Here is a 113,419-nt window from a genome sequence, read left to right as displayed (position 1 = left end):
TCCAAGGAGCTGAACCTGATTGCCTTGCCTAAATGCTCATGCATGCCAGTGGCTTTCTTTGTGCTTAACATTATTGTACTACATGTAAACTACACATTGTATATTATGCAAAGAAAAATTTTGAATTTGAATTCACATGTCCCCAGGTGCTGTATGATCCATAGGTTGAATGCTCCCTACCTGAATGTTGTTATGAGTCTTATTCTCTTGGATCCCCAGTGACTGTAACCCTCTTTATTGACCCTGCCCCCACTCATCAAAGGAGGTTCATTGATGTAGGTGCAGGGCTTTGCATCCAAGGAACTGAACCTGACCTCCCCTTTCCACAGGTGCTGTATATGACCCCTATAAGCAGTGGCGGCTCATAACGCCAGTAATACCTATACTATCGTACCACATCAAATTTCTATTTTTAATAATTTTTTATCTCATTTCAACAATTAAAAATTCACTTATGAATACATTGAAAACAATATACAACAGATTTTTCCTGTAATATATTTGTCAGTTGCAAATTATTTTAACGTAAGGTTGATGAAGTCATACATCTGGCAGTGAGCATCTGGGAGGGACTACAGCTCTGCAGCTCCTATGGACAAGCCGGCACTACCTATAGGTTTAATTCACCCCTGCCCCTGTACAAAATAATGCAATAAAACCTAGATTTAACAGGTGGAGGAAAATGTTCTGATTGTCCAGCATATCCAAATGTTTAATAGCAAAAAATGGCACTACAGTACTCTAAAAGTGAAAAAAAAAATCATAATAGATATGTACATCTCTTATGTCTGATGTTGCACCCTGGGAATTGGTCACAATGTAATATTTAGATATGCTCTGAGAAAGTGATTCTCACTTAATATTATATCACTAAGATCTTCATTAATAGCTAAAATGAAAATGTTCGCCTTTATATTATCTGTCGCTACAGTTACCATGGTACTATAAACCTTATTCAAATCCCTTACTTGCAACATCAGTGCACTTAATGCAGTTACATAACCAGGATTTTAGTGGGGAAGGGGTTTTAAGTCATAACCCCTTTAAGGAGAAATCAAAGGGGCTCCTTAAATCCTCACCTCTCCCCAGAGAGAGGCCCTCCTACACTTAAGAGAGCAAAATCTGCTGTCTTAAGTTAACTGAAAAATGATGGAATACACTGGGTGTCTTGGAAAATAAGTTTATTAAAATTGACATATTGCCCACTTTAACTAATCTATGACTATGATGAAAGTTTAGCATTTGTTTTTAATATAATAACACCTTGCTTTTAATGATGCAGTGTTATGGGGTTATAGGACCCAAAATATATTTGTAACTAGCAATTACTCATATTGGAAGTACCTAATTATATTAAACTGCTGGGGGGCACAACTGCCTTAATTCTGTCATAAGAATTGATCACTCTTATGTAGATAGGCCAGTATTTCAATATAAAATAGGTTCTGTTGTAACACACACAGTTAAAATAAGTAAAATATAGACATTATTTTATTTTAAAAGTTAAATAAGGTATAGTAATAGGAGAAAAACAAAAATTATGGTAGTTAAGGAAATGTGCATGATGTTCTGTTGTTATGGGTATAAAAGCAGGAGAGCTTAACACACTCTGCTTTTGTTGCTGTGCATCCAGACTGGGAGGAGCTACTCTGCTTCTGGGCAAAATGTGAGTTGCTCAGGAGGTAAGACTTAATGTTGTAACAATAATACCAAAGTGGCTACAGTGCGTCAAGATGCTGGATAAGCCCACCTGGGAGAAAAAGGTGATAATTGTTTTCAGATGGAACCATGTAATGTACTGGTTAGGCTCAGACTTGGGTATATATCCCTTGTTATGAATGGGAAGACTGGGCCATACTGCTTAACATGTATTTGTTGTAAATACCTACCCATGGAATATATTGCTGTTTTTGTAACAGTAGTTTAAATAGCCTATTGTCTGAGAGGATGGGTGAATAAATTTTCAGAGACTGAGGAAGACTAATCATGAATGTAAGTATTCCCCTAGACTTTATAAGGCATTAATGAGCTACCCTACACTAGAGCACATACTGAGAACTGTACCACCAAAGTAAAAAGGGAACAACATAACATGCAGTAAATGCTATCCTTATTAAGGAAGCACAAGATATTCTTATACTAATAGCAACATCAAGATAAAGAAATACAGATGTATGCTTTTGTGCAGACAGTCTGAAAGCATTTTATAGTCCCAGCTTCTTTGGTAAGTGTACTTTACATGTTATATTATATACATGCATAAACACTAAACCTGTAAGAGCCATAGTGACTGTAGAATGGGAGGTAATCAAATTTGATGAGAGGGCAGCTGCAATTTCTAGGACTGAGTCCTTCACTAGTATGAAGGCTTTTCCTTCAAAGGGTGTTGGAGTGTGAAGAGGGTAACACTTTGTAAAGGGATTCTGAGAAACCAGTTTGCCGGACTCAAATCCTGGAGGTGAGAAGTACAGTGCCTGCACTCTAAAGGAGGGGTCCTTGAGATACAGTAGGACCCCCATATTTGGTGGTCTGGTATCAGCAGTTTATCTTGGCCTGAAAATACTAAGGAGGTTGCAATTTGAAGTTTCATTTTTTTCATATTTCTTCTGATTTTATTCATTTTTTATTCTTTGAATTAAAAGTGCATAAAACATGGTCATATAAAGTGTCACTAAGATCTGGCAGAAAACAGGCACATACTGGCACTGCCAGAAGTCTTCTCAGCATCAGCAGCAGCAGTAGTAGTAGTAGTGGCAGAAGTGGAAAGTGGTGGTCGTTGTGGTGGTCTGGGTAGTGGTGGTGGTGGTCCTAATGGTGGATGATGGTGGTCGTGGTAAATTTATTATATTAAAATCACCATTTGGTATGCTGCAAAGTGAGAGGAGGTTATCATGTACAAGGAAGAGCTGAGGCACATTAGTGCTTGAGACAGTTCATATACGTCTGATACAGATATGATACACATCTAGTGCCACCTCAGCCACACATCTCTGCCCACACCAACTGTTTATTCACCCCCTCCCATTCCCCATTATCATGCCCTCACTGTACACCCAGCAACAATCCCCCCTTGCCCACAACCCCAGCCCATACCACCAAGCCCATATGGCCCCACACCTCATTCATGCATTCACTCACCATTTCCCCATACCCTCTAGCCCTCACAGCCCCAGGCCCACACCTTACCCATGTTTTCATGGCCCCCACACCCTAACATGCCATCTACACTCTTACTCATGTAGACACCGGCCACGCCTGCTCAGTCACCCATCATCCACACTACCACCCACATTGGGCCATCAACACTGCCCCCGACATGGTCACCATTACGCCACTTAATTGCTGCCAGCCTCCATCCCTACACCCCTCCAAAACTAATCATAGGTATGTAAACAGAAAAAGGCCTGTATATGGTGTTCGCTACTATCCGCAGTTTTTGGTATCTGTGGTAGGGCTTAGAACACATCCCCAACGGGTAAAGGAGTCCTATTGTATTTGCTGTTTAGAGCAACATCTAAACTGCCGTATCTGCCTGCCTCTGGCAAGACAGTAATAGTGTGAATGATGGTAAAAGTGTGTATTTTTTGAGTCGCCCTGCCTCAGTTGGAGACAGCCAGCGTGTTAAAACAAAAATTTTGTTCCATTTCCAGTAAAGAATAAAAACCGATGCATGAAGCCATACAAGGTGCTCAGTGTTTTGCATAATTTTTATTATATTACTGGTATCAGCATCTCCACTGTAAGCTTTGACTTCTCAACCCAAAGGTTTATTGAACTTTTCCATTCATAAAAAGAAAAATTTAAAATATTTTTTATTTTACAAATGTACAACATGGAGTCTGAAAGATTGTGGTGCTTATAATCATGCCTTAATCTTTACAATGTTCATTCAAGAAATGCCTAATAATTTTATAGTGCACAAGTAACTATACTGGCCAATGAAGTGCTTTTATCTTAACAAATGAAACTTTTGCAATGTGAAGAGTGCATCATGCCTGCACAACTTTTAAAAGATATTATGTGAATGATCAGTAACAGTTTACTAAGACTGCTGGGTCAAAGCAAAAATAGAAGTGCAGTATGCCCTCAATTTAGCAGACCTTGATTTAATTAATGGACTTCCGAAATACAGGACAAAATCCATTGGATCACTTGATTCATGTGATAAACGATTTAGAAACAATGAAGTCTGCTGGTTATAAGGATTGTCTATTATAATTAGGGCAAAATAATCTCGTCCCTATCTACCACACTCACGATTACCAGCCACCCACTCCTCACTATTAACCTATTAAATGAATGATTCACTATATACAAAATGCCTAAAATAATGTCACAGTTTTATGAAGCTTATACAATGATATAATGCAATTACATGAAAGATAATGGTTCCCACTGCAAATGATGCTTGGGCACTAAAAGCTCAATGATTACTTTCACATGGCTACCCCTGCACTATCCCCTGCCCCGCTGCACTGCATGACCTAATAATAATCCCTCTCCCTCTTGCTATCCAATACCCCTGCACTCTTCCCTGCCCTGCTGCACTGTATGACCCTTGTAGGTTTAGTGCTTCATTTTTTATTATAATAATACTTTCACATGGGTGATGTATATAATACAGTGGACCCCTGGATTAAGACGTCATCAGATTAAGTAATAATTGGATTAAGTAACATTTTTGTGTCAAAATATTGGCTCGATTAATGACACTGAACTCGGTTAAAGTCATTCATCCCAAACATGTCCGCATGTTGTGAGTGGCCTGGACACTCCATGTACAGCCAGTGTGCCGTTGTTTATCAGCCAGTGAGGATGATTCCACCACACATACATGCAATACATTTTGTATTATTCCATTGTTTTTAGTGCTTGTAACTGCTAAATAAGCCACCATGGGCCCAAAGAAAGCTTCTTTGGGCCCTTTGGTAAAGAGGGTGAGAAACACTATAGAATTCAAGAAAAAGTTCGTAGAAAGATACAAAAGTGGTGGTGGTGGTAGAGGGTGGTAGTGATGGTGGTACACCAGCCAGGGTACTTCCCCACATACCAGCCAGGGTACTTCCCCACACACCAGCCAGGGTACTTCCCCACATACCAGCCAGGGTACTTCCCCACACACCAGCCAGGGTACTTCCCCACACACCAGCCAGGGTACTTCCCCACACACCAGCCAGGGTACTTCCCCACACATCAGCCAGGGTACTTCCCCACATACCAGCCAGGGTACTTCCCTACACACACGATTTTATTTGAGTGGGACTTGCGCCTGAGTGAATAGAATTATCAAAGCTTATTGCTTGGAAAGCATTAAAAATTGGGTTGTTAGTGGGATGGTTTGTGAAGGACCTACCTAGTGTGGGCCAACAGGCCTGCTGCAGTGTTCCTGCTTTCTTATGTGCACAGCTGTTGCAGGCCGTGCTGGCAACATCTACAATGACAATGTTGTGTCCCATTTTAGGGAAATCTTAGAGATCCCAGAAACAGAGCTCTCTGGACAGATACAGTGGACCCCCGCATAACGATTACCTCCGAATGCGACCAATTATGTAAGTGTAATTATGTAAGTGCGTTTGTACGTGTATGTTTGGGGGTCTGAAATGGACTAATCTATTTCACAATATTCCTTATGGGAACAAATTCGGTCAGTACTGGCACCTGAACATACTTCTGGAGTGAAAAAATATCGTTAACCGGGGGTCCACTGTATTTAGTGCCACAGGTGCGCAGTGACTCTCAAGCTGGTCCTAGTGGCATTAAAAAACAAAGAAGGGAAGTAACCCCAGAAAAGGACTTGGTACCTAAAGTCTTTATGAAAGGGGATTTCCCTTCCAAACAATAGTACACCTCCATCCTCTCCCTTCCTCTCGTCTCATCACTCATCAATAAGTCTTCAATAAAGGTAAGTGTCATTTTAGTAATGTTTTACTCTGCATATCTCATTGTTTTCTGTATAGGGAAATGTATACAGTGGACCCCCGCATAACGATTACCTCCGAATGCGACCAATTATGTAAGTGTATTTATGTAAGTGCGTTTGTACGTGTATGTTTGGGGGTCTGAAATGGACTAATCTACTTCACAATATTCCTTATGGGAATAAATTCGGTCAGTACTGGCACCTGAACATACTTATGGAGTGAAAAAATATCGTTAACCAGGGGTCCACTGTATATCATGTAAAAAAATTATTTTGTTAAATACTTTTGGGTATCTGGAATGGATTAATTGGATTTCCATTATTTCTTATGGGGAAAATTAATTTGGATTAAGTCAGATTCGGTATAAGACACTCTCTCTGGAACGGATTAATTATGTTATCCGGGGGTCCACTGTACAATTAAAAGCAACAAGGCACCATTATCCATGGAAAGACAAAAATACAGCTGGATGGTGTGTGTATAGTGCAAATAGTTCAAATGAGTTGATACTTTGTGTATAATGTACGTAAAAACCTTGGCACATTATATTCATAGGTAAGCACTAAACCAATAAAAGTCATACAAGGCCTGGGGAGTGGAAGATAGTTCGGTTTGATCCAAGGAAGGGGAGGGTAGCTTAAATTTCATGAATTAAGAGACCTTTATCATCATTAAGACTCCCCTCTTAAAAGTGTAAACAGATTACTGTTACAATTATAGAGATGACAAGCCTGTAGGAAGGTCATACAGCACAAATATACATTTGTTTTAACCCTTTCAGGGTTTCCGACATACTAGTATGGCTTAAGCACCAGAGTTATCGACGTACTAGTACGCATACATTCTAGCGCCTTCAAATCTAATGAGAGAAAGCTGGTAGGCCTACATATGAAAGAATGGGTCTATGTGGTCAGTGTGCACAGCATAAAAAAATCCTGCAGCACACAGTGAGTAATAAGAAAAAAAAAAAATTGACCGTGGTTTTGGTTTAAAACAGCAACTTTGCACTGTATTTTCGTGTGGTATTTATGGTTGTATTCTAGTTTTCTTGGTCTCATTTTATAGAATGGAAGACATATTACAGAAATTGAGATGATTTTGATTGGTTTCACAATGAAAAGTACCTTGAAATTGAGCTCAAAGTAGCAGAAATGTTCGATTTTTGCCAAAGTTTAAAAGTAAACAAATTATGCCATGCGTCCAATACACGTCAAATGGTGAGTTTAATATTCTTTCACAAATGTGCTGATATTATTTATACCATTTCTACATTTCTACAGTAGTCTGCGTAACAGTAAATCTTCTATTTTTTGTGAGAATAAAAATTCAAAGTGGAAAGCAAAAGAAATGTAGGAGAGGCCTGGGGACATGACTAATGAACAGAGGAAATGTTATTTTAGTGCCAGGAATGTCTGTCTTGTTTATTCTGGACCCTATTTGGAAATTGGCACCTTTTGAAATTTTGGTGAAATTGGAAAAATTGCTAATTTCTGACCACTTTATCAGATAGTTAAAATCAGTAAATGGGTAGTTTCTTGTACTCAATCAAAAGAAAAATGGAGTTCTAGTGAAATAGTTATGAAATTGGCTGAAAATAGGGCTCAAAGTGGGTGAAATCGCCAATGCGTAAACATCATCGAGACCACTAACTTCGCGAGAGCATAATTCTGTAAGTCTTTCATCAAATTCATACTTTTGGTGTCATTATGATTGGGAAAAGATTCTCTATTTTTCATAAGAAAAAAATATTTTTTTTTTTTTCTGAAAAATTTTTGACCCTTAGAACAAGTTTAGGAGAGGGCCTCTCGACCCTGAAAGGGTTAACAAAACAGACTGCCCAAAGTTTTCCAGAACCTTGAGAAGAAGAAGAATGAAAGAAATAGTGTTCATATGCTGTTAAGATGGGAGCAGCAACTAGACAAATACTGAATACCACCAAAACATAAGAAAATAATACAAGACTGATTTGAAATGTACAAACAGTGAATAAATGATATATGAGGAAAACTGCAATTAATTGTAGTAGTGTATGACCTTTATGGGTTCAGCATTTACATTGATTATAATGATAATAATTGGTTTGCCAGTAGAGTGGGTGACAATATATGGCGTAGAATGTTGATGCCGAGAGAAGATGAAAAAAAAAAAAACTATTCTTGATGATGGTGAGAAGCAGCAGATAATAAAAACAAGAGAAAGGTGGCTAGCAAAGAAAATGTTACAAGCAAAGGATCACTGGAGAGAGAGATTCTGTGGTAGTAGTCTAGTATGAAAAATTTACATTTGTAGCATAAGGGGTGTAGGATACGTACATGAAGCATAACACAAATGACAAAATATAAAGTGTCACAATAACAATAAACATAACATTTAAATACAGAATAAATAAACTGATTGCAAAACACATCTTCTCAGACTGGTGAAGAGCTGTATTGAGAGCCTGAGCGCTCTTGCAGTGCAAGAGAGGCAACACCATAGATGGTTTCTACGAGTAACTCTTCTGGTGTGAACTTTATACAAAGCTGCTTTGACTGATGTGCCTTCATAATACTGAGAATAATCTTTTCTTGTCATTTCTGCATACTAAGCATACATCCTGAGAAGTAAAAAATTAAAAACATGAGAAAATCAAACAAGAGGCATGCAAGTTTTAATGACAAATATATTTATTCACTAACCAAATATTTTGCGACTTACTAACAGTATCTGAAGAGTTTGTGACTTACTGTCAGCATCCAGAGTATTTGGGATTAGTGTCACTATCTGGTGTTCAGGAGTTACTGTCATTACCTAAAGTATTTAGAAATTACTGCCAGTGTCTGGAGTGTTTGGAATTTCCAGTCAGTAGCATCCAGTATTTGGGAGTTACTGTCAATATCTGGAGTAATCTAGGGATTGCTCTCATATTGCCTGGTGTGGTTTCTTAATTCTATCTTGGAGCCTCTGGGGTATCTCAATAAATTCTGATGTTTCACATGTTTTCAATGAGATATCTTCAATAATACTATATTTCAGGTCAACTCAGGCAAGTTTGTGTGATGTATGTGAATACAGTGGAACCTCAAATATCGAACTTTCTTTGGTCCAGAAGGCTGTTCGAGTGCCTTTACCGAATGAATTTATTCCCATGAGGAATAATGTAAACTAGGTTAGTCCATTTCAGACCCTCAAAAATACACTTATAAAAGCACTTACAAAAATACACTTATAAAAGCACTTACAAAAATACACTTATATAATTGGTTGTGTTGGGAGCAGTTCGATTTTTGAGGTTCCACTGTACATATTTTAGGTGCTGAAGATCAGCTAGTGGATGCATATAGTTTCCTGAGGGTTGTTTAATTTATAACACGGTAGACATCTAACAAAAAGAAACTTTGATGATGTTAAGGAATTTAGTGTTTCCAATATTCTTTGCATGGTGATACTTTTTGACAGTGTGGTAGTGGTGTTCTTTGAGTTTGGATGAACCTTGTTGGATGTGCATGGTGATACTTTTTGACAGTGTGGTAGTAATGTCTTTTGAACTTGGTTGAATCGTGTCAGAAGTGTGTTGTGAAAAGATTCACTTTTCTTACTGAATATAACTTCAACTGCTAATTGTGTTGGGTGTATACAATATTTTTTACATGTCTTTTAATATATCAGCCATCTACCACTGAGGTAGGTAACCACCCCTCCCCCCCACACACCAAAAGGTCACCATGATTCATTCAATTTCTGTCTTGCAAGAAGTGTGTCAACAGATGACCCTTCAGAGTTAAGGACATAAGCATGTTTGTCAAATGGACATATAAATGTGCTGGAAAACATAGAGAAAGATGACAAAGTTGATTCCATGTAACAGAAATGTTTCCTACAAGAATAGACTAAGGGCACTGACTTTGCACTCCCTGGAAAGGCATAGAATTCAGTGAAATATGATTGAGGCATTCCACCGTGATTGAGGCATATAAATGGAAGACTGGAATAAATGAAGGAAGTGTAAATGATATGCTAAAAATATCTAACCAAGATAGAACTTTCAGCAGCAGGCTCAGGTTGGAAAATTTAGATTTAGAAAAGTACGTAACAGGAAAGCATTGGTTTGGTAATAGAATTAAGATGAGTTGAAAAAACTACCTAGTAGCATCACTGAAGAAAAATCTTGGATGACTTTAACAATAGGTTAGACAAATACATGAGTGGGTGTGAGATGGACCTAACTAGCATGACCCAAAAGGTCAGCAGCTGTGCTCCTTCCTTATATTCTTAGGTGAAGGTACTATACTTCCCACTTCCAGAACACTGTCTGGCCTACTGATTTCCCCAAATTGTATATGTTACCTTGCTCACACTCCAACAGCAAGTTAGGTCCTAAAATATACTTGTGCCCATTTTGCTTTGATCTAGTGCATTCACACAAAGTTTGTTTTTGGGGGAAGGTGTTTGACCAGGCAGTCTACAAGGAAAGGCAGCCAGGCTAGTCTGTGCAGGTATTAGAATCACATTTACATATTTTTTATGCATATGAAAAGTACATTAAATCTATTAGATAAAGCACTCTTACTCAAAAATAATTTGTTTTTAGTCAAAATATTTTAAGTTCAGTGGTGCACAGGAAATATTCTGAAAATGTACTCATCACTGTGACTAAGGATATTTCTTTATATACAGTAGGTCCCCACTTATAAGGCAGGTTAGGTTCCAGGCTACGGCCATACAGCGGAAATCGCCATAAAGTGAAATGCCCTTTTTTTTTCCATTTATAAATGCATATAAATACTAGATAACAGGTTTACACTAACATATATTAAGTTAGTAATAGAACTAGACATTAAAAACAATAAAAAAAATACACATACAGTACACTCATTACTTACCTTAAAATATTTGTAGTCTTAATGTAGGGCGAGATGAGTAGTATTTATTGTAAGAAATCAAGTGTGGTATGTATGGTAGCCAACCAAGCTACCATACCTACCATACCAGGCCACCCCACCCACACATAATATTCTAAGACATTTAAAGCATCTCAGAGCGATAAAATGTATATACAGTTCACTCATTACTTACCTTAAAATATTTGTAGTCTTAATGTAGGGTCAGAGGTGAGTAAACAAGATAAAATGAATAAATGAGAGAGAGAGAGAGAGAATGAGTACATGAGAGAGGAGTGAGAGTGACAGTGAATGTGTGAGCATTAGAACACAAATTGGGCAGTGTGATTAAAATGAATTCTCTACTTACCTGTTGCAAGTCTTCTGGCATGCAATCCTGATGGTAGACATGGCGACAGGCAAAGACCACTATGTTAGGCAGCTCTCTTCGACCTATGGAAGGAATTTAAAAATCAAATGAAGGAAAGAAATCAACTGTATCATAGAACTAAGCAGTCTATGACTGGTGCTTTACATTGAAAGAATCTAGGAATGATCCTGTTAATGATGCAAATAATTATGACTTTTTGGTCAGGGTGCAAAGAACAGTCAAAACAAAATATATGTTGTGTGATCCAAGTAAGTTATTATAATACAGGTTTCCCTCCACATTCGCGAGTTCCGCTTTTGCGGGTTTTGAACATTCACGAATGCCCAGCCGCCCAATCATATTTAAAATACATGTCATTGCGTATGTTAGGAATTGTGGTGGCAGTAGAGTTTGTTTGGAGATAGAAGAAGATAGTCCTTCAATATGACACTAATATCAACCCTACGGCTTATGTATTTATCACAATTGATCTAATATGACATAAACAATATTAATAACATAGAAGCATGATATACTCTAGAATGAATAAAATATGTCATTACGTATGTCACAAGTGGTGGTGCTTTGCTGTTGCTGGGTGTATAAGGGCCACTGAGAGCATAAGCCTTACATAGTGGTGGTGAAGGTGGCAGCAGAGGCGGTAGAGGCGGCGGTGTTGTCAGTAGCCCTATATAACTCCAATAACATTGGAGGAGTTGGGTTTGTGCTGTCCTTTTTCTACTGATTAATCGCTTACCTTACTTGCTACACTGTTAATGCTACACTTTATTGCTGGCTGGTGCTATAGCCTTTATCGACTCGTGCTGCTTTAGTATCGTACATATCACAGAATCACTGAAGAAGGCACATTCTTCCCTCTCTTTTCCTCCTCCACTTTGGTACTCTGCTATGAGTTCTTTCTTGAATTCTATAGTCTTTCTCACCTTCTTTACCAAAGGGCTGGCACTAGTACAATATTTTACGATGTCTTCATGTGTTTTATGATTGTTCATGGTTCAACAGGTTAAGGAAGCAGTATTGTTAGGCTAAGTAAATGCTATTAATATATTTCCCTACAATATATTTGTGCACCAAACATTCGCGATTTTTCAACATTCACGAGGTTCTTGATCACCTAACCCTTGCGAATGTGGAGGGAGACCTGTATAACTTTAATTTTTAAAGGGGTGGACTCGTAAGCCAACGGAAGGCCTCGGTCAAATGACCAAGGCTGCAGTGGCAGGTCATCATATGACCAAGACCCACATCAAGAAACACTTCTCCTGGTTCCTGACAAATCTTACCTAACCGAACCAAGTCACTAACATGCTCTAACAAAGACAACAAACTAAAAAATATTTCCAATGACCTGAAAAATAATCAGCCTCTCAATTTCACTTTTACTGAAGCTTCCTTATTACTATTAAATTTTACCTTACACTACTATTCTTTACCTTACACTACTATTCTCTATCTTATACTGGTGTGTCAGGTAACAGCTGAACACACTACATGCTAGGCCATCCTACCTTAAAAGAGTGTTTAATGTATTTCTCACTTAATGAGCCATTCCTTTGGACCTCTTCTAGGTTATCTGGTGTCCACTCTATACAAAGGTAATACTTTTTAAATCTCGTTTATTCTGACTTAAGAAAAGGTGAAGAAACCAACACAAAATAACATCAAGTTAGATTAAAAATACTATTTTTTAATTCATAACTTATATGTCACAGACATAAATGGAAGCTGCACCATCATACTCCTACATATCTTATATATGTGAAACCATTAACCTTATTTTGAGCATTGCATATACACTTACTGGAGCTCAGGACACTCTTGTTGCAGGCTGCACATGCAGTGTCACCTGTTGAGTGAGGAAGGAAGCATTAAGATTTGCAAAGCACTTTGAAATAATAAGTAAATATTCATAACTTTATGATTAATTATTCAAGGTTACAGGCTCTGGGTGGGACAAAATGGGCAGCTGCCCCATTCTCAGGTATTTTGAAACAAAATGCCTAAAATATTGATATGTTCATGGTAAATTAAAGCCAGCCAATGATGTCATTTAACAGTGGCATTAGGCTGTTTATTTTCAGCCAATCTTGGTGGCTGCTGTCAGACACTCGTTCTTAATTTCACCCCAGGTGAGTGTGTACTTAGATCTTAGTTCCACCCCCAGGTGAGTGTGTGCCTAGATCTTAGTTCCATCCCAGGTGAGTGTGTACTTGTTCTTAGTTCCACCCCAGGTGAGTGTGTACTTGGATCTTAGTTCCACCCCAGGTGAGTGTGTACTTGGATCTTAGTTCCACCCCAGGTGAGTGTGTACTTGTTCTTAGTTCCACCCCAGGTGAGTGTGTACTTAGTTCTTAGTTCCACCCCAGGTGAGTGTATACATAGTTTCACCCCAGGTGAGTGTATACTTGTTCTTAGTCCCACCCCAGGCGAGTGTATACTTAGTTCTTAGTTCCAACCCAGGTGAGTGTGCACTTGTTCTTAGTTCCACCCCCAGCAAGTGTGATCACACCTATTGGTGGCCTCCTCCCCAGTAGGCGATTGTTCGTGTTTTCTAACCCTACTGATATGACCAGTTTCAGATTTACAGTTTCATACGAAAGTGAAGTCTTTTTCTGGGTATGTGGTGCTTGAAGGTAAGCCCACCTTTGAATAAAATCAGACTTACCTTTAACAATGTTTTTGAAGGGATAAAAGAACTCACTAAATTTCTCTTTCATGTACATAATCACTTCTCCCATTTTGTACAGGAAATCATCTCTGGGGTTACTTTTGTCAGGGAAATGCAAAATATGCAGTAACAAAAGAAAAATATATCCACTAGCAGATTTCACTGATGTTGGTGTTGTTGTAAGTCTGTACTCTAATATTTTAACACGGTCTTCTCCTGAGCATGTGGTATTAGCATTAATGTTGCAAAGAACAGGTATATCTCTGCAACAGTATTGTAGTGTTTTTCCACTTTTGAATCTGAGATTTCACTGAAATGTATATATTTGCCACTGTGTAATAGTAATGAAGTACCTGTCTGTCTGTGCCACAATAATACAGGTGCTCCTCAACTTATGATGGGGTTACGTTCCCATGAACCCATCATAAGTCAAAAATATATGCTAAATAAATAAGTAAATAAATAATTACTGTCACTGAATAAGTAAATAAACAAATAATTACTGTAACTAAATGAAAAGTAAATACAATAATACAAGTTACAGACTTGCTGCCTTTAAGCTGGGTAATTATCTTATGTTTCATCTCCAAAGTAATTGCTTTTGCACCATCACAAAGTCAAAATATGGTAAAATGAACCATCATAAGTTGAGGAATACCTAAATTCATAAGTGTATCATCAAAAAAACCTTGAAATATTCAAATTCATTAAAGTCATCTGTTACTGGACACTCACACTGAATTTCGTAGTATCATCATCAAAATGTAAAACAATGGGGACAAATGAAACATCTTCCCAACATTCCTCATAGTTACTGGTGTTTCTGTGCCACAAAATCTTTCTGATTTTACTCTGAGTCAAGCTGTGATGTCTTCGCCATTGTTTCAACATGATATTGGCCTGTATTACCCATAATGCCCTGGGTCTACCAGTGAGGCTCATAACTTTTTTCTTGGAATCAAGAGATGGCAAGGAATCTAGACAACTAAGCCTTGGCCTAAGAGATGGCAGCACATGACAAATCTGAAGGTATAAAACATTAGGCATACAGCATATGTCAAACATAATTTGGTCTTCTGCATTCAGCATATGTTTGACACAGTTCAAGAGTTAACATAGGTCAAATCATTGCACAGTACATGATACAATACATGGTACAGCATACAGATCTTCAGTTACATATGACAGTGACCCCCAATGAGCTCAGTGCTTGATTCATCTCAGAGATATGGTTTATTCATGATAAGCATGAATGCCTATGGACAATCATTTCCATCAGGCATGCCACAGCATAACTAGTGGACAAATTTGAAGCCACACAGTTCATGAGTTCAAAGAAATTCAAATGGTTAGAATTCAAGGATCGTGGTCATGTGTATTTCTTGAAGGATTATACCCAACCTTATTTTGACAATGTTGTGGATCCTCAATGTCAAGCACAGCAAAAAGAAGAAACCTCCTCTAAGTTTCCTCAGAAACTTACCTTAGTTCCCAAAGCATTCCCATGGACTAATAAAAATGATAAGATACATAGACGTAAAAAATGTTGCTTTCCTCATGTTTGTTGGAGTTATGACTCTTGATCCACCAGTCGGTATTAGAGACCTTGATGTCAGTCTCAAGACTAAACTCATTAAGGCATATTAAACCAATGACAGCCTTAAGAAGCTTTACATTAACAACTGCATGGCACTCCCAAGGTCCTCTTGGGAGTGACATATTGATACAAAGTGCTTATACTGATCCAGCACAACAGTACTGTAACCAAATGACTCGTCTATAAATAAAACACTAAATCAGATGACAAAGACAAGGGTCACCACAAAGGCAAGAGCTGTTAAATCTTTACACAATGTTAAGTGTTTCAGGCATGGCAAGTTTAGTAACTATAAGTCAAACTACACCAAAGCAACACCCAAGTATCACTGCTAATTTATGTGGTATGAGGATTTAAAAATCCCCAGGCAATTTTTATCAGTGAACACTGTAGGGCTAATGCAGTGTCCTGCTACCTGACTATGGGGTTTCTCCTCCCATGTTAGAAGAGCCAAATTCACTTTACATATAAAACCATAACCAGTTATATTAGGCAGTGGCAAGTAAAAGGGTGAAAGTGCCACTCCAGCCAAAAATGGTTTTTATACATTCTGTTTTTGCTCTATTTGTCTCATGGAGGATTGAGTGAAGCAAAATTGTCAGTGCAATATGGTATAAAATTTCTTTAAAAGCAATGTAGTACCTTTAGACTCAAGGACATCATGTCTGGTCTGAGTAGTCTCTGATGATAATGAGTACAAGTGTGTGTGAAGGAATTTTCATTTATTGGAATTAATGAAAAATAAATAAGAACTGCTGTAAAGAAACGTGCAATGACTGAAACCCTCGCTGGTGATAAATGTGGATGAAAATCCCAAATAAAATAACAGGCATAGTATAAGGGCCAATCTTGTGCATCAGTACCTAAACATGCTTTGAAGTGTCTTCCATTACATATGTAAACTTACCTGAAATTACTCGAAAGTGTCCTGATACACATACAAACGAATATGCAAAAATTTAAGTGCGCTCATTTATACTGTTATGCGCACATACACAAAACTCTCGGACAAATTACCTAACCAAATGTCCTACAAAGCACTAGTATTTGAATGTTACAAATATCTTTATCACTTTATGAGTTTTGACTTGAAAACTTTGAAAATGTTTTTCTCAGTTGTCTAAAACTGACGAATAAGCCTTTACTTTCCAGCACCTCATTTAATACAGTTAATAGCTACTATAGCTTCTAATAAGCACAGTTCGGCCACATTACCATATACAGGATGAGCAGCATTTTGTGTAGAAACGAGTTTGTTCAGCAGGTTACTACAGTCTGAGACCAAAATTCTCTGGCAGCCTGTCCTCAGCTCAATCTGTAAATTCCAAATTAGCATAAAGGTTTGCTCAAAGTAAGATTATTATTATTATATTTGAATGAAGTTCTGAGTAATAATAATACTCTATATTTCTACAAGTACATGATACAACTTATATAGACGTAGCTGACACCAATTACATACTATAGAGAAAGTCCCTGGTTATGCAGAGCATTTTGGGAAACTTAGGTTAATTTTGTCTCCCAGGATGTGACCTACACCAGTTCGCTAACACCCAAGTACCTATTTACTGCTAGGTGAACAGGGACAGCAGGTGTCAGGAAACACGCCCAATGTTTCCATTCTTACAGGGGACCGAACCATGGACACTCAATGAGTAAACTGAGTGTACTACCAACCGAGCTACAATCATGAGCTAGACAGACGGTCATGGAGTAGCTAGAAATGAATTGTTATTGACCAACAACACAAATACACACAAGTCTAAAAAGCGTGATCTAATTAAAGAAATAAAAATTTCAGGTTAAGATTGTTAAAGTTTGCATCTGTTTAATATTAAAATAGTATTGGTGTGCAAACAGAGGAAAGGTGAAGTGGTGTACACACAGGAAAGGTTAAGTAATGCACCCACAGAGGGAAGGTGGTTTCCACACAGGAGGGCAGAGGGCAAAGTGGTAGTGTACACACACACAGCAAGGGTGAAGTGTTGATGATGTACACACAAGAGGGTGAAGTGGCAGTGTACACAGTAGGAGGATGAAGTGTTGGTGTACACAGAGAAAGGGTGATGTGATGGTGTACAGGGAATTATAATTAAGTTCATTCAGGTATACACATACATAGCAGTACATCTGTAGAGAACCTAGGATAACCCAAAAAAGTCAGACAGAGTGATTTATTTCCACTGGGGTCCTTTTGTTACCTTATCAATAATATTACATTAATATAAAAATCAAGTGTGGCAGATAAGAAATTATATAAAAAAGACACAAAACAAATTATATAAAATATTGAATAATGGATGATAAAGATAAGCAGAATACAAGAATTATGACAATACAAAAAAATATGAAGAATGTTAAATTATAATAATTTCTCTCTGAAAGTCAATTATCAATCTGTTGGAATTGCAGGAACACAGGAAAAAATTATAGAATGACTAGTAAAATTATGAATAATCACTGAAAAAACATGAAAAATAGAAGACGATGAATATACATATATAACAGAAATTAATAATCATCCCTAGGGAATGCATTTATTGCCCTAATAACAGATGTTGCTATGGACTTGTTCCTCCTTGGTGGGACAGCCAGACAGGCATTGCCAAATAGCAGTAGGTTGTGCCAAGATTTGTTGTTTGCAGGTATCATTGACTTTCTTCAAGAGGTCAGCAAATTTGCTAGCAGCTTGAAGGTGAGCTGCTGTGGGGATGTGTGTCAGCATCCTGGTGGGTGTTAATTTGATTGCAGATTTTAGGTCCTCTGTAGAGGTGAAGTCACAGCAGCTGTCGGCTCTGTCTGCTGGGAGGGGCTGTTGGTTGTTCCCACTTGGAGCTCTCTGGGAGCTTAGACATCCATTGGGTGCACAGATGTTGAGATTTGAGGGATTGAGCTCACACTCCCTGTGGCACACCTGACAGTTGCCTCATGGACAAATTCCACGGCGTCAGCTCTGTCATGGAAGTTCCTGGGAACCTGGCACCTCTTGTGACATTGCTGACATTGTGGGCATGGGAGGGTGCCACCCTGGTGGCCTGATGGGCTGGGAGGGAAAGAGTGCCCTCTACAGCTGGGGTATCACTGGGAGCTGGGTGGGCGAGGCGGAGGAGTTGAATGGTGGAGGCGCAAGTAGTTTGGTGGGGAAATCACAGGGTGAGGGGTTATGGGAGGCATGGGAGGGGTCACTGTGTACTACACGTGGGGCAAGGGAGGGTGATGTGGCATACAGGGAGAATGATGTGGTGTACAGAGAGGGTGACGTGGTGGTGTACAGGGAAGGTAAAGTGATGGTGTACAGGGAGGGTAATGTGGTTGTGTGCAGGGAGTGTAAAGTAGTTTTACCAATAATAATCAGCAACATTAACATGGAATCATGTTACATTTTACAACAATCATAACCTGGATGTTCACTTATTAATACACAATTTACCTGGTAAATAACTAAATAATAAATAATACCCTAGATAATTTTGGAAAATGATAGAGGACATTGTTTAAATGTCCTTTATAAGTCACAGCATATTGTGTTGTCACTCAATATCAAACCCAATTTTTTATTAACAAACCTGCAAATGGTAATCATGAAGAATTTTAACCAGTGCATCTCTTAGTCCAGGAATCTCCATGCCCTTAGGAATCTGGTTAATAATCAGCAAGGGGTCAATGTGGGTGCCAATGTTCATGAGTAGCTCACGAACAAATTCTGAAGAAAAAAAAGAAACAATAGTCAATTTTAATGCTTTTGTGGAAATTTGCAGGTGTTCCTGTAGGACACACATGCCACTCAAACTCTGAACACTCAAACACTGAGATACAGGTGGCTTCCTACACTAACAGAGTAGAGTTACCTGAGTAGGAATAAGTGACCTACTGGATACCATAATGCCATATAGGTTTGCTTATGTCAATGCCCATCATCAGTGAAAGATAACTGCAAAAACAATGTTAAGCTATGTGTTGTTATGCACCTGTCTTAAACCAACAAAGGATAAAATTCAGTATAAAAATACATTACAGTAATATATTACAGTATTTTCATCAGTGTCTGTGTGACACAACATAATACTGAGAGCTTGATTAGTCTTATAATGTAATGGTCACAGTTAAATGAAGAACATTAAAATGCTAGTAATTCTCATGTTGGTAGGTAAGACACATGGGCAACAGTTAGGCAATTTATTCTGAATATTATAATCAGAATAAAGTTGCCTAACTGTTGCCCATGTGTCTTACCTACCATCCTATCGGTATTGTATACCATTTTTATATTAACTCTCATGTATTACAGTGTGCATACCTCATTTTTTCCTAATATACACTAAGAAGTTTCTTACCTGGTTTATCCAAGGCATAGTTAATGAGGCGGCTCCAGAGATCAACATCATCATGCTCCTTGCAGAATCTTATGGCCCACTGAAGGTCTTGTTCCTCTACTAAAATAATCTGGAGAGCTTGCATTGTGCTGCCCATTCGAGCTGAAAATGTTAAGATCAAGGCCAAACAAAAAATTATTAACTATATACATTACAATTTACATTTTTACTGTAAATACTGTATCTCTAGTACATAAGAATAGTGACTTACATCTTACACTGCCTGTGGTGATACACAGAAATATTTGCTAGTATTTCTCAAATAATTCTTCTCACAGAATAATAATACAGTGGACCCCCGACATTCGATATTAATCCGTTCCTGAGAGCTCATCGAATGTCGAAAATATCGAAAGTCGAATTAATTTTCCTCATAAGAAATAATGGAAATCATATTAATCCGTGCAAGACACCCAAAAGTATGAAAAAAAAAACTTTACCACATGAAATATTAGGTTTAATGCAAGAGGGAGGTGAAAGTGTATAAACTAAGGGAGGAGGAAGTTCGGGTGAGATATAAGCGACTATTGGCAGAAAGGTGGGCTAGTGCAAAGATGAGTAGTGGGGGGGTTGAAGAGGGTTGGAATAGTTTTAAAAATGCAGTATTAGAATGTGGGGCAGAAGTTTGTGGTTATAGGAGGGTGGGGGCAGGAGGAAAGAGGAGTGATTGGTGGAATGATGAAGTAAAGGGTGTGATAAAAGAGAAAAAGGTAGCTTATGAGAGGTTTTTACAAAGCAGAAGTGTTATAAGAAGAGCAGAGTATATGGAGAGTAAAAGAAAGGTAAAGAGAGTGGTGAGAGAGTGCAAAAGGAGAGCAGATGATAGAGTGGGAGAGGCACTGTCAAGAAATTTTAATGAAAATAAGAAAAAATTTTGGAGCGAGTTAAACAAGTTAAGAAAGCCTAGGGAAAATATGGATTTGTCAGTTAAAAACAGAGTAGGGGAGTTAGTAGATGGGGAGATGGAGGTATTGGGTAGATGGCGAGAATATTTTGAGGAACTTTTAAATGTTAAGGAAGAAACAGAGGCAGTAATTTCATGCACTGGTCAGGGAGGTATACCATCTTTTAGGAGTGAAGAAGAGCAGAATGTAAGTGTGGGGGAGGTACGTGAGGCATTACGTAAAATGAAAGGGGGTAAAGCAGCTGGAACTGATGGGATCATGACAGAAATGTTAAAAGCAGGGGGGGATATAGTGTTGGAGTGGTTGGTACTTTTGTTTAATAAATGTATGAAAGAGGGGAAGGTACCTAGGGATTGGCAGAGAGCATGTATAGTCCCTTTATATAAAGGGAAAGGGGACAAAAGAGACTGTAAAAATTACAGAGGAATAAGCTTACTGAGTATACCAGGAAAAGTGTACGGTAGGGTTATAATTGAAAGAATTAGAGGTAAGACAGAATGTAGGATTGCGGATGAGCAAGGAGGTTTTAGAGTGGGTAGGGGATGTGTAGATCAGGTGTTTACATTGAAGCATATATGTGAACAGTATTTAGATAAAGATAGGGAGGTTTTTATTGCATTTATGGATTTAGAAAAGGCATATGATAGAGTGGATAGAGGAGCAATGTGGCAGATGTTGCAAGTATATGGAATAGGTGGTAAGTTATTAAATGCTGTAAAGAGTTTTTATGAGGATAGTGAGGCTCAGGTTAGGGTGTGTAGAAGAGAGGGAGACTACTTCCCGGTAAAAGTAGGTCTTAGACAGGGATGTGTAATGTCACCATGGTTGTTTAATATATTTATAGATGGGGTTGTAAAGGAAGTAAATGCTAGGGTGTTTGGGAGAGGGGTGGGATTAAATTATGGGGAATCAAATTCAAAATGGGAATTGACACAGTTACTTTTTGCTGATGATACTGTGCTTATGGGAGATTCTAAAGAAAAATTGCAAAGGTTAGTGGATGAGTTTGGGAATGTGTGTAAAGGTAGAAAGTTGAAAGTGAACATAGAAAAGAGTAAGGTGATGAGGGTGTCAAATGATTTAGATAAAGAAAAATTGGATATCAAATTGGGGAGGAGGAGTATGGAAGAAGTGAATGTTTTCAGATACTTGGGAGTTGACGTGTCGGCGGATGGATTTATGAAGGATGAGGTTAATCATAGAATTGATGAGGGAAAAAAGGTGAGTGGTGCGTTGAGGTATATGTGGAGTCAAAAAACGTTATCTATGGAGGCAAAGAAGGGAATGTATGAAAGTATAGTAGTACCAACACTCTTATATGGGTGTGAAGCTTGGGTGGTAAATGCAGCAGCAAGGAGACGGTTGGAGGCAGCGGAGATGTCCTGTCTAAGGGCAATGTGTGGTGTAAATATTATGCAAAAAATTCGGAGTGTGGAAATTAGGAGAAGGTGTGGAGTTAATAAAAGTATTAGTCAGAGGGCAGAAGAGGGGTTGTTGAGGTGGTTTGGTCATTTAGAGAGAATGGATCACAGTAGAATGACATGGAAAGCATATAAATCTATAGGGGAAGGAAGGCGGGGTAGGGGTCGTCCTCGAAAGGGTTGGAGAGAGGGGGTAAAGGAGGTTTTGTGGGTAAGGGGCTTGGATTTCCAGCAAGCGTGCGTGAGCGTGTTAGATAGGAGTGAATGGAGACGAATGGTACTTGGGACCTGACGATCTGTTGGAGTGTGAGCAGGGTAATATTTAGTGAAGGGATTCAGGGAAACCGGTTATTTTCATATAGTCGGACTTGAGTCCTGGAAATGGGAAGTACAATGCCTGCACTTTAAAGGAGGGGTTTGGGATATTGGCAGTTTGGAGGGATATGTTGTGTATCTTTATATGTGTATGCTTCTAGACTGTTGTATTCTGAGCACCTCTGCAAAAACAGTGATAATGTGCGAGTGTGGTGAAAGTGTTGAATGATGATGAAAGTATTTTCTTTTTGGGGATTTTCTTTCTTTTTTGGGTCACCCTGCCTCGGTGGGAGACGGCCGACTTGTTGAAAAAAAAAAAAAAAAAGCAATAGGATAATTACAATAATAACAATAACAATAGATTAAAACAATAGAATAATTGACACTTACCTTTAATGAAGATCTGGTGATGATTGATGGGATGGGAGGAGGGGAGTGTGTGGATGATGTTATTGTTTAGAAGGGGAATCCCCTTCCATTAGGACTTGAACTGGCAGCCTCACCATGCATTACCACACTGTGTATGCCACTACGATTCTTAAATCTTTCAAACCAACCTTTGCTGGCCTTAAATTCACTCACATCACCACTAGTTGCAGGCAATTTCTTTACCAAATCATCATGCACTCCGACACACGCACTCCACTTTCGTACTTTGCAATTATCTCTTTCTTCATTTCAATAGTCATTAGCACCTTTTTTCTCGAAGGAGTGGCACTAGAAGCTTTCTTGGGGCCCATGGTTACTTATTTTGCAGAAACAAGCACCAAAAACAGTGATAATATGGATAATATGAAATGTACCGAATGTATCCTTAGATGCGCGCACACTGGCTGGCTTGTAAACACTGGCACACACGGGGCAGTTCAGGCCACACGTGGACACGTCTCGTATGAATCGTATCGAATGTCGGGTTTTCCATTGAATGTCGAGGCGAAATTTTTGCGTTAAAATGCATCAAATGTCAGATTTATTTAATGTCGATGCCATCGAATGTCAGGGGTCCACTGTATAATAATAATAATATCTTTCCTAGGTAGTAGGTTGGTAGACAGCAACCACCCAGGGAGGTACTACCGTCCTGCCAAGTGAGTGTAAAACGAAAGCCTGTATTTGTTTTACATGATGGTAGGATTGCTGGTGTCTTTTTTTTCTGTCTCATAAACATGCAAGATTTCAGGTACGTCTTGCTACTACTTCTTACACTTAGGTCACACTACACATACATGTACGAGCATATATCTACACACCCCTCTGGGTTTTCTTTTATTTTCTTACTGTTCTTGTTCTTGCTTATTTCCTCTCATCTCCATGGGGAAGTGGAACAGAATTCTTCCTCAGTAAGCTATGCATGTTGTAAGAGGAGACTAAAACGCCGGGAACAAGGGGCTAGTAACCCCTTCTCCTGTACAAATTACAAAATTTTAAAAGAAAAACTTTCGTTTTTCTTTTTGGGCCACCCTGCCTTGGTGGGATATGGCCAGTTTGTTGAAAAAAAAAATCTTTATTTCTACAAGTACATGTACATGGTATACAGGCTTAACTGACATCAATGATATACTATTATACAGAAAGCTGCTTGCTATGCAGAGCATTTCAGGCAAATTAGGTAAATTTTGTCCCAGTTTTGTCAAAGAGAAGACTTTGGAATCGTTCAAGATTCGCCTAGAAAAACCTCATTAGATAAAGTATGAGAAACTCTGCATCATCTACAGGCTTCCTAACCACCCTGCAGTTACTTGAGATGGTGCACAAAATTATGAGGCTAATCTTTTGCCAGACTAGTTTACTGGGTGGCCATAGATGGCAGTTTATGTAGTGCCTACTAACCTATATTATTTACACTGTAGTTTCTAGTGTTGATTGTTTGATTTTGTGTGATTCTTAGCATATTATGCTAACATTTTATCTTAACAGTTAAAATTCCTGCTATATTTCCACTTTAATTCAGAATACCTGGTCTGAGACTGGGCCATGGGAACAATGATCCCAGGAACTACTGAGATAATGACAGACCAGAATACCATTTAGTGTTCTGTTTCTAACCACCAAAAAAAAAAAAATACTAACTGTGAGTAATTTTGTGCCTTGAACTGAACTGTACGACAACTACTGCAGTGAGAACTGACCTAAAAGGTGAATGGTCTCTGCATTAAGGCAACGAGCCTGGCAAACTTCAAGAGCAGCACGAAGATCATATGAAGATGAAGTGATAAGAAGTGGGAGCAGTTTCTTTCTGTCCAAATCAGCATAGAGTGTCACCAGTTGGCTGTGGTATCTCTTGCTCAGTTCACGTCGATTTTCAAACAAGGCATCCAGGTACTGTCAAATTATGAAGGAAGGTCTCCATTATGTCATTGTTAACTATTTTCATTATATAATCACTTGAGTGTAGAAATCTCAACATTATTTTTTGTAAGGGTACTGGAGACAAACCTAAACAACCCAACAATAGTAACAAATACATGGTGTATTAGTCAAGAAATTTCAAGACATTGTGTAAAACAAACTATTTTTTTTTTTTAACATGTTGGCCGTTTCCCACCAAGGCAGGGTGACCCAGAAAGAAAGAAAAACCCAAAAAGAAAGGAAAAAACTTTCATCATTCAACATTTTCACCATCACTCATACATAATCACTGCCTTTGCAGAGGCGCTCAGATATGACAGTTTAGATGTCCCTCCAAACTGCCAAAATCCTAAACCCTTCATTTAACCCCTTGACTGTCGCAATCCCCAATCCTGAGGAGTTTCCTGGTGTCACAAAATTTCAAAAAAAAAAAAAAAAAAAAAAAAAAAAAAAAAAAAAAGTATTTTTTCTTATGAAATGATAGATAATCTTTTCCCGATTGTAATAACACCAAAAAAACGAAATTTGATGGAAAACTGATGGAATTACGCTCTTGCAAAGTTAGCGACCTCGGCGATATTTACAAATCGGGGATTTCGCCCACTGAGCCCTATTTTCGGCTAATTCAATTGTTCCAGTCGACCAAACTCATAGCTATTTCTTTAGAACTCTGCTTTTTCTATCAATTGAGTACAAGAAACTGCCCATTTACCGATTTCAACTACCCAATAACGTGGTCATAAATATGCAATTTAGCCAATTTCACGAAAATTAAAAAATATGACAATTTCAAAATAAGGTCCAGAATGAACAATGCAGACATTCCTGGCTCTAAAATAACAATTTCTTTGTTCATCAGTCTCCAGGCCCCTCTGATATTACTCTTGCTTTCTATTTTGAATTTTTATTCAAACAAAAAATAGAAGATTTACTGTTATGCAGACTACTGTAATACTGTAATAATTGTACAAATAATGTCAACCCATTCATGACTGCATATTAGAATGGCTAGTTGGACATTTATTGGACAATGACATCATTTGTTTACTTTCGAACATTTTCCCTAATTTAAGCTCCATTTTCAGGTTCTTTTTATAGTAAAACCAATCAAAATTACCTCTATTTCTATAATATGTTTTCCATTCTATCAAATGAGACCAAGAAAATGAGAATACAACCGTAAATACTATACAAAAATAGACCACAAAGTCGGCATTTTAATTAAAAAAAATGGTCGGAGTTTTTCTTTTCTCATTATGCATTGCATGCTCCAGGATTTTTTTTATATGGTGCACACTGACCACACAGACCCATTCTCTCACATGTGGGCCTACCAGCTTTCTCCTGCTTGATTTGAAGCCGCTAGAATTTATAAGTACATGTACATGTATATATACGTCAAACAGGGTGGCTTGTAAGACGTATATATACGACCGAAACAGTCAAAGGGTTAAAGTGCAGGCATTGTACTTCCCATTTCCAGGACTCAAGTCCAGCTAACCAGTTTCCCTGAATCCCTTCACAAAATATTACCCTGTTCACACTCCAACAGCTCGTCAAATCACCTAAACCATTTATCTCTATTCACTCCTATCTAACATGCTCATGCATGCCTGCTGGAAGTCCAAGCCCCTCTCCAACAAAACATCCTTTACCCCCTTCCTCCAACCTTTTCGGGGACGACCCCTACCCCGCCTTCCTTCCCCAATAGATTTATACACTCTCCAAGTTATTCTAGTTTGTTCCATTCTCTCCAAATGACTAAACCACCTCAATAGCCCCTCTTCAGCCCTCTGACTAATACTTTTAGTAACTCCACACCTCCTCCTAATTTCCACACTACGAATTCTCTGCATAATATTTACACCACACATTGCCCTTAGACATGACATCTCCACTGCCTCCAGCTGCCTCCTTGCTGCAAAATTTACAACCCATGCTTCACACCCATATCAGCGTTGGTATCACTATACTCTTGTACATTCCCTTCTTTACCTCTATGGATACTATTTTTTGTCTCCACAGACACCTTAACGGACCACTCACCTTTTTTCCTTCATCAATTCTATGGTTTACCTCATCCTTCATAAACCCATCCACTGACAAGTCAACTCCCAAATAGTTGAAAACATTCCCTCCCTCCAATGTGATATCCAATTTTTATCTAAATCACTTGATACCCTCATCATCTTACTTTTATTTATTCATTTTCAACTTTCTACCTTTACATACCCTCCTAAACTTGTCCACTAACCTTTGCAATTTTTCTTGAGAATCCCCCAAAAGCACAGTATCATCATCAAAAAGTAACTGTGCCAACTCCCATTTTGTATTTGATTTCCCATAATTTAATCCCTTCCCTCTCCCCAACACCCTAGCATGTACTATTTTACAACTCCATCTATAAATATGTTAAACAGCCATGGTGACATTGCACATAACTAAGACCTACTTTTACTGGGAAGTAATCTCCCTCTCTCCTACACACACTAACCTGAGCCTCACTATCCTCATAAAAACCCTTTACAGCATTTAGTAACTTACTACCTATTCCATACACCTGAAACATCTGCTACATTGCTCCCCTATCCACTCTATCATATGCCTTTCCTAAATCCATAAATGTAATTAAAACTTCCCTACCTTTACCTGTACTGTTCACATATATGCTTCAATGTAAATACCTGATCTACACATCCCCTACCCATTCTAAAGCCTCCTTGCTCATCTGCAATCCTGCTCTCTGTCTTACCACTAATTCTTTAAATAATAACCATACCATACACTTTACCTGGTATACTCAGTAAACTTCTTTCTTTCGACACACCAGCCATATTCCACCAAGGTGGGGTGGCCCAAAAGGAAAAACGAAAGATTCTCCTTTTACATTTAGTAATATATACAGAAGAAGGGTTTACTAGCCCCTTGTTACTCAGTAAACTTATTCCCCTATAATTTTTACAATCTCTTTTGTCCCCTTTCCTTTTACATAAAGGAATTATACACGCTCTCTGCCAATCCCCAGGTACCTTCCCATCTTTCATACATTTATTAAACAAAAATACCAACCACTCCAACAATACATCTTCCCCTGCTTTTAACATTTCTGTCATGATCCCATCAGTCTCAGCTGCTTTACCCCCTTTCATTCTATGTAATGCCTCGTGCACCTCCCCTACATTCACATCCTGCTTGTCTTCACTCCTAAAGGATGTTATACCTCCCTGAAGAGTGCAAGAAATTACTGCCTCCCATTCTCCATTGACATCTAAAAGTTCCTCAAAATAGTCCTGCCATCTACCCAGTACCTCCAGCTCCCCATCTACTAACTCCCCTACTCTGCTTTTAACCCTTTGACTGTTTCCGACGTATAAATACGTCTTACGAGCCAATGTTTCTGACGTATTTATACGCACAAATTCTAGCGGCTTCAAATCGAGCGCCAAAGGCCTGGTAGGCCTACACGGGAGAGAATGGGTCTCAGTGGTCGGTGTGCACCCTGTGAAAAAAATCTGGGACCTAGCGGTGCATTGTGGGAACGCCATGTTGTCAGTCCATTTTCACCATGCCTCTCGGTAAGAAGTTCCTCACTCCTCGGCGGATTGGAGGTCTTTTGTTCCCAAGTGATAGCTCTAACAGCGATGAAAATGTCAGTGACAATGAATTCAAGGGTTTTCAAGTGAGTGTTACCGAAAAAAGTGCCCAGGATAACGTAAATAGTGACGAAAACCCAGATGACCCACAACCTTCGACCTCTGGTGCTGTGCCGGCTTGTTCACGTTCACGTTCGCCTGTACCAGGACGAAAGAGGAAACTATTTGGTCGTGTACAACACCCTGATGATAGCAGTGATAGTGATAGTGATAGTGATAGTGATTTCAAGGTCATTGAAAGCAGTTCTAGTGACAGTGAGAGTGAATATTCCCCAGTGAAGCGCCAGTATGTACGACGTAGCATGCGGTCTGGTAGTGTTTCATATGTTGTTCCAAGGGAAAGGAGAAACTCTGGGAGCACATCCCGTGGCCCAACACCACGACCTGATAGTGAAGATGACGATATTGTAACGATGGGTATGAATGGTGACAGTGAGGGAGGAGGCAGTGGTGGTGATAGTGAGGGTGGCACGGCCCATGTGGCACCATCACCGGGCCACGCTACTAGCCACGCGGCTGACTCAGCAGAACAACCAGCCTCACCCTACCCCACACTGCCACAACCTGCACCACCACAACCTGCACAGCCACAACCATGGTACAATATCCAGACCCCACCAGCAGACCGCATCTGGGATTGGCAGGACGGTGACGAGTTTGTTCCCAGTCCCCATGACTTTGATGAAACACAAAGTGGAATAAAGCCATCTTGTCCACTTGGGAACAATGCCAGTGAACTGGACTGCTTTGAGTTATTTTTCAATGAACCCCTGATGGACATCATTGTCAGGGAAACAAATACATACTGTGATTACACCATGGCAAATACAATTCTCTCACCAAAATCACGGCTACACAAGTGGAAGGAGACAACTGTGGCAGAGATGTACCTGTTTTTTGCCACAATAATGCTTATGCCACATGTGTATAAGCACACTGTCACCACATACTGGACAACAGATCGCCTGATTTCAACTCCAGGTTTTAGTGACATTATAGGTGTCAATCGCTTCCTGATACTGTTGCGTATGTTACACTTTTCAGACAAAACCAGGCCTGACAGAAGCGACAGGTTATATAAGATAAGAAATGTGTTTATGTACCTGAAACAAAAGTGCTGCATGTATTTTTATCCCTTCAGGAAGCTTGTTATTGATGAGTCCTTGATTTTATTCAAAGGAAGACTCTCATTCAAGCAATATATACCAAGCAAGAGGAAACGCTTTGGTATAAAGCTATTTGTACTGTGTGATTGCAGAAGTGGTCTTGTTTTAGATATTATTGTGTACACTGGCAGTAATACTTTGAGAGATACCATGAAGTTATTGGGTATCTCTGGTGATGTGGTTCGAACAATGATGGAACCATATCTTGGTAAGGGGCATATGTTATTTACTGATAACTGGTACACAAGCCCCTTACTCAGTGATTTCTTGCAAGTGAACTTGACAGACGTGTGTGGCACAGTGCATGGTAATCGCAAACATATGCCAAGGTTCGACGCTGGCACTCGCAGAGGTGAGGTGCAAGCCTTTGCTGCCAATGACATCATGGCATTTCGGTGGCATGACAAACGTGATGTCACATTGTTGACATCAGTTCACACAAACGAAATGGTACCCAGTGGCAGGGACAACAGAGAGACCAATGAACCCATTCTAAAGCCTGCAGCTGTCATGGACTACAACCTCAATATGCGCTTAGTGGACAAATGTGACATGCAGATTGGGTTTGCAGACTGTGTACGCAAGAGTTATAAGTGGTATATCAAACTTTTTTTCCATCTTGTTGATATCTCTATGCTAAATGCTTATAACATATACAAGTTGAAGACCAACAAAACACCAAAATATGGTGAATTTTGCCTGTCAGTAATCAGACAAATAATTGCAAAGTACAAAGGAGCAACTCCTGCAATAGACCAGCGCCCACAGACGTCATCTCGTTTGAGGCCTGGTGATCACTACCCCATACAACTGCCTCCTACTACTGCCAAGAAAAATGCTCAGAAGAGGTGTTATGTATGTATGCATACCACAAAACGCCCACAAACACGCAGAGACACTCGTTTTATGTGTGAGGAGTGTGAAGTGCCCCTCTGCATATACCCATGTTTCAAAGTTCCACAAGCTGCAGCAGTTCTAGGAACGTGGTTAGTGACTGTACATATGTATATATATTATGGAACAATAGTAATAAACATTGTTTTGTATTGTTTGTTTGTGTAAACAAAGTGTATACACAAACTAATAGTGATAAAGTTTGTTCTGTTATTGTGTTGTAAATAATGAGTGTATATTTGAACAATGCACCTTACATTGGTCTCACAGGCCACATAAGTTACCTGGAAAAGAAAAATATTGAAAAATGCAAGAAACCTTTGAATTAGAGTAAATAAAAGAATACCGGGTGGGCAGCAGTCGCCGCTGTTGCCGTACGCACGTCAATTTCTGCAAACTTTGCGGCTCTATATCTCGGTAAGTACTGATGGCAAAAATTTTTTTTTAGGCTTAAAACACTAGTAAAAATATTCCTAACATTTTCATAAGAAAAAATAATTTTTTTTTTTCGAATATTTGGCGACATAGAATGACAGTTTCAGAGAGGGGCCTGAAACAGTCAAAGGGTTAACTGACAAATCCATTATTTCCCAAGGCTTTCTTAACTTGTTTATCTCACTCCAAATTTTTTTCTTATTCTCAGCAAAATTTCTTGACAGTGCCTCTCCCACTCTATTATTTGCTCTCCTTCTGTACTCTCTCACCACTCTCTTCACCTTTCTTTTACTCTCCATATACTCTGTCCTTCTTATATCACTTCTGCTTTGTAATAACCTCTCATAAGCTACCTTTTTCTCTTTTATCACACCCTTTACTTCATCATTCCACCAATCACTCCTCTTTCCTCCTGCATCCACCCTCCTACAGCCACAAACTTGTGCCCCACATTCTAATACTGCATTTTTAAAACTATCCCATCCCTCTTCAACCTATGCCCCCCCCCAACCCATACCTGCACTAGCCCATGTTTCTGCCAAAAGTTGCTTATATCTTACCCTAACTTAGTCCTCCCTTAGTTTATAAACTTTCACCTCTCTCTTACTTACTGTTGCCATTTTCCTTTTGTCCCATCTACTTCTTATTCTAACTGTAACTACAACTAGATAATGATCCAACACATCTGTTGTCCCCCTATAAACATGTACATCCTGAAGCCTACCCGTCAACCTTTTATCCACCAATACATAATTAATCTAACAAACTACTTTCATTACAAGCTACATCATATAGTGTATACTTATTTATCCTCTTTTTCATAAAATATGTGTTACTTATTACCAAACCTCTATCTACATATAGTTCAATTAAAGGTTCCCAATTTTCATTTACCCCTAGCACCCCAAATTTACCTACTACTCCATCTACAACATTTTTACCCACTTTAGCACTGAGATCCCCAACCACAAGTTCTCTCTCACTTGGCTCAAAACTCACCATGCACTCGCTCAACATTTCCCAAAATCACTCTCTCCTGTACACTTCTCTCTTCTCCAGGTGCATACTTAATATAACCCACTTTTCACATCCAACCCTTATTTTATTCCACATAATCCTTGAATTTATACATTTATATTCCTTCTTTTCCTGCCATACTTATCCTTCAACATTACTCTTACTCCTTCCTGTGTCTTGCAATTTCTCACTGACTTATGAAAATTTATTAACAATTGGTTCACACACTGAACTAACATGATGTGTATTTATCTTTAATATACTTGCTGGAGTAGTGACAGGTCAAACATTTATTCTGAATCTATTACTGGCATTATTTTTTTATTACAGTGAACCCTTATTTTGCACAATTTTAATGTTCATGTTAATCTGTAATTATATATGAATACTTTTGAATGACTGACCAATTTCCTAAAAGGCAGTTGAAATGACAGGAAAACTGACAAAATAAGACATCAAAGATAGACTGATAGATACTCCTCTATAAAAATTTTATGGACATTTCTACCACCAGTCTTGTATGACTTCTTTGAAACTTCTCAGACAACATCATTATTGTGTCACTGCACTTCTCAACACTCATAATTGAAATGCATAAGCCAGTACTTATCAAAGAGAAAACAAAACGAGAATTTCAAAAATCCATCTCTACAATCATCATTCTTATTCTAGCATATTCAACATAACATTAATATCACTTTTCCTTAGCATATCAGCAGCTTCTCACCTTGTAAAGAAATTCTTGATGGTTAGAGAGAGCAAAAACTACAGTGTCTGGTGGGACAATGTTGACATGCTTGCAACAGATTTCAAGCGTAGCAGAGGAGTCCAGGACCATCAGGTCCACAACATGTTTTGCAACACAACCATATAGATTGTGACGAGCAATGAGATGGAACACATCCTTGTGTTTTAATCTGTAAATATAAAAATATAAATACAGTAGGGCCCTACTCTATGGGGTTTTGCCTTATAGCATTCCACAAATATGGACATTTCAAATTATGACTAAAACTCGCTATACAGTTTCTCCGGTTTGTTTACATCCTCCACGAGTTCCATGAGCACTGTGTCTCTCCATTATATTTGGAAACTCCAAAATTTCAAGTGTTTTAAAGTTATTTCATGTTTTATATATACTCTGATTGCGGATGAGCAGGGAGGCTTCAGAGTGGGTAGGGGATGTGTAGATCAAGTGTTTACATTGAAGCATATATGTGAACAGTATTTAGATAAAGGTAGGGAAGTTTTTATTGCATTTATGGATTTAGAAAAGGCATATGATAGAGTGGATAGAGGAGCAATGTGGCAGATGTTGCAAGTATATGGAATAGGTGGTAAGTTACTAAATGCTGTTAAGAGTTTTTATGAGGATAGTGAGGCTCAGGTTAGGGTGTGTAGAAGAGAGGGAAAATACTTCCCGGTAAAAGTAGGTCTTAGACAGGGATGTGTAATGTCACCATGGTTGTTTGATATATTTATAGATGGGGTTGTAAAAGAAGTAAATGCTAGGGTGTTCAGAAGAGGGGTGGGGTTAAATTATGGGGAATCAAATTCAAAATGGGAATTGACACAGTTACTTTTTGCTGATGATACTGTGCTTATGGGAGATTCTAAAGAAAAATTGCAAAGGTTAGTGGATGAGTTTGAGAATGTGTGTAAAGGTAGAAAGTTGAAAGTGAATATAGAAAAGAGTAAGGTGATAAGGGTATCAAATGATTTAGATAAAGAAAAATTGGATATCAAATTGGGGAGGAGGAGTATGGAAGAAGTGAATGTTTTCAGATACTTGGGAGTTGACGTGTCGGCGGATGGATTTATGAAGGATGAGGTTAATCATAGAATTGATGAGGGAAAAAAGGTGAGTGGTGCGTTGAGGTATATGTGGAGTCAAAAAACGTTATCTATGGAGGCAAAGAAGGGAATGTATGAAAGTATAGTAGTACCAACACTCTTATATGGATGTGAAGCTTGGGTGGTAAATGCAGCAGCGAGAAGATGGTTGGAGGCAGTGGAGATGTCCTGTCTAAGAGCAATGTGTGGTGTAAATATTATGCAGAAAATTCGGAGTGTGGAAATTAGGAGAAGGTGTGGAGTTAATAAAAGCATTAGTCAGAGGGCAGAAGAGGGGTTGTTGAGGTGGTTTGGTCATTTAGAGAGAATGAATCAAAGTAGAATGACATGGAAAGCATATAAATCTATAGGGGAAGGAAGGAGGGGTAGGGGTCGTCCTCGAAAGGGTTGGAAAGAGGGGGTAAAGGAGGTTTTGTGGGCGAGGGGCTTGGACTTCCAGCAAGCGTGCATGAGCGTGTTAGATAGGAGTGAATGGAGACGAATGATACTTGGGACCTGACGATCTGTTGGAGTGTGAGCAGGGTAATATTTAGTGAAGGGATTCAGGGAAACCGGTTATTTTCATATAGTCGGACTTGAGTCCTGGAAATGGGAAGTACAATGCCTGCACTTTAAAGGAGGGGTTTGGGATATTGGCAGTTTGGAGGGATATGTTGTGTATCTTTATACGTATATGCTTCTAAGCTGTTGTATTCTGAGCACCTCTGCAAAAGCAGTGATAATGTGTGAGTGTGGTGAAAGTGTTGAATGATGATGAAAGTATTTTCTTTTTGGGGATTTTCTTTCTTTTTTGGGTCACCCTGCCTCGGTGGGAGACGGCCAACTTGTTGAAAAAAAAAAAAAAAAAAAAATTAACTTCCATTTTTGTATCTGATTCCCCATAATTTAATCCCACCCCTCTCCCCAACGAACTAACATTTACTTCTATTACAACCCCATGTATGACATTACACATCCCTAAGATCCACATTTACTGGGAAGTAATCTCCCTGTCTCCTACACACCTTAACCTGAGCCTCACTATCTTCATAAAAGCTCTTTATAGCATTTAGTAACTTACTACCTATTCCACACACTTCCAACATCTGCCACATTGCTCTCCTATCAACTCTATCATATACCTTTTCTAATTCCATATTTTTTTTTTTTTCCAAGTCGGCAGTCTCCCACCGAGGCAGGGTGACCCAAAAAAGAAAGAAAATCCCCAAAAAGAAAATACTTTCATCATCATTCAACACTTTCACCACACTCGCACATTATCACTGTTTTTGCAGAGGTGCTCAGAATACAACAGTTTAGAAGCATACACATATAAAGATACACAACATATCCCTCCAAACTGCCAATATCCCGAACCCCTCCTTTAAAGTGCAGGCATTGTACTTCCCATTTCCAGGACTCAAGTCCGACTATATGAAAATTCCATATATGCAATTAAAACTTCCCTACCTTTATCTAAATACTGTTCACAAATGTGTTTCAATGTAAGGACTTGATCTACACATCCCCTACCAATTCTAAAGCCTCCTTGCTCATCTGCAATCCTGCTCTTTGTCTTACCTCTAATTCTTTGAATAATAACCCTACCATACACTTTACCTGGTATACTCAGAAAACTTATTTCCCTATAATTTTTACAGTCTCTTTTGTCCCCCCTTCCCTTTATATAAAAGAACTAAACATGCTTTCTACCAATCCCTAGGTAACTCCCTCTCTTTCATACATTTTTTAAACAAAAATGCCAACCACTCCAACACTATATCCCCCCCCCCCTGCTTTTAACACTTCTGTCATGCTCAGTTCCAGCTGCTTCACCTCCTTTCATCTACGTAATGCTTCATGCACCTCCCCACACTCACATCCTGCTCTTCACTCCTTAACGATGTTATATCCCCCTGGCCAGTGCATGAAATTATTGCTTCCTTTTCTTCACTGACATTTAATAGTTCCTCAAAATATTTCCGACATCTACCCAATACCTCCAGCTCCCTATCTACGAACTCCTCTACTCTGTTTTTAACTGACAAATTCATTCATTTCCTAGGCTTTCTTGACTTGTATATCTCACTCTAAAATTTTTTCTTATTCTCAGCAAAATTTCTTGACAGTGCCTCTCCCACTCTATCACTGCTCTCCTTTTGCACTTTCTCACCACTCTTTTTCACCTTTCTTTTACTCTCCATATACTCTGCCCTTCTTATATCACTTCTGCTTCGTAAAAACCTCTCATAAGCTACCTTATTCTATTTTATAGCACCCTTTACCTCATCATTCCACCAATCACTCCTTTTTCCTTCTACACCCACCCTCCTATAGCCACAAACTTCTGCCCCACATTCTAACACTGCATTTTTAAAGCTATCCCATACCTCTACAATCCCCCACTATCCATGCTTGCCCTAGCCCACCTTTATGTCGTGTCATATAAATAGAACAGGTGAATTTGGTCTATTTGGCAAAGGCATTCTGTGCCAAATTAACAGGATGAAAATTTCTTTTTTCCATAAATCAATGGAAATCAATCTGAACATAATGAAAAGTAACATTAAATAAGTTTAAACTGACCTACAATATATATAGCAGAACTTAACTAAAAAAAAATTGCGTTAGTTTAAGAGAGGTTAAATGAGGTTTCTAAGTTTTGGTCTAAAAAATAAAAATCTTTATATCACTTCCAATGAAAAAAATTAGCTTACTTTCCATAAAAGTATTTTTTGTAAACGTTTAATTTTTAAAGGAGTTTGGACTATTTGGCAAGTTCAGCTTATTAGGCATAACATACATACATACATACATACATACATACATACATACATACATACATACATATATATATATATATATATTTATATATATATATTTATATATATATATATATATATATAATATATACATACAGTGGACCCCCGGTTAACGAACTTTTTTCATTCCAGTAGTATGTTCAGGTGCCAGTACTGACCGAATTTTTTCCCATAAGGAATATTGTGAAGTAGATTAGTCCATTTCAGACCCCCAAACATACACGTACAAATGCACTTACATAAATACACTTACATAATTGGTCGCATTTGGAGGTGATCGTTAAGCGGGGGTCCACTGTATATATATATATACCTTGAAACTTCAATTAAATGACTAATGGGGAAGGGAATGGAGTGTCTGTTAAAGCGTAATGTCCATTAAATCATATAGATTTAACAGACTTTGTCTGTTATTTTATTATCCCTCTTACAGTCCTTAATGATTTTCATGTATTGCCATTCTAATAACTCTGTTTCTAAGACCATGTATTAGAAAATAAGATAATTAAATTTCTACTGTAATCCCAATACCTTGTTTGGATATCCAAGGTGATAGCAAATTCCCCAGAAATAATTCAGTTATTTATTTATTTATTTATTTATTTATTTTCAATTTGAGCACACATACAGAGGTACAAAAAAATACAGATAAGAGCAGCTTGCCAAAGCCACTTATACTATGCATAGCATTACGGGCTGGCTTAAAATTAACTCAAGATTAACTAAGCAATGATGAAATCAGTGATAAAACATTAATGTAAACAGATTACTATAAAGCACAAGTGAGTATTACAAAGACAGGTCATATGGTTGCATTCAGTCATATGAAGGATTCTGTTAGGTAGTGTATTTAAAAAATAATAAAGTTAGATTCGGTTTTAGGTTTAACATTTATGTGATATAATTGTGAGAAACATTTAAGATATACAATTTATAAGGTTCAGTTATTCAGTATTTATTTGGTTTTGGGTGAGTAAGTGATCTTTGAGTAGAGACTTGAATTTATAAACAGGTAGTGTTTCTTTTATATTTACAGGTATTGAATTCCAGATTTTAGGGCCTTTTATGTGCATTGAGTTTTTGCATAGTGTGAGATGGACACGAGGAACATCAAAGAGTGATCTGTGCCTTGTGTTATGGTCATGTGTTCTGTTGAGGTTGGCAAGGAGATGTTTGAGGGGAGGGTTAATATCAGAGTTAAGTGTTCTATGTATGTAATAGGTGCAGTAATAAGTATGGATGTTTTGTATGGTGAGTAGGTTTAGTGTATTGAATATTGGTGGAGTGTGCTGCCTGTAGTGAGAATTTGTTATCATTCTAACTGCAGCCTTTTGTTGGGTAATTAGTGGTCTGAGATGGTTAATTGTTGTTGAGCCCCATGCACAAATTCCATAGGTGAGATAGGGGTAAATAAGAGAGTGATATAGGGCCAGGAGGGCTGACTGTGGAACATAGTACCGTATCTTCGATAGTATGCCTACAGTCTTGGAAATTTTCTTAGAAATTTGTTGTATATGTGTATGAAATTTGAGTCTATTATCAAGGTGGATTCCTAAGAATTTTCCCTCTGTTAGCTTTGTGATAGGTGATCCGTTTATCATTATGTTAAGAGGAACATCTGTAGCTCTGTTACCAAACTGAATGAAGTAGGTTTTGTCAATGTTTAGTGTAAGTTTGTTAGTCCTCATCCAGGTAGATATTTTCTGTAATTCGGTATTTACAGTATTGGCTAGTGTGACTGGGCTCGGGTGAGAGAAGACGTATGTAGTGTCATCTGCAAATAGTGTGGGTTTGAGTAATTGCGAAGCATTTGGAAGGTCATTTATGTATAGGAGAAAGAGAAGAGGGCCAAGGACACTTCCCTGTGGGACACCAACTGTAATTGGTTGCGCAGAAGAGTTTGCCCCATTTGCATACACATATTGGCTTCTGTTGCTGAGGTATGACTTGAGGTAGTTGAGGGAGTGCCCTCTTATACCATAGTGTGACAATTTTACGTGGAGCAAGTCATGGTCAACTGTATCAAAAGCTTTACGTAAGTCAATGAAGATCCCCAGTGGGACTTCTTTTTTCTCTATTGCAGTGTATATATGTTCTAGCATGTGTATAATAGCATCATTAGTATTTTTATTAGGCCTGAATCCAAATTGGCAGGGGTTGAGTATGTTTTGGGAGATAAGGTAGGAGTAGATTCGTTTATGAATTAATTTTTCGAAGATTTTTGAGAGAGGGTGTAAGTTGGATATTGGCCCATAGTTATTCAACTCTGTTTGGTCTCCTCCTTTGTGGATCGGGGTGACCCTTGCTATTTTGAGTACTGTAGGGAAGGTGGAGGATTCAATGGATTTGTTAAAGAGTGTTGCAATGATTGGAGATAGCACTTGTGACACTTTTTTGTATATAAAGGGTGGTAAGGTACTTAAATCTCCTGCCTTGTTTTTTAGTGCATTGATAATAAGGGAGACTTCGTATGGGTTAGTCGGAGCTAGGAACAGTGTGTTCGGGTAGTTACCGGTGAGGTAGTCATTTGGTGGGGTATCTGAGCTTGGGATTTTATTGGCAAGGTTTTGTCCTATAGTGGAGAAGAAATCATTGAGTCTGTTTGCTGTTTCTGTTGGTGGGAGTTGGGGTTCATCTGATTTTGCTAATTTTATTTCGCTATTTCGTGATATCTTTTTTGTTCCCAGAATTTCTGATAGGGTTTTCCAGGTCTTTTTTATATCACCTCGTAAGTTGGATAATCTGTTCTCATAATACAATTTTTTTGCCCTTCTTATCAGGCTGGTTAGGATTGACGAGTAACGTTTTGTTTGGTCTCTGGTTATGTGACCCATTCTGTACTGTTTTTCATATTGGTGTTTTGTATTTATGGATTTGAGAATGCTGGGTGTTAGCCAGGGACTGTTCAGTCTCTTTGCTGTCATCTGTTTAGTTTTTTTAGGGCAGTGCTTGTTATAGAGGTATTGGGTCTTTTTTAGAAAATTATTAATACATTCGTCAATATCTGTATAGATTTCTAGCTCAGTGTGCCAATCAATGTTTGCTAATGCTGTTGTGAAGTTATTAATGGCTGCCTCATTGTGAAGTCTGAAGGTGACTTTAGTAGTGTCTTGGGGTAGTTTACCAAGAGTTGTTATGAGGAAAGTAGGGTAGTGGTCTGTGGTATTATCTGTAATTATGCCTGATTTTAAAGGGGATATGGTGTTGGTCCAGATGTGGTCAAGTAGGGAAACACTAGTCTCTGTAACTCTTGTAGGTTTTGTTACTGTTGGTAGTAACATACAGTTACTCATTGTGTTTGTGAATTCAGTAACGTGTGGGTCCTGGTCTTGCAGGAGATTTATATTGAAGTCACCTGAGAGTAGTAAGTGATCTTTGTTCATGCGTGCATCAGTTATCATACTTCCTAGATTTTGACTAAATTGGCTAATGTTTGACTGTGGAACTCTGTAGATGTTTATCAATGTGAGAGGTTTTTGTAGGTATTTGGATTTGAATTTAGCTATTATATATTCCCCATGTTCATCCCTTGTGCAAGTATTAGTGATACATTCTAGTTGGTCTGAGTAGTATATGGTTGTGCCACCCCCTTGTTGGTCTGGCCTACAGTTGTATATGGCTGTGTAACCAGGAATGGCATAGACATCTGTATTATCAGGCTTTAGCCAGGTTTCAGTTAGTGTAATGATGGACATATTGGCATGTAAGGAATTTAGTAATGCTATGAGGTCATCGTAATGCTTGCTTAAAGATCTGATATTGTAGTTAAAGATAGTTGTTGTTGTTGTTGGCACTGAGAAGTGCCTTTGATTGTTCTGCAGTGTAGTAATTACAGTAACTGTTTGATTCATTTAAGTCATTAAATAAGAGGTTGGTATCAGGATCAATGCTTGTAATCATAAGATTTGTAGTGAATCTATAGTTAGAATTAAGTATAAAACAAAGTAAATAGTCTTAAGCTAAAAAAGAGCACCTGAATTATTTAACAAATGTAAAATAATGAGCTAAGGGACTAATACAAATAAAGTGATGATCATATAATAGAGCTTGGGAATATGATAGTAGGTAGTACTATAAAGGTAATTTTTTAAAGTTAGACAGTAAAACACCTTAAAGATATTAAGGAAGAGAACCGTGGTGGTTACCAAGGTACATGTGTACTGTACTTACTTGAGATAAATAGCAAGTGCTTTATCATGCTTGTCAATGTTTGAGTAGAGGTGAGCCAGGGCTTGAAGCAGTGTCATATTGTTGGTGTTGCGAGCCAGGGTCTCAAGCACAGCATTGATAACAAAAGACACATTGTAAAGATGACCTGGCCAATCTTGAACCACTTGTAAAAATCCCTGAAGAATGTTTTTATTACTGTAAAGATATATAAATGGCACTAAAGGATAAAATGAAAGTGGTGACAACGATGAGAATATGGTCACCCAACAGCTTTGATAAAGATATTAAAAAATCCATTGTAAACACTCACTCCAATTGTAACAGACTTTATCACTAACATAAAACTAATTACCATCTGCATAACTAAAGGCATTCAAATGACAAAATGGATGTTTTAAATACAAAAATGAAGAAATGATTTGATGAAATTTTATATACATGAAAAGACTACTGAACAACTGAAATAACTAAAGGTATATTGATTTAGAATTTCTAACAGGGCTTCAGATAATGTGTGAGAAGAAGATTCCTTCAAGAAATGTACTATGCATGAATAATGACATTATAAGGGTACACATGATAAATAAACACGAAGAGTTTATGTATACAATAACATACATGTGCTCCTCGACTTAAAATGGGGTTATGTTCTGACAAAACCATCATAAGTCAAAAATTAATATTTTTTTTTTTTTAACAAGTCAGCTATCTCCCACCGAGGCAGGGTGAATGAATATATGCTAAATAAATAAGCAAATAAATAACTATTATCGCTGAATCAGTGAATAAACAAATAATTACTGAAACAAATTAAATACCAGTACTGAAAAGTAAAAAAAAGCCAACAAATTATAGACTTGCCACCTTCACTCTGGATAATTATCTCAGGTTTCATCTCTAAAGTAATTGCTTTTGCACCATCATAAAGTTGAAATATTGTAAATCGATCCATCATAAGTTGAGTAGTATCTGTATTGGAATTTCAGTATGAAAGAAAATGGAATAACACTAATAGTTAAGTACATGTTACCTGATGATCTGTCTGCAGGAGGTCCAGCAAGACCATTTGATATACAGCTGGGTCCAGATTGACTCCATGACCGAGTGGCAGATGTGGACTTAGCACGCGAAGTTGACGCACACGATTGAACCTCACCACGGCTTCCTCCCACAGCCCCTTGTCAGAACCTATCCTCAGGAAACAAAGTGAGAAGCATTTTACAAATTTTTGTATACACAGTGCTTTACAATCTGATTAACCCATTCAGGGCCGGAAATTTAAAAAAAAAATCATTTTTTTCTTATGAAATGATAGAGAATCTTTTCCCAATCATAATGACACCAAAAGTATGAAATTTGATGAAAAACTTATGGAATTATGTTCTCGCAAAGTTAGCGGTCTCAACGATGTTTACGCATCAGCGATTTCGCCCACTTTGAGCCCTATTTTCAGCCAATTCCAATGTACCAGTCGACAAAAATCATAACTATTTCGCTAGAACTCCATTTTTTCTATCAAAAGAGTACAAGAAACCACCCATTTACCAATTTCAACTATCCAATAAAGTGGTCTGAAATTGGCAATTTTGCCAATTTCACATAAATTTCAAAAGATGCCAATTTCCAAATAGGGTCCAGAATAAACAAGACAGACATTCCTGGCACTACAATAACATTTCCTCTGTTCATTAGTCATGTCCCCATGCCCCTGTTACATTTCTTTTGCTTTTCACTTTGAATTTTTATTCTCACAAACAATAAAAGATTTACTGTTATGCAGACTACTGCATTAGTGTAGAAATGGTATAAATAATATCAGCACACTTGTGAAAGAATATTAGACTCACCAGTTGATATGTATTGGATGCATGGCTTAATTTATTTACTTTTGAACTTTGGCAAAAATCAAACATTTCTGCTACTTTGAGCTCAATTTCAAGGTACTTTTCTTTGTGAAACCAATAAAAGTCATCTCAATTTCCGTAATATGTCTTTAATTCTATAAAATGAGACCAGGAAAACTAGAATACAACCATAAATAGCATACAAAAACAAACTGCAAAGTCGCTGTTTTAAACCAAAACCACGGTCATTATGCACTGTGTGCTGCAGGATTTTTTTTTATACTGCACACACTGGCCACACAGACCCATTCTTTCATACGTAGGCCCACCAGCTTTCTCTCGCTACATTTGAAGGTGCTAGAATTTATGCGTACTAGTAAGGCACCAACCCTGGTGTGCAAGCCGTCCTAGTATGCACCAACCCTGAAAGGGTTAACTAATGAATAAGATACATGGGCAATATGTACAGTGGAACCTTGATTTATGAGTGCCCCAACATAGGAGTTTTTCGAGTTATGAGGCATCACTTAGTCGATTTTTTGCTCTGAGTTACGAGCCAAAATCCAAGTTATGAGCAAGCTTCAGAATGCCGCCACTAGCTGGTGCAGCAAATGCCACCACAACATCCGCTCAGCAGTGCATGTGTTTACCTCACCATGGAAGCATTTCCCTTGTGCTGTGCTTGCGTTTTGTGAAAGTAAGTGCAAAGGACAGTGCTGAGAAGAAAAAGAGGATGATGTCCATTGAATTAAAGAATGAAATCATAGATAAACATGAGCGAGGTGTGCTGGTTGTGGACTTGGGCAAGCGGTACCAGCGTAGTACTTCTACCACATGTACGATACTAAAGCAGGAGTAGTCGATACAGGCTATAGTGCCAGCCAAGGGCATTACAATAATTTCTAAGCTGTGGACCTCTATCCATGAAAAGATGGAGAAGCTGCTGTTAATGACATTTGCCTAACTCATTTTCAAAACATTCTGAAATGGAGGATAAAATAAACTTCTTTGGACAGGCTTTTATTGAAACTCCCTGCAGATGAAAGTGAGGAAGGCATGGAGAAAAAGGCAAAAATCAGGGAAAAGTGCAGTGAAAAAATATAAAAAATAACAAATTGTAGCAATTAAGTTCAGTGATAAAATGTAGCATTAAGAGTGTAGCAATTAAGTTCAACGATAGTGTAGCATGAAAAGTGTAGCAATTAAGTTCAGCGATAAAGTGTAGCATTAAGAGTGTAGAAAGTAGCTTATCTTTTCCACCCTCTACCTCCACCTCTGCCAGCATCTGTTCTCCAAGGTAAATATGTACAATTCATAAAACCAGTTTATTTCTTTACTTTCTCTATTAAGTTTTATGTTTTTATACAATATTTCTTATTTATAAATACATTGTTTCAGTGTTTTCCTTATGAAACTAGTGATCTAGTGCACTTAGCCTCACAAACACACCATTTTCAGAAGGGGAAGAATGGGAAGATAGGGTCAGAGTAGGAGTGGCTGCCACCACTCATTACATAATGACATATTTTATTCATTCTAGAGTATATGTCATGTTTTCTATGTTATTTATATTGTTTATTATGTTATATTAGATCAATTGTGATAGATAAATAAGCCGGAGAGTTGATATTAGCGCTATATTGAAGTATGTATTTTCTCCTGCCTCCTGAGAGCAGGAATTCTGCTGGAACGGATTAATGGCATTTCAATTAATTTCGATGAGAAAAAGTGATTTGATATACGAGCAAATTGAGTTACAAGTTGGGTCACAGAACAGATTAAACTCCTAAATCAAGGTAGCACTGTACTTGGGTATATCTTTACTAATGAAATTTTGCTTGCACAGTAGGTTTCTTCAGCTGAATACAAGTAAATGTAACACTGTAGGCAGAAAAAATAATTTTGATGTGATAAGTCCCTCAGTCTGAGAGACAGACCATCACCACCTGAGGTGTCCCGTAGCTCGTGTGCTAATGCTCTCACACTGAAGTCTGGGGGTTCGATCCCCGATATGGGTGCAAACATTAGGATACGTTTCCCTAAGACACCTGCTGTCCATGTTCACCTATCAGTAAAATAGGTACCTGGATATTAGCCGACTGGTGTAGGTCACTTCCTGGGGACAAAATTGACCTAATTTGCCTGAAATGCTCTGCATAATAAGGGACTTTCTATATAGTAGTTGTATGCCACTGATGTCAGCCAGGCCTGTATACTTTGTACATGTACTTGTGGAAATAAAGATTATTATTATTCTTTCAACAAACTGGCTGTATCCACTGAGGCAGGGTGGCCCAAAAAGAAAAATGATGGTTTCTTTTTAAATTTAGTAATGTATACAGGAGAAGGGGTTACTAGCCCCTTGTTCCCAGCATTTTAGTTGCCTCTTATGACACGCGTGGCTTATGGAGGAAGAATTCTGTTTCACTTTCCCATGGAGATATGAGGAAATAAACAAGAACAAGAACTAGTAAGGAAATAGAAGAAAACACAGGGGGGCATGTGTGTATATATATGCTTGTCTAAGCATGTGCAGTTTGACCTAAGTGTAAGTAAAAATAGCAAGATGTGCATAAAATCTTGCATGTTTATGAGACAGAAAAAAGACACCAGCAATCCTACCATCATGTAAAACAAATACTAGTTTCCGTTTTACACTCACTTAGCAGGACAGTAGTACCTCCCTGGGTGGCTGCTGTCTGCCAACCTACTACCTAGGTATTATTATTATTATTACCTATCAAGGCTGAGGGACTGACCACCTCATAATTACTTCTTCTATCATGTCTCCAGTATTGTATTAGACTGAAGAAGCCAGGTGCACAAACAAAATGTTTCAGCAATCAAGATACCCTCCAATGCTACATGCATCTCATTCATCAGCTTACAGCATTGTATGTCATCAATAATAAGATAATCTGCATTAAATCTGATATTAAAAAATTATAAAAAGACCAAAACACTTAAAGATGATTCAATATTTACCATGGTCACAATAATTTTTTTTTTTTTGTTGATGACATAGTACAGTGGACCCCCGCATAACGATGGCATCACATAGCGATTTTTCCGCATACCGATTACTTTTATCGCAAAATTTTTGCCGCGCATACCGATTAAAAACCCGCTTACCGATTTTCGTCCGAGACGCGTCCAATGTGCCCTCACATGTGCCGGCCGTCCCATTGTTTACCAGCCAGCCTCCGCGGTAACATCCAAGCATACACTCGGAATATTTCGTATTATTACAGTGTTTTCGGTGCTGTTTCTGGAAAATAAGTGACCATGGGCCCCAAGAAAGCTTCTAGTGCCAACCCTGTGGTAAAAAGGGTGAGAATTAGTATGGAAATTAAGAAAGATTTTGAAGGGTTTGGGGCTAACCCTGAGAAGCCTATGCCAGTTGTGGAATCCATTGTGCCTACTTCAAAGATTAAGGAAATGTGTGCACAGTGGGTTGAACTGCAAACCTTTATAGATGAAAATCACCCTGACACAGCTGTTGCAAGCCGTGCTGGTGACTATTTCAATGACAATGTTATGGCCCATTTTAGGAAAGTCTTGAAGGAACGGGAGGTACAGAGCTCTATGGACAGATTTGTTGTGCGACAGAGGTCCAGTGACTCTCAAGCTGGTCCTAGTGGCATTAAAAGAAGAAGGGAAGTAACCCCAGAAAAGGACTTGCTACCTCAAGTCCTAATGGAAGGGGATTCCCCTTCTAAACAGTAAGAAGATAATGCTCTCCCCTCCTCCCATCCCATCAATCATCACCAGATCTTCAATAAAAGTAAGTGTCATTTAATTGTGCATGCCTTTTTCAGTTTGTGTGTATTAAAATTAACATTTCATGTGGTAAAAAAAAATTTTTTTCATACTTTTGGGCGTCTTGCACGGATTAATTTTATTTCCATTATTTCTTATGGGGAAAATTCATTCGCATAACGATTATTTCGCATAACGATGAGCCCTCTTGCACGGATTAAAATCGTTAACCGGGGGTCCACTGTACTTCTGTGAATGGTATATTGTTTTGGCATCATAACATTTTAATAAATTGTGTTCAGGGTCCAAGAACCACTCACTGGAATAGCAACCAGTCAGAATAACTGGAACAATGGTAATAGACTCCGAGAATACTTTTTGCCTGGTAAATCATCTGTTTACTTTTTCTTGTACACCTGTGCTCTCTACTGTCTGAATCACTTTGCTGTGCAGGTCTCATTCCCCATTCAACTTCCTGGTTTAATTCAGCTAAGACCTGTAAACAATATGGAGGACACCACTTGTTTACTTGGCTGTCTGACTTGTTCCTCAATGCTGAAAGACAGTAATAAACATAATTTCTGTAATGCACTTGACATTAAGCAAAAAAAACGTGTCCAGTGTGCTTGGCTGAAACGAAAGTGAATTTAAGTGGGGAAATGCATGTTTATGGTGATGCAAGTCTTGTTGATAATGTGTGGTTTTGATGATACTCTACTATCCTGTTCCCAGACTTTGTGACATACTTGCTTTGTAAAGGCTAAATATAGCCATAATGTTTCTACTAGTTGTCCAGCACAAAACCTTCCACATCTCATTAGTTAGTGGATGAAGTGATTGTATCAATGCCTTATGGTTGATCTTCCTCACTTATAACTACTCAATAATATGGGTAGTACAAAGACAAAATGCAGAGTGAGTCTTTGTCAAGATACCAGACTGCTGACAAGGAAAATCTCTCCCTGGCTTCTTTTGAGCAACAATGTGACGAAAATCTTACGTAAATCAACACAGAATTTGATAAACTAATGAAAAGGTGTAATTCTGTGAGGTACAGGAGGGCCCTACTTTACAGCGCTTTGCTTTATGGCATTTTGCTAATGCAGCGAAATGCTGCATACAATAAATATATTCACTACTCACTATAACCTAAGGATGAAAATATTTTAAGGTAAGTAATGTGTGTGCTATATATGCATTTTTTTAAAGCCTAGCTCTAATGCTCAGTTAATATATGATAGTGTAAACATGTTATCAGGCTTTTATATGCATTTGAAAGTGAAAAAAGGTTATATTCACTTTACAGCAATTTTCACTTTGCAGCAGTTGCCCAGAACCTAACCTGCTGTATAAGCAGGGCCTTCCTGTACTGTACTACTGATCATTCAACTGGTTTACCCATCAATAATTTTCATGTAGGAAATGTTTTGTTTATAAATGGGGTTCCTTTCAAAACTTACTCAAGATGCCATGGGGTAATTTCCAAGATTCTTGCTAAAGATACCAGGGGTTTCTTTTCAAGATTCTTCCTAAATATACCATGAGTTCCTTTTCAAAATTTTTTACTGAAGATACTAGGGTTTCCTCAAGACTCACACTGAAGATTAATACCTCCTCACATTCTGTGAGTCTCCCTGACACCTGGTCTCTTCACAGGTGTGGCAGCCAGTTAGCACATTTCTCACCAGGATGACTCCTCTACTCTCCTTCAACATTGGGTTTCCTACATATGTATGGTGATACAGAAGCGAGCCTTTCATTTCAAAAGAAAAGGAGCAGTCAATTTTGTAATGCCCTGGATCATTCTTTAAGGTCAATATTTCTGCTGATACATTATATAAATAATGAGACATTCTAATGCATTCTATTACTAAAGATGCCCCTGTTGCTGAAGAGCAACAATAGTGCTAGCAATCACAGCATCAACAATGGTAGCACCAGCAACAATATCATCAGCAGGAGAAGAATTACTATATCTTCTGGCATATAAGCCATACAAGACGATGTTTCCAAGCAGTTGCAACATAACAGTAAACAACTGCTAAAGTGTAACTCAAAGCCTACCCTTGACCCTGAGCTTGAGAATATATGGTAGAGGATGATTTTCAAAGACTATTTTATGGGGAAAAAAAATTGTACCTTATATGCTGGAAAATACAGCAGCAGTTGCAGTGGTATTATCAGCAGCATTAGCAGCAATGATGTACAGGTGGCATCAACAACAATGATGACATCCATGAGCAACAAGGGTACTAAATGAAATAAGTATAATATATCATCAATTTGTTTGACAAAGACACACAAGCAGTGAGAACAATTTATTTAAATAATGTTTCACTTGGAGACTGAGATTTTTCATGTCTAAATGATATTGGTAGTGGTTTAAGAACTGTTGGCAGTGGAGTAAGGCAAAGTTCACTGTCACAGTCTTAACCAAGTCACAGGCTATAAGCTGCAGAAAATTTTGACGAAAGGGGATATGCCTACTATTTAGGCCAATATGAGAGGGAGGGTTAGAACATTTAGAGATGATGGGGAAAAACAGGATGGCTAAGAGAGTATAAATCTGGGGTTGAGGAAAGGTTAGGGGTCATCCTAGGAAAGGATGGAGGGAGAGGGGTAAAGAAGGTTCTTTATGCTTGTGTATGTTAGATAGGAGCAAGAGAAGATAAGTGGTTTTTATGACTTGACATGCTATTGAAGTATCAGTAAGGTAACATTTATGAAGTGACTGAGGGAAATTAGTTAGCTGGACTTCAGTCCTGGAGGTGGGAAGAGTAGTGCCTGCACTCTGAAGGAGGGGTGGGGATGTTGCAGTCTGGAGGGGCATCTGAACTGTGATGTCAGTGCCCTTCTAGCAAGACTGATTGAATGAAAGACAGTGAAAGTGTTTTCGTATTTGCTAGGTCACCTGACCTTGGTGGGAGATGGCCACAGTATTAAAATATGAGAAACCCACTAATGTATCTCACTTAGTCTAGTACAGCAACTCCAAACTATAAATGGGTTAATGTGTAGACAGTATTCTAGTCCTTCTACTATAACTCTCTCCTTGACTAGGACCTAATATGCATCAAAAACTATGAATACATGACAACTGAAAGTAATTGTGGGATAAATATTATTGAATTTTTTTTTAATGCACTGGCTGTCTCCCACTGAGGCAGTGTGATCTAAAAAGAAAAAATAAAGTTTTACTTTTTTATATTTAGTAATTTATACAGGAGAAGGGGTTACTAGCCCCTTGCACCCAGCACTTTAATCGCCTCTTACGGCACACATGACTTACAAAGGAAGAAATCTTTTCTACTTCCCCATGGAGTTTTTGAATTATTATATTTAAAAGTAAGAGCCAAACCTGTGGGTAATAAATCAACTGGTAAATGAATAAAAAACATTAATATAAAACATTCAGTTTTCCACAATTGTATAAGCAAATATGTAAATTACAGGATGCAAATAAGCCAAGTTATTTAGCCCAACACAATGTATTTTCCTCACCAAGTATCTGTGTGCAGAGTTTGGCTGCATCCTGGAAACTGCCATGAGTCATTAAATGGTCTAAATACACTCGACCAACAGCTAGCAGTGTGTAGCGCTGTACATCTCTAGATGTCTTCACCACCTGAGGTAATAAAAGGTAAAGCATAAGAGTTCAGGTACAAGAAATTGATTTCTCCTCAAGACATAGCACATCTTCAGATACAGTGGGCCCAAAATTAACTGATTAACAAGCATTATAACATTCACACAGCAGCTGTGTGTAGCATCTTAGACAGGACTGAGTGGAGGTAAATGGTTTTTGGGACTTGATGAGCTATTGGAGTATGAGCAAGGTAATGTTTTGTGAAGGGATTCAGGAAAAACCAGTTAGCCAGACTTGAGTCCTGGAGGTGGGAAGTACAGTGCCTGCACTTTGGAGGGGTGGCAATATTTGGAGGTATCATCTGAACTGTAGTATCAGCACACCTCTGGCAATATAGTGATTGGAGTGAATGATGGTGAAAGCGTTTCTTTTTCGGGTCACCCTACCTTGGTGGGACATGGCCAGTGTGTTAAAAAAAAAAAAAAAAAAAAAAAAAATTGACCATTTAGTAATTGAATACAGAAGGGGTTAAAGAACCACTTGCATTTTACAGCTAGCATTGCTTATGGGGGAAGAATTCTGGTGCCATATCTCTCATGGTGAATGTGGTTTTTTTTCTTTGGGTCACCCACTTTTGACAGGAGACAGCCATAGTTCATTAAAAATATAGCTACATCACTCGCTCATTTAAAAATAATGCACACATTTACACAAGTAGCAACGTACAACCAAACCTTTTGCAAAAGTTTATAAAAACCATCTAAGTGTGAAAGACAAAAAATTTTTAACACACCGACCATTTCCCACTAAGGCAGGGTGACCCAAAAGAGAAGTAACACTTATCATCACTCACTCCATCACTGTCTTGCCAGAAGCATGATACTATAGTTCAAAAACTGCAAACATATCCCCACCCCTTCTTCAGAGCGCAGGCACTGTACTTTCCACCTCCAGGACTCAAGTCCAGCTAACCGGTTTCCCTGAATCCCTTCATAATGTTACTTTGCTCACACTCCAACAGCACGTCAAGCCATAAAAACCATTCGTCTCCACTTGCTCCTATCTAACATGCTCACACATGCTTGTTGGAGGTCTAAGCCCTTTGCACACAAAACCTCTTTTACCCCTCCCTCCAGCCTTTCTTTGGATGACCCCTACCCTGCCTTCCTTCCACTACAGATTTATATGCCCTCCAAATCATCCTATTTTGTTTCATCCTCTCTGAATGTCCGAACCACCTCAAATACCCCTCTTCATGCCTCTGGATAATACTTTTAGTAACCCCCACACCACCTTCTAATCTCCAAGCTACAAATTCTCTGCATAATGTTCATGCCACACATTGCCCTAAGACATGACATCTCCACTGCCTCCAGCCTTCTTGTTACAACATTCACCACCCTTGCTTCACACCTATATAACAGCGTTGGTACCACTATACTTTTGTACATTCTTCTCTTTGCTTCCATGGATAACATTCTTTGTCTCCACAGAGTCCTCAGTGCACCACTCACCTTTTTCCCCTTGTCTATTCTATGGATCACCTCAACTTTCAAAGACGCATCTGCTGAGAAGTCCACTCCCAAATATCTGAACACATTCACTTCCTCCATACTCCCTCCCTCTAATCTGAAATGTACTCACCTAATTGTACTCACCTAGTTGTGGTTGCAGAGGTCGAGACTCAGCTCCTGGCCCCGCCTCTTCACTGACCGCTACTGGGTCCTCCCTCTCCCTGCTCCATGAGCTTTATCATACCTCGTCTTAAAAATATGTATTGTTCCTGCCTCCACTACATCGCTTGCCAGACTATTCCACTTCCTAACAGCTCTGTGGCTGAAGAAATATTTCCTAATGAAACTCCAGAGTGTTTGTACAGGAGGATCACTTGTGTGTTGCAAATATAAAATGAAAAATCTGTTGAATTATTTACCACACATGGACATGCATTTCCTCAATCTGCATTTGTCACTGATCTGGGCAACTTATTCCATGCAGTACTGATATGGAGTATTGCATTTGCATTGCTGACTTTACACATGAGCCCCAGCACTCCAAGCTCTGAGTCACTGTCTATTGCTAAGGTTAATTTCTACAACACCCAGTAAGTGTAGATACATTTCAGTGTTATAATTATACATCAGTCTAGTAGTTGTATCAGTGACGTCGCATTTGGTGGTTAAAATATACCTTTACATTAAGATTCGAATCCTGCAAAAGTACAGAAATTATCAGGAGTCGGGAAAATCTTGGATGCAAGGTTCTTGCCACACAGGTAAAACATGACTTCAGAAATAAAATGATGCTTGAATCAGTCAATAAACCAGGCTTCAGTCATCCATGTTGAATGGATTGACCACCAGTTAACAAGCAAAGTGGTTTTGTCTTTGTTTCAAAGCACAGGGATTCTTGGAGCAATAAACAGCCATGGGTTACCTGTTGCATTAGCACACAACAGCAAGCTGCAATGGCTCTTCACTGCCTTGAATCCTGGTAATTTGCTTGTTGATGCACGTTCTAGAAAGCATCTCTAACAGTACAATCCTGTTATGTCAACATTAAACACTTGCTCAAGTGCATAATCACCCTCCAAAATAATTTCCCCCAACTCAGCAGGAAAATTCCCTGCAGTCAGGTGGTTAGCAGAGGCACTCTCACCAATCAACTTTACGTTATAAAGCTTACTGCACTCTCTAAAATTAGACTATCCATGACTAAAGGTACACTTGTTTCCACTTTCCTTCCACTCACATGTTGACTGATAGTAAGATAGAGCTTCCTCATAGATGTTAGGGAAAAGGACACATGTGCATTTAATGTGACATTTCTATTGTAGCAATGTTTAGCTCACCAGGAGCTTTGTCAAGCTGTCATGGCTTGACAATAAAAATATCTCATTAGTTGCACATGTGTTCTTTACACCTAAAATATTGTTGGTAATTCTACCAACGTTATTACAATTCCTCGTGGATCACAAGGCAATTATGTGGCACATTTTTCTCTGTTTTCTGCTGAATCATTCAGTTATTGAAACGTGTTGACAAAATAGGAAAGCAGACATTAAAGCTTAAAAAATGCTGAATGAGTGACATAGCACATTTCCACATGCTATGGCTTTTTTTAAATGAACTTTTCATTAGCTTAAGATAATCTTGAGGAATCTAATCATGCCCTCATATAGTTTACTATATTAAAAGACTAGTTAACAGTTTACTAAATTCCATCTTGCATTCTTTAAAAGCCCCTGAAAACAGTTTCTTGGGCTGAAGGACATTTTTTTTTTTTTGCTGTCATTGGCCTCCACTTTAACCTCATCTGTATTCATTGTAAAATGTAACTTATTTTCCTCAGGTGCACTATATAAATTAGTAACCTGGATTTCGTTTGTGTATATATGTGCAATGTTTGACAGGAAATAATCATCAACAAACTGAGTAAATTTCTTTTTAATCATCAGTAAGATATCCAGAGTGAGTGTTAAGTAGACCCAACTCTTCTTTTATCTTAGTTCTATATTCATGGGTTTGTGAATGGTGTACATTCAACAGGTGACCAGTGTTTCTAGTAAAGAGCTTGTAAATCACACCAAAACATCTTGGGTTCAATTTCAAGGCTAGGAAAAACTTAGAGTAAACAGGTACAGTATAGTATGTCGACATTAGCAATCGTCTGCGATTGTATCATGGAAGATGGTAGCATACCTTAGATAGGGCCAGGTTTTGAAATGAGTTGAAGTAGGATAACAACTCTCAGCCTTTAACTGCAAATATGTAAAAAATGTATGGAATGTGTAGTAAGTTATGAAATGCTGTAAAGAGTTTTTATGAGGATAGTGAGGCGCAGGTTAGGGTGTGCAGGAGAGAGGGAGATACTTCCCAGTAAAAGTAGGTCTTAGACAGGGATGTGTAATGTCACCATGGTTGTTTAATATATTTACAGATGGGGTTGTAAAAGAAGTAAATGCTAGGGTGTTGGGGAGAGGGGTGGGATTAAATTAGGGGGAATCAAATACAAAATGGGAGATGACACAGTTACTTTTTGCTGATGATACTGTGCTTTTGAGGGATTCTAAAGAAAAGTTGCAAAGGTTAGTGGACAAGTTTGGGAGGGTGTGTAAAGGTAGAAAGTTGAAAGTAAGGTGATGAGGGTATCAAACGATTTAGATAAAGAAAAACTGGATATCACATTGGAGAGAGGGAGTATGGAAGAAGTGAATGTTTCCAGATACGTATTTGGGAGTTGTCATCAGATGGGTTTATGAAGGATGAGGTTAACCATAGAACTGATGAAACAAAAAAGGTGAGTGTGGTGCACTGAGGTATCTGTGGAGACACAAAATACATTATCCATGGAAGCAAAGAAAGGAATGTATGAGAGTATAGTGATACCAACACTCTTACATGGGTGTGAAGCATGGGTTGTAAATGCTGCAGCGAGGAGGTGGCTGGAGGCAGTGGAGATGTCCTGTCTAAGGGCAATGTGTGATGTAAATATTATGGAGAGAATTCGTAGAGTGGAAATTAGGAGGAGGAGTGGAGTTACTAAAAGCATTAGTCAGAGGGCTGAAGAGGGGCTGCTGAGGTGGTTTGGTCATTTAGAGAGAATGGAACAAAGTAGAATGATTTGGAGAGAGTATAAATATGTATTCAATTCAATTCAATTCAATTCAAATTCAATTCAATGTAGGGAAAGGAAGGTGGAATTGGGGTCGTCCCCGAAAAGGTTGGAGGGAGAGGGGTAAAGGAGGTTTTGTGGGTGAGGAGCTTGGACTTCCAGCAAGCGTGTATGAGCATGTTCGATAAGAGTGAATGAAGATGAATGTTTTTGCGACCTGACGAGCTGTTGAAGTGTGAGCAGGGTAATATTTTGTGAAGGAATTCAGGGAAACCAGTTAGCCAGATTTGAGTCCTGGAAATGGGAAGTACAATGCTTGCAATTTTAGGAGGGGTTGGAGATATTGGCAGTTTGGAGGAATGTCTAAGCTGTCGTATCTGAGTACCTCTGGAAAGACAGTGATTATGCATGAGTGATGGTGAAAGTGTTGAATGATGAGAACAATTTTTTCTTTCGTTTTGAGTTTTTCTTTCTTTTTGGGTCGTCCTGTCTCGGTGGGAAATGGCCAGCATGTTAAAAAAAATGTAAGTCAGGGTGCTCTCACGTTGACATGTTTTAAAACCTGAGGAAAAATCATAACTTTAAATAATGTAGAACATCCAAAATTATTGCATGTTTTAGAATTATGACGTGCTATTGTAGCAAATATTTATTAAATTACAAGGTCTTTGGGTAATGCATTTCATAATACACACTTTACCTCTAGAGCTTCAGCATATTTGTCATGCTCCAGTAACCACTCAATACGATCATCAGCACTACGAGGCTTGGCTACAACGACATCCTGAGGGCACACAATATAAAATTGCCGATCCTCCACCAAACATTCTGTGAAAGGAAAAACAGTCAATTACCCAGTATCCACCTCTGAAGGGAAAAGGTGGTGTGGCAAATTTCCAAAAATTGTCCCGCTACTCAAAGGAATTCCCTTTATGTCAGAGAAGCACTCTTGATCACAAGAGGCAAGGCATGGTTTGGGAGGTGAAGCAGGATCTGGCAAGTGCGGTAGGGATATGGCAGGTGGGGCAGTGTCCAGGAGGTGGGGCAGGAATAGTACCTGGAGTCTACCTGGAGGTTATTCCGGGAATCAACACCCCCGCAGCCCGGTCCATGACCAGGCCTCCCGGTGGATCAGGGCCTGATCAACCAGGCTGTTACTGCTGGTCGCACTCAGTCCAACATACAAACCACAGCCCGGCTGATCTGGCACTGACTTTAGGTATCTGTCCAGCTCTCTCTTGAAGGCAGCCAGGGGTTTATTGATAATTCCCCTTATGCTTGGTGGGAGGCATGAGGGGAATTACCAATAAACCCCTGGCTGCCCTGGAGAAGGGTATGGGAGGTGGAGTAGGTATGAGAGGCAGAGCAGGGAAGTGCAAGTGTTATACAGGAGAGGTCTGGGGATGAGAGTTATGAACAGAGGAAAGGTTGCTTCAGTAGCTAGAATACATAGTGTTTATTTTAGATTGTTTTGAAATCAGAATTTGTTGAGTCAATCACCTAGCCACCCATCACCCTCCTTACCAGCCACACCCCCAACTGCACACTCACCCACCCAGTCACCTATCATCCACACCATCACCCACACTGGGCCACTGACACAACCACACCTTTACCCACACCACTCCCACACTGCCCGGATCCCACAGCCCCACCATCTATTATAATACACACTCAGTTGAGTCAGTGAGAGGCTTTCCCAAGCTGGTGGTGCTATTGGAAACTGTATACATGAAAGACATGTTTGCATTAACCATCTTCATCATGCTATTTATTCAAAATGAAGGCAAGTAAGCTGGTTGCTGCAAAATAAACATGCAGAAAGCTGCCCATCACACAGCATCTAAGAGTAACAAGTGTAACATTTATGACAAAGGATAAAATACAAATATATAATGTACCATCAATATAAATCCTGAGGGGTCACTGATGAAGGAAAGAATATCTTTGTAACATACAGTAATAAAAACAAGTCAGTTACACAATACATCTTACCAACAAAATAACTACATCATATTAAATTTACACAAAAGTAGCCACATTTTGAAGAAGTGTCATGGCTAAAGGAATCTGTAATGGATAGGTACAGTATGCAGATCTGATAAAAGTACAAAACTATGCTGGAATATATATATCAAATCAAGGTAAAAAGAAAAAAAAACTTAATATATGCCATAAACATGGATTACGTATTGGTAGATAAGAGACTGTTGAGTAGACTTCAGGATGTACATGTTTATAGAGGGGCCACAGATATATCAGATCACTTTCTAGTTGTAGCTACACTGAGAGTAAAAGGTAGATGGGATACAAGGAGAATAGAAGCATCAGGGAAGAGAGAGGTGAAGGTTTATAAACTAAAAGAGGAGGCAGTTAGGGTAAGATATAAACAGCTATTGGAGGATAGATGGGCTAATGAGAGCATAGGCAATGGGGTCGAAGAGGTATGGGGTAGGTTTAAAAATGTAGTGTTAGAGTGTTCAGCAGAAGTTTGTGGTTACAGGAAAGTGGGTGCAGGAGGGAAGAGGAGCGATTGGTGGAATGATGATGTAAAGAGAGTAGTAAGGGAGAAAAAGTTAGCATATGAGAAGTTTTTACAAAGTAGAAGTGATGCAAGGAGGGAAGAGTATATAGAGAAAAAAGAGAGAAATTAAGAGAGTGGTGAAGCAATGTAAAAAGAGAGCAAATGAGAGAGTGGGTGAGATGTTATCAACAAATTTTGTTGAAAATAAGAAAAAGTTTTGGAGTGAGATTAACAAGTTAAGGAAGCCTAGAGAACAAATGGATTTGTCAGTTAAAAATAGGAGAGGAGTTATTAAATGGAGAGTTAGAGGTATTGGGAAGATGGAGGGAATATTTTGAGGAATTGTTAAATGTTGATGAAGATAGGGAAGCTGTGATTTCGTGTATAGGGCAAGGAGGAATAACATCTTGTAGGAGTGAGGAGGAGCCAGTTGTGAGTGTGGGGGAAGTTCGTGAGGCAGTAGGTAAAATGAAAGGGGGTAAGGCAGCTGGGATTGATGGGATAAAGATAGAAATGTTAAAAGCAGGTGGGGATATAGTTTTGGAGTGGTTGGTGCAATTATTTAATAAATGTATGGAAGAGGGTAAGGTACCTAGGGATTGGCAGAGAGCATGCATAGTTCCTTTGTATAAAGGCAAGGGGGACAAAAGAGAGTGCAAAAATTATAGGGGGATAAGTCTGTTGAGTATACCTGGTAAAGTGTATGGTAGAGCTATTATTGAAAGAATTAAGAGTAAGACGGAGAATAGGATAGCAGATGAGCAAGGAGGCTTTAGGAAAGGTACGGGGTGTGAGGACCAGGTGTTTACAGTGAAACATGTAAGTGAACAGTATTTAGATAAGGCTAAAGAGGTCTTTGTGGCATTTATGGATTTGGAAAAGGCATATGACAGGGTGGATAGGGGGGCAATGTGGCAGATGTTGCAGGTGTATGGTGTAGGAGGTAGGTTACTGAAAGCAGTGAAGAGTTTTTACGAGGATAGTGAGGCTCAAGTTAGAGTATGTAGGAAAGAGGGAAATTATTTCCCAGTAAAAGTAGGCCTTAGACAAGGATGTGTGATGTCACCGTGGTTGTTTAATATATTTATAGATGGGGTTGTAAGAGAAGTAAATGCGAGGGTCTTGGCAAGAGGCGTGGAGTTAAAAGATAAAGAATCACACATAAAGTGGGAGTTGTCACAGTTGCTCTTTGCTGATGACACTGTGCTCTTGGGAGATTCTGAAGAGAAGTTGCAGAGATTGGTGGATGTATTTGGTAGGGTGTGCAAAAGAAGAAAATTAAAAGTGAATACAGGAAAGAGTAAGGTTATGAGGATAACAAAAAGATTAGGTGATGAAAGATTGGATATCAGATTGGAGGGAGAGAGTATGGAGGAGGTGAATGTATTCAGATATTTGGGAGTGGACATGTCAGCAGATGGGTCTATGAAAGACGAGGTGAATCATAGAATTGATGAGGGGGAAAAGGGTGAGTGGTGCACTTAGGAGTCTGTGGAGACAAAGAACTTTGTCCTTGGAGGCAAAGAGGGGAATGTATGAGAGTATAGTTTTACCAACGCTCTTATATGGGTGTGAAGCATGGGTGATGAATGTTGCAGTGAGGAGAAGGCTGGAGGCAGTGGAGATGTCATGTCTGAGGGCAATGTGTGGTGTGAATATAATGCAGAGAATTCGTAGTTTGGAAGTTAGGAGGAGGTGCGGGATTACCAAAACTGTTGTCCAGAGGGCTGAGGAAGGGTTGTTGAGGTGGTTCAGACATGTAGAGAGAATGGAGCGAAACAGAATGACTTCAAGAGTGTATCAGTCTGTAGTGGAAGGAAGGCGGGGTAGGGGTCGGCCTAGGAAAGGTTGGAGGGAGGGGGGTAAAGGAGGTTTTGTGTGCGAGGGGCTTGGACTTCCAGCAGGCATGCGTGAGTGTGTCTGATAGGAGTGAATGGAGACAAATGGTTTTTAATACTTGACGTGCTGTTGGAGTGTGAGCAAAGTAACATTTATGAAGGGGTTCAGGGAAACCGGCAGGCCGGACTTGAGTTCTGGAGATGGGAAGTACAGTGCCTGCACTCTGAAGGAGGGGTGTTAATGTTGCAGTTTAAAAACTGTAGTGTAAAGCACCCTTCTGGCAAGACAGTGATGGAGTGAATGATGGTGAAAGTTTTTCTTTTTCGGGCCACCCTGCCTTGGTGGGAATCGGCCAGTGTGATAATAAAATAAAAAAAAAACAAGACTCAGGCAATAAATGACCATTTACATACCAAGATGGTAGTTGGCTGGTTTATACTCTTGGTAACACCTTATGCCAAGGACATCCTTAGAGATCTCTTCAAACGTTCCTTGCAGAGGCTCCAGAACACGCATCTGTGGCCTACGGGAATCTACCCCTAGACTGGCCAGAGAGAGGTCAGTTTGCTTGTTGTAGGCTAAGACCACCAGGTGTTCATCCAGCGGCCCAACGCCACACACATAAAAATCCGTTGTGAACATGTAAACTGAAAACACAATACAAGCAAGTTAGAACATAAAAAACAGAATGATTCAGAGAAGTAAAAAAGTAAGAATGAAAACACAGTACACCACCAGTATAACAGACCTCCCTAAAGACATAGGATAAAAGGACAAAAAATCTGGCCAGACAAAGGCTCACTAAGTCTGCTGCATGGCAAGGCCATTAAAATTATCAACACAGTGAACTTAGTCTACTGCATCGCACAAGCGTCCAGTTCAGTCGTACAATCAATGAAACAGACCACATACACTTCATCGCAGGTTTGTCTGCTCCGGGACCTATCCATTATCACAGGATGTGTCCATTTTCATTGTTTCCACATAAGAGCAGCAGCCAGGATAGCCCATGTCAATTTGTTATTGTTTAAGTGCATGCTTACATACTCTCTTCACCCCATCTTGGGAGGCAAAAACAATTTTAGAAGAAAAAATTAGTCTCCATATTTATTCACAATTATATTGCAAGCTGTTTAAGCTATTCATGCACTGGTGGGAGGGTGGTGGGTGGTGGTGGAAGTAAGTCCATGGGTTAATGGTGGGTGGTGGAAGCAAGTCCATGGGTTAATGGTGGGTGGTGGCAGCAAGTCCATGGGTTAATGGTGGGTGGTGGCAGCAAGGTCCATGGGTTAATGGTGGGTGGTGGAAGCAAGTCCATGGGTTAATGGTGGGTGGTGGCAGCAAGGTCCATGGGTTAATGGTGGGTGGTGGAAGCAAGTCCATGGGTTAATGGTGGGTGGTGGCAGCAAGGTCTATGGGTTAATGGTGGGTGGTGGAAGCAAGTCCATGGGTTAATGGTGGGTGGTGGAAGCAAGTCATGGGTTAGTGGTAGGTGGTGGAAGTAAGTCCATGGGTTAATGGTGGGTGGTGGAAGCAAGTCCATGGGTTAATGGTGGGTGGTGGCAGCAAGGTCCATGGGTTAATGGTGGGTGGTGGAAGCAAGTCCATGGGTTAATGGTGGGTGGTGGAAGCAAGTCCATGGGTTAATGGTGGGTGGTGGCAGCAAGGTCCATGGGTTAATGGTGGGTGGTGGAAGCAAGTCCATGGGTTAATGGTGGGTGGTGGCAGCAAGGTCTATGGGTTAATGGTGGGTGGTGGAAGCAAGTCCATGGGTTAATGGTGGGTGGTGGAAGCAAGTCCATGGGTTAATGGTGGGTGGTGGAAGCAAGTCCATGGGTTAATGGTGGGTGGTGGAAGCAAGTCCATGGGTTAATGGTGGGTGGTGGAAGCAAGTCCATGGGTTAATGGTGGGTGGTGGAAGCAAGTCCATGGGTTAATGGTGGGTGGTGGAAGCAAGTCATGGGTTAGTGGTAGGTGGTGGAAGTAAGTCCATGGGTTAATGGTGGGTGGTGGAAGCAAGTCCATGGGTTAATGGTGGGTGGTGGAAGCAAGTCCATGGGTTAATGGTGAGTGGTGGAAGCAAGTCATGGGTTAGTGGTGGGTGGTAGAAGTAAGTCCATGGGTTAATGGTGGGTGGTGGAAGCAAGTCATGGGTTAGTGGTAGGTGGTGGAAGTAAGTCCATGGGTTAATGGTGGGTGGTGGAAGCAAGTCCATGGGTTAATGGTGGGTAGTGGAAGCAAGTCCATGGGTTAATGGTGGGTAGTGGAAGCAAGTCCATGGGTTAATGGTGAGTGGTGGAAGCAAGTCATGGGTTAGTGGTGGGTGGTAGAAGTCCATGGGTTAATGGTGGGTGGTGGAAGCAAGTCCATGGGTTAATGGTGGGTGGTGGAAGCAAGTCATGGGTTAGTGGTAGGTGGTGGAAGTAAGTCCATGGGTTAATGGTGGGTTGTGGAAGCAAGTCATAGGTTAGTGGTGGATGGTAGAAGTAAGTCCATGGGTTAATGGTGGGTGGTGGAAGCAAGTCCATGGGTTAATGGTGGGTGGTGGAAGCAAGTCCATGGGTTAATGGTGGGTGGTGGAAGCAAGTCCGTGGGTTAATGGTGAGTGGTGGAAGCAAGTCATGGGTTAGTGGTGGGTGGTAGAAGTAAGTCCATGGGTTAATGGTGGGTGGTGAAAGCAAGTCATGGGTTAGTGGTGGGTGGTGGAAGAAAGTTGAGTAAACAGGAACACGTCAATTGTACATTGAAAAACAGGAACATACCTTGTTCATAAGTTGAGAAAACAGGAACACATCTCAATTGTATATTGAAAAAACAGGAACAAATCTTGTTTATAAGACAGGAAAGCAATAATGCACCTTGGCCTATATTTCCTAGTTTTTTTTTTTTTTTTTTTTTTTTTGGGCAGTATGTTCATAAAAGTACATGGCTGTATGCAAGTCATTGTCAAAACACAGCTTACCAATCTCAAGATAATGAGGTGGAAGTTCTATGAGCCCTGGGGTCAAGTGAGAAGGACTGGCAACACGATCCTTCACCCGGCACACCTTCACCGAGTCCCCCCATCCCACAATCAATGTGCGGTCGTCAGGCCAACACAAGTGTGGGGGATACTGTTCACACGGCAAGCTGAGGCACATAAAAACATGTAACAAAATAGAAAATAACCATTCATTTCTAACACAAACACATTAAAGACATTGGCTATACAATAATAATAATAATAATAATAAAGTCAAACAATGTACCTTACAGTATTTCCTTGTTTTGAAGAGTTTCACATCGAGTACTAAATTTTTTTTTGGGTTTTACTAATTAAACACATCAAACACAAAAAACCTAGTACAGTGGAACTCCGGTTTTCATACTTAGTCCGTTCCAGAAGGTTAGTCTAAAACTGAAATGTACAAAAACCGAATTAATATTTCTCATAAGAAATAATGTAAATACAATTAATCCGTTCCAGACACTCAAAAATATTAACAAAAAATACATTTTTTAAAGAATAACTATAGTTTTACATGCAGAAAACAATGAAAAATAAATATAAATGACTGATTTTAATGATAAATGAATATTACATACCTTTACTGAAGACTCTTGTTGGCATACTGAAGAAGGCGAGGAGGGGAGAGGGAGTCGAGGTTATTGTTTGGAAGGGATATCCCCCTCCATAAGGACTTCAGGTATCAAAGCCATCTCTAAACCCCCTGTCACACTAAAAATCTGTCCAGAGAGCTCTGTTTCTGGCCTCTCTTTAAGATTTGCCTATAATGGGACAAGGTATTGTCACTGAACATGTTGCAGATACGGCCTGTATCAGCTTTGTCGGGTTAATATTTTTCAACAAAAGTTTGCAACTCATTCCACTTTGCACACATGTCCTTAATCACTGAAGAAAGCACCTTCTCCCCTCTCTCTTCCTCCTCCTCTGAACTAATTTCCTCAGCTGTGGTCTGTTGCTGTTCCAGATGAAGATCTTGCAGGTCTTCAGTGGTTAGCTCTTCCCTGTAGTCCTCCACCAACTCTTCCACATCCTGGCCACTCACATCCAATCCCATAGACTTTCCCAAAGACACAGTACATTCCACAACAGGCATAGGGCCGACAGGGTCAGCCTCAAACCCTTCAAAATCCTTCTCGGCTTCCTATACATCCTGGCAAGCTCAGCTAAACGTATGCCACTTTCATATTTTTCTACAATCTCTTTCTTGAATTCTATCATGTTTCTCACCTTTTTTACCAAAGAGATGGCACTAGGAACTTTCTTTGGGCCCATGGTGACTTATTTTGCAGTTGCAATCGATAAACAAGCACAAAAATTGTGAAATGTTTCAAATGAATGCTCACTCAACCAGTGACAGAGCCAGACTGACGGTGTCCTGGGTGGGCGGACGCATACAATGTGAACGATTTCCAAATTGAGGTACGAAATCAAGACCAAAATTTCACCCAAAAAAGTGTTCTAAATCCGAATTGTACAATATGCGGACTGTAAAAAAAACGGAGTTACACTGTTTAGCATTAGACGTGGAAAAATTTGAAAATTTTTTAAATTTTCATCAATATGTACGTATTTAGTGTATACACCACTAGGAGCATTCACACTGCTTTTGCTGAGGAGTAGTAATTTTTTCACCAAGTTCAACAATTTCTTTTTTCTTTTCATAGTTCTACAGGTCGGCCATCACTAATTCGGCAATCAGTTATCTGGTTCCATCAGTAATCCGGCACTAATTTCAGCTAGCATACTTTCAAATTTCATCATTATATTGACTCAAATTTCATCATTATACACAGACCGGGCAGCAGGGGCGTTGACCCCCGGAACTCTCTCCAGGTAAACTCAAATTTCATCATTATACTGACTAAGATATTGTGCAGATGGTTGTAAATCCACAGCAGCAAGACAGTGGAGGAGAAAGCAGTGATGAAAATGAGAAGATGTAGCAGAAAGTTTCTATTGTTAAGTTAATTAAGTGAATTCTAACCTTAACACTCTGTAATCCAGCAAACTCACTAATCAGGCACACTACAGGTCCCAATGATGCCAGATTAATGATGGCCAATCTGTACTTAGAAAAAAAATTAAATTAAAATTCTTTATTTCTACATGATACATGACATGGAGAGCAATTAAATCTGTAGGGGAAGGAAGGCGGGGTAGGGGTCATCCTCGAAAAGGTTGGAAGGAAGGGGTAAGGGAGGTTTTGTGGGCGAGGGGCTTGGACTTCCAGCAGGCGTGCATGAGCGTGTTCGATAGGAGTGAATGGAGACGAATGGTATTTGGGACCTGACGATCTGTTGGAGTGTGAGCAGGGTAATATTTAGTGAAGGGATTCAGGGAAACCGGTTATTTTTATATAGCCGGACTTGAGTCCTGGAATTGGGAAGTACACTGCCTGCACTCTAAAGGAGGGGTTTCGGGATATTAGCAGTTTGGAGGGACATGTTGTGTATCTTTATACGTATATGCTCCTAAACTGTTGTGTTCTGAGCACCTCTGCAAAAACAGTGATTATGTGTGAGTGAGGTGAAAGTGTTAAATGATGATGAAAGTATTTTCTTTTTGGGGATTTTCTTTCTTTTTTGGGTCACCCTGCCTCGGTGGGAGACGGCAGACTTGTTGAAAAAAAAAAAAAATTTAAGCAAAAAAAAAAAAGTATGACATTTAAAATTGCACCTGGAGCCTCTGGTTATGCAAAGCAGGAAATTTCATTTCCACGTATGCCACTGTCAAAGGCTTAAATTTAAGATGTTAAGTTGAATATCCAAGAATTTTTGCCTAATCTTGTCTTTTAAAGTGTGTATTATTTATCTTTACGATTAGTTAAATATTTTTTAGCTGTCTTTCCAAATACAGCCTCTCCTCACTTAGTGACATTTTCATTTACCAACTGCTCAGACCTGAGTAATGTACAGTGGACCCCCGCTTAACGATCACCTCCCAATGCGACCAATTATGTAAGTGTATTTATGTAAGTGTGTTTGTACGTGTATGTTTGGGGGTCTGAAATGGACTAATCTACTTCACAATATTCCTTATGGGAACAAATTCGGTCAGTACTGGCACCTGAACATACTTCTGGAATGAAAAAATATCGTTAACCAGGGGTCCACTGTATATTAGAGCTGATTTCCTCTATTCTGTTTGTTATAGTATACAGTACGCTACAGCCTCTCTTCACTTAACGATGGAGTTCTGTTCCCAAGACCACGTTGGTAAATGAATTCATTGCTAAGTGAGGAGCATACTATAATGGTAGTGGGTTTGTGCCAGCTATTTTTGATACTGTTTTAATGTCACCTCTGCACCATTTATAACATTTCTGGTATATTTTTAAATGTTTATACAGCAGTGTACTGCATATTGTAATAATCAGAATAGACAAACTCAGTTCTAATATACATTATTTAGGTATGCATACTGGTCAGAGAGCCCGTCATAAGTCTGAGTCGTCAGTAAACGAACATGTCGCTAAGTAAGGAGAGGCTGTACTGTATAAACATTTAAAAGTATACCAGAAATATTATAATGGTGCAAAGGTGACATTAAAAAAAATAACAAAAGATGGTTGACATAAACCCACTACCAGTGTAGTATGCTCCTTGCTTAATGACCAATTCACCTACTGACCTACTCTTAGGAATGGAACCCCATCGTTAAGTGAGAAGAGGCTGTACATCATTACAGTGGACCCTCGAATTTCATCATCCCTTTTCTGTATGCAAAACTATAGTTATTCTCTATAAAATGTATTTTTTGTTAATATTTCCCATAAGAAATAATGGATATCCAATTAATCCATTCCAGACACCCAAAAATATTAACAAAAAATACATTTTATAGAGAATAACTATACAGTAGGGCCCCACTTATACGGCAGGTTAGGTTCCAGGCTACTGCCAGAAAGCAGACATCGCCGGAAAGCAGACGCCATTTTTTCCACTTATAAATGCATATAAATGCCAGGTAACAAGTTTACACTGATATACATTACGTTAGTAATAGAACTAGGCATTAAAAACAATAAAAAGTAAAATACACACACAGTACACCCATTACTTTCCTTAAAATATTTGTAGTCTTAATGAAGTATGAGAGGTGAGTTTAATTTGTAGAAAGTCAGGTTTGGGAGGTATGGTAGCCAGCCAGGTCAGCCCTCCCCACCCACACGTAATTTTTTTTTTTTTTCAACAAGTCGGCCGTCTCCCACCGAGGCAGGGTGACCCAAAGAAGAAAGAAAATCCCCAAAAAGAAAATACTTTCATCATCATTCAACACTTTCACCTCACTCACACATAATCACTTTTTGCAGAGGTGCTCAGAACACAACAGTTTGGAAGCATGTACATATAAAGATACACAACATATCCCTCCAAACTGCTAATATCCCGAAACCCCTCCTTTAGAGCGCAGGCATTGTACTTCCCAATTCCAGGACTCAAGTCCGGCTATATAAAAATAACCGGTTTCCCTGAATCCCTTCACTAAATATTACCCTGCTCACACTCCAACAGATCGTCATGTCCCAAATACCATTCGTCTCCATTCACTACTATCGAACACACTCATGCACGCCTGCTGGAAGTCCAAGCCCCTCGCCCACAAAACCTCCCTTACCCTTTCCTTCCAACCTAATATACTAATATATTAATATACTAATATAATATATAATAATATAATATATAATAATATAATATATAATAATATAATATATAATATATAATATATTAATATATTAATATACTAATATACAGTGGACCCCCGCTTAACGATCACCTCCAAACGCGACCAATTATGTAAGTGTATTTATGTAAGTGCGTTTGTACGTGTATGTTTGGGGGTCTGAAATGGACTAATCTACTTCACAATATTCCTTATGGGAAAAAATTCGGTCAGTACTGGCACCTGAACATACTACTGGAATGAAAAAAAGTTCGTTAACCGGGGGTCCACTGTACTACGTAATATTTAGGGTAATATTTAGGGAAGGGATTCAGGGAAACCGGTTATTTTCATATAGTCGGACTTGAGTCCTGGAAATGGGAAGTACAATGCCTGCACTTTAAAGGAGGGGTTTGGGATATTGGCAGTTTGGAGGGATATGTTGTGCATCTTTATATGTGTATGCTTCTAAACTGTGTATTCTGAGCACCTCTGCAAAAACAGTGATAATGTGCGAGTGTGGTGAAAGTGTTGAATGATGATGAAAGTATTTTCTTTTTTGGGGATTTTCTTTCCTTTTTGGGTCACCCTGCCTCGGTGGGAGACGGCCGACTTGTTGAAAAAAAAAAAAAAAAATTAATTAAAGCTCCCCAGAGTGATAAATACATATACAGTACATTCATTAATTACCTTAAAACATTTGTAATCTTAATGTAGGGTGAGAGGTGAGTTATGATTGTAGGAAGTCAGGTTGGGCAAGTATGGGTACTCTGCAGGGGCCACCCTCGCATATTCTAAGCAAACCAGACGAACACGTCTGATTTTCGTCACTTTACACTGTGTACAAGTTATCTCCACGTTGATACAGTAGAATTAATAGAGAGAAATGCCCATTCTCATGTAACACCATTTTTAGAAGAAATGACGCCCTGAGTGCAGGCATATGAAAAGAATAATTTTCTAGTTACCCCCAGTAATATTATAGTGACACATTTTCTCTGATGTTGGACTACAAGTTGCCTGGCTACCACAAGTCCTACAAGTTGCCTGGCTACCACAAGTTGCCTGGCTACCACAAGTCCTACAAGTTGCCTGGCTACCACAAGTTGCCTGGCTACCACAAGTTGCCTGGCTACCACAAGTCCTACAAGTTGCCTGGCTACCACAAGTTGCCTGGCTACCACAAGTTGCCTGGCTACCACAAGTTGCCTGGCTACCACAAATTCTACAAGTTGCCTGGCTACAACATCTCATATTTATGTTAATTTATTCTACTGTGGGGTGTATTTAGATGGATTAAGCCAAATATTATGTTTTATACGATATTTAATGCTCCTCAGAGTGATTATTATTGTGTTATTATTATTATCATTATTAATGAGGCATCTTCAAGACTAATAAGACATTCTTAGCAATTTTAATGTATACCTGCATGCCAGCACAGTGTGTAAGCTTACTTAGGTACAGGTACACATACATATAATTATCAGTAACGTATAATAATAATGTAGGTACGTAGTCCACCTGGGCTACATACCTTCTCCTACCTACATAGCTACACGATATTTAATTTGGCCCAGAACCATATTATTACCATCAACATACCATGTTCACCAAGTTTAATCATTTCTAACAACTACCTTTAAATGCCATCATAAACAAAGGGAGAAGTAATGAATTATTCATGCCGAGAATTGTAAACAAAAGCGTTATGTATTATGGGGAGTGACGTAATGTTTTCCCTCCACCCAGCTACCACACCTCCATAGTATATAAACATAAAATGTTTATATGCTATGTACAGTGGAACCTCAAAAATCGAACGTATCACATATAGAACGTTTCGAAAATAGGACCATTTTTTCGGACAAACTGTGTCCCTATTATCGAACGCGCCCCTATTTTCGGACCGCCGGGTACGGGACCTGTCTGCTGCCCGCTCTGTCCGCGTCCCCGTGCAGGCACCGTGAGCAGTCTAGCTTTGTTTATGCTTGAATGAACACTAACTTGCGCTCTCATTCAAGCATTTTACGATTATTTTGTTGTGTTTAGTGCTTGTGGGACTGTGAAATAAGCTGCCATGGGCCCAAAGAAACTTGCTAGTGGTACCCCTGTGGTAAAGAAAGTGAGAAACACCATAGATGTGAAGAAGGAAATAATACAGAAGTATGAGAGTGGTGCGAGACTTGCTGAGCTTGCCAGGATGTATGGGAAAAACAAGTCGACCATCAGTTCTATCCTGTCAAAGAAAGAACAAATCAAGGAAGCTGATGCTGCGAAAGGTGTTAATATAGGGAGTGGATGAGGTGCCTTCTTCAAAGATTAAGGAGATTTGTGCCAAGTGGAATGATGTCCAAATGTTTGTGCAGAAGTACCACCCTGAGCAAGCTGAAACAAGCCATCTTTGCAACAAGTTCAGTGACAGAACCATGTCCCATTTTAGGGAAATGTTAAAGAGGCACCAGAAACAGAGGACTGTGGACAGTTATTTTGTGAGACCGGGGTCCAGTGACTCTAAAGCTGGTCCTAGTGGCATTAAAAGACAGAGAAGGGAAGTAACCCCAGAGAGGGCTTTACCTGAAGTCCTCATGGAGGGGGATTCTCCTTTCAAACACTAACCCCAACTCCCTCTCTCCTCCTCCCTATCTTCCAGATGCCATCACCAATCTTCAATAAAGGTAAGTAAAAATGCTATTTTATATGGATTACTATACATAATTAAAAACTATAGTATTTGTTGTATGTAAAACTGTAATTAATCTCTATAAAATGTATTTTTTGTGTGAATATTTTTGGGTTTCTGGAACGGATTAATTGTATTTCCATTATTCTTATGGGAACTATTGCTTCGAATTTCAGACTTTTCGAATTTAGAACTAGCTCCTGGAACGCATTAAGTTTGATTTTTGAGGTTCCACTGTAACATATTATATAATTTTGAAGAAAATATCATAAATGAATTAATGAAAATGGGATTAAGTCAGGGGTTTCAAATAGAGTTAGAGCTAAAGAAGGAGTAGCAATAATGTTGAAGGATAAAATATGGCAGGAAAAGAGGGACTATAAATGTATTAATTCAAGGATTATGTGGAGTAAAATAAAGGTTGGATGTGAAAAGTGGGTTATAGTAAGCATATATGCACCTGGAGAAGAGAGAAGAGTAGAGGAGAGAGAGAGATTTTGGGAAATGTTGAGTGAATGCGTGGGGAGTTTTGGACCAAGTGTGAGAGTACTTGTGGTTGGGGATTTCAATGCTAAAGTGGGTAAAAATGTTGTGGAGGGAGTAGTAGGTAAATTTGGGGTGCCAGGGGTAAATGTAAATGGGGAGCCTTTAATTGAGCTGTATAGAAAGAGATTTGGTAATAAGTAATACACATTTTATGAAAAAGAGGATAAATAAATATACAAGGTATGATGTAGCACATAATGAAAGTAGTTTGTTAGATTAAGTATTGGTGAATAAAAGGTTGATGGGTAGGCTCCAGGATGTACACATTTATAGAGGGGCAATTGATATATCGGATCATTATTTAGTTGTAGCTACAGTTAGAGTAAGAGGTAGATGGGACAAGAGGAAGATGGCAACAACAAGTAGGAGGGAAGTGAAAGTGTATAAACTAAGGGAGGAGGAAGTTCGGGTGAGATATAAGCGACTATTGGCAGAAAAGTGGGCTAGTGCAAAGATGAGTAGTGGGGGGGTTGAAGAGGGTTGGACGAGTTTTAAAAATGCAGTATTAGAATGTGGGGCAGAAGTTTGTGGTTATACGAGGGTGGGGGCAGGAGGAAAGAGGAGTGATTGATGGAATGATGAAGTAAAGGGTGTGATAAAAGAGAAAAAGTTAGCTTATGAGAGGTTTTTACAAAGCAGAAGTGTTATAAGAAGAGCAGAGTATATGGAGAGTAAAAGAAATGTGAAGAGAGTGGTGAGAGAGTGCAAAAGGAGAGCAGATGATAGAGTGGGAGAGGCATTGTCAAGAAATTTTAATGAAAATAAGAAAAAATTTTGGAGTTAAACAAGTTAAGAAAGCCAAGGGAACGTATGGATTTGTCAATTAAAAACAGAGTAGGGGAGTTAGTAGATAGGGAGAGGGAGGTATTAGGTAGATGGCGAGAATATTTTGAGGAACTTTTAAATGTTGAGGAAGAAAGGGAGGCGGTAATTTCATGCACTGGCCAGGGAGTTATACCATCTTTTAGGAGTGAAGAAGAGCAGAATGTAAGTGTGGGGGAGGTACGTGAGGCATTACGTAGAATGAAAGGGGGTAAAGCAGCTGGAACTGATGGGATCATGACAGAAATATTAAAAGCAGGGGGGGATATAGTGTTGGAGTGGTTGGTACTTTTGTTTAATAAATGTATGAAAGAGGGGAAGGTACCTAGGGATTGGGAGAGAGCATGTACAGTCCCTTTATATACAGGGAGGGGGGACAAAAGAGATTGTAAAAATTATAGAGGAATAAGTTTACCGAGTATACCAGGAAAAGTATACGGTAGGGTCATAATTGAAAGAATTAGAGGTAAGACAGAATGTAGGATTGCGGATGAGCAAGGAGGTTTCAGAGTGGGTAGGGGATGTGTAGATCAAGTGTTTACATTGAAGCATATATTTATTTTTTTATTATTACCACACTGGCCGATTCCCACCAAGGCAGGGTGGCCCGAAAAAGAAAAACTTTCACCATCATTCACTCCATCACTGTCTTGCCAGAAGGGTGCTTTACACTACAGTTTTTAAACTGCAACATTAACACCCCTCCTTCAGAGTGCAGGCACTGTACTTCCCATCTCCAGGACTCAAGTCCGGCCTGCCGGTTTCCCTGAACCCCTTCATAAATGTTACTTTGCTCACACTCCAACAGCACATCAAGTATTAAAAACCATTTGTCTCCATTCACTCCTATCAAACACACTCACGCATGCCTGCTGGAAGTCCAAGCCCCTCGCACACAAAACCTCCTTCACCCTCTCTCTCCAACCTTTCCTAGGCCAACCCCTACCCCGCCTTCCTTCCACTACAGACTGATACACTCTTGAAGTCATTCTGTTTCGCTCCATTCTCTCTACATGTCCGAACCACCTCAACAACCCTTCCTCAGCCCTCTGGACAACAGTTTTGGTAATCCCGCACCTCCTCCTAACTTCCAAACTACGAATTCTCTGCATTATATTCACACCACACATTGCCCTCAGACATGACATCTCCACTGCCTCCAGCGTTCTCCTCGCAGCAACATTCATCACCCATGCTTCACACCCATATAAGAGCGTTGGTAAAACTATACTCTCATACATTCCCCTCTTTGCCTCCAAGGACAAAGTTCTTTGTCTCCACAGACTCCATATATGTGAACATATATGGAGTCCATATATGTGAACAGTATTTAGATAAAAGTAGGGAAGTTTTTATTGCATTTATGGATTTAGAAAAGGCATATGATAGAGTGGATAGGGGAGCAATGTGGCAGATGTTGCAAGTATATGGAACAGGTGGTAAGTTACTAAATGCTGTAAAGAGTTTTTATGAGGATAGTGTGGCTCAGGTTAGGGTGTGTAGAAAAGAGGGAGACTACTTCACGGTAAAAGTAGGTCTTAGACAAGGATGTGTAATGTCACCATGGTTGTTTAATATATTTACAGATGGGGTTGTAAAAGAAGTAAATGCTAGGGTGTTCGGGAGAGGGGTGGGATTAACTTAAATTGTGGGGAATCAAATACAAAATGGGAATTGACACAGTTACTTTTTGCTGATGATACTGTGCTTATGGGAGATTCTAAAGAAAAATTACGAAGGTTAGTGGATGAGTTTGGTAGTGTGTGTAAAGGTAGAAAGTTGAAAGTGAACATAGAAAAGAGTAAGGTGATGAGGATATCAAATGATTTAGATAAAGAAAAATTGGATATCAAATTGGGGAGGAGGAGTATGGAAGAAGTGAATGTTTTCAGATACTTGGGAGTTGACGTGTCGGCGGATGGATTTATGAAGGATTAGGTTAATCATAGAATTGATGAGGGAAAAAAGGCGAGTGGTGCATTGAGGTATATGTGGAGTCAGAAAACGTTATCTATGGAGGCAAAGAAGGGAATGTACGAAAGTATAGTAGTACCAACACTCTTATATGGGTGTGAAGCTTGGGTTGTGAATGCAGCAGTGACGAGGCGGTTGGAGGCAGTGGAGATGTCCTGTCTAAGGGCAATGTGCGGTGTAAATATTATGCAGAAAATTCGGAGTGTGGAAATTAGGAGAAGGTGTGGAGTTCATAAAAGTATTAGTCAGAGGGCTGAAGAGGGGTTGTTGAGGTGGTTTGGTCATTTAGAGAGAATGGATCAAAGTAGAATTACATGGAGAGCATTTAAATCTGTTGGAGAAGGAAGGCGGGGTAGGGGTCGTCCTCAAAAAGGTTGGAAGGAAGGGGTAAGGGAGGTTTCGTGGGTGAGGGGCTTGAACTTTCAGCAGGCGTGCATGAGTGTGTTCGATAGGAGTGAATGGAGACGAATGGTATTTGGGACCTGACGATCTGTTGGAGTGTGAGCAGGGTAACATTTAGTGAAGGGATTTAGGGAAACCGGTTATTTTTATATAGCCAGACCTGAGTCCTTGAACTGGGAAGTACAATGCCTGCACTCTAAAGGAGGGGTTTCGGGATATTAGCAGTTTGGATATGTTGTTTATCTTTATACGTATATGCTTCCAAACTGTTGTGTTCTGAGCACCTCTGCAAAAACAGTGATTATGTGTGAGTGAGGTGAAAGGGTTGAATGATGATGAAAGTATTTTCTTGTTGGGGATATTGTTTCTTTTTTGGGTCATCCTGCCTCGGTGGGAGACGGCCGACTTGTTGAAAAAAAAAAAGTATATATTAACGTAAAACAAGAGATTTAATGAGCCCAAGAGTGATTATTACTAGTATTACATAATATTTTCCCTCCACCCGGCAACCACACCTCCATAGCATATAAGCAGCATGTTTATATGCTATGTAACGTGTTCCTTATATAATTTTGAAGAAAATATCATAGATGGATTTATGAAAATCTCTATATTGACGTAAAATTAGACATTTAATGTGCCCAAGAGTGATTATTATTACATAATAAAGAGATGTGCTCATGAAGAACGTAAACAAACCGGGTGGTGCGTGCCATATTTGAAAGACCACTTGCCGTATAGGAAGTTTTGGTCATAATTTTGGATCGCCGTATTAGAGGAACATCATAAAGCGAAACACTGAAAAGCGGGGCCCTACTGTAGTATATTTTTTGTTATCCAAGTAAATACCTTTTCTAGTTCAACACTATGTAATAATAAGTCATACTTTTAAAATTGTAACATTTATTCATTAGCTACCATTCTTACTGTGCACATAGCTGCAGTTAACAGTATAAGAAATCCTACTTAATATTCTATGTCCAATTCTTAGTCTTTTAGCATTAGGTTAGTGTGCCCAAAATACATCGCATACTAGTGGTTTTCTTTTGTGCCTAACATTCTTTTATCATATGAAAACTACATTATTTTTGTACTGCATAAAAAGAAATTCTCCATGGGGAAGTGGAACAGAATTCTTCTTCCATAACCCAGGTGTGTCGTAAGAGATGACTAAAATGCCAGGAGCAAGGGGTTAGTGACACCTTCTGTAGAAATTACTAAATTTAAAAAGAAAGACTATCGTTTTTCTTTTTAGGCCACCCTGCCTTGGTGGGATATGATCGGTGTGTTAAAAAAAAAACTGGATTTGAATGTATTTATCATTGCAGTTAACTACGCAATAAGTCCTCCTTAATAAGCTATGTCTAGTTCTTAGGTAACATTTAAGCCTCATCATTAGTTTACCCAAAGTACATTTCATAATTAATGGCTTTCTTTTGTGCCTACCAATGTTTTTTTACATGTAAAGTACATTGTTTGTACTGCATAAGGAAATAAAAGTTGCATTTTGTATTTTAATGTACATATATAGTTTAGGTCAAATGGATATTTACTGGAGTTGACAAAAGTAATATGGTCCTTGAATAAAACTGCATTGTGCTATTAAGATGGATTTTGTAGGTCACTGATACAAAGGAGAAATACAAGCGGTCCTATGATACTGCCTTGCAGCACCCTGTGTGATGAGTTAGGTTAAGTGGTGTCAGTCATAGTCACGTTTTGGAGCTTGTCATTGTGGTAGGATCTTATGGACAGAGTGCGCAGCATCTTATTTTATAATTCATTAGTTTAAGGATAAGGCTGTAGTGGCATACTATATCAAAAACTTTCCCTAGATCAATAAAGAGAGATACTGGATATTCAGTATTTTTTAGGGATGTGTAGACTGAGTCAAGTACTTTTATTATTGCATCATTCGTACGTTTTTTTTTCGGGGAGGGGGGGAGCCTTGAAACCAAACTGGCAAGGGTTAATAATACTGTTTTATTATGAATTCATACATTCACTTACAAATTAGTTTTTCAAATATTTTATCTATTAGTAGCAAGTAGGACTGTACATTCAATCAATCAACTAAAGTCAAGCCACTCAGAAAATAAAGGGATACATACGCAAGGCTGTGATCACGTTTAATGAGAGTGATGACTGTTTTGGTATTCATATCCATGACTCTCACACCAGAATCTGTGGCCCATGCAAGAAACTGTCCTGCCCACTTCATGGCTCTTGCTGGACCACTACTCTCACTGAGGATTGTGGGTCGCACTTGGCCAAACAACGCTTTTTCATATAAAATTATCTTGTTTGTACCTAAACAGAAATAAAATACGTAACTATTTTATTACATAAGGCATTGATTCATAATATATATGCAGATGATTTCATGCTAATTCCCTTTCCAAACTTATAAAATAGTTAATAAAGAACAAATGAATGACAAATACAGTATTTTCTGAGGTAAACAAATAAATACCCATTACCTTAAAACACTTCTGTAGTACATGAAACACTAAAACCAATGTAATACTGTATATTACAAAAATATGTTTATTAAGGGGTAAAGAATGTTCAAGAAAAAGTTAGCTACAATTACAGATAAGAATTTAAAAAATTATTTATGATGTAAATAACAGAATAGATAAATGGGCAGGAAATTGTGGGTGGTGTAGTGAGACACAAGTAGAGGTGAAACTTCATCCATGGAGGCAAAAAAAGGGAAATATACTGGAGAACAGTGGTACAAATTATACTGGGTGTGAAGCACAGGTTTCAAATGTTGAACTGAGAACATTAAAGGCAGTGGAAATGGTATGTTTGAGGACAATGTATGGTATATTTATTATGCAGTTTTATAAAGAAAAACTTTATAAAACTGGGATGCTTGAATGTGCATGGACATAGTGCAGATGATAAGAAAGAGATGATTGCTAATGTTATGAATGAAAAGAAGTTGGATGTCCTGGCCCTAAGTGAAACAAAGCTGAAGGGGGTAGGCGAGTTTTGGTAGGGAGAAATAAATGAGATTAAGCCAGGAGTATCTGAGAGAGTTAGAGCTAAGGAAGGGATAGCAATAATGCTGAAGGATCAGTTATGGAAGAAGAGGGAATATAAATGTGTAAATTCAAGGATTATGTGGATTCAAATAAGGGTCGGATGCAAAATGTGGGTCATAATAGGTGTGTATGCACCTGACGAAGAGAGGAGTGTAGAGAGAGAGATTTTGGGAGATGTTAAGCGAATGTATAGAAACTTTTGAACCAAGTGAGAGAGTAATTGTGGTAGGGGACCTAAATGCTAAAGTAGGAGAAACATTTTAGAGAGGGTGTGGTAGGTAGGTTTGGGGTGCCAGGTGTAAATGATAATGGGAGCCCTTTGATTGAACTTTGTATAGAAAGGGGTTTAGTTATAGGTAATACATATTTTAAGAAAAAGAGGACAAATAAGTATACAAGATATGATGTAGGGCATAATGACAGTAGTTTGCTGGACTACATATTGGTAGATAAAAGACTGATGAGTAGACTTCAGGATGTACATGTTTATAGAAAGGCCACAGATATATCAGATCACTTTTTAGTTGTAGCTACAGTGAGAGTAAAAGGTAGATGGGATACAAGGAATATAGAAGCAGCCAGTAAGAGAGAGGTAAAGGTTTATAAACTAAAAGAGGAGGCAGTTAGGGTAAGATATAAACAACTATTGGAAGACTGATGGGCTAGTGAGAGTTTAAGTAATGGGGTTGAAGATATATGGGGTAGGTTTAAGTATGTAGTGCTAGTGTTCAACAGAAGTTTGTGGTTATAGGAAAGTGGGTGCAGGAGGGAAGAAGAGCGATTGGTGGAATAATGATGCAAAGAGAGTAGTAAGGGAGAAAAAGTTAGCATATGAGAGGTTTTTACAAAGTAGAAGTGATGCAAGGAGGGAAGAGTATATGGAGAGAAAAAGAGAGGTTAAAAGAGTGGTGAAGCAATGTAAAAAGAGAGCAAGAGAGAGTGGGTGAGATGTTGACAATAAGAAAAAGTTTTGGAGTGAGATTAGCAAGTTGAGGAAGCCTAGGGAACAAATGGATTTTTTTTTTATTATTATTATCACACTGGCCGATTCCCACCAAGGCAGGGTGGCCCGAAAAAGAAAAACTTTCACCATCATTCACTCCATCACTGTCTTGCCAGAAGGGTGCTTTACACTACAGTTTTTAAACTGCAACATTAACACCCCTCCTTCAGAGTGCAGGCACTGCACTTCCCATCTCCAGGACTCAAGTCCAGCCTGCCAGTTTCCCTGAACCCCTTCATAAATGTTACTTTGCTCACACTCCAACAGCACGTCAAGTATTAAAAACCATTTGTCTCCATTCACTCCTATCAAACATGCTCACGCATGCCTGCTGGAAGTCCAAGCCCCTCGCACACAAAACCTCCTTTACCCCCTCCCTCCAACCTTTCCTAGGCCAACCCCTACCCCGCCTTCCTTCCACTACAGACTGATACACTCTTGAAGTCATTCTGTTTTGCTCCATTCTCTCTACATGTCCGAACCACCTCAACAACCCTTCCTCAGCCCTCTGGACAACAGTTTTGGTAATCCTGCACCTCCTCCTAACTTCCAAACTACGAATTCTCTACATTATATTCACACCACACATTGCCCTCAGACATGACATCTCCACTGCCTCCAGCCTTCTCCTCGCTGCAACATTCATCACCCATGCTTCACACCCATATAAGAGCATTGGTAAAACTATACTCTCATACATTCCCCACTTTGCCTCCAAGGACAAAGTTCTTTGTCTCCACAGACCCCTAAGTGCACTACTCACCCTTTTCCCCTCATCAATTCTATGATTCACCTCATCTTTCATAGACCCATCTGCTGACACGTCAACTCCCAAATATCTGAATACATTCACCTCCTCCATACTCTCTCCCTCCAATCTGATATCCAATCATTCATCACCTAATATTTTTGTTATCCTCATAACCTTACTCTTTCCTGTATTCACTTTTAATTTTCTTCTTTTGCAAACCCTACCAAATTCATCCACCAATCTCTGCAACTTCTCTTCAGAATCTCCCAAGAGCACAGTGTCATCAGCAAAGAGCAACTGTGGCAACTCCCACTTTATGTGTGATTCTTTATCTTTTAACTCCACGCCTCTTGCCAAGACCCTCGCATTTACTTCTCTTACAACCCCATCTATAAATATATTAAACAACCACGGTGACATCACACATCCTTGTCTAAGGCCTACTTTTACTGGGAAATAATTTCCCTCTTTCCTACATACTCTAACTTGAGCCTCACTATCCTCGTAAAAACTCTTCACTGCTTTCAGTAACCTACCTCCTACACCATACACCTGCAACATCTGCCACATTGCCCCCCTATCCACCCTGTCATATGCCTTTTCCAAATCCATAAATGCCACAAAGACCTCTTTAGCCTTATCTAAATACTGTTCACTTAAATGTTTCACTGTAAACACCTGGTCCACACACCCCCTACCTTTCCTAAAGCCTCCTTGTTCATCTGCTATCCTATTCTCCGTCTTACTCTTAATTCTTTCAATAATAACTCTACCATACACTTTACCAGGTATACTCAACAGACTTATCCCCCTATAATTTTTGCACTCTCTTTCGTCCCCTTTGCCTTTATACAAAGGAACTATTCATGCTCTCTGCCAATCCCTAGGTACCTTACCCTCTTCCATGCATTTATTAAATAATTGCACCAACCACTCCAAAACTATATCCCCACCTGCTTTTAACATTTCTATCTTTATCCCATCAATCCCGGCTGCCTTACCCCCTTTCATTTTACCTACTGCCTCATGAACTTCTCCCATACTCACAACTGGCTCTTCCTCACTCCTACAAGATGTTATTCCTCCTTGCCCTATACACGAAATCACAGCTTCCCTATCTTCATCAACATTTAACAATTCCTCAAAATATTCCCTCCATCTTCCCAATACCTCTAACTCTCCATTTAATAACTCTCCTCTCCTATTTTTAACTGACAAATCCATTTGTTCTCTAGGCTTCCTTAACTTGTTAATCTCACTCCAAAACTTTTTCTTATTTTCAACAAAATTTGTTGATAACATCTCACCCACTCTCTCATTTGCTCTCTTTTTACATTGCTTCACCACTCTCTTAACCTCTCTCTTTTTCTCCATATACTCTTCCCTCCTTGCATCACTTCTACTTTGTAAAAACTTCTCATATGCTAACTTTTTCTCCCTTACTACTCTCTTTACATCATCATTCCACCAATCGCTCCTCTTCCCTCCCGCACCCACTTTCCTGTAACCACAAACTTCTGCTGAACACTCTAACACTACATTTTTAAACCTACCCCATACCTCTTCGACCCCATTGCCTATGCTCTCATTAGCCCATCTATCCTCCAATAGCTGTTTATATCTTACCCTAACTGCCTCCTCTTTTAGTTTATAAACCTTCACCTCTCTCTTCCCTGATGCTTCTATTCTCCTTGTATCCCATCTACCTTTTACTCTTAGTGTAGCTACAACTAGAAAGTAATCTGACATATCTGTGGCCCCTCTATAAACATGTACATCCTGAAGTCTACTCAACAGTCTTTTATCTACCAATACATAATCCAACAAACTACTGTCATTTTGCCCTACATCATATCTTGTATACTTATTTATCCTCTTTTTCTTAAAATATGTATTACCTATAACTAAACCCCTTTCTATACAAAGTTCAATCAAAGGGCTCCCATTACCATTTACACCTGGCACCCCAAACTTACCTACCACACCTTCTCTAAAAGTTTCTCCTACTTTAGCATTCAGATCCCCTACCACAATTACTCTCTCACTTGGTTCAAAGGCTCCTATACATTCACTTAACATCTCCCAAAATCTCTCTCTCTCCTCTACATTCCTCTCTTCTCCAGGTGCATACACGCTTATTATGACCCACTTTTCGCATCCAACCTTTATTTTAATCCACATAATTCTTGAATTTACACATTCATATTCTCTTTTCTCCTTCCATAACTGATCCTTCAGTTACCCCTTCCTTTGCTCTAACTCTCTCAGATACTCCAGATTTGGCAGTTCAAAATAGGAGAGGAGAGTTATTAAATGGAGAGTTAGAGGTATTGAGAAGATGGAGGGAATATTTTGAGGAATTGTTAAATGTTGATAAAGATAGGGAAGCTGTGATTTCGTATATAGGGCAAGGAGGAATAACATCTTGTAGGAGTGAGGAAGAGCCAGTTGTGAGTGTGGGGGAAGTTCGTGAGGCTGTGCATAGAATGAAAGGGAGTAAGGCAGCTGGGATTGATGAGAAAAAGATAGAAATGTTAAAAGCAGGTGGGGATATAGTTTTGGAGTGGTTGGTGCTATTATTTAAAAAATGTGTGGAAGAGGGTAAGGTACCTAGGGATTGGCAGAGAGCATGAAGAGTTCCTTTGTATAAAGGGAAAGGGGACAAAAGAGAGTGCAAAAAATTATAGAGGAATAAGTCTGTTGAAAGAAAAAGAAGAAAACCGTTAAAGTGGGATGTTTGAATGTGCATGGATGTTGTGGAAATGATAAGAAAGAGATGATTGTGGATGTTATGAATGAGAAGAAGATGGATGTCCTGGCTTTCAGTGAAACAAAGCTGAAAGGGGTGGGAGAGTTTCAGTGCGGAGAAATAAATGGGATTAGTTCCGGGGTTTCAAATAGAGTTAGAGCTGAAGAAGGAGTAACAATAATGTTGAAGGATGAAAGTTAAGACACATGTGCAACATCTGGATATCTTTACTGTAGACGTTTCGCCATCCAGTGGTTTTATCAATACAAATTCTAGGACATAATTGGAAGACAGTAGAACTATATACAAAAGATGAGGTAATCAGTCCCTCAGCCTTGGAGTTAGTGTTCATAGCATCGTAGTGGAGAAGAATCTGGAGCAAAGGCAAGAAGACTGGCGGTTATATAGGCGTTAGTGGATCAGGACGTGCAGCAGACGAGGACATAGTCACTGGTAGGCGGGATTCCCCAGTGGAAGTAGGTCCTTCCCAAAGAGAAGGGTTAGTTGTAGCAGCCGTGAAGAAGGTCTTGTAGATGTCCTCTGAACCAAGATTCCATGATGTTGCAGTGTCTGACAAGTTGTGCAAGAAAGGTATAAAATACCGACAATATGAAAGTTAAGACACATGTGCAACATTTGGATATCTTTATTGTCGACGTTTCGCCATCCAGTGTCTTTATCAATACAAATTCTAGGACATAATTGTTGGTATTTTATACCTTTCTTGCACAACTTGTCAGACACTGCAACATCATGGAATCTTGGTTCAGAGGACATCTACAAGACCTTCTTCACGGCTGCTACAACTAACCCATCTCTTTGGGAAGGACCTACTTCCACTTGGGAATCCCGTCTACCAGTGACTATGCCCTCATCTGCTGCACGTCCTGATCCACTGACGCCTATATAACCGCCAGTCTTCTTGCCTTTGCTCCAGATTCTTCTCCACTACGATGCTGTGAACACTAACTCCAAGGCTGAGGGACTGATTACCTCATCTTTTGTATATAGTTCTACTGTCTTCCAATTATGTCCTAGAATTTGTATTGATAAAGCCACTGGATGGCGAAACGTCTACAATAAAGATATCCAGATGTTGCACATGTGTCTTAACTTTCATATTGTCGGTATTTTATACCTTTCTTGCACAATGTTGAAGGATAACTTTTAGCAGGAAAAGAGGGAATATAAACGCATAAATTCAAGGATTATGTGGTGTAAAATAAGGGTTGGATGTGAAAAGTGGGTTATACTAAGTGCTTATGCACCTGGAAAAGAGAGAAGTGTAGAGGAGAGAGAGAGAGAGATTTTGGGAAATGTTGAGTGAGGGCATGGGGAGTTTTGAACCAAATGAGAGAGTACTTGTGGTTGGGGATCTCAATGCTAAAGTGGGTAAAAATGTTGTGGAGGGAGTAGTAGGTAAATTTGGGTTGCCAGGGGTAAATGAAAATGAGGAGCCTTTAATTGAGCTATGTGTAGAAAGAGGTTTGGTAATAAGTAATAAATAATTTATGAAAAAGAGGGTAAATAAGTATACAAGGTATGACATAGCACATAATGAAAGTAGTTTGTTAGATTATGTATTGGTGGATAAAAGGTTGATGGGTAGGCTTCAGGATGTACATGTTCATAGAGAGGCAAGTGATATATCGGATCTTTATTAAGTTGTAGCTACAGTCAGAATAAGAGGCAGATGGAACAAAAGGAAAATGGCAACAGTAAGTAAGAGAGAGGTGAAAGTTCATAAACTAAGGACAGAGGAAGTTAGGGTAAGATATAAGCAACTTTTGGCAGAAAGGTGGGCTAGTGCAAGTATGGGTTGGGGGGAGGGGAGGTTGAAGAGGGATGGGATAGTTTTAAAAATGCAGTATTAGAATTTGGGGAAGAAGTTTGTGGCTGTAGGAAGGTGGATGCAGGAGGAAAGAGGAGTGATTGGTGGAATGATGAAGTAAAGGGTGTGATAAAAGAGAAAAAGGTAGCTTAAGAGAGGTTTTTACAAAGCAGAAGTATTATAAGAAGGACAGAGTATATGGAGAGTAAAAGAATGGTGAAGTGAGTGGTGAGAGAGTACAGAAGGAGAGCAAATGATAGAGTGGGAGAGGCACCATCAAGAAATTTTGATGGGGATCTGGAGGTATTGGGTAGATGGGGGGAATATTTTGAGGAACTTTTAAATGTCGATGAAGAAACGTAGGCGGCAATTTCGTGCACTGGCCAGGGAGGTATAACATCTTTTAGGAGTGAAGAAGAGCAGGATGTGAATGTGGGTGAGGTGCGTGAGGCATTATGTAAAATGAAAGGGGGTAAAGCAGCTGGAACTGACAGGATCATGACAGAAATGTTAAAAGCAGGGTGGGATATAGTGTTGGAGTGGTTGGTATTTTTGTTTAATAAATGTATGAAAGAAGGAAAGGTACCTAGGGATTGGTAGAGAGCATGTATAGTTCCTTTATATAAAGGGAAGGGGGACAAAAGATATTATACAAATTATAGGGGAATAAGTTTACTGAGTATACCAGGAAGAGTGTATGGTAGGGTTATTATTGGAAGAATTTGAGGTAAGACAGAAAGTAGGATTGCAGATGAGCAAGGGGGCTATAGAGTGGGTAGGGGATATGCAGATCAAGTGTTTACATTGAAGCATGTATGTGAACAGTATATAGATAAAGGTAAAGACGTTTTCATTGCATTTATGGATTTAGAAAAGGCATATGATAGAGTGGATAGGGAAGCATTGTAGCAGATGTTGCAAGTATATGGAATGGGTAGTAAGTTGCTAAATGTTGTAATGAGTTTTTATGAGGATATTGAGGCTCAGGTAGGGTGTGTAGAAGAGAGGGAGATTACTTCCTGGTAAAAGTAGGTCTTAGACAGGGATGTGTAATGTCACCATGGTTTCTTAATATACAGTGGAACCTTGGCTTACGAACTTAATCCGTTCCATGACCTTGTTCATATCCCGATTTGTTCGTATGCTGAGTCAATTTTCCTCATTTAAATTAATTGAAAAGCCATTAATCCATTCTGGCAGAATTCCTGCTCTCAGGGAAAGGAAAAATACACTTCAATATAATGTTAATATCAACTCTACAGCTTATTTATCACAATTGATCTAATATGACATAATAAACAATATAAATAACATAAAAAGTTGATTTATACTCTAGAATGAATAAAATATGTCATTATGTGACATGTGGAGGTGGCCATAACTGCCCCAGCATTGTTGTGGTATTCACTGCAATCTAGTGATGGCCTTTTGAAGCCATCTATTATTATAATTATTATAGTACATTGCTATATATATGTATTATTATTATTATTATTATTATTATTATAATGGGGAAGAGCTTGTGGGAGGGGGAGGGGATGGAAGATATACAGGCTTAATTTAGGGAACTGGAACACAGATCCAATTCCCTAGATCAAGAGCCCTTCACCATGTACTAATAATAAAAACAATAATAATTATTATTATTATATTATTATTATTATAATAATACAATATAGTAGTTGGCACCACCATCAGCAAAACATTGGTAACCACTACTTTTCACCTATTTAGACTTAAGTAGTCTATAAGTATTAGGTTAAGTCTGCCCAAAATGCCTCAGTATGATAATGGCTTACTTTGCTCCAATCATATTATGATATGTAAACACAAACTGTAACCTTTGCAAAGAAATAAATATTTTATTAATTTATTTATTTAAGGACCCTCCCTTGAGGGGGAAGTACACATCTGGAGTTTATCTGGAGAGAGTTCCGGGGGTCAACGCCCCCGCGGCCCGGTCTGTGACCAGGCCTCCTTAGGTCAGTGTCCCAGGATGCGACCCACACCAGTCGACTAACACCCAGATACCCATTTTACTGATGGGGAACATAGACAACAGGTTGAAAGAAACACGTCCAATGTTTCTACTCTGGCTGGGAATCGAACCCAGGCCCTCACCGTGTGAAGCGAGAGCGTTAACCACCAGGCCACCAGAGCCCCTCCAGATGCAAAAAATCAACCGAACGACGGTTCATATCCTGAAAAGTTCGCATGGTGGGGCGTTCATAAGCCAAGGTACCACTGTATTTATAGATGGGGTTGTAAAGGAAGTAAATGCTAGGGTGTTCGGGAGAGGGGTGGGATTAAATTAGGGGGAATCATATACAAAATGGGAGTTGACACAGTTACTTTTTGCTGATGATACTGTGCTTTTCGGAGATTCTAAAGAAAAGTTGCAAAGTTTAGTGGACAAGTTTGGGAGGGTGTGTAAAGGTAGAAAGTTGAAAGTGAACATAGATAAGAGTAAGGTGATGAGGGTATCAAATGATTTAGATAAAGAAAAATTGGACATCACATTTGAGAGAGGGAGTATGGAAGAAGTGAATGTTTTCAGATATTTGGGAGTTGACTTGTCAACTGATGTGTTTATGAAGGATGAGGTTAACCACGGAACTGATAAAGGAAAAAAAGTGAGTAGTGCGTTGCGGTATCTGTGGAGACAAAAAACGTGATCCACGGAGGCAAAGAGGGGAATGTACAAAAGTATAGTGGTACCAACACTCTTATATGGGTGTTAAGCTTGGGTTGCAAATGCTGCAGCAAGGAGGTGGCTGGAGGCAGTGGAGATGTCCTATCTAAGGGCAGTGTGTGGTGTAAATATTGTGCAGAGAATTCGGAGTGTGGAAATTAGGAGGAGGCGTGGAGTTACTAAAAGTATTAGTCAGAGTGCTGAAGAGGGGTTGTTGAGGTGGTTTGGTCATTTAGACAGAATGGATCAAAGCAGAATGACTTGGAGAGTGTATAAATCTGTAGGGAAAGGAAGGCAGGGTAGGGGTCATCCTCGAAAATGTTGGAGGGAGGGGGTAGAGGAGGTTTTGTGGGCGAGGTGCTTGGACTTCCAGCAGGCATGTGTGAATGTGTTAGATAGGCGTGAATGGAGACGAATGGTTTTAGGGACCTGACGAGCTGTTGGAGTGTGAGCAGGGTAGTATTTAGTGAAGGGATTCAGGGAAACCAGTTATTTTTATATAGCCAGACTTGAATACTGGAAAGGGGAAGTACAATGCCTGCACTTTAAAGGAATTGTTTGGGATATTGGCAGTTTGGAGGGATATGTTATATATCTTTATATATGCCTCTACACTGTTGTATCTGGGTGCCTCTGCAAAGACAGTGATTATGTGTGATTGAAGTGAAAGTGTTGATTGATGAAAGTATTTTCTTGTTGAAGATTTTCTTTCTATTTGGGCCACCCTGCCTTGGTGGGAGATAGCCGACTTGTTGGAAAAAAAAAAAAGTCTGTTGAGTATACCTGGTAAAGTGTATGGTAGAGTCATTATTGAAAGAATTAAGAGTAAGACAGAGAGTAGGATAGCAGATGAACAAGGAGGCTTTAGGAAAGGTAGGGAGTGTGTAGACCAAGTGTTTACAGTGAAACATATAGGTGAACAGTATTTAGATAAGGGTAAAGAGGTTCTTGTGGCATTTATCGATTTGGAAAAGGCATATGACGGGGGAGATAGAGGGGCAATATGGCACATGTTGCAGGTGTATGGAATAGGAGGTAGGTTACTGAAAGCAGTGAAGACGTTTTACAAGGATAGTGAGGCTCAGGTTAGAGTATGTAGGAGAGAGGAGATTATTTCCCAGTAAAAGTAGGCCTTAGACAAGGATGTGCAATGTCACCATGGTTGCTCAATATATTTATAGATGGGGTTGTAAGAGAAGGGAATGCAAGGGTCTTGGCAAGTGGTGTGGGGCTAAAAAATAAAGAATCTAACACAAAGTGGGAGTTGTCACAGTTGCTCTTTGCTGATGACAGAAGAGAAGTTGCAGAGGTTGGTGGATGAATTTGGTAGGGTATGTAAAAGAAGAAAATTAAAAGTGAATATAGGAAAAAGTAAGGTGATGAGGATAACGAAAAGATTAGGTGATGAAAGATTGGATATCACATTGGAGGGAGAGAGTATGCAGGAGGTGAATTAATTAAGATATTTAAGATTGGATGTGTCAGCACATGGGTCTATGAAGGATGAGGTGAATCATAGAACTGATGAGGGGAGAAGGGTGAGTGGTGCACTGAGGAGTCTGTGGAGACAAAGAACTATGTCCGTGGAAGCAAAGAGGGAAATGTATGAGTGTGTATAATTATACCAACACTCCTATTTGGGTGTGAAGCATGGGTGGTGAATGCTGCAGTGAGAAGACTGGAGGCAGTGGAGATGTCATGTCTGAGGGCAATGTGTGGTGTGGATATAATGCAGAGAATTCATAGTTTGAAAATTAGGAGGTGCAAGATTACCAAAACTATTAACCAGAGGGCTGAGAAGGGGTTGCTGAGGTGGTTTGGACATGTAGAGAGAATGGAATGAAACAGAATGACTTCAAGAATGTATAAATCTGCAGTGGAGGGAAGACGGGGTGGGGTAGGCTGAGGAAAGGTTGGGGAGAGGGGGTAAAGGAGATTTTGTGTGCGAGGGGCTTTGGACTTCCCACAAGCATGCGTGAGCATATTTGATAGGAGTGAATGGAGACAAATGGTTTTTAATACTTGACGTGCTGTTGGAGTGTGAGCAAGTAACATTTATGAAGGGATCCAGGGAAACCGGCAGGCCGGACTTGAGTCCTGGAGATGGGAAGTACAGTGTCTGCACTCTGAAGGAGGGGTGTTAATATTATAGTTTTATAACTGTAGTGTAAAGCACCCCTCTGGCAAGACAGTGATGGAGTGAATGATGATGAAAGGTTTTCTATTTCAGGCCACCCTGCCTTAGTGGGAATCAGCCGATGTGTTAATAAATTTTTTTTTTTAACAAGTCAGCCATCTCCCACCGTGGCAGGGTGACCCAAAAAGAAAGAAAATCCCCAAAAAGAACATACTTTCATCATCATTCAACTCTTTCACCTCACTCACACATAATCACTGTTTTTGCAGAGGTGCTCAGAACACAACAGCTTAGAAGCATATACGTATAAAGATACACAACATATCCCTCCAAACTGCCAATATCCCGAACCCCTCCTTTAGAGTGCAAGCATTGTACTTCCTATTTCCAGGACTCAAGTCCAGCTATATAAAAATAACCGGTTTCCCTGAATCCCTAAACTAAATATTACCCTGCTCACACTCCAACAGATCATCAGGTCCCAAGAGTGTGGAAATTAGATTATAATGTGATGTTACCATAAGAACAATTTACATGGCTGAAGAGAGGGTGTTGTGTAGGCATTTAGAAAGAATGAAACAGAATATAATGACTAAGAGGGTATGTAAATCTGGAGTGGAGGGAAGGGGTAGGGGTCACCCCAGGAAGGGTTGGAGTAATGGGGTAAAGTTGGTTTTGAGTGCTAGGGACTTGAACATCCAATAGGCTTGTGTGAATGCATTATATCAGAGACAAGTGGTTTTTATGACTTGACATGCTGTTGGAGTGTGAACAAGGTAACATTTATGAAGGGATTCAGGAAAATCAGTTAGCCCAGATTTGAGTCCTGGAGGTCAAAAGCACAGTGTGCCTGACTCTGAATAAGGGAAAGATGTTGCAGTTTGGAGGGCTTTCTAAACTGTGATATCAGCATGCCTCTGACAAGACTGATTTCGTGATGGTGAAGGTATATGAGAGGCAGTAAGATTTCTAATCAGCAGTAACTTATCAAATATGAAGAGGTTGCATCATAATTTCACAAGATTTTTCTATTATTATTCAAGTCAAGAGTGACAAGACTTTAGAGGCAACACCTAAATATTTCATGCTTACCCACAACAAAGCGACGACCTGATCGAGGCTTGTAATACAAAGGGTCGAGAGCCACACTTCGCACAGGACTGTCCATTACAAGGTTATGAGAGTTTTCTGCTGTATACAAACCCTGAACAACAACCTGATGGGATATTCCATCTTATTAATTAAAAACCTAACTGCTCTTTAGTTCTATTTCTATATATGATTAGCATCATAATTTATATATAATATATAGTGCATACCCAGCTTTGACACTGTTCCTTATAAGTCCCCCATCAAAGTAGGAAAGAACATTTGGATTTAGTGCTGGAACCCAGGGGTGATTCAGCACACTTCAATAAAAAATACTATACATCAGCAAATATTAATTTTCTCAATTTCCTTTTGCAGTTACTCTCCAATAACTACCAACCTCTACTACATATACTGACATTACTAACCCAAAAGGCTTTTTCCAAAGCCTAGCCAACCTTTCTTCTAGCATCTCACTTGTTTTTAATGCACTGTCCACCTACTGTTCATTTCTTCTTTTTCAGGTCACCCTGCAGAGTTCAGCAATCTATTCTCACTAACTTCTTAATACATGCATGGTACAATACTGGGGTCCATTATACTCTCATACTGATGTACAGTGACTCTTCATGAAACATTTATTATTTGTGTACTCTCAATCTTCAAGCTAAGCCAAAGCCAACTAAAGGTCTCCCACTGTTATTTACACCAGACACTCGAAACTTCCCTACTATACTTTCTACAATGATCTCCCACTTTTTCATACAAGTATTCTACAACAATTCACATCTCCAAATCTCTTCTTTTACATCCAAGTGCATAAACAGAGACAATTATCCACTTTTCACATCCCACTTTCATTCTAATCTACACAATTCTTGAATTATATGGTACAATTACTTATTTTTTCTCTCACCAGTTGTTCATTATCAATGCAAAAATATTCTACACCATGTCGTAAGTGATATAAGGGTGTACTGTGCTCACCTTGCGATCATGGGAGCATGAGGCAATATAGTCACCATTTCCATCCATATCTACCATTGTCACAGGGTTGCTGTGAGGATTGAACTCCTTCACCTTATTACCCTGGTGATCCAACACATGAATGCGGCCCCAGTTTGTTCCAATAATAATTAACTGGAATAAAAATATCAGTGTAAGATATGATGACTGGGTATTAGAAATAAAATTATAAGTACCAAGAATCAACATTAATGGACATTGCAGCAGTGATTATTTTTTAATGATTAAATATATTTAGGTCATTTAGACCAGCATTGTAGAAGAAATTATCTGTGTAACTATATGAAAATAAGTGATTTACTGTAAGAAAAATGATAAAGTATACATAGTTCTAAAGAAAATTTCATATCCCATGGGTGCATATTAATTAAAACAGTAGAGCATTTTTTCTTTAACAAAGCAACATGGTTTTCCAACAACTGAAATCCAAACTAACATGAAGATGGCAATTTATTTCAAAAATTTCTCAAGGAACTTTATTTTTTTCTAGATAAAGAAAATTTTATTCCTAAATTAAACTTCAAAATCCTTTTACACATCATAAAATATGTATTTTCATTAACTGTTTTGAAATAAAGCTCTAACCTCTTCCAATATAGGTTTCCTTTGCTTTCTGCTAATTTACTATTATGTGATATCCCATTACTACTGGTAATTCTTCATATGGATATACATTTGCTGTATATGACTGATATACCTTACAAAGTGTATTAAAGATTCTTATTATGTGGAATTAATTATTTAAGAACAAATTGAGCTTAGTATAGATGCAATGGACTTGGAAGGAACCTAGAGCATAAAATGTGGGACACTTGTAAAAGATAGAGGTGCTGTAGCAGTGAGATGTCCCCATATAAACACCATATTAGCATCTGAAGCTTATGAACTTTTCTGGAAACATTAAATCTAGGAATGTGTTATAAATTTTACAAAACAAAGGTAATAAATAAAAGTACAGTAATTTAACATTGTAGGTAGTAGGTTGGTAGACAGCAACCACCCAGGGAAGTACTACCGTCCTGCCAGATGACTGTGAAACAAAAACCTGTAACTGTTTTGCATGATGGTAGGATTGCTGGTTTCTTTTTCTGTCTCATAAACACGCTAAGATAACAGGGATATCTTGCTACTCCTACTTACACTTTGGTCACACTTCACAGACACGCACATGCATATATATATATATACATACATCTAGGTTTTTCTCCTTTTTCTAAATAGCTCTTGTTCTTTTTTATTTCTTCTATTGTCCATGGGGAAGTGGAAAAGAATCTTTCCTCCGTAAGCCATGCGTGTCGTATGAGGCGACTAAAATGCCGGGAGCAATGGGCTAGTAACCCCTTCTCCTGTATACAATTACTAAAAAAGAGAAGAAGAAAAACTTTATAAAACTGGGTTGCTTAAATGTGCGTGGATGTAGTGCGGATGACAAGAAACAGATGATTGCTGATGTTATGAATGAAAAGAAGTTGGATGTCCTGGCCCTAAGCGAAACAAAGCTGAAGGGGGTAGGAGAGTTTCAGTGGGGGGAAATAAATGGGATTAAATCTGGAGTATCTGAGAGAGTTAGAGCAAAGGAAGGGGTAGCAGTAATGTTAAATAATCAGTTATGGAAGGAGAAAAGAGAATATGAATGTGTAAATTCAAGAATTATGTGGATTAAAGTAAAGGTTGGATGCGAGAAGTGAGTCATAATAAGCGTGTATGCACCTGGAGAAGAGAGGAATGCAGAGGAGAGAGAGAGATTTTGGGAGACGTTAAGTGAATGTATAGGAGCCTTTGAACCAAGTGAGAGAGTAATTGTGGTAGGGGACTTGAATGCTAAAGTAGGAGAAACTTTTAGAGAGGGTGTGGTAGGTAAGTTTGGGGTGCCAGGTGTAAATGATAATGGGAGCCCTTTGATTGAACTTTGTATAGAAAGGGGTTTAGTTATAGGTAATACATATTTTAAGAAAAAGAGGATAAATAAGTATACACGATATGATGTAGGGCGAAATGACAGTAGTTTGTTGGATTATGTATTGGTAGATAAAAGACTGTTGAGTAGACTTCAGGATGTACATGTTTATAGAGGGGCCACAGATATATCAGATCACTTTCTAGTTGTAGCTACACTGAGAGTAAAAGGTAGATGGGATACAAGGAGAATAGAAGCATCAGGGAAGAGAGAGGTGAAGGTTTATAAACTAAAAGAGGAGGCAGTTAGGGTAAGATATAAACAGCTATTGGAGGATAGATGGGCTAATGAGAGCATAGGCAATGGGGTCGAAGAGGTATGGGGTAGGTTTAAAAATGTAGTGTTAGAGTGTTCAGCAGAAGTTTGTGGTTACAGGAAAGTGGGTGCAGGAGGGAAGAGGAGCGATTGGTGGAATGATGATGTAAAGAGAGTAGTAAGGGAGAAAAAGTTAGCATATGAGAAGTTTTTACAAAGTAGAAGTGATGCAAGGAGGGAAGAGTATATGGAGAAAAAGAGAGAAGTTAAGAGAGTGGTGAAGCAATGTAAAAAGAGAGCAAATGAGAGAGTGGGTGAGATGTTATCAACAAATTTTGTTGAAAATAAGAAAAAGTTTTGGAGTGAGATTAACAAGTTAAGAAAGCCTAGAGAACAAATGGATTTGTCAGTTAAAATAGGAGAGGAGAGTTATTAAATGGAGAGTTAGAGGTATTGGGAAGATGGAAGGAATATTTTGAGGAATTGTTAAATGTTGATGAAGATAGGGAAGCTGTGATTTCGTGTATAGGGCAAGGAGGAATAACATCTTGTAGGAGTGAGGAAGAGCCAGTTGTGAGTGTGGGGGAAGTTCGTGAGGCAGTAGGTAAAATGAAAGGGGGTAAGGCAGCCGGGATTGATGGGATAAAGATAGAAATGTTAAAAGCAGGTGGGGATATAGTTTTGGAGTGGTTGGTGCAATTATTTAATAAATGTATGGAAGAGGGTAAGGTACCTAGGGATTGGCAGAGAGCATGCATAGTTCCTTTGTATAAAGGCAAAGGGGATAAAAGAGAGTGCAAAAATTATAGGGGGATAAGTCTGTTGAGTGTACCTGGTAAAGTGTATGGTAGAGTTATAATTGAAAGAATTATGAGTAAGACGGAGAATAGGATAGCAGATGAACAAGGAGGCTTTAGGAAAGGTAGGGGGTGTGTGGACCAGGTGTTTACAGTGAAACATATAAGTGAACAGTATTTAGATAAGGCTAAAGAGGTCTTTGTGGCATTTATGGATTTGGAAAAGGCGTATGACAGGGTGGATAGGGGGGCAATGTGGCAGATGTTGCAAGTGTATGGTGTAGGAGGTAGGTTACTGAAAGCAGTGAAGAGTTTTTACGAGGATAGTGAGGCTCAAGTTAGAGTATGTAGGAAAGAGGGAAATTTTTTCCCAGTAAAAGTAGGCCTTAGACAAGGATGTGTGATGTCACCGTGGTTGTTTAATATATTTATAGATGGGGTTGTAAGAGAAGTAAATGCGAGGGTCTTGGCAAGAGGCGTGGAGTTAAAAGATAAAGAATCACACACAAAGTGGGAGTTGTCACAGCTGCTCTTTGCTGATGACACTGTGCTCTTGGGAGATTCTGAAGAGAAGTTGCAGAGATTGGTGGATGAATTTGGTAGGGTGTGCAAAAGAAGAAAATTAAAGGTGAATACAGGAAAGAGTAAGGTTATGAGGATAACAAAAAGATTAGGTGATGAAAGATTGAATATCAGATTGGAGGGAGAGAGTATGGAGGAGGTGAACGTATTCAGATATTTGGGAGTGGACGTGTCAGCGGATGGGTCTATGAAAGATGAGGTGAATCATAGAATTGATGAGGGAAAAAGAGTGAGTGGTGCACTTAGGAGTCTGTGGAGACAAAGAACTTTGTCCTTGGAGGCAAAGAGGGGAATGTATGAGAGTATAGTTTTACCAACGCTCTTATATGGGTGTGAAGCGTGGGTGATGAATGTTGCAGCGAGGAGAAGGCTGGAGGCAGTGGAGATGTCATGTCTGAGGGCAATGTGTGGTGTGAATATAATGCAGAGAATTCGTAGTTTGGAAGTTAGGAGGAGGTGCGGGATTACCAAAACTGTTGTCCAGAGGGCTGAGGAAGGGTTGTTGAGGTGGTTCGGACATGTAGAGAGAATGGAGCGAAACAGAATGACTTCAAGAGTGTATCAGTCTGTAGTGGAAGGAAGGCGGGGTAGGGGTCGGCCTAGGAAGGGTTGGAGGGAGGGGGTAAAGGAGGTTTTGTGTGCGAGGGGCTTGGACTTCCAGCAGGCATGCGTGAGCGTGTTTGATAGGAGTGAATGGAGACAAATGGTTTTTAATACTTGACGTGCTGTTGGAGTGTGAGCAAAGTAACATTTATGAAGGGATTCAGGGAAACCGGCAGGCCGGACTTGAGTCCTGGAGATGGGAAGTACAGTGCCTGCACTCTGAAGGAGGGGTGTTAATGTTGCAGTTTAAAAACTGTAGTGTAAAGCACCCTTCTGGCAAGACAGTGATGGAGTGAATGATGGTGAAAGTTTTTCTTTTTCGGGCCACCCTGCCTTGGTGTGAATCGGCCGGTGTGATAATAAAAAAAAAAAAATAATTTAACATTCTACTCTACTTATCCAAGCTCATTTCCAAATGGAATTCATCCTTCGTATTTCATGATACAGCCTCTCCTTAGTGACATACTCGTTTATCAATAACTCGGACTTACGACAGGCTCTCTGACTAGTATTCATACCTAAATAATGTATATTAGAGCTGATTTCCTCTATTCTGTTTATTACAATATACAGTACACTACTGTATAAACATTTAATAATATACCAGAAATGTTATAAATGGTGCAAAGGTGACATTAAAACAATATCAAAGATGGTTGACACAAACCCACTACCATTATAGTATGCTCCTCACTTACTGATGAATTCGTTTACCAACATGTTCTTAGGAACAGAACTCCGTCGTTAAGTGAGGAGAGGCTGTATATATTCCAATTCTTTGATTTGTTCTAATCTTATTATTTATATTCTAATCTTGCCTTGTGCTTCATTACAACCATCTAAAAATATATGCATCAGCTTTCATTTCAAATCACTCTTGTTCATATATACAGTAGTACCTCGGGATACGAACTGCTCAAAACGCGAACAATTATGTAAGTGCATTTATGTAAGTGCTTTTGTAGGTGTATTTTTGGGGGGTTTGAAACGGATTAATCTAATTTACATTATTCCTTACAGGAACAAATTCGTTCGGTATCAGCACTCGAACAGCTTTCTGGAACTAAATAAGTTCGTATCCCGAGGTACCACTATATTATTTATTACCCCTTCTTTATTCTATTGTTACAGTCCACCATCTAGAACCATCTCAAATAATTTATTTGTACATTTATAATAATCCTAGGTAGTAGATTGGTAGACAGCAACCGCCCAGGGAGGTACTACCGTCCTGCCAAGTGAGTGTAAAACGGAAACCTGTAATTGTTTTACATTATGGTAGGATTGATGGTGTCTTCTTTCTGTCTCATAAACATGCAAGATTTCAGGTATGTCTTGCTACTTCTACTTACACTTAGGTCACACTACACATACATGTACAAGCATATATATACACACCCATCTGGGTCTTTTTCTATTTTCTTTCTAGCTCTTGTTCTTGTTTACTTCCTCTTATCTCCATGGGGAAGTGGAACAGAATTCTTCCTCCATAAGCCATGCGTGTTGTAAGAGGCAACTAAAATGCCAGGAGCAAGAGGCTAGTAACCCCTTCTCCTGTATAAATTACTAAATTTTAAAAGAGAAACTTTCGTTTTTCTTTTTTGGGCCACCCTGCCTCGGTGGGATACCGCCGGTTCGTTGAAAGACGATTTATAATAAACAAAATTGTCTACACTTCTTTTATTTTATATAATCTTGGATTATGAACTTACTGTTTTCAGAGAGACATTCCTGATTATTAGTACGGTGGTACCCTGAGTTTTGTACAGCTCCCAACTAGAACAATTATGTAAGTGTATTATTGTAAGTGCTTTTGTAAGTGTATTTTTGGGGATCTGAAACGGACAAATCTAATTTACAATATTCCTTATAAGAACAAATTTGTTTGGTAACGGCACTCGAACAGCCTTCTGGAACGAATTATGGCCGAAGCTCAGGGTACCATTGTATTAGTGAAACTCCTGTTTTACTTAAACTGTAGCTTTGTGAATAAAAAGTACAAATAAACCTTAAAGGGTTCATTATTAACTGAAAATTTCATGCTCTGAAATGATATTTGTGTGACTTGACGTGGTATTTATGTGCATCATATAACATTCACTGTCCCTGACTAAAATCTAAGAAACACAATGTCATAACATAAAAAAAAAATTTATGTAAACTCCTCTTGTAAGGGGCACCAAATTACAACACATACAGTATTTAAATTACTTTACATTTAAACAACAAATTTTATTTCTTTCTGGAGTATACAAAGTGCACTATTCATTATATATATATATTTAAAACTACAGGCAAATTTCAGTGCTCTGTTTAATTACTGACTTTCAAGTAGCTTCTCCTTTTTAGTAACCACTGTTATTGTAACTAACTTTTGTAAGCACTATTTAGAAATAAAATTCACCTTTATTTTCATATTCAGCTTACATGACAAGAATGGCACAGGCAGACCAATATTAAATACAGTACTGTACAGTGAAATGAAGGCAGCTCTAAAGAAATTAACCCACCAATTGTTTTAAGCAATTCAGCTTCCTTTAATACGAAAATATTGGATTTACCTATTTTGGCAACCTTATTAAAACATTAGCTGCTGTCCAATCCTAGTTTTCACTTCTCTTGCATTACTAATATGGGAAAATGAGTTATATTTATTCACAAGTGTCAGAAACATTTGCAAACTTATTTAGTCTAAGGTAATGTGACTTGCCTTTGAGTTAGCAGAAATACACGACGCTCCATCTTTCTTTAGTATCTCCCGTAAGTCCCCAGAGATCCTCTCATATTTAAGTTTTGGCTCCTCTTCCTCTTCAGAATCCTCTTCATCTGAGTCCTCTTCTCCTTCCTCTGCTTCCTCTTCTTGGTCTACTTTCTGAGGGTCATCTTTAATCTCTTGTGATGAAGATGATACAGTAGAGCTCTCCATATTTAAAGCTAAGAAAGAAAAGGAGGTAAATGACAAGCATAAAGATTGTTACTCTTATAATTGCAATCAAAACTAAGTGATCCCCGGTACGGGTGGAAACATCAGGATGTGTTCCCTTAAGGCACCTGCTGTCCACGTTCACCAAACAGTAAAATAGGTACCTGGGTGTTAGTCAACTGGTGTGGGTTGCATCCTGGGGACAAAACTGACTCAACTTTCCTGAAATGCTCTGCATAACAAGTGGCTCTCTATATAGCAGTATGTCATTGATGTCAGCTAGACCTGTATACCTTGTACATGTACTTGTAGAAATAAAGATTTATTATTATTATTATTATTATTATTACAGTATTATTATTATTATTATTATTATTATTATTATTATTATTATTATTATTATTATTATTATTATAAGAGTCATACAGCACACAAGTGTCAAGAAAAGTAGAGCTCTCTATATTTAAAGCTAAGTAAGAAAAGAAGTGACCAGCATTAAGATTATTATTATAATTACAATCAAAACTAAGTGCTAAACCCACAAGGGTCATACAGAACACATGCATCAAGAAAAGTAAGGTGATGATCAGTTCTACGATTATACCTGAACTTACAGGTGTTACTGTGTTGGTACCACAGTAAAGATACCCAACTTGTGCACTGTGTCATTTATCTATCTGTCGATTTCCTAAACCAATTATATAAAAGAACAAAATCTATTAAGGACATGGGGCCCCACGGCCTGGCTGGCAAAGCTCTCACTTCACACACTGAGGGTCCGGGTTTGATTCCCAGCAGGGGTGGAAACATTTGACGCGTTTCCTTACACCTGTTGCCCTGTTCACCTTGCAAGTAGGTACCTGGGTGTCCATCAAAATGGTATATAATACCGACAGGTTGGTAGGTAAGACACATAGGCAACAGTTAGGCAACTTTATTTCGAAACGTTTCGCCTACACAGTAGGCTTCTTCAGTCGAATACAGAAAGAAGGCAGCAACAGTAGAGATGTGAAGACGATGTAATCAGTCCATCACCCTTGAAGTCGTAGAATTTGAGGTTGTCAGTCCCTCAGCCTGGAGAAGTTCGGTTCCATAGTCAGGAACCGAACTTCTCCAGGCTGAGGGACTGACAACCTCAAATTCTACGACTTCAAGGGTGATGGACTGATTACATCGTCTTCCCATCTCTACTGTTGCTGCCTTCTTTCTGTATTCGACTGAAGAAGCCTACTGTGTAGGCGAAACGTTTCGAAATAAAGTTGCCTAACTGTTGCCTATGTGTCTTACCTACCAACCTGGGTGTCCGTCGACTGTTGTGGGTCACATCCTGGGGGACAAGATTGAGGACCCCACTGGAAATAAGACACAGTCCCTTGATGAGGCACTGCCTTTTTTGGGTTATCCTGGGTGGCTAACCCTCCGGGGTTAAAAATCCCAACAAAATATCTTAATCTTATCTACCTATTAGGGCGTGAGTACACCATAGCTACTCAAATACAAGAAATAATGTCTCACGTAGCTGTAAAATTAGCCACATAGAAAATAAATCAATACAATAATTTTCAGTATAAACAAAAACAAAGAGTGAGAAAGTTTTTACCTTGTTCGTAGACCTAAATTTGCAAAAAAAGGAGAGTGGTGACAGTCTGCTGATGAATTGTTGTTGTTGGAGTTAAGGTTCACCACAACATGAGCCGTCATCATCACGTCCTGCACACACTGTAATTTTATTTATTTATTTATTTATTTGAACATGATATAGGGAAGTACAAAGGAATACAGTTATTACAGTGCAACATGCCAAAGCCCCTTGTATGCAGAGCATTATGGGCAGGCTTAAAATTAACTTAAGATTAACTAAGCAATGATATATTCAGTGGTAAAAACATTATTGTAAAGAGATAACAATTTAGCACAAATGAGTAATACAAAGACAGGTCATATGGTCATTTACTGTGTCATCATCAAAATCAATGATTTTCCCTATATAGGCTTATTTGCACTTTGTTAATATATAATAGGCTATATAGAAATGAAGGATTCTTCTCTTATGTTGGTGCAGCACTGTTTTGGGCATTAGTGTCACCTCCTTTAGAGGCTCTGTGGAGTCACCCCCTAAACGATGTCACCCGGGGCGGCCATCCCCCTTACGACGCCTCTGCTGGATTCCTTGTAATATCTTATTTAAACCTCTGAAGTTAAAATAGCTCAACTGTGTGAAAATCAGTTACAATAAAAGGATATATGCTAGAAATAAGGTAAACTGGGTTATTTACATAAACACTGAAGAAGGGATGTTAGCTATACAAAAAATCTCGCTCCTCCTTATCTATAGCTTCATTTATAAGGGTATCTTTTGGCTCTCGTCCTGAGCTGGCTCATTCTAGGACAGGCTTTGACATGTGCAGGCAATCCTTTCCACTTCTTTATTGCTGTACAATAAAAGGTGTTCGTGGCCTGACCACCTACTGTAGGTTCTACAAAATTTTGTTCACTTCCCTAGTACCACATTGGTTTTGGTTCCCAACCTTGACAAACTTGACAGCAAATAAAAAATGGTTATAATAATAACCATTGATTTTTAAAGGGGTTGACGGGTAAGCCAGCAGATGGCCTAGGTCAGATGACTAAAAGCTCCAGTGGAAGGTCATCATAAGACTAAGACCCGCGTCAGAAAACATTTGTCTTATTTCCTGACGAACCTTACCTAGCCTAACTTGACAGTTAGATATTCCGAACACTGCTTGTGAGCAATTTTATTAACGTGATTTAGTATCAGTTGCATATCCAATTGTTTTAAGTCATCCTGGGTTACATGCTCTCTTGGACCCAGGTCTAGGATGAATCTCACCATTTTGTTCTGGGTGATTTGTAGTCTGTCTGTGGAGAATTGCATTTGCTTGGATGTATCATTATACACATAACAGTAAATGAACATAGATAATTATTATTTATCAGTTAGACAAGTAGGAATTTGGGACACCTAGGTCGCAAAAAATGTCCCCCTTCGATAACCTACCACTGTCATATCCACAAGTTTCTCTGGACCTATTAATTAAATGAATTATACATCACCAGGAATGCTGGTAAATATATAAATTTGTGGACTGTATATTAAATTAAAAAAATGATTATATATAAACACATTTACATAACAGAAGGAAAATATCTTAATCATAACACTCACCAATTTGACTGGAGATTAATGTGTATCATACTCAGAAAACCTCACTCTAACTAAATCTATGAAAATAATGCTGGCCAGAATTATACACAAATCTAGAGAGCTTATCTGAGGTTCCTGGAGAGGTATTGTCCAGTCGCCTGATATCTCAAGTTATGCAGGAATGCATATCCACCAATTTCGCCTCCTATTTGAGAGGTGTCAGCCCAATTTTAACCTCTAGAGCACGAAAAATTCTTCCCATTTCACCAACGTTCTAATGCAAATTCAAACAAAATGGCGACTCCGTCTGCACAGGCGCAAGTCCAGTTTCCCATTTTCGATAACATACTTCTTTTAAAAATACAGTATAGGGCATCTATTTATCTATAAATTACCGTATTTCCGGAAAATATACAGTATTTTGCACACTGCGGCCAGGCGGAGGTCGTTGCTAAACGACTCAAATTACTCCTTCCTTTAGGAGACGATTCCAGCCGGTTCTGGCTTGAGTGGCTGTTCTCTTAGTAGGTCTTACTACTATTTCATCTTCCGGCATCACTTGGTCAGTGTTATCTTCCATATCACTCGTGTCACTTTCCCTCAGATTTTCATTTACGTTTGATTGAACACCTAATTCCAAGGGAATCAATTTATTAATTGTGCGTAAACTTTCCTGGCCACGACACAACACTTTGACATTCCAGACAACACCTTGTGCATCTGGGTACAATGTCAATATTTTGCCCAGAGGCCACAATGTTCGATGTTGTTCAGTGTCAATTAACACAATGTCACCTGGTTGAATGGTCTGTCGATTTACTGCCTCTGTCGCACCATAAAAGTGTTCACGTAGTGTAAGAAGATATTCCTTACGCCACGCATTAGACCAATGATCAATTACTTTATTTAACATTTTAAATTTATTACACAACACTGCCGCATCATTGTAATCTTCATCACTTTCTTCCGGATTATCTCTATAGACAGGGGCAGCTTCCAATTTCCTTCCACATATCAGGTGAGAAGGTGTTAATACATCTGCATCAGGTGTATCACTCATGTACGAGAGGGGCCTATTATTTATACGATTTTCTGCCTCCACTAACACTGCACGGAATTCTTCCAAATTAATTCTCTTCCGGTGTAGTACTTTACGGAGACACCTCTTCACTGTGCCTATCAGTCTTTCGTACAGCCCCCCTGCCAAGGGGCTCTAGGAGTAATAAATTTCCAGGTACACCCTCGCTGGGTTAGCAGAAATTGAACATCGTCACTATTATTTAATTCTATCAAGTATTGAGCACCTGCTACAAAATTTGTGGCATTATCCGAAATCATCAATCTCGGACAGGATCTCCTAGCTGCAAATTTTCGAAACAGTTGTATAAACTGTTCTGCAGACAAGTCCTGTGCCACTTCTAAATGGACTGCCCTAGTAGCAGTACAGGTGAACAAACAAACATACACTTTCAGTGGAACACCATCTGAAGTACCTGTTAAAATTATTGGACCACTATAGTCTACACCTGTTACATCAAATGGTTTCACTAATTGTACACGCTCCTTTGGCAATGGTGGAGAACCTGGGTACATATAGGATCTGGCATCCACACGGCGACATATTGCACAAGATTTAATTACCCTTTTTACACTCTGCCGTCCTTGTGGAATCCAGAAAGTTTCCCTAATACAATTTAAGGTATCTTGTACCCCACCATGCATTACATTTTTATGGGCATTTAGAACAATTAAATTTGTTAGATGATGAGTTTTGGGCAGTAAGATAGGGTGTTTAGCATAATCACCCAATTCAGCATTTTGTAACCTACCTCTGCACCTAATTACACTGTTCTCTAAATACAGCCCCAATTTCTCTATTATTGAACCTTTCCCAATTTTTCTTTCCATCATCAATTTAATCTCATTTCCATAGATTTCCTCCTGTACCCTCTTTATCCAATATTCAAGAGGATACGAAGACTTATATGAAATATTCATCTTGTTTAGAAATTTAAACACCAACTTAGTTACATTGATTAGTTTGGGTAAAGAAGAATACCTATTTATATCAATGGCTAAGGAAGGACAAACTATTGGAGTGGTGGTTACAGTAATTTCAACAGGAGCAATATACGCCTTTTGTACAGGCCAATTAGCTTTATTTACCAACCAGCTTGGTCCTTTAAACCATGATACAGCATTTACAAATTTAGCATAAGGTAAACCTCGAGACAAAAAATCAGCTGGATTCTCTTCACCAGGTATATGATTAAATGTTAACACATGCTGACCCATCTGATTAATTTCAGCGACTCTGTTTTGTACATACACAATTTTACTGTTTCCATTACGAATCCATTGTAAGGATACCTCATTATCAGACCAAATTACAGTGTCGCTAATATTTATCTCCTGCAACTTATTTCTTATATAATTAGCTAATTTGACACCTACATAAATGGCTGTTAATTCCAACTGAGGTAAGGTACGTGATTTAATTGGAGACACTTTAAATGGAGAGTTAGAGGTATTGGGAAGATGGAGGGAATATTTTGAGGAATTGTTAAATGTTGATGAAGATAGGGAAGCTGTGATTTCGTGTATAGGGCAAGGAGGAATAACATCTTGTAGGAGTGAGGAAGAGCCAGTTGTGAGTGTGGGGGAAGTTCGTGAGGCAGTAGGTAAAATGAAAGGGGGTAAGGCAGCCGGGATTGATGGGATAAAGATAGAAATGTTAAAAGCAGGTGGGGATATAGTTTTGGAGTGGTTGGTGCAATTATTTAATAAATGTATGGAAGAGGGTAAGGTACCTAGGGATTGGCAGAGAGCATGCATAGTTCCTTTGTATAAAGGCAAAGGGGACAAAAGAGAGTGCAAAAATTATAGGGGGATAAGTCTGTTGAGTATACCTGGTAAAGTGTATGGTAGAGTTATTATTGAAAGAATTAAAAGTAAGACTGAGAATAGGATAGCAGATGAACAAGGAGGCTTTAGGAAAGGTAGGGGGTGTGTGGACCAGGTGTTTACAGTGAAACATATAAGTGAACAGTATTTAGATAAGGCTAAAGAGGTCTTTGTGGCATTTATGGATTTGGAAAAGGCGTATGACAGGGTGGATAGGGGGGCAATGTGGCAGATGTTGCAGGTGTATGGTGTAGGAGGTAGGTTACTGAAAGCAGTGAAGAGTTTTTACAAGGATAGTGAGGCTCAAGTTAGAGTACATAGGAAAGAGGGAAATTATTTCCCAGTAAAAGTAGGCCTTAGACAAGGATGTGTGATGTCACCGTGGTTGTTTAATATATTTATAGATGGGGTTGTAAGAGAAGTAAATGCGAGGGTCTTGACAAGAGGCGTGGAGTTAAAAGATAAAGAATCACACATAAAGTGGGAGTTGTCACAGTTGCTCTTTGCTGATGACACTGTGCTCTTGGGAGATTCTGAAGAGAAGTTGCAGAGATTGGTGGATGAATTTGGTAGGGTGTGCAAAAGAAGAAAATTAAAAGTGAATACAGGAAAGAGTAAGGTTATGAGGATAACAAAAATATTAGGTGATGAAAGATTGGATATCAGATTGGAGGGAGAGAGTATGGAGGAGGTGAATGTATTCAGATATTTGGGAGTGGACGTGTCAGCGGATGGGTCTATGAAGGATGAGGTGAATCATAGAATTGATGAGGGGAAAAGGGTGAGTGGTGCACTTAGGAGTCTGTGGAGACAAAGAACTTTGTCCTTGGAGGCAAAGAGGGGAATGTATGAGAGTATAGTTTTACCAACACTCTTATATGGGTGTGAAGCATGGGTGATGAATGTTGCAGTGAGGAGAAGGCTGGAGGCAGTGGAGATGTCATGTCTGAGGGCAATGTGTGGTGTGAATATAATGCAGAGAATTCGTAGTTTGGAAGTTAGGAGGAGGCTGGAGTTTACCTGGAGGCAGTTGAACAGTCTCGGGCCCCTGACACTTATTGTATGGTCTCTTAACGTGCTAGTGACACCCCTGCTTTTCATTGGGGGGATGTTGGATCGTCTGCCAAGTCTTTTGCTTTCGTAGTGAGTGATTTTCGTGTGCAAGTTCGGTACTAGTCCCTCTAGGATTTTCCAGGTGTATATAATCATGTATCTCTCCCGCCTGCATTCCAGGGAATACAGGTTCAGGAACCTCAAGCGCTCCCAGTAATTGAGGTGTTTTATCTCCGTTATGCGTGCTGTGAAGGTTCTCTGTACATTTTCTAGGTCAGCAATTTCACCTGCCTTGAAAGGTGCTGTTAGTGTAGTGTTGTCCAGAGGGCTGAGGAAGGGTTGTTGAGGTGGTTCGGACATGTAGATAGAATGGAGCGAAACAGAATGACTTCAAGAGTGTATCAGTCTGTAGTGGAAGGAAGGCGGGGTAGGGGTCGGCCTAGGAAAGGTTGGAGGGAGGGGGTAAAGGAGGTTTCGTGTGTGAGGGGCTTGGACTTCCAGCAGGCGTGCGTGAGCGTGTTTGATAGGAGTGAATGGAGACGAATGGTTTTTAATACTTGATGTGCTGTTGGAGTGTGAGCAAAGTAACATTTATGAAGGGGTTCAGGGAAACCGGCAGGCCGGACTTGAGTCCTGGAGATGGGAAGTACAGTGCCTGCACTCTGAAGGAGGGGTGTTAATGTTGCAGTTTAAAAACTGTAGTGTAAAGCACCCTTCTGGCAAGACCGTGATGGAGTGAATGATGGTGAAAGTTTTTCTTTTTCGAGCCACCCTGCCTTGGTGGGAATCGGTCAGTGTGATAATAAAAAAATAATAAATAAATGGCTGTTAATTCCAACTGAGGTAAGGTACGTGATTTAATTGGAGACACTTTAGCCTTAGACATAACAAGAGAAATAACACTATTACATTGAAGGTAAGCAACTGCTACATATGTCAATTTTGAAGCATCACAAAAAATGTGGAGTACATTTTTCCCATTTGAATTGGTCACCTGGCGTGGGAACTCCAACATTGGAATTTTTTCATAATCACCAATTAATTCATCCCACCTGTTAATGAATTCCTCAGGTAGAATTTCATCCCAAGCACATTTAAGTTTCCATGCTTCCTGAATTAATAATTTCCCTCTTATAGTAAGGGGTGACATTAAACCTAGTGGATCAAAACATATGGAAACTTCAGCAAGCAAAACTCTCTTAGTTAATTTATTGGGCATACTGTAATTATTAGGTTTTAACATTAACAAATCTCTCTCAGTATCCCAATTTAAACCCAATATATTACTACATTTTGGCACTTCATCTCCAGGGAAATCTTTACTTATTTTGTCCTTTAATTTGGACGAATTACTATTCCATTCCCTCAGAGGCATATTTGCACTTTGCATTATTTTATTAGCCTCTCCATAAGTCATTAACAGTTCCTCTTCAGTTGACGTCACACCTAGGAAATTGTCCACATAAAATTGTTTGCTCATTACCTTACTCAATGGATTTTCCATACGTTTAAGGTGTGCATTTATGGTCGCTTGAAGTAGGAACGGACTGGATGTAGCACCAAATAATACGCTCCTAAAGCGAAAGGTTTTCAGAAGGCTAAGTGGGTCAATAGGATTCTCAGGACATAAGAAGCGGGTACAATCCCAGTCAGCCTCTTGTAAACCCACTCTTAAGAAAGCTTTACTTATGTCAGCCGTAAAGGCATAATGCTTCACTCTGAAATTTAATAAGATATCTCCTAATTTTTCCGTCAACGACGGACCTGTCATCAAACAGTCATTTAAACTAGGTACATTTTTGTTACTCCTGGCACTACAATTAAACACAATCCTCAAAGGAGTGGTCTTAGAATCCTTCTTCACTCCGTGATGTAGCAAATAGTGACCATAAATTTTGGCTTGCTCAGGAGGTACCTCTTCTATAAATTTATTAATTAATTGTTCAGCAATTATATCATTATAGGCAGTTAACAATTCTGGTGTCTTACTCAGTTCGCGGAGCTGAGCCTTTAACTGCCTATATGCCATTCTGTAATTAGTGGGCAATTCTGGATGGTTCAGTCTCCACGGAAGTCGTACCCAGTATTGTCCAGATTCAAATTTTACATCTTTCAGGTACTGCTCGTGAGTAAAAGAATCGTATGGACTTTCTTCATTTACATTTATTCCAATGCTGTCTAATTCCCACAAATTATGCACTGGCTCAACACCATCCTCTATGGAAGAATTATACCGGGGTACAACTTCATGAGTAAGACACACAGTTATGGTATTTGTAGTTTCCTCTAGTCATGAATTATTATTACGAGGAATCCTACCATACATTACATGTCCTCCTGCAGTCTTCAAAAGGGTGACACCGCATTTCTTTACCATACCCTTTACAAAGGAGGCATAATAGTCACTACCTATCAAAATATTTATTGGGCCTACAGAATCATCACTGACACCAGAAGGTGCTAAATTTACATTACGTGAGAGTCTTTCTGTAGCTTTACTAAGCCCTACTGTAGATATTTTCTCTGGAAGTCTATCTACAATTACTGCATTAACACATTTTTTTTCATTGCCCAACCTGACAGTTACATAAACAGTGTCATACAATTGAACCCTTTTATCCGAGAGAAAACCAGATAATTTTAAAGTTGTGGGATCTCCCATCTGTACTTTCATACCATCAAGACATTTACGTTTTATGAAAGTACGCTGGGATCCCTGGTCCAATAATGCTTTTACATTTTTTGATTTATGCCTTTTATCATCAATTTTTACCTGTAACACAGGTAAGGCTACTTCAGCAAAACCATCATTAATAACATTAGCAGCAATTTTTACACTAGCCACTGTTGTGTCAGGATTGTCAACATTATCATTATTATCAACATTATCATATAGACCTTTACACATGACTATATGGTGTCTTCCTTTGTGACATTGACAACAGTTGTTTAATTTGGCATGACAATCCTTTACATTGTGATTATCTAAACACCTGATACATCTGTCAAGTTCCTCCAATCTTTCAACTTTATCATTCCATGAATTGTATGCATTGCAATTCTTAGAAAAATGAGTATCCTTGCAGAAGAAACAATCTCTCTTTTCTTTGACTGGTTTCTTATTAACTGGGCTACTCTTAGGAGAGTACTTATTCTTCTTACCTTGTGGAGAATCATTATTTCTGATTCTTGCTACTTGATATGCACCTATGCAACTATTTTTAGGAAATGAATTTTGATTATTACCATTGGGATAATTTTTTTCCTTTGTGAAACTTGACAGATACTTCAGAGTTATTATGTGTTGCATCTTTAAAATGAGTTAGTTGGCTGGTCTGCAACTGAACAATTAATTCTTGTAGACTTAGTCTTATTTCCTCCAGACCAAAATAATCCTTGTGATATTTATTCGAGAGTCATTCAAGTGTTTTACAGCTTAATTTATTCTGTATGGCACTCAATAACCAGTCTGATTCCTTCAGATTATATTTATTACTTGAAGTTTTGAGAGTGCTCTCAAGTTTAACTCTAAACTGTTGTAATCCTTTGTAAGTGTGATTTGGAGATTTTAAATTAACAATAATATTCACTAGATCCAACCTACTTTGTTCTATATTACCATAAGTGACCTTCAACAAGTCAACTGCTTCCTTGTAAGAGTCATCTACATTGGGAAAGGCTTGTATCAGTATGTGAGCATCTCCTCTCACCTGTCCTTTGAGGTAAAATAATTTAGTTACACAGGCTAGGTCACTCCTGTCATGCACAGCTGCTTTAAAAATTGACCAAAATTCCTCCCAATTTTCTCCAGGATTAAACACAGGCAAACACAATTCTGGGAGTTTTGGCAAAGACATATTATTTGTTGGAGCAGACTGACCAACTGCCTGGTTTACACATTTTAATTTATTCAAGGCCTGACTTTTACAAGAAAGAATCTTTTCCTCTAATTCATAATACTGATTAATCATGAGATCTATTTCAGTTTCATCTACACAGTTTACTAATAAATCTCCTTCATATTTGTTGTAATATAATTTGTATGAATCATATCTATTCCCTAAAGCATCTAAATACAATTTTAAATCATCAGTATTCACAGTTTCTTGATTCATTATTTCCAAACATTTATTATATGCCTTGGTTACATGACCCTTTCTAGCCTGCAGTGATGCTTTCTTTGCTCTATATTCCATATGTTTGTCTTCTACATTAATTTCCTCATTTTCAGCCATGATGCAATGTATTAAATTCAACTTACTAACACTGATTACAACTTACAACACTGATACAACTTACCTTTGAATAAATTCTAGCTACTTGAGCTTAACAATTACATATAAAAGATTGTAATATAAATTTTAAATGTACATGAGTACAAACCTTTAGCCAGCCTTGGCTTATCAAAATTATTATACAAATTAATATAAGTCCTTGCCAGAATTTGGCATAGCAAAATTAATATTATACACATTATAATCTTTAGCCACGCTTGTCTTATCAATTACACATACACTGATATAAATCTTGGCCAGAATTGTCTTATCAAATTAATATACAAATTAATATAAACTTAGCCAGACTTGACTTATCAAAATTAATATTGTAATAATTATAATCCACTACACATTAAGTAAATTTGTGAACTTACCATCCACCTCCTTCTGTCATTTCACATATAATTATTAAGTAATTAACTAATTAATGACTTCACTAATTACCTCCGGTTCAAGAAGGACCAACGGGCAAATTAAATTTGGAAAATTGCATTTGCTTGGATGTATCATTATATACATAACAGTAAATGAACATAGATAATTATTATTTATCAGTTAGACAAGTAGGAATTTGGGACACCTAGGTCGCAAAAAATGTCCCCCTTCGATAACCTACCACTGTCATATCCACAAGTTGCTCTGGACCTATTAATTAAATGAATTATACATCACCAGGAATGCTGGTAAATATATAAATTTGTGGACTGTATATTAAATTAAAAAAATGATTATATATAAACACATTTACATAACAGAAGGAAAATATCTCAATCACAACACTCACCAATTTGACTGGAGATTAATGTGTATCATACTCAGAAAACTTCACTCTAACTAAATCTATGAAAATAATGCTGGCCAGAATTATACACAAATCTAGAGAGCTTATCTGAGGTTCCTGGAGAGGTCTTGTCCAGTCGCCTGATATCTCAAGTTATGCAGGAATGCATATCCACCAATTTCGCCTCCTATTTGAGAGGTGTCAGCCCAATTTTAACCTCTAGAGCACGAAAAATTCTTCCCATTTCACCAACGTTCTAATGCAAATTCAAACAAAATGGCGACTCCGTCTGCGGAGGCACAGGTCCAGTTTCCCATTTTCGATAACATACTTCTTTTAAAAATAAATATAGGGTGTGAAAATTTGTGTGGACTGCCTCCGAGTGAGTCGCCTACCCTGGCAAACTCTGTTGACACCGAGCTCTGAGGTGGGTACCTCAGCCTCACAAGTGGCTTATAGGACAGATTTTCACAAATGATTGATGTTGCAAGAAACTCGCCTGCATGCACATATAAAGGACTAACTTACTTTGTGTTGCAGCATATATCCTGATCTTCAACCTCCCTAAGCTTAGCCTTAGCCCCTTTGGACTTCCCCTCAGAAACCACATGCAACCGGGAGCCTTAATTCCTGCAATATTCAATCGTTATTAGTGTCCTGCCTGCACCTCAGAAATTCCTATATCCAAGAGGGTATGTATCCCCTAGTATAACTATGCAGACATGGACACTAGCTTCCAGACTGCCCTGAGACACTGGTACTTACTGGGTATGCACTGCCTGTTGCACACCGGGCCCACAGATCAACTCACTCACAATCTCCCCAGACACTGGCCAGAAATCTAGGAGATATAGTGGAGGTCTTGTCTTACTGTATGGGCCTGACGGAGGTCATCTACGGTACATCGAGGTGCCTCTACCAGATTTCCCCAGGTCTCAAATGTGAAGACACATGGGGGGGCGCCGTCTGCTGATCACGGCACGTCTTGTCCAGTTGGTGTCTGTCTTAAGAAGAAGGAGCTGGTCTCTCTTCCAGACCCTCGTCTCTTGGTTCAAACTAGGGCTGCCAGTTCTCCCTAGCTAACTTATCCTAGTGTTTGCCTACATTATCGGCCTATTACTACCTATGTTAAGGTCTTAGGTCTACATTATTATTATCTACAGTTGCCTCAATAATCCTAATATTAGTGTACTACCAGTAAAACTACCTACTCCTTCCCTGAAGAGTAAATCTATAAATTAAATAAGCTTACCAACAATCCCCACCAACTCGAGAGAATGCGTTTATGTTTGGGTGGGGTATAAGGGCCATCCAGCTCAGCCGTTCCATCACGGCCATGCCGGATCTGTCCTGTGGAACTTTAGGGACCAAATAAATTTCCACGTAGGGCATCTATTTACCTATAAATTACCGTATTTCCAGAAAATATACAGTATTTTCCACACTGTCTTTCATATTTTTTTTTATTCCGATATGGTAAACGTGAGGAAATTAAAGCTTCATCAGAGTATAAAATAAATTCCAACCACACAATAGAGCGAAAAACTAACGTCAAGGACCTGGGAATGATCATGTTGGAGGATCTCACCTTCAAGGACACCGTAACATTGTATCAATCGCATCTGCTAGAAAAATGACAGGATGGATAATGAGAACCTTCAAAACTAGGGATGCCAAGCCCATGATGACACTCTTCAGGTCGCTTGCTCTATCTACGCTGAAGAATTGAGACACTTATGCAACATATGGGAATCTTTATTGAAGAAACGTTTTGCCACACAGTGGCTTCATCAGTCCAATACAAAGTAGAAAGGCGTAAGGAGAGGAGGAGTTTGAGGTAATCAGTCCCTCAGCCTTGAGTCGGTTTTTACAAACCATTCATCACAACTGTCAGACACTGCAGCATCATGGGATCTTGTTACAAAGAATTCTTCAACACTTGTCCAACCTTTGGACGAAGACCTACTTCGACTAGTGGATGATACCACTATGACCCCACCTCCTCCTGCTTCGCCTCACCTCACTACAGTATATAAGCCACGTCTACGGCCCTATGTTGTACATTCTACAAGATTGATGGACTGAACACATCTACTCAAGGATGAGGGACTGATTACCTCAAACTCCTCCTCTCCTTACGCCTTTCTACTTTGTATTGGACTGATGAAGCCACTGTGTGGCAAAACGTTTCTTCAATAAAGATTCCCATGCATTGCATAAGTGTCTCAATTCTTCAACTTGTCAGTTTTTACAAACCATTCATCACATCTATCTAGGCTGGAATATTGCTGCACACTAACAGCACCTTTCAAGGCAAGTGAAATTGCTGACCTAGAAAATGTACAGAGAACCTTTACAGCACGCATAACGGAGATTAAACACCTCAGTTACTGGGAGCGCTTGAAGCTCCTGAATCTATACTACCTGGAATGCAGGTGGGAGAGATACATGATTATATACACCTGGACAATCCTAGAGGGACTAGTACCAAACTTGCACACGAAAATCACTCCCTACGAAAGCAAAAGACTCAGCAGACGATGCAACATCCCCCCATTGAAAAGCATTGGTGTCACTACCACGTTAAGAGACAACACATTAAGTGTCAGGGGCCCAAGACTGTTCAATTGCTTCCCAGCATACATAAGGGGAATTACCAATAGACCCCTGGCTGTCTTCAAGCAGGCACTGGCCAAGCACCTAAAATCGGTACCTGACCAGCTGGGCTGTGGTTCGTACGTTGGATTGTGTGTAGCCAGCAGTAACAGCCTGGTTGATCAGGCTTGTGGAAAATACTGTATTTATTTTCCAGAAATACAGAATTTATATGTATATAGATGGCCATACTGTATTTAATAACATTTATGTCATAGAAAATGGGAAACTGAGCCTGGGGAGAACGCAGTGTACGAGCGAAGAATAAGCAATAATGGGGATTACAATTTTCCAACTTAATGTTCAACATTTCTTTAATAACCGTTACCTTCTTGAGGTTGAACTACATAACTACAATCCCGATGTTATACTTTTGAACGAGACAGCTGCAAGAGTTGATCAACGTATTAAATTACGTGGATACTGTACTGTTGAGAAATCGAGAGGACAGTTTAGTGGTGTAGCCATCCTGGTTAAATTAGGATATACATTTAAAAATATTCATGTGGATGAAGATAACATTCTTGCAATAGAACTAACAACGTCGCATGGACAACTAGTAATAGGAACTGGATATTTTCCTCCGAGACAGCCATATATAGAGTCAATTCCTCTACATAGGATATTAAGCAGAAATATTCCAACAATTTTAGCTGGAGATTTTAATGCTCATCACCCTGCCCTCTTTAACTGTGGAGCTGGTATTCCACTGGGTGACTTAAAAGGAAAACAACTCTTTAATATCATGACAGCTAGAAACTTGTCATTTCAAGGCCCATTCTTCAAATCGTACATTGGACCTCATCCAGGAACACCAGATATTGTACTGACAAACAGAGACTGTGACATCTTTCACTGTCGTATATCTCCTGGTGGAAATGTAGGATCTGACCATATCCCTGTTATAATACAACTACAAACTTCTCCATTTAGAATACCTGTAACTCCTAAACCCAATCTTAACACCCTAGGATTTGACCCCTTCAGGGCATATCTGGGTGATGATGAAATTGTGTCCTTGGAAAATCTACCTTCCAGTGCAATTGATGATGCAATCAGGTCCCTGCACAATCGAATAATTGAAGCTACCAATGCAACTTGCCAATTAGCTTCCACAAAGATATACCAACAATATAAACCTACTAGAGAAATTAGAGATACTTTAAGAAATTATCAAGCAGAATGTAGAAGGCATCTTCAAACAAGACAACCATCAGCAGCTACATTGCACCGATTAAGGCAAGAATTAATTAACATGATTAGTCAACACAAACGAGACATATGGAAATTTTTAGTTCTTCAAGCTAATCAATATAAACGTGAACCAGCAAAATTTTGGAGTAAGATCCGACAACTTTTAGGGGGAAAGCACAAGGTTCCTAACTACTTAGTTCATACCTTCACTGATGAAGATGATGAAGATGTTGAAATTAAACTTGACGATCCACAGGACCAGGCTAATTTGATGGGTGAAGTATGGGAGAAAATTCTCTCTCATAATAACAGTCGTCAATTTAATAATAATCATTATCAGTTAGTAAATGAATGGAGAGATGAGAACTTGGATGATCTACAACCACTACCTACCATCGATACTTCAACTCTTGAAGATACCCACCCGCTTACTAGACCTATTACATTACTAGAGATAAGTCAGGTTATTGGAAGAATGAGAAATAGAGCCCCTGGTCTCTCTGGAATAACAATGAAACAAATAAAGTACCTACCTAGAAATTGCAAACAGTCCTTGGTAAATATCTTTAATGCCATCTTGGCCTCAGGATATTTTCCAGTTGTTTTTAAGACTGCTAGGATGATCTTTCTTGCTAAGCCCAATAAAGACATTCACCAACCTGGGAACTATAGGCCTATATCTTTACTTGAAGTCACTGGAAAAGTTCTTGAGAAAGTCATTTCCAACAGATTGAATTACTATATGGAGTTTAATCACTTGTTTACTGAAAAACAATTTGGCTTTAGAACACATAGAGGTACCAACCATGCAATAAATGTTATTTTTGACACTGTAGCAAGTCTAAAACAGCAGGGCAATCTTGCCTTAATTGCCACCAGAGATGTTCATA

General features: G+C 39.0%; 1 protein-coding gene across 1 annotated transcript; it reads right to left on the bottom strand.

Annotated features, from left to right (window-relative positions):
- Window positions 1–8,323: 8,323 nt before the first annotated feature.
- Window positions 8,324–98,575, bottom strand: lt (vacuolar protein sorting-associated protein light). Its single transcript, XM_070090002.1, has 20 exons — window positions 98,454–98,575; window positions 98,100–98,218; window positions 96,287–96,510; window positions 89,344–89,496; window positions 88,360–88,483; window positions 75,163–75,361; window positions 61,918–62,084; window positions 59,369–59,602; window positions 55,293–55,420; window positions 49,894–50,017; window positions 41,820–41,977; window positions 40,790–40,965; window positions 32,692–32,881; window positions 24,580–24,772; window positions 19,771–19,911; window positions 19,003–19,139; window positions 16,652–16,751; window positions 12,973–13,017; window positions 11,151–11,233; window positions 8,324–8,517 (listed from the first exon to the last, which is right to left on the bottom strand). Exons 3-20 carry the CDS (start codon window positions 96,500–96,502, stop codon window positions 8,464–8,466), a joined length of 2,622 nt encoding a protein of 873 aa, XP_069946103.1. The 5' UTR covers window positions 96,503–96,510; window positions 98,100–98,218; window positions 98,454–98,575; the 3' UTR covers window positions 8,324–8,463.
- Between the last annotated feature and the right edge of the window lie 14,844 nt (window positions 98,576–113,419).

Source organism: Cherax quadricarinatus, chromosome 30 (assembly GCF_038502225.1).
Source record: "Cherax quadricarinatus isolate ZL_2023a chromosome 30, ASM3850222v1, whole genome shotgun sequence".
Lineage (NCBI taxonomy): Eukaryota > Metazoa > Arthropoda > Malacostraca > Decapoda > Parastacidae > Cherax > Cherax quadricarinatus.
This window is presented reverse-complemented; position numbering and strand designations above follow the sequence as displayed.

Excerpts from the sequence above, each read along its gene's own strand:
- lt (XM_070090002.1), bottom strand. The coding sequence starts at position 96,502 with ATGGAGAGCTCTACTGTATCATCTTCATCACAAGAGATTAAAGATGAC. Across the intron at positions 62,085-75,162 it reads AAACGTGATCACAGCCTTGC|CTTGCCGTGTGAACAGTATC; the intron begins GTATGTATCCCT and ends TATGTGCCTCAG. Across the intron at positions 32,882-40,789 it reads GCACTTGCTATTTATCTCAA|ATTAAAACACAAGGATGTGT; the intron begins GTAAGTACAGTA and ends TTATATTTACAG.